At 41.4% G+C, this 141,229-nt stretch overlaps 2 protein-coding genes across 3 annotated transcripts in view; one reads left to right on the top strand and one right to left on the bottom strand.

The window, feature by feature from the left end:
- The window catches only part of gpr18 (G protein-coupled receptor 18), a 4,756-nt gene extending 4,569 nt beyond the window's left edge, over positions 1-187 (top strand). For both annotated transcript variants that reach the window (XM_083997472.1, XM_083997473.1), the window contains exon 2: positions 1-187. This exon is cut by the window's left edge and continues 3,327 nt beyond it. The gene's annotated coding sequence lies outside the window, so the exon portion shown is untranslated.
- A 12,191-nt stretch (positions 188-12,378) lies between these two features.
- On the bottom strand, positions 12,379-105,739 carry dachd (dachshund d). Its single transcript, XM_083997301.1, has 12 exons — positions 104,998-105,739; positions 56,900-57,015; positions 49,938-50,090; positions 35,915-36,088; positions 35,650-35,793; positions 35,418-35,549; positions 22,595-22,740; positions 22,393-22,509; positions 20,059-20,206; positions 19,226-19,384; positions 17,917-17,985; positions 12,379-13,883 (listed from the first exon to the last, which is right to left on the bottom strand). The coding sequence occupies exons 1-12, from the start codon at positions 105,546-105,548 to the stop codon at positions 13,846-13,848; spliced, it is 1,947 nt and encodes a 648-aa protein (XP_083853427.1). The 5' UTR covers positions 105,549-105,739; the 3' UTR covers positions 12,379-13,845.
- Between the last annotated feature and the right edge of the window lie 35,490 nt (positions 105,740-141,229).

Here is a 141,229-nt window from a genome sequence, read left to right on the forward strand (position 1 = left end):
TGTTGTAATGACTTTGTTTGTGAATCACTCTGCGCGGCAGAACACACGAGAGCTCTCGAAGTGCTGGAGTGTTCAAAGCTAATCATATAATTGGACACAATAGTCGATGACAAATGGAGACGCTTGGAGCCAGCCAGCTGGGGAAGTGAATATGTAATCATTGTAAAATCATATCATTTTTGCATATTTGAAGACAGCTTAATAGAGTTTGCATGTCAGCGCAGTATCAAGTGATGATCAGAGACAGTGTTACTGTATTTGTTTTTCTAAATTGTGTTCTGCCGGACTATTTATCTTTATCATGATTAAAAGTGTTTCTCGAGAGTTTGTTTCTTATGTGTTCATTTATGTTTCTTGCTATTATGAATGTTGAAACAAATTTGGGACAAATGACCCTTCTGAATGTGGGAAAAAAAGAAGGAATATGGTACAGCAGTAAACAGCCTTTAGCTATGATTGCCAATTCGTACCCCAGGGGTATTTCTGCAGTTGCCAGGAGGTACGTGATGACTACTCCATGTTGTGGTGACTGTTCAGAGAGGGAGAGAGAGAGAGACAGAGACACAGACACACAGAGAGAGAGGACTAATTGGCTATAAGAATTGATAAATGGTGGAAACTGATCACTGCCAGTAGTGGATAGCAGTTCAAATAGTAAAAGCGACTATGTAGACCATTTATTCAGTGTTAAATTTATAGGCTAAATGGTAAAAAGGCTTCAAGTTGTGGATTAATGGTTGAAATAAATGGCCAAAGTAATGGCCAAATGGTGAAAAGGCTAAAAATAGTAGATAAATGATTGTTATCTTATGAATTCAGTTGAAGTATTGAACGCTTATAGGTCCAGCTTTCACTGCTCCAACTTGACTAAACCAACTAAACACAAGACAGATAAAATTGTATTGAACATCATTGTGACATTACACTTTTCTAAAATTTAAAAAAATCAAATGTCATCGAGTTTAAAAACAGTTCATATTGATATTAATATATCTGGAGCGTGATTGGTGGAGTATGGAGGAAGTGAGGCACTGGTCTACAGTCTACAACACTGCCAAAGGAAAACTACGTATACGACCGAATTTGCACACACATTTATACTTGGGTGTTAAAAAAGCACACTGAAGCAAGTTTTTTTTCCACCCGAATGTGTTGTTGTGTTTGAAAGAATGGTCGGAGACACACTTCCAGAAGCACAGTTTCCTAGACTTTTACTATACCATTAGTCTTCATATTGTTCCCATTAGAGCGCATGAGGACATGAAAGGGAGCCTATAATGTTATATAGATACTGTACACATCCAGCCTCGTCTGGGCCTCCTCGTCTACTGTACGGCATTAGCAACAAGCAGCTGCCTGCATTTACATCGTTTAGCGTTTCTCTCTGGGCACTTTTAATACACCGAACCTCTCCCCTGGTAAACTTTACAATAGGATGTTGAAGGATACTCCTGGACTGCCATAGGAAATGAGAGGCACATGTGTGTGGATGTAGCAGCGGGTCCCCCCCCAACCAACCCACCCACCCACCCCCCCTGTGATGCTGAGCTTTAGGGCTGCACAATGAGACTAATGGATTCCTTTTGTGGACAAAACTGGGTTAAGCACATGAGCTATTGTTCTTATCTGTGGTAGATGTACAATGATATCTTATGTACAGTAGGAACGGTGTGAGGTATTCCCTTTGTACACATATTTAGCCAGGATAGCTGTGCAGAGGTAATCTTTTCCTTTGGCAATGGCAATCTACTCCCGCATTGTCTTTCGTCTCCATTAAAAGGAGATAATCTACTGCAAGGGTTTCGAATGCTACTAAACTGACTCCAATTGACCCTGCAGTTAGCTGAGAACAGTGGAGGGAGAGGAAATGTATGGCCTTGATTACAGCTGTGTGTCTATTTTAGCAGATTGTTCTGTTGCTGATTCACACACACAGCCAGCCACCATTAGCACGTATAAATAATGTAAGACCCTCATCTCTCTGTGTTTTTTCTTTTTTTTTTTTTTCCAACTCCCTACTCAGCTAAGTGGCTGCATGGAAACCTTGGCCTCCTCCTTGTCAGGTTCTCCATAGATTAGTATAAGATTTATTTTAAGTCTGTAAAGCGGTACGTTCTCGACAAGTGTTCCGCTCAATGCATGTGGGAATGTTTTTAATTGTATCATGTGAGGTGGAATAGGAGCTCCAGTGGGGACTGTGTCAGGTTGTGTTAATATTTAATCCGGTCTCACTTCAGTTTCTCATGATCCAAGGTATCGTAAGAGCAGAATAAGTACGCGACATTACAAGACAGACAAAGAGACACGAGTAAAGACATCGTAGCTCCGGGGCTGCCGTCTCGCTCAGGATGTACTGCCGTGAAAAGCTTGTGAAGACACTATTACGAGATTCCACGTGTGTCTCACTTCTCTGTGCCAAGGCCTGGGCCATGGTGTAGCAGTGCAGTCGGTGCACCCTGAGCAGTCGGGGTTTATTATGGCAGCCAATGCTAATGCACTCATTTCAGCTGATGTGCATCTTAAGAGAGCTGACTGACAAATTTAATGTAAAAGCAGGTGGAGGAGAGAGGATGAGAGGAAGAGTTGTGCGTTTGATGGGGGGAAAAAAAGATGAAGCAGGACACAGCGTTAGCCTGTCTGTGCAAGGAGGGACGGGGAGGGAGGGAGGGAGGAAAGAAAGAAGGAGGGATGGAGCAGAGAGAGAGAGAGAGAGTGAGAGAGCGGCCTTTCACTTCCTCTGTGTGCACATCACGTCTCCTCTCCCTGAGCTCAATTACAGGATTGATACTCAGAGAGGAAACTTCATCATGTCGTACAGATGTCTTCACTGGGAGAAAGAGGGAGACGATGCATCTTGTCATTTAACGTGACATGGTCTGCGTTCATTCAAAACAAACAGAAACAGTCGGACTATAGATTTCATTATAGGCTAATAATAAATACGGAGCACCCAGTAAAGAGAGGGAACTCCTCGCTGACGGAGGACTAAACCGGAGCTGGCCATGCCCGCTGGATAGAGAATTTAACAATTCTGCTGAGTGAATTAATCTAAAACAATAACCTGTAAATAATAATACTCTTTCAGTGAGCCATTCAGCTCCATCACAGTAAACATTTTTTATAACCCAGACAGCTCTATAAAGTGCTTTAGGCATCATTGGGCACAACTGTCATTAGTCAGTGCCTGTGTGTAAATCTGAATAAAACCACTAGTGTTGGTGATGCTGCGCAGACACAAGCCCATATCTACTTTACAGTGTTTCATTTCAAACGTGACACAGGCAGAGAACACACTCCACAACAATGGCCGTGTTTTGCTTTAATTTGATTAGGTTTTGTCTCAGCAAATGCCAAGTCCTGTTTTGCCTCAAGAACATATCTCTTAATCACGTTCCATCCAGGCTGTGTCTTTCATCTAAATCTCACAGCCGTGGCTCACACCCAACTTTATTTCGCTGAAAGGTAGGAAAAAAAAAAAAAAGGAGAAGAAGCACACACCCGTATAGACACACGCACACACACAGACACACATACTCCAGCACACACACATCCAACAAGGGGGAATACAATGACAAAAGCCTAGCTCTCATCTCTGTCACATAAAGTGATGTTTTGTGTTTAGCTGTGTGCAACTGAGGTGTGTGTGTGTGTGTGTGTGTGTGGGTGTGCGTGCATGTGTGTGTGTGTGTGTCTGTCTGCAGGGCTCAGATCCATGTTGTTTGGTTTGCTTCTCCATTAAGAGAGCTGTAAAGGAGAGGGAACAGATGGCTGCTGGCCCGCTCTGTCCTGCATCCTCTCACAACTGCCACACTTCCTGTGCGTCCATTAATCTTCTCTCACTACTCCTGCAGCACAACTTTATTAAAACAACTCAGGAGAGAGCGAACAACAAGCCCGTGCAGCTGTCAGGAGCAAAAGACAGAACCATTCGTCCACAGAAGAACGGCCTCGAATTTCTAGACGCATCTGTAAAACAGCCTGAGTAGAATCCGGATGGCTTTGAAGCGGGCTCTGCAAAGCACTCGCTGCAGTGGAGAGATGCAATAAATGCTCATTAGAACGCAGCTGGAACTGCTGTTGTTGCAGAGTTCATAGCTACAGTTTGTCAAACTTAAACATGTGAGGGCTCGAGCTCCCTCCCTGGGACAGACTACTGTTTCCTCCCGCTCCAAGAACATGTGGGGAATGAATGCTGTGTTTAATAGTAAAAAAAAATTGGCCTGAGTGATGGCTTTGAGTGCAGAGAACCTCATAAACACTAAATCTACAAGCAGTCTGTCTGTTAAACAGACTGCAAAGATTACACATCTGAACTTTGCGATTAGACTTGGTTATAAATAAAAATTCACTCGGCTTGTTCTTAATGTGACAGAACATGTAGGTTTGTGTCGGTTTGTCTTTAAAAATAAATAAAACGGTTCCTTTGGCTAATTAGTAAGGACCTATTAGGGGAAGATCAGTAACACTACATAAAGTGAGAGATAAATACCTGAGGCTACTGCATGTATAAACACAGGGACTGGATTTGTTGTCCTGCCTGATTGTTCTTCTCACAGGATGAAATGTATAACTATTTAGGTGGCCTCTGCAAATTTACATGTAGCGCGCTGTCATGACAAATATTCTAGGAACGTAGCTCTATTTGGCCCTGTGCTCTGTGTCCGTAGCAGTCAGCGGGTACATTGAAAAATCAATTCCAATTTAAATTATTGGAATAAAGAACTCCAGGAGCCAGAGATAAAAAAAAAAAAAAGAAAGAAGAAGAAGAAAAAAAAGCCCTTCTTCTTCTAGATCCCCTTTAATTGGAAAGTCATTTCTTCAGGGTATTCTAATGGTTCTGAGGGAAGATTGCAAAATAAAGTTGATGAGCTGGGGGGAGGGGGGGGTTAATAGCGCTCACTTGTGTTTGTGTGTGTTCGCCTGACCCTGTGTGTTTTCTTTGCTCTGCCACACAGTGCTCAGTCTTCGCCTCCCTTATGACAGAGGCACCAAATGAAGACTAATCCAGTGGGCTCACACACACTCAGACACACACTCCCTCACGCCTGTGGTCACTCGTCTCATCCATCTGCTATCTGGGGGAGTGTCTGGGGCTCTTGGGTCAAACTAAATTAACCATCCCTCGCTCACAATTGTAAAAATGTAATTGACTTAATATAACCAACCCTGGTGATTTGGATACTCTGGCTGTGAGTAATTTTGCGAGAGCTTACAGAAGCAACTTCAAAGTATAATATTGTTCTGATGTATCATGACATAAAGTGGCTGATTAAATATTCTGGAGTAAACTTTGTGATTGCGGCTCATTTGGAGAAAAAAAATGACAGGAGAATTCTTCTAAGAGCACTCTCAGTAATTGATTTGGAAACAGTGATTTTTGTTGGGATTTGTTCTGTGAATTCACCCCCTTTTCTGATGTTTACTGTGATAACAGATGAATGCTATAGTTTCACACAATGAATACTTCAAAATCACCTTTATCTGTGGTATTGATAGAAATAACTACAGCTTTAATCACCTATAATCAACTAACAATACGTCTTATGATTGGCTACTGCACTGCAACTACCAGCTTGTAATGAACCCACAAAGAGCCACTGTCTGACTTCACTTCAACTAAGAAGGATGACAACATAGGCTATATCATTATTATTTGTCATTTCTTGCACAGCAGACCACTGTACAGTTGCTGCTGAAGATAGTGAATCATTGAGCGGCATAAGAGTCAAATTGGAGTTGGTAGAGACCAAACATTAGAGCAAAAGACACAATATGGACCAGAAACAAACCTGCAAATGAATGCTAATGTTGCTCTATTCAGCAGCTTGCTACACATTTGCCCCATCAACCCATGGATCAACCTCACAGGTGATGATGTGTTGGTTTTGCTGCCCCCACGTGGCCAAAATAAAGATTTAGCAGAATATTGTCAATGCAACAAGATGCTGCACCAGTAGCCATTAGCATCTCAGACCAAAACAAACTTCATGTTCTCAGTTAGCAGGGTGCAGGAGCAGGAGGTATGAAGCCCGGTGAAAGCGGCAAGTCAACAAACAACAAAAAGCACACCTAAATAAAGTCCCTGTCGCACACGAGAGCCGACAAAAAAAAAACAACAACATACAAACGAACAAAAAACAATCTGTTCACAAACACTCGCTAACATCACGACGTCACAGTAATGCTAGAAACAAGCTACACAGAGCAGCTCTGAAGCTACCGAACGCCGGGAACCGTCGAATTACTCACATACTCTCAAAAAGACTCAAAAAGAAGATTACTCACTCATGATGAAGGAGAAGAGTCGAGCTGGAGCTCTTTAGCAGCTTGTAAGAGTCTCCATCCTTGTAAAGTTTGACCAGTATTAGCTCCAATGTCGGACAGAGGGAGAAATTCAGCCTCTGCCTCACAGATCCCGGTAAGAACTCAATAAAAAAAAAAAAAAACGTATATCTGTTAAACCTTTCTTTGAATCAACCCTCTTCCTGGGTTCAATCCCATTTAGCCTACAGAAGCATACACTTCCAAAAAAACACTCTATCATTAGTGCGTCATATGTACCTACACTGCGCCACCCCTGGGCGACCATTTAAGTGACAAGGGCGCCATTTTTTTCTCCTTAAAGGGATAGTTCAACATTTTGGCAAATTGGCCCATTGCCATAATCGCTATAGTCATAGCAGTAGGTTCGTTACCTTTATTTGTCGGTGTAAGCTATTTTTAGAACGGAGGAGCGGAGCGGCAGGCTGTTCAGAGCTACACTATGGAGGCTAATGGAATTTCTTGGTTTCCCTCATCAAACTCATCAAATACAAAATCCCAAAACTCCAAAACGCTTTCGTGGACAAGTTGTGACCTGCACAATCACCACGCTATGAGATAATAATGGAACGTTACGAAACGGAGCCGTTTTCGAGGTAAATACAGAGACTGCTTGCTGAAAAACTGTCCCTGAACGCAACGCGCATCAGCGGTTTTGCATGAATTTACCTCTAAAACAACTCTGTCTCGTAACGTTCTATTATTATCTCATAGCGTGGTGATTGTGCAGCTCACAACTTGTCCACGAAAGCGTTTTGGAGTTTTGGGATTTTGTATTTGATGAGTTTGATGAGGGAAACCAAGAAATTCCATTAGCCTCCATAGTGTAGCTCTGAACAGCCTGCCGCTCCGCTCCTCCGTTCTAAAAATAGCTTACACCGACAAATAAAGGTAACGAACCTACTGCTATGACTATAGGGATTATGGCAATGGGCCAATTTGCCAAAATGTTGAACTATCCCTTTAAACCAGCTTCCTCGCGCATTTTCTATAATACGTCCATGGTTTTAACCTAACCGCTGTGTTCTTCATCTAAGTTTGTATTAAATGAAATAGTGGAAAATTAGAAAAGGCCAGTATATCACCATATCTTATGAATAGAGATAATAAACCTAACATACATTCAATCATGTAGCCAGTGTAATTAAATTCCAGCTGAATTTCAAGCTGATTATAATGAGGGAAAATAAGTTTAAAAATATACATATAAATATTGTTTTTTATTGTTGTTGTTTTTTATGGGTAAGCCATTTAATACTGTACTGAATTTAGTCACATACAGTAGCCTACACAGGTGACTTTAAAGGGATATTCCGGTGTAAATTTAATCCATGGTCTAACACCGTGACATCGCGTAAGACCCCCCTCGAGAGATCAAGTCTGCCGACCGCAAACTTCTTTAGTTGTAGCAACTTCAGCAAAGACGGCATGATCGCAAAGCACTGCAGTCTGTATCTCCACGAGCAAACTGCGATCAAAAAAGCCACTCATAGTCACAAATAGCCTAATGCTCAGAACAGCACCAAACTTCAGCAACAGTACAAATAGGGGCCCAGCCCATAATACGAGGCATCAAACACCAGCTAGGTTTGCCTGAAAAGAGACAAAAACAAAACTCACCCACTCTCCTCCAGCCGCTTGCTAGTTGTGGAAAAGCCCTGACGAGTCAAATAGCCTACCGAATTCAGCACTCCTATCTGTCTTCCCTCTCTGTTTCAATAACTTGCAAGTGTTAACAGGGAAATGAACGGAGTTGAGTTGCTCAAACTATCACAGTCAGTAAGGCGTGTGTTAATTTTTGGAACTAAGCGTTACTGGACTCCTGACTTTTCTACTGCATTCGGTAATCGACTCGTCCGGGCTTCCCCACAACTAGCAAGCGGCTGGAGGAGAGTGGGTGAGTTTTGTTTTCGTCTCTTTCTAATATAACCAGGCAAACCTAGCGGGTGTTTGATGCCCTGTATTATTTGTACTGTTACTGAAGTTTGGTGCTGTTCTGGTCATTATTTATGGCTGTGAGAGGTTTTTTGATCACGGTTTGCTCGTGGGGCTACAGACTGCAGTGTTTCGCTATTGTGCGGTCTTTGCAATTGGCTACAACTGGAGAAGTTTGTGGTCGGCAGACTTTATCTCTCGAGAGGGGGTCTTACGCGGTGTCACGGTGTGTTAGACCATGGATTAAATTTATGCCGGAATATCCCTTTAAGGCCAGTCCACCTGTGTGCTCTTGTATTTCAAGAGTCTTTATAAGACTGATAGTCTTAAAGTTTAGTCTGGTCACTTTCACCTGGTGCCATATCACCTGGATGTAGGATTTAAGGATTTATAGGCTTAGGATTTAGGAATTTATAAAAGTGGTTGAATAGGGGGCACACACATAGACTATCGTGCACATAAAATGCACACACTGTCAGACCGGATACCAAAGCAAATAAGAGAGAAGCTGAGATTGCAACACATAGGCCTGCAGAGGGGATGTGACTTTGCTTTCGGTTCAGAAGACTGCAGCTCTGCTACTATATCTTTGTGTAGACAATAGATGTTTGCAGCTATATCACATAAACTCTCATTTACACTGCTTGTTGCCTTATGTAATTATCCAGCATGATGGGGTGACATGTATTCAGAAAAAAAAAAGCAGAAGTGTTGTATCGTGACTTCCCTCATATGAAGGCCTCTGGAAGTTGAACAAGCTGCTCCAGTGTGTTGGTTTACCCGAAAAATAAAAATAATTTTGATGAGGTAGCTAAACTGTGGCATGAATTGCAATATTTAGGACGTTAAAAATAACACAAAATGTCCAGCGTGCATGCATATGCATAGTGGTCCGCAAGTCTGAGAAGACTCATGAAAGTGGTGGAAAAAGTCTTGTAAAAGACCCTTATCACCTAAATCATTCCTGCTGTTAAACCATTATCACCTCAGAGCATGTGTAAGCCTTGAACTGGCATGTTGCCCCCCACAGGGATGAACATTACGGCATATGCTTAAATTAGAATTAAAAAAGTAAACACTTAAAACTTTGGGGTTTTTTTTGTTTGTTTTGTTTTTGTATCATGAGGGTATTATGGTTCATAGAATCTGTGGTAAATCAATCGGCCTTTCTTTTGGCTCCTCTCATGCCAACCTGGTCTGAGACCTTTCTGCGCTGCCTTGTTGACATTAAGGAAGCACTGTGCTGAGACATTTCCATTCAAGAAACTTGTTGACATAGTTATCAGACATCAAAGAGCCTTGTGTCATTTTGAAAAGGCCTTACACGAGTAATGGAGATGTTAAAGGGCGTGTTGGCCCCAAATATCACAAAAGGATGAGAGGATATGAACACGCTTTGACTGAGATACTGAAAGCAGAGAGAGCGTGATTAAAAAAAAAAAAACAGAGATACATTCTCTAGAGAGAGAGAGGGAGAGAGAGACAGAGAGAGGGGGAAGCGCTCGACTCCATTTCCGCCTAAGAAGCGCAGAGTTAAAAGGTGGCCCCTGTACAAATGAAACTCAATTTCACGCCACATTATCCCTCCCTGTTCTCTTTCCTGGCTTTCATTTTCATTAAGACCAGAGACAATCATAAATTAATAATTACTGCCGAATGTCTAAGCGCAGGCCGCAGTCCTATAGCCCTCCCCTCGCCTCTGTGGTCTTCCATGTTCACGCTTGCAAAATGTTAATTTAGGTAATGTGGCCTGGCCCTTGTCAGATAAAACTGTTTTGTAGTTTCGCTAATACATAATGGTCTATCTGATTAGGTGACATTAGTCCTATCTTTCAGACGATCAGCCTGCACCTTCCCTAATGTCTCTCTACAGACTCAGGGCACCACTGAGTTATCAAGAGACATGCAGAATTACTGCTTTCACTAAATGGCCATCTCCTGGTCTCGATGATGGGCAAAGAATTAGCGCAGTCGGGGTTAACACCGCAGTTCACACTATATGCAGAAATACAACTTCATCTTTCTTCTCTTGTGAAACTTTTTTTTTTTTCTCATCCTTGACGTGCGAGGATAAACACTTTGCTTTGGCTGGTCAAGCAAGAACAGAACAACAACAAATTGTGCAATGTGACATTAGGCAAACAGTGACAGAGGAGACGGGATCATGCGGAATAATCACGTCTGGATGATGTCTTCATGAGCACATCTCCAAGTCAAGCCAAGTAAATAAAGCACACAGCCTCACACGCCTTTTTCCAACGCTTTGAATATGCAATCAGCACTGCGCTTTCCACACTGCAGTGAAGTGAAATGCAAGAACACAGCTATAATGCACATTTGGTATTTAAAGTCTTTGTGCCTCATGGTCATATTTGTACTGAATTGAATTTATTACAAAATGTGCAGTGATATGAAACATGTAGCTGCAGGGCCTCTTCTCTCTGATGCCGGTGCAGAAAAAGGCATCAGATAGAGAAATAAACAGAATATCTGAGTAATAGCAGCGAGCAGCCCACGTCTCACAAGCTCATTGGAGGCGAGTGGAGTGAATCTTTCACTGCAGTTAAGGGGAAAAAAAAAAAAAAAGACGAACGATTGAGTCATTAGATGGATAAAGTGGATGTGATGTCACAGTTTCTTTCACTCCAGAGCGAGCACAAGTTTCGGAGAAGAAGGGGCTGCGACGGTCTGAACCCGGCGAGTGGCTTGGTTTCATGATTGATTGCCCATTGTGTGTCATATTGTTCTTTCAAGGTTGATAGAAACTTTAACCTCATTTTTAATAAAAAGAGGAAAAGCTTGAAATATTTCAGGCCTTGAATTTTTACAATGCAGCATTGAATTATGCAGCAATCAGTCAATTATTCATCTCTGTGGCTGTGTTATGGCCATGCTTTAAAAAGCATGCAAAATGGGAATGGGCCAAGCATGCTGTGTCAACACATTTCACTCAGAATTGCTTACTGAAGAAATTTCTCTCTCAATGTCAATTTTGTGTGTTTTTTTTGTTGTTGTTGTTGTGTTTTAAGAGCTGTACCTGTTACAGTTGTTCAGAAATTATCCTTGCGCACAACTATGAAATAAATAATGCCACTCAAGAACAGCCAGTGCGAATAATCAGGGAGAAATCTGTGTGAAGTGTGGCAATAAGAGTCGTCGCATTTGAAAATAATGATCATTTGAGAAAAAAAAAGAAGATAAATAAAGCAGCGTTTTCAACTCCCTCTAGGCCTGAGTGCTATTTAAAGTTAATATTATGATGCATGACCCCGCAGCATGTACAGCTGGTTAACTTGTAAGTGTTGTTTATTTTATGGTGATATATTATGAATTAGCGTCATACACGTGAAAGTACACATGAAATAATTTATTTACAGTGAGCTTGGTCACACCCTCATTTACACGCACTAATTTTTTTCTCGAATTAACCTATGAATATAAAAGAAAAAAGAAAAAGCACGCTCACATGCAAGTGAAAGGGTTCACGCACGCAAAGTCGCACATGCATCCGCAGTGCACTCAAGTGAAGAGAAAAGGAAGAACTTACACAAGACATTCTCACCATTTGATTACGCACATTTTTTTCTCTTTTTACTGCAATATAAAGGAAATAACAATATGTTCATTTGTTTTTCTACAGCACCGGAACCTGCAATGTTTTAGGCCGTACATAATGTATACAGAAATGAGTTGAAAGACTGAAGGCAAAAACAAATACACTGAAAACACGACAGTGATTTGCAAAAAGGATAGAAGCACCCCCCCCCACCCAAAAAAAGAGTAAAAACTTCCCCACGTTTGTATCAGACCATCTTGAGCTGTTATGTTGGGGCTGTCTCAGTGGGCGACCATCTCTGTGTTTGTGTGTTAAATCAGTGTCGTGTGGCGACGGGGATGTCAACACAGAGAATTGCATTTTCAAGACCTCAGGAGACATAGTTAACTCACAGTTTTATCATCAACATGTTAACTTTATTTTGAATTTGAAATACAATGAAGAGATGATTCGAGAAGCTATATAAGTTATCAGTGACAACAGACCTAGACACTCCATTGAGAACAAAAGAACAAACACATTGTGAACATGGGACACTCCTCCTCCTCTTCCTCCTCCTCACTGTAACACATAAGGTCTAAACCATTTTCAGTTAAAGGACTGACATCAGCTCATGTCTAGAGAATATACACAGGTGTTTCAGCACCGAAATTCAGAAGTCTTTAGGGAAAGTAAGAGGAAAATCATAACTTATTATGAGTTTCTTTTTTCTCATCAGGATTATCATGAAACACTCTTTAAGAAAAAAAAAACAACAACAGAAAAAGGAGAGTGTTTGTGGAGGCTGGACAGGGATTTGAGCGATGTAATTCGATGGCGTTCAGATTGGAGACGTTGTGTCATGACTGATTGTTTCTCAAGCTGACACGTGATCATTTTTTAAAATTTTCTTTTTTAAAAAAAGGTACTGAGAGGTGCTGATTTTCTTGAGTGTGTCTCATGACAAATGTACAGTAAATTCCAAGAAATATTACCTCTGTTACAAAGATTACAGTACTATTGACAGCAAAAATCTTCATTTTTGAAAGTGAAATGTCTGATAATTATGTTTTTCAAAATCATCATCTGGGCTTGAGTGAGTCAACCCTAGTATTTGTTCAGCACAATATAGGATTTATTAAATATCATAATTCCAGGACAAACATTTACATGCCTGCATGCTTTCTCACCAAAATGGCAGCTATAGGAAAGAATGATGGCTCAGAAATAGAACAAAACAAAACTGTAGGTTTATATAAATGGTGGTATTGTTTGCCTAATAGCTCTACTGCATACACAATACCTCTTAACGTTATATACACATACCTTATCAATCCACTCGGGTTCGATAGAGTGAGTTTTTCTATCATTATCATCAGATCTTGTATATACAACAATGGTAAAAAGGAAACTTGATTGTATTGTCATCTAATTTAGAAAACATTAAAATCAAACATCAGTCTTCTTTTGATGAACACATGGATAGATTCACATTTATTTTTTGTTTCTTTTTGTTTTTTTTCTTCTTCACAAGGTTCATCACCACGTGTCATTTTTAGCTTCTCAAAATTCAATTTGAAATACAAAACAAAACTTCAGTCGAATTTCGTTTTCGAAGCTTTCTCGCTGGCTGAGATACAGTATAAAAATCTTCAGTGCTGTGAATTTATGAGTTATTACCAACAGTGTACCATGGGTACATTTTTACTGTGCTCAATATATATGTTTATCCTTCACATTGGCCAACCCGTTAATGTGAAAACCTGCTTTATCAAACTATTTCATGTTGGCCTCTGCGATGAAAAAAAGACTTCTTATTCTACATTCAGACACCACCTCCTCCAGCATTTGGGTGAACACAGCATTTCCATTGAACTCTTTACAAGCAGCTTGACTTCTTTCCACTACTAAATCAGCCTGGATAAGGGCTCTTGAGAATCTTCATGGGTTTTCTTTCTTTTCTTTTCTTTCTTTCTCTCTTTCAATCTTTTTTTTTTATTATTTTCCTTTTTTTTCTCTGAAATTTTTATTTCCTCCAGGTCCTCGCGGCCTTATCAGTACATCACTGTGGTTTTCAGGAACAGTCTTCCATCTGCAACAGAGGACACACAGGAGCCAAGGATTAGCCAACAGCTAACATCCTGCTGACGCAAATGTACTATTCAGGATGTGAGTGTTGATGAAACGTTAACTTTGAAATGTTGCCCTCTAGTCTTTCAATTTCAGCAGCGTTAACTATGGATTCATAAACCGATTTAAGGATAAGATAAAGTTAGCAGCCGTGACAAATATGATTAAATATCACATACAGTAAAATTCTCTCTTATAAGAAATAATCATGTATGAACTACCTCATTGAATATGTTAATTCAAGGTGGTTTTAGCTCTGTTTTTAAGATCACACAGTGCATCAATCAGGACATACAAATATAATTACACTCTTACATGCATATTTTATTACCAACAAAGCACACACTGTTAAAGCAGCTATGATAACCACACTCAAGGCATCGGATCTGTGTGCTGCATGTGTTTAAGACATCCCTACTGATACGCTTGTTTGAACATATTACTGCACTGATGATGTAAAGCGCTCTCAAAGTGACATTTTCCTGCATGGAAATAGTGTTTATTGAAAACAGCAGACATTCCTCTGCTGCGTTATCTCCAGACACCTCCAACCTAACGAGCTTTGTCCATTTCCAGCGAACGCTCTTGTCTGAGTGTTCGCCTGAGCGAGCAAGCGCTGCACCGACGCTGAGCTGGTAAAAGCATCTGTTAGGCACAGCTCAGGAGCATGTTTGACGTTTATTACCTCCACATTTCCTCTGCCGGAGGAACGCCACGGTAATGCCTTTAAGAAGCACACATCTCTGTGGCAGGGCGCCTAAATAATTTAATGTTAAAGAGAAACGCACACAAAGACATTTAGCGGCACAAGTTGTCGGACATGACACAAGCCGCGCAGGACATCAGAGAAGACGCTCGAGTCCTGTTCTTCAGAGACATGGAGGATTCACCTGTTACAGTCTGAGAGCACCTCTGCTCTCTAACACACCGAAGCATCAGGTTATACTCTGTAATTAAAATACACTTTCCCCTGATTTCTTCTTAATTTAACCTTGTTTTTACTCATTACATTATCAATATTTTATCAATTAGTCCTTTTCTCTCTGTGTTTTTTGCGTGGAGAGAGTGAATGAGACAACAAAGGCTTGTTATGCATGTGTGTGTACAATACTGTGTGTGGGTGTGTGTGTGTTGGGGAGGTGGGGGTGTACAAACACACAGGCTAATTACCCAGCACTGCCGTAGGTCTCAAAGGCATTGCACTCTGGCTGCCTCTATTCAAGCAACAACTACTGAGTTCTGTGTAAAAGTCATTACGGCATGAATGCAGCGCTATAAGAGAAGAGAAAGCAAAGGACAGAGAGAGAGAGAGAGAGAGAGAGAGAGAGGGAGGGAGGGAGAGGGAGAAGAGGGGGGAGGAGGAAGAGGGAGGGCTGGTGGCTGGAGAGCAGGTAAGAGTGCGGGCTGGGATACACAACTTGATACACGTGTGTGTGTGTGTGCGTGTGTATGTATGTGTGCGCGTCTTTCATAACAAGAGCAGATGAAACATCACACGCTCGCAGCAGCCGGAGCAGTTTATAGGGGTGTTAATGAAAAACCAAGACGATCTGATTGTTTGACGGATGGCGACACTTCATACATTGTCAAGAGGATGTTAGAAGTCGCAGTATTTTTACTTCTAATAGATACAATTATCATGAAAGACAGGGAGTGAGTGAGCGGAGGCTTGATTGAGCTCGATCTCGCCGCTTCAAATCCATTTCCATTTCAGCGCAAATGTTGAAACATCTGCTTTAAACACACCAATAGAATAACTGGTGACGTCTTGACACGCGGTTTTATGAAAGACTGTCTCATTAAAATATGTTAAAACTTTAGTATTTTTATATTCAAATCAAGATGAAAAGTTCATTAAAGAGAATAAATATTTCATTAGATGCTAAATAAAACAAAGGGAATTTTTGGCTTCTCTCAGCATAAAATTCCTTTGAAAGATTAATTAATACATGTAAATTATGCAAATTATGCCCATGCAAATATTTTATGAAGACAATTAAGGGATCCATTAATTACAGTCTTTTTTGCTTCAGTGACATTCATTCATTTAATTTTAATTTCACTTTAACTGTTTTGATGTTTAATCTTGCAACAAAGAACTTTATCTCTGTGCACAGGGTCGTGTAAACTTGCCGAACACATCGAGTGGGAAGCGGCAGGGAACCAGAGGAGATACTGGGGGAAGATATTCGCATGTGCACCGTTGCCAGGCAGTACTGGCGAGGTACAGTCCCAGTAGCTCGCCTGCCTGTGAAAAGAGCCACGTTCCCTCTTGGACCCGATTCAAAACACTGTAAAAGCAATTAATAAACACAGACTGTGTTAATATCGCAGAATTAGAGAAGTGTGACAAAAGACAAATAGAAATAATTAGTTCTCTAAAATTATGCCCTCATTATTTTTTCCCCCCTCTCTCTCACTCTCTCTCTCCATTCGCCTCCCTGAGTTTGGAGTTGAGAATATACCCACACATTTCTCTCGGCTTTCATGCGAGTGATAGGCTTGTTTTTTCCCCCTTCTGCTTGTGTAATTTATCAACATCATTTTTTGCCATTTGAGGTTAATTATACAGCTAGGCTTGCAGAGTAGAGCAGAGGAGACATGGGTGGCAGACAAATGCTTCTCTAATTGAACAAAAACACAAAGTGCAGCCTGTTATTCAGTTTCCTACTTCATTCTGCTCTTCAAGGCGACGATCAGAGTGACTGAGACGCCTCAAAAATGATTCCAAGACGGGATCAGATTGGGAAAGAAATGAATAAAAAAAATTGTTTCTGCGCTGTTTCAATCTAAGCTAGTATAGTATACATGTAAGCGGGTCAGTGGCTGCTGTCATTGTAAGCGTAAAAGCTGTAATACGTTTAATTTGATACGAGTACACTACAAAAGAGCCTGATCGTCATATAAAGTGTAAAATATTAGAAATTGAAGTGGCTAAATATACTAATCTGGTATGAAATAGGAGGCTATAATTATGCCTTATCTGGGAGTTATCTTTGTATTTAAATGATGACATATGGATTTCCTTTTTTTGGACATCAAACTGTTTCAGATCCCCGCAGTGACTGAATGACATTTAATTAAGGAGGAGTCATCATTTCACTTAGTACATTTTCTTTCTTTTTTGCCCTTTCACAAAATATCAGTTCAAGTAGACTAATCAAACATTAAAGAATTAAAAGGGACCCAACTTATTCTTGCATACAAAGATGAATATTTCCCCACTTTTCACAGCAAATTACATGGAGCATTTTCCCAGATAAATTGGGACCTCTCCCACTGATAAGGGCGGTTCTGAGCAGACGCAGCTGAGGCGTATTAAAGGAAGACGTTTCGAGTAATAATGAGGATATTCAACCTCTGCAAGGTGTCTTGTATCTGGGTAAACACAGATAGCAGACAGTCTACAGAGGTTATCACGAGAGCGCCCTTCCCCAAACACATACTGCACCCCCAAGGCTAACAAACAAACAAACCATTAAAAATGTACAAGGCTTATTCATAAAATGGATTGATTTGCCCCGTTTATTACTATCAAAGGGGGGATTCCACTGCTTTTTGTGGTTTTATGACTCATTAATGCTTCCTGAGCTGTAAACAAACCACTTCTTTTATTCTTTCTTTATATCCTTATAGCTTAGTTGTTGTACTCTTTTACTCACTGCATTTTTTTGTTTTTCCATTTAAAAAATATCTGTTTCCTAAAGGGATCACTGCCACTAAAAGTCAAGTAAAAGAACAATATTATTTCTACAGAAAACCAATGATCTTGACCCAGTGCTGTGGCCCAGATGGTGAGCTGTATGCCTGAACAGCAGGCACAGAAACACTAATGTTCATAAACTGGAGCTGAGAGTGTGTGTGTGCGTGTGTGTGTGAGGGAGAGCGAGAAGGGGGTGAGGAAGGGAGGGAGGAGGGTGAGCACAGAGAAAGAGAGCAAGAGTGAGAGCCAGAGAAAGAGAGAGAGATTTATTGTCTCATCTGAGCCCCTGTACCTTGTATTGTCCTTTCAGCATCTGTTCTTCCACTGCTGCGGTCACTCTCCATCTCAGGGGTCAGAGAGTCTGAGAGAAGAGAGGGATCACCGCCGTTAAACATCCCTGACACCCACCTATCACAATGCCACTTTCACAGCATCGTTCATTCAAAACAAGAGGCTTAGCCTTCGAGCTATGTCTCCTCCGCATGTGTATGTTAACAGGAACTGTGCGATTATGATCAGTGGTGAATAACAAGATCCTTCAATCCTTTTGTGTTACTCTTTGGAATAAGTGTCTGTTAAAAAGCCTTGCATTCAATTGTTTGCTGAAGTATAAGTACAAATGTGCTAATGGCAAAAAGTGTCAAAGGTAAAAACAGAACAGGTTTTTGAATATTCATAGTATTTTGATTCTGTATCTGGTCCAGTGACTCTAAACAGCTCTGTAAACAGCTTATGAGAGACTTCAACAATCAGATGATTGTTTTCTATGGAAATCCTGAGCTTTGCAAACAAGTAACTTCAAAAACAATATTTACCATAGTTTCAGAGCTTCTTTCTTAGTTATTTTGTACCTTAACCTTTATTTCAATGCCCTGCAAATACATTAACTGTACTCTGCACATGACGTTCTGATGTTTTGCAAGGAACACTACACACTCTGCACATTAGATCTGAAACAATCATGCAATGAATCAATTAGTAGATTAGAATTCATATTAATTAAATGCCAACAATTTTGATGACTACTGAATTGTTTTCATAAAAATATGCCAATCATCTTTCATCATCATTCAAATATGAAGTTCTCAAATTTGCAGCTTTTCTTCACAGTATTTTCTTCAGGTTTTGGCCTGTTGGTGTGAAAAATTAGCTTTTTTCTTTTTAATCTACTAGTTATAGACATTGCATAGACTAAATGATCATTGAAACAAACAACCACATAAATGGATGATGAAGCGATACGAATACAGAGTAATTGTAAGTTGTAGCCTTTGAGCACAGGGTGAGAAAATTCACAGGACATAATGAGAACAGAAAGCAAATGCATATTTCAGCAGGGGGGGAAAGTTCAAATGAGATATACATCACTCATTGCTGCTGTAAATGTAAATGATTTGAGCTCTTTCATCAGCACTTTTTATAGATTAATTCTGTCTCTGGGGGTAAACTCATCTGAGCTCTTTCAATATTTCCTTCAGGTAAAATTTCCCTCCTAGAAATAAAAACTGTTGACTCTGTTTTGCCTCGGTTTTCCTCACTTGTCCCACTAAAACTCACCCCGTGTCTGAAAGGCTTTAAAGGGAAATGTAATAGCGTCTCACTGTGCAGCATCTGACCGTTGAGTGAACGCATGCTGTCAGAGGGCGAGGGCTGCTTCAGAGTCTGCTCGGCCTGCTCTCTCCTCTTGGATTCGTACTCCAGGGCTTCTTGGAGTTTCCTCTTGGCCTTCTTCTCCTTCTTGAGACGCTTCTGAATGATCGCTGAGAAGGGGAAAGACCACAGTTAACAATGTATGAGCTCTGGGGCGAATTAGCCGTGACTTATTTTTGACTGGAATCTGATTATTGTAGACATCACACTCTGGCAGGAAAGGATGATAATCACCTCATTTAAAAAAAATAGCATACTGTTACAAACCAATTAAAGCTAAATATTTTATAATATATAAAGATCTTCCCTATAAAAGAAAATCTTATTGCGGCTGAGCAAACTGCTAGGGGGAATTAAAACAAATTGAAAAATTTATTGGGATATTTTTCATGAATTTCTCTCATTAAACATAAACGGCACAGTTAGCGTATGAAGCTGATGCATTTAACATGAGACGGAGAGTGAATTTCTCTAAGTTAATATGTATTTCCAATTATGATAACTGACTATTAGCAGGAGAACGGGTGCTAAGCAGATTACTGCGAGTGTGTAAGCAAAGGAATACACAGCGACTTGTGTCTGTGTTTTCAATCGGGAACATCCAAACATGCAGAAACATGCACGTGTGTGCGTGCATTCAGGAACGATCGAGTTTGAAATGCTGCGAAAATACACATATTTACAACATGCCTCCACTGAGTCTTACACACACACACACACACACAGAGACACACACACACGGCTGGCAGGGAGGATTCGGTGCCAGGTAGTCATCAGGCAGTACCTCTGTTCTTCTGCTCCATGGCGAGCTGCTTCTCCAGAGTCTCCCTGAGCTCCCTCTCTCTGAACAGCTCCATCTTCAGCTCCGTCTTCTCCAGCTGCACCTGCTTCTCCTGAGCCCGTGCGTTGTCAATTGCCACTTTGAGCAGGCCCTGCGCACACACATACACACACACACACACGCACGTATGAATATATAGACGAAGAGATATAGAGGAAAATGTGGGCGTGGGGAGCAGAGAAAGGGAGAGTGATGTGGGCTATTTAAGGGGCCTCGAGAAGAAGTGACAGCAAACCACAGTGAAAGTATGTCACAGCACTTCTTTGTACTGCCCACAGTAGTGAAGCAGAGCAGGAGGCTAAAAGCTGACGGCTGCTACTTGGCTCTTTTCAGGTGTACAACCACCTTCGCCGGTCCTTTTATCAGTGAAGATGTCATTACGTGTTAGCCGCTCCGCAGCTCGCACAACTTCAAGTGACATGAAAAAAGATCAACCAGAGTGTTTGTAACAATCTTTAAAAAAAAAAATATATATATATATAATGAATAGTAATGATAGTTAATAAAGAGAGAGAGAGAGAGAGAGTGATAGAGAGAGAGAGAGCTGGATATGTCTGACCCCTTTTGGTCAAAGCTGTGAAATACAAGTGGAGATGGGATGAACGTGCTGTCGCTGTGGGAACTGAACCTACAATAAGTTTGATAGAAACAGGAAACAAAATCAGCTCCTTCAAATTAAAACCAGAGATGAAGTAGCTTGTGAACAGGCAGAGCTCCTAAAAAGGTAACGAGTTTTAAAAAAAAAAGAAAAAAGAAAAAAGGTTTATACAGTATGGGTTCTTCACACTCCTCCCTTTTATCCCTTCGTGTTGTTATATTCTTTTCACACTGCTCTCTGTCAACTCCACAGCTGACAACTGTAACTGGATTGGTATAAAAACACAATATCAGTCTCTGTGGCACATTTTCGAGCTCCTCGCAGCGCACAGCAGGAATGAATAATATGAATGACAAGTATCTCATCATGTATCAATTACATTACTGCCATTCCAAATACACTCCTGACAGCTCTAAACTGAGAGACGCGGCGTTCTCGCGTGTGAGCTGTACAGTGCTGTGGCCATTTTCATCACAATTATTCCCCATCCACACGCAATTATATCAAATGCACTGGGCTATATCTTACTAATTGTTGATTCTTCTGACCCCAATTTATTCTAAGTTGCTTTATCTTAATTTTCTGCTTGGTTTCATTTTGTTGATTTGTATATAAATATTCAACAAGAAGATCATTATCAAAAATGACTTAGTGGAGTGGTGGGAGCCTGCGACGGGGTTTACTTGTGGCTTTTCTAATTACCACGCCGAGCCAAAGGAGAAGCAGGACTCTGATGCCAACGGTACAAGTGCAATGAGAAGGGCAGCAGTGTACACACATCATTACACTGGGACAGAAGGCGAATACATTCATCTTTCTGACTGAGGGTGTTTGGGATGAAGCCTTAATGGCAGGCTGAGTAGATGGCTATTGTTAAGGTATGCAGATTTACAAAGTGAGTGTATCTGTTTAGTGTCTCATAAGGAGGATGTGGATGGTGGCCACTTTTCTAGCTAAGGTTAAAGCAACATGAGAAAAAAAATCAATACATCTAGAATAGAGGAAATATAATGATTTCTTTTCAAATCATGAATCCCTCACTCAACCAGCTGTAAATACACATTTTTCCCCCTCTTTGGCGACATATAGGTTCTCTCCAGGGTTTTTTTTGTACTGATTCAATAACGATAGTAGACAATGGTGTGGTTAAGTTTATACAACTGAAACTAGTGGCCCAAGCTTGATAGGATTATTAAGGTAAGATTGCTAACTATTACCAGAGCTTTCAACCAATTGTCACAGTCTATTTGCAGTGGATGGAGGTTGAACAGCGGTTGAACACTCTGGGAAAAGCTAAGTGGTCCTTGAGTGAACATATCTTCTAAAAGTACCTTCGTAATGAACTTGCATGGTCTATTTTGGGAATGTTTGATCACCCAAGTGATTATCCAATTAATTACATTACATTTACACAATTATATGTAAATGTCTTACTGTTAAATAGCACATTTACATGAGGTTGAAACTACAGTGTAAAGACAAGCCAGGTGCCCCCATCCACAACTCCTGCCTGCACCGATGCATCAAAAGGCAGGCACAAACTTTTATTTACAAAAATAAACAGCCGTTTTTGTTCCTATTCTCTTTGTTTGTACATCATTTTGATAATCCAATTGGGTGTGTTATTGGGATTTTTACATTTTTATAAGAAACAAATATAATTTTGATAACCTCACAACCTCAGAACAGATTAAGCTCTGTGGACCGCCTGAGATCACTGGCACCCCTCTACAGCGGGGCCCGAACCCCAGGTTGCGAACCAACGGTCCATAGGGTGATGAAGTTACTGCTCCTCTCTGTGTGATTTGAGAAAAGTTGTGTCAAAATGTGTTCACTTTGGCTCACTGGATTCAGGACAAGTCTCAGGACTGTGGACAATACCTGTATGTTGGTGAGGAGAGTCTCTATTGACGACAAGCCGTCTGGGAAGAGAAATGGTGAGGGGAAGCCAGGGGGTAGAGCCTGTCCGGCCAGCGACAACCTCTCGTAGCTGTCTCTTGCTGTCGGGGTGCACATTAGGTTGTCGTCTGCAAAAAAACAAACAAACCAAGAGGTAGCATTGACAATTGAATATGCATTCATAAAAACTACTATTTGTGCAACGGGGAAAGAGACTAAGTAGCAAAATATGAGAGCAGGTGTTGGCCTTCCTGACACATATTATTGACCCCTACTGGAATTGACAGAGCAACAAACAACTGGGTGTGTATTGATCTCCAGCAGCCAATCCCAGCTCTCCCCTCTTCCTCTTAGAAATATAGTAGACCAGCTCTTTGGAGATTCCTTTGTATTGCCTTTTCTCTAGGCCTAAGTGTGGGGTTAAACAATATCAACCAGGACATAAATCCAGCTTCCCCCATTTAAGAGATGTCATGTGGGCTCCGAAAATCAGAAGCAGGCCTGCAGTTCGACCCCAGAGGCTCGGGCTTCCTTTGTGTACGCACGCACGGGTGCCTGTCAAACCTAAGATGACATCATACTCCATTCATCACCGGCAGAGGGGTAGGGCCCTGCCATCTGCTGTCCAGCCTCTTCACCAGGCCTCGGAGGAGGAAAGAAGAGCAGGAGAGGGAGGGAGAGAAAGCAGGAGGCAGACCGGCAGACACAGATACAGCCTGGTCAAACTAAAACAGTATGTCCGACACTGCCGTTTGTTGCCCCATCACATCTGACACATGTTTTTGTCCGGTGAGCTTTAATCGCGCCAACAATTTGTAAGTGCTACCATCTTGCAGGGAGACAGTTTATTAAACACATCCAGTCTAAAAAGGTCGCCACAGGAAGGCTGCACCATCAGCTGTTTAATTGTTAATTTAATGAAAAGGGGGAAAAGTTTTATTTGTAATGTGGAACCCTGGCTGTGTTGTGCACAGCACCTCTCTGCTCTCATCCAGTATTCATATCTGTTTATGTGGCAGGCTGAATCTTGTACAAACAGCGAGTGGAGCTGAACAGCCCTGCCTCTCCCTCCCATCAATATTCACCAACGCCAGCCAAGTGCTGGGAACAGCTGGTCTTACATTAATTAGTTTAAAGTATTTATTTCACCCATCCTCAGAGCAGATTGAGCAAAAACATTGGAGATTATTTCAAGCATCTGCAAATGCCCTGGAAACATCTCTGCGCCAAAAGTCGAGTGTTAGGATTCACAGTTTAGGTTTGTAATTTGGAGAACGTGTTTTTTTTTTCTCTCTCTCTCTCTGAGCGGGAAGATGGTGAAATATGCACCGCTGGTCCGTGGAGAGAGTAAACAACCTTTCTCCTTTTTCAGATGGAGTTCACTCCTGTTGATTAATTAGAATGGATGGTTGCCTAATGGATTAAAATTTGTTTATAATTTGACTTCATAAAAATAATGAATTGCCTACTTTTAAGAAGCCACTCCTGTGGTAATTTGTTTTGTTTGGTGCAGTCCTGTCTGCATTTTGAGGTGGGCGTCTGGGTGGAGATATAAAACGCACTCTCCTTATACAGTGGCATAACATGAAAGTCCCATTTTATCTCAATAAAATAACTAATCAAAGATCAAAAGCATTACAGTTGGCTCCAGCTCAGTTTGATATAGATGTATTGCATGCATTATATGCATGCATCACCCACCTCCAATAAAATCACCATAACAACTAGAGACGTTAGTAGACCTCGGGGAAAGGTCTGCTGTTGTAGCTTTGTAATTGATTTGTACTGTAGGCACTTTGTCCCTTATTTAGTGTTGGCATTAATCATAAATCATTGCTTTAACAAACTGCGGCTTCCCACTCAGCAGGCCTTCCCTCCAACACAATGTTGGATCACACAGAATATTTGATGGCTTTGTTGCAGGGGAAACAACCTGTCATGCTCTGGGAAAAGCAAACAGCGTGTTTTGTTCGACAGACTCCAACTACCGTACAACACCTCTTGTCAGATAACATTTCCACCAGGAGGTATGCATAAGTAGCGGCATTTTCAAAAAAAAAAAAAAAAAAAAAAAGGAAAGGGAAAAGAGAAAAAAACGAACGAAACGGAAGCTAATAAGTGACTAATTCAATCAATATAATCAAAACTGGCTTAATGAAACTCAAATGTAAATCCAAGCAAGCATAATCAAGATCTGTAGTTTCTGTGCTTCTAATGTTATCACCCCGCCAAACTCCCCCTCCCCTTCCTCCCCCTCTTTTTCCCGGTGCCTGGCTGCAAATGCTGGCATGTGTTTGCATGTTTATTTCTCACCATCGCTCCAGAATCATTGACTTCAACTTAATTACAGCGACAGGCGTTGGAGTGATGGGGGCCGGTGGAATGAAGTACTCTGTTTCCAGGTGATATTTCTCCACTAGCAAGGCTGCCAACAGCAGCTGTGACAGCCTCTTGTGCTTACCGTACGGTAAAGGTACAGTTAAGGCCCCGGCTATGAAATACTGTGTGGAAAAACACTCGCAGGTCACCCCTGTCACAAATAACATTTCATGCACAACTGTTTCGGCGGATAATAGGAGCCACAAATAAAAATGGGACGCTGTAAATACAATGCATTCTGAATGAAATGCCATAATTTAAAACAACGCCCCCCTCCTCTCTCCGTCCTCCTCCTCCACCTTGCTCTCAATAGCTGCAGAGGGAGTCCTTGACAGTGTGCTAGCAATGATGAATCACCTATCCAGTTAATTTTCTCACTCCTCATGTGTTGTGCTGCTAAAACAGGGGCCCAGGAATTGACTTGACAAACTATGAATGTAAAAAATATCACTTGGAGGGATCTGGGCTTATCTCCAATTTACATGTTATTAGATTTGTGTTGCAAGCGGCACTTGGACCTAGCAAAGCTGAGGCAAAAAAAAAGATGGGGCACATGATAACCGGAGATAAAACATGTCTAAAACCCACTTGAAAGCCTTTGAAATATTTGATGGAAAGTTGCAGGGAGTGGGGAGAAGCAGAGAGGAAACTGGCCTGATTTAAAATGTGACAGACACACATTGCAATCTGTGGTAAATCTAGAAGAAACCTTGGGAAATTTAGCTGCAATCTCTGGATAAATAGCTGTAATTGACCTTGGGAGTTGAAAATGTGCCATATGTTTCTGGTTCCTGTGTTTGAAACTGGGTCCCTCAGGACATTTCAGCAGAGTCCTCACATGAAGGCAGCATGCGAGCAGGAGCAGACGAAGATACAGAAAGACACACAAAAAAGAGAGGGGGAGAGAGAGAAAGAAAGAGAAGGAGGATGAGAAGGATGCCAGGTTTGAGAGATAGATGGTTGAGGACAGAAGATGGATGGACAGATAGGTGAGGCAGAGTTGGAGGAAGAGGAGGCTGGAATAGAATGGGTGTGTAGAGAATGAAAGACTGACAGAGAGGAAAAGAGATAGGAGAGAGAGAGGGGGGGGGGGGGGGGGGAGAGAGAGAGAGGCAGTGCAGAGGTACATTTGGCCGGCCAGTCAGTGTGATATATTGACAGGTGAAGCCTTTGTCCTTGCAAACTGGTGTTCCTCCCAGCAGGAGAACTGAATGCTAAACCTGGAGGTTGTCAGCACAGCCAACACAAAGCAAGGCACTGCTTTTCACTGCACAATTACATTTGATTTGACCTGCCAGGGCTGCGGAGAAACCAGCCTCCTTCAAATGGAGTACTTATGACCTCTCGGACAGCCATTAGCAGCCAACACAGCATTATTCCACCTGCACTTAAAGCGCTGGATTTGGAAAATCTTGTCAAGGGAAATATCTGTCTTCTGGTACAAATGCAGCGATGCAGAGCTGGGCAAAAAAAAAAGTAGTTGCATGCAATTTGAGCACTTTAAAAAAACATGAGCCCGGCTTATCTTGCAAATGATGTCTGCACTCTGAGGGGTCTTTCGGGCAAAATAAATTCAGCTTTAACTGCCTGATAGTTTTAAACAGGTACTACAGTGAACAGGTACTGTAGGCTATAATGTTGTTTTTTTAAAATGTGATCCCAGCACAGTTTTGAAAGCATTTTCACATGTTAACAAAGAGATGAGAGAGATGACAGATGGAGAAATTGTACATGTTGGTATGTAATTTAAAAACTGACTTTGCAGGCATTGCGCACAGTTTCCTTTAAGGGAAAAAGCTGCAGGACACACTGTGAGAATGTGTGTGATGATCCATACAAGACAAATTCCTTAAGAGTGACTATCACTTGCATATGTTGCACATATGTGTGTGTGTAATGTACTGTATACACTGCGAAGCAAGGGAAAACACCCGCACGCACGCATGCAGACATATGCAAACAAAAAAAGAAAAGAAAAAGAAAAGAAACCCTTCAAACGCAAACACACCCATTACACACATGCATGGCACACACACTAATGTGCCCTCATCACATTTAAGCTAATTTCCTTTTCATCACGGAGAGAGGAAAATGAGTGTTTGCCCCATCCCTGCTGGGGGACAAAGTCAAGAGCCCCGGTTGGTTTGGGCTAGATTAACAGGTAACATTTGGCTCCCACTCTCTTATCACAGCATGAAAATCAAACCGCGTGTTTTCCTCTATCGCTCTCTCTTTCTCCCCTCCCTAATGTTCCCTTCACTTAGAGATGAAATCGCTTGCTGCACAAACCCATTTGGAGAGAGGAGAGAAGGTGAGCGGGATAATCAGGCTGGCCACTGGGCCGTGTTTCCTAAATGCTCTCCAAAACATTACTGTGCACAGGCATAAAATTAGCGCCGGGACCTTAAAATGTTGACATTTAGCATGACTTTTTGGAGAGTGACACCCTCATATTTTCTTGTAGGATATCATTAAATTTCAACTGCCCTATGGCTGTGCCTTTCCATTAATAACCAATTCAGTGTGTCACTTCCCTCTCTCTCTCTCACCCTCTCTCTCTCTTGCCACCTTTTTAAAGTAATGAGTCCATTGCTTTGCCTTAATAAATTGAATCGTATTCTCAAGGCCATATGAAGATAGAGCCACAGATGGACAGGCTGCATGGAGGAAATAACCATAAATCCTTTACTGTCAGAGAGGCGGTCTGAGGTGACAAAAGAAGACAATTGCGATGCTCAATTGGGATCACACTGAGATTACAAAAGACACAGTGAAAGGTTGATTCTCTCTGTTAAAACTGTCTTTTCCTGGCAGGGATAAAGAATTCTTTTTATTGCTTTCATTGCTGAGGAAATGCCTGCTAATGATTAAATGTAAGAAGTTAATCATGCATGAAGATTAAAATCCTGACAAGATGATTGTCCATAATATTCTGCAATGGACATTATGTATAACACTTGCAACAGCAGAGGAAATTATGAACTACAAATTGTGCTTTTGGAGCATAGATTACAATGTTATGGGTGCAAACAGTTAAAATAGATTTCATCATTTGTTGAGCTGTTAGCTGGGGAAAATGGAGAAAGAACAGACAGAGAGAGAGGGAGAGAGAGAGAGAAAGAGAAATGGAAACAGAGAGAGCAAGAGGCAGGGGAGTAGAATCCGTGTTGACTTCCATTCAGGAGGAAGATATCTTGTCTTTTTATGCGGCCCATGTCATATTTATTGCATAAAGGTCAGAGTGTTCATTTGTTCAAAGTCAGCGTTTTCCCTCTCTCCTCTCCTCCATGTAATAAATGCAGGGGCTATGTCATTATCGGACCTCTGAGGATTACAGGCTTGGCTGACTGTGATGACTGCATAAAAGCACACAGGACTTTTGTTTCTGCCAGCGCACACCTTCAAATGAGCTCTTAAAGCGAACAGTGGTGGAGACAAAATGGCATTTTGTAGAGAGACGATCACAGTGAGAGTGGTCGAAAACTAGAGCACAGCCAGGTTTCTTTTTAGAGGTGACAGATCACAGGGCTAAATCCATGACCGTAGTTTTTTTTAGATAAACCAGGAGGTTAAAGCTCAGGTTAGAGGGTTAAATAGTAAATAAATAAAAAAAACAAGAAACTTGTGGCTCTCTAGAGGAAACGACAGCCAGGCAGACATGAATGGGTTTCTGTAATTCACCTATTGACTATGAGCCTGAACTGTCAAGAAGATAACACTTGGAGAAGGACATTACAGCCAGGCACTTTGAAGGTGTTTAGTTTGTCTTTGCATATTGACTTCCGTTGACCAGGTCCATCTATTGACAGAAGAATCCCAGAGATTAAATTGGTCTCAAGTATTGATTGAGTATTTTGCCTGAATCATTCCCATTTCAGAAGGGGATCATTTGTACTGTATACCCCACTAATCTCTCTGACCCACTAATCATCAAGCCATTTATTTCTCACTCTTTGTTTAGTTCTCCTTTGTTTAGCATTTATTAATTCATTAGAGAAACTTCTCATGCAGCTTAACTTAGACAGTGACTGGGGAGTCCTGTTTCTACCCGATAGCAATGTGCATTCCAGTAAAATATGCCACCGAATATGCACCCAACATCACAATACACACGCCAATTACATATTGATAATTAAGCATTCAAACAAACAAACAGAGAGGAAATCCCCCCGTAATCACCAGGTTTTAATGGAACAAGTATTAGCTTGGTGTGGTTGGCCAGATAGCCTGCTGTTAGATCAGAGCGTCGCTGGGTTTGAGAGAGAAGGGGTTGGGGGGGGGGGGGCGGGAGGGGGTGGAGGTGGGGGTACGGGGAGACACATTGGTGTCATTGCCTGGCATTGCAATCCTACAGGGAGAGGCTCCGCTGTTCTGTTACTGCTGAACGAGCGTCGACGATGGCTGGCGCTAATCCAGGCTGGATATACTGAGCTGCTTTTAAACGAAGATGAAAGAACAAAAGAGGAAATGGGAAATGTAAACTTTAAAAGGCCTGGCTTAGGAGCACTTGCTCCATGGCTGCCTGGTGTAGAAGCTCAAAAAATGGATGCAAATCCATTAGCAGTCCTGGTTTCACAGTTATAAAAATACTTAAGGGGTTTTAATAGGAGCGACGTGTAAAACGTGTGGAAATCTGTTTTGATAACATTATTCATAACACTGGCTTTGCGCTGTGTGAATTAATAACACTTCATTTACAGACGGAAGAAAGCTGGCATGGTATTTCCAGTTAAAGAGATTAATTTTTAAACACCTAATTGACAAGCTGGGGTTAGGCAGGATAAGCAACAGACTATAAGGCTGCAGCTGCAAAGTCAAGGTGACTGGAATACTCAGAGAAAGGCTTTCAAAAAGCAGAATAGAGAGCAGAGAGGGAGGGAGTGAAGAGAATTAGTCCTCAAGCACTTTTCCCTCCGCCCCCTATTCTTCCTCTCTTTATTAGGAATGATTTACTTTCTCAGTGAAAGGATATAAAAGCTCAAGTATAGCAGCGTAATTATCGCAGAGTGAAAATTTAAAGGTTTGACTCACAATGTCCTCAAGTCAGCGAGCAGACTGCCAGACGATAAGAGTGACTGTGTTCAACACTCGGCATCCAATTGGTTGTGTTTTATGGGCTTTGCCAAGGAAGAGCACACAAACAACACTCGGCTCTGCAAGTCTGTAAACATGATGGACTGTGGCAAACTACCAGGGCTGGTGTTTACCTTGGCAGAGTCTGGCCCTGGCATGTCGGTAGCATCACTTAATTACTGTTTACATGTAAATATTAAATTATACAAACAACCGCACAGAATGTCTCCAAAAGTACAGAAATACGCACTCAGGGTCAACCTTATCTGTCTGCAACAGTTGCCACTGCGAAGATACGAATTGTTTTGAATCGCAAATTTTCTGCATTGTACATAATCTTCATAATTGTTTAATGCTGTTGTCCAAGGGCATTCGGGTAAATATGCTCCCGTAATCTGCATAATAGCAGATGCTCAGATATGTAAAGCACACCTTGTGTTCTCAGGGAGAGAAAACAAGAAAGAGGGGAAAAAAAAGAAGGTTATTGTTCAAAACAGTTTTATCAGGAGTAAGGACTGTGATCATTAATGTCTCCAGTCAAGACCAATAGATGATTGCTTTGATTACAGACCTGTTTCCTGACAGTCCAGAGCAGCATATATAGTCGAGCACTGGTGCCTACTGTGCATCTCTGGTATGGCTGAGTAAAGCACTTGTTCATTTGCAGTGAAGGGTAACATGAAACAGGCCTCAGCCTTCTGATGGACAGGGAGATTTCACCTTCGCCAGTGAATGATAATGCATTATTAAATTTGCCTCTCTGCTCACTAGATACACTTAGCTGACCACAGCATATTTATCTCCCCATCCGAGGCTCACGTCTTGGCAGGAGAAAGCATTCTGTCACTTTTGAGGCATTTCAAAGATTAAAAAGAACCTCTCTCTTTTCAACGTCCCTAAAAGCATCCCCCCTTTTCAGTGAAATGTGATTAGCAGGAGATGGTGTCACGCAATGGAACATTCATGAGGGGGAGAACAAATATCCAAATGAACTCCCATGTCCTCGAGGAATAGCCCCTCTCTGCACCATCAGCAATCTCGCTCACATGGGCTGGGGGAAATTTGATTGATCCTCTATTGAATTATTTTTTTGCACTCTTTCATTTCAACAGGACGCACTGACAAGTTGTTTGATCATAAAGCATTATTGTCTGCCAAGTCACATTTCAGGGTTGTGATGGCTAATGATCTTGCCTCCTGACTTAGGGAAAGTCAGGTAGTCAGCATGTGTTTGAAGCTCGCAACGCCAAGGACATCGAGAGAGGACTGAACAAAACACTATGCATTAAAGTCAGAAAGATGAAGAGAAGGAGCTTACACGGAACATATCGAACTTTTAATGATACTGTACGCAGATACCATCAATGTCAGTGAAATATTTACGGCGCAAAAAGAAAAGAAAAAAAAAAGAGCACAGAACTGACGCAGGAAACTTTTACCTGACCCAAAGTCCCTCAACTTCCTTTTTATCATTGCAAATGCTTATGCACAGAAGGAACAGAACAAAGACAACAAAGGCTAAAAATCACTTTTTTGTCTTTTTCATCTTTTTTTCAAACTGTATCCCCCCCTCTCTCTCCTCTCTACATGAGCCCAACAGTGTCCACAGGCCCTCGCCCCAAAGCAGCTGCATGGTAATCGACTATGACACCGGTATACCTGCTCAGCCTCCTCATTCGGTTTGCAAACTGGTACTGCAGACGATGCACAGTGCACCACCAGCCCCCCAAGCCGTCAGCCCCATCAGCTGGACATCTGAGCAGCATCCTGACAAAGAAAAGGCGTGGCAAGGCGGCGGCTTTTGTCCATTGTGGTCACACCGGTGCTCTGCGCATCTGCGATTGCTCGCTTGATAGCAGGTATGAAAGGAAGCACCTCTAGGTGACATAATACACCGCAAGCTTCCATTTGTGCTTGGGAGGACATTATGAGTGCATCTCCTGTTGTGTCAACAAGGATATATAACGTTTACCAGGGAAGTGCCAATATCGTATTACCAGTGATTCACCCCGCTTTTAAAATATGGTTTACAGAATCAGTTTACATTCTGTACTGTAGCTGCCCCTGACTGCACTGACAGGCATTTTAAGCTCAGTGCAAAAGAGATGTGGCATGTTTAACTGCAGTGGGAAGGCTGAGGTAAAGTGGTGAAAATTTGTTGTTGGCAAAACGTTTGCAAACTGCCACATGGTATTTAAAGAAACTCTTACACACTTCAACATACATGCATATGGCTTGCGTTTCAAACACCTTTTCCCCACGGAAATAAAATGATGTCAAAGTGTTTGATGTCCAAAGTGAGTTTACAGCCAAAGGCTTCCGTACCTTTCAAATTTCCCCTTGTTTGTCAGCTACCTGCTGTTTCACGAGACAGAGGCTTGTCGGAAGCTATCGCCACAGACTTTCTGTTTGAAGCAATTCAATTAGTCACATGTGAGATAACACTTAGCTTTCTACCAGCCTTTTTTCCCCTCACACATCATCTAATCTTTCCTTTTTTCACAGGCAAAATTTGGACAAAAAATAATCAAGTTCAAACAACACCCCCCCGCCCCAAAAAAACCCCCACACCAAAATAAAAAATAAAAAAAAGACTACCATCTGGTTACTCTGCACTGGGTGACACAACTTTGGAAACGGTCGTTTTTAGATGACAACAAACAGCCTTTTGTCCTTCATCACCAGAGATGACATGAAAAAGATGAGACATGTTCATAGGATATGAGTGATGTGACATTATAGTGGCTGTCTCTGAGGTGTCTGGCTATTTAAATAGCCTCCATATGAGCCGGGGCACTGCATCCTTTCTCTGCGCCTACTATGTGCTCTCTTCTAAGAGTGCATTGCAAGAGATTAATTTAATGCTCTGCCAGGATCATAAAGATCAAACAAGTGGAGAGATATCATTAAACCATTGGAATGTTATCTCATTTATCTAAACAAACTGATGCGATGAACAAGCCTAATTAAAAAGCTCACCATAAACAAAGCTTCGGATGGTGAGGCCCCCTCCACCCCTCCACCCCCTCCCCCTTTTAACAATGGAACACATTTATTTTATTAATCTAATGCATCATGTATCATATCATTACAGTTCAATATATCTATCATTAATTTTATTCCCTTCACTTAAAGCTTTTATTGGAATTACTTTGGTTATTAGTTGGTTCTAATGTATTGGTTACCTCTGAATCTGGCTGCTACAATCTCTCTTATCTCGCTGCATAAACCTGTGCATGTTATTCAAATTGCCTCATTTATTATGATAGCTTCCTCATGTAAATTGTGCTGACTGCTCGCCCTTGCACAGTCCTCATTAGACTAATGAAAACCTTCAAACGAAAAAACTAAACAACCTGCCAAATAAAGGTCTGGGGTTATTATGAAAATTACAACTGTGGGAGCCGGGAGAAGCTCTCTTCATTAATTCATGCTCAGCAAATTGGTAACTAATTTAGTTGCACTCCTCTGCATTAATGGGTTATTTTATAAAAATGTTTTCCACAGCCTGAGACCTCTGGTGCACACACTGGAGAGCTCGGAATCCTAATCAAGTCCAGTGACATATTAGGAATTGACAATCTCAGAAGATAATACAGTGTGTGTTTGCGAGTTAGATGTGTTGTGGGTCATCTATCCAGAATTGGTGTGGATTGGCTGGTCATTTGCTTTCTCCTCTAATCCTGCGAAGAAATTACAGTCCATTTGTGTTGATTATCCGAGTATGGAGGAGGCACTTCAGTGAAGATGTAAGATCTCTGCTACTGAGGAAACATTCAGTTGATTTACTATGTGGATACTAGGCTGAGCCTTCTTCTTCCTCTCTGTTTGTGCTGCTGTTTGTTTGGCTAAATCTTTTTTTTTTCTCCCCCTTCACACAAATGCGCTTACACACACACACACACACACACACACACACACACACACACACACACACACACACACACACACACACACACACACACACACACACACACAAATACTCACACATGTGCATAGACAGTTAGACAGTTTGTGACCCACAAATTCAGCTCATGATCCTGCTAATTATTATTATTCACTGCTTCACACCCTGTGAGTGAAGGTCTAACACTGATCTTCACGTCAGCCTTGCCAACAGGGAACATACAGCCCAATGATTTCCATAGTGGGTTTAATATCATTATCAGCCTCACCCCACCCTGCATCACCCAGTACAGCACATCCCAGCTCTGCTAAAACCAACAGAGAATACTAAAATCTATTATTTGCTTCATTTTGTATTTAATCCGCCACGCTTAGCAGATTTCTATCTGATTCTTTCATTCTCATTTTCCCTTTTCTCTTTTTTTCAAATGACTGGCAAAACTATAATTAAATAAGCCCGGCAATTAATAATAATAAAAAAAAACATTTGCTTTGGACAATGTGACTGAGGTTAACATTTTGTTAACATCTCTTCCCTCCAGAACAGAATAGTGGGGATAGATACATGCTCATTATAAAATATAACAATACAAGCATTAATTAGGTATAAATGTATATTTGAAAAAACAACTATGATGCAATGCAAAATCTGTGTCAAAATCAGACTATATTAAAACTTAAAATCAGGAGCAGCACTGTCCGATGTTTTGGTAATTACTCTGGAGAACTTTGGAGCAGCATAATCAGCAGCTCTACTTTTTACTGTCCCTTTTCTCCCTTTTCTGTTAATGTGAGAATATTCTGGGACGTTTGCATTTGTTGACTGTAATTGCAGTGAACAGTGTCCTGTTGCAGCAGGGGGCATGGGTGCACAGGAACATAACAATCTGACTACAACAAACTGCTGAAAGTGATGAAAGAGTTTCAAGAAATACAGGTATGACATGTAGACAATTGTTAAAAAAATAGTGTATTTTATCTGTAGTTGTTAACAGAGGGTGTCAAAGTGTCAAATTAAATGTCATCACATGAAAGACATCTACGGAAGGTACACACACACCTTGAGTCGACTCACCCAAACATTTATACACATTCACACCACACAACACAAGTTGGTTTTTAAAACTCAGAAGCTTTGTCTTCTAATACACTTTAGTGTATTGTTACAGCCATACAATACAATATATATAACTGATATAAATTAGAAGCAAGAGGAATAAAGGGGAGAACTGATAATCCTGTATGTCTCAAATTGTATTATCAATAGTCATTCAAAAGATTTTCAAAAATGTTTCTTTCGGAGAAAAATTACACTGGGCATTCAGACTGCTTTCTGATCAATCACTGACTGCTGAAATTAGAGTTATTAGACTTATCTTCTGTTGTTGTTCCTCTATGACTCTATCATTGTGTGTGTATGTGTTTTTTTTAATGAAACTGGACTCACCTTTGTCAACATGCATCCTCTTTGCTTCATGGCTCATGTCGTGGGCCAGGTCTCCCTCTTTAGGTCCAGGGGGCATGTTGGGGGACAGGCCTAGCAGGGCATGGTTCATGGACAGGCCATTGTGGTGTGCGGCTGGAGAGAGGATAACAAAACAGGAGAGACGTTACTTTCTTTACTGTTTTTCAGAAGACAAAACAACAACAGTTTGTGGTGAGGTAATGCAGAGACGTACGTATCCTGTCTGAGGAGCTTTCTGTGTGGGCTGGGGAGCTGGATACACTGCTGCTGCGGTGGGACGATGGGTGACTGCCTGGCCTCCTGTTGTCTTCTAAGGAGGGGGCAGGGGAGGGACTGTCTGGCACCCGTTCCTGTAGCCCCAACAGCCACAAAACCCACACACGCACAATAAATATCCGGCCGCAGACTGAAACATTTCACCCACACAGGAGCAGAAGCAATGGTTCCATTTCATCTGTCTTTGCTTTCTTTAAAATTTACCTTTATAACAGAGGTGACCATTCTGGAGGGCAGGCTCTGGCCCTGTGCTGCGGCGGCCATGTTTGCGATGGTGCTGAGGTGGTTCATCTGGCTCATCGCCATGGTGACGGAGGCTGGGGGCAGGCTGACTGGGATCAGGGGGTGTGGCATCATCATGAAGGGGAGTTCCAGGCCTGAAACACATGAAGAGGTCGTTGGTTACTCAACGATGCGTATTATGAGTGAGAGATATTCACCAGGGGGAAACTTCTGAGGCTCCGTCTGAAAACTCAGAAAAGCTGCTGCTGTTCAGTCAGTGATCAGTCATTTCCATCAGTGAGATGAGCCTTTAAAACTGGTGTCCAATAACACTAAAGCTTTACACTTCAATCTATCAGGAAAAGAAAATGGAACAATTCAAATTAATTGCTTCTTGGGTATCCTTCCATGTTAACATAATACACATAAATGTTTTACAATATATGTTAATAATAGATTCTTCTGCAATAATAATAAAGAAAGCGGGGATGATAACTATATACACAGTCATTCAAAGACCAAAGTTTACACAGCAGTAAAGTTGCATCAATTATTCTATGATGAATAAAAAGGGCACATTATGGAAATTGTCTTAATATTTACATATAAAAAATATCACTGTACTGTAAAAACAAAGGCAATCTTGAAAAGCCATTATCCAAATGACTAGTTAAACGTGCTAATGACAAACAACTACTGTTAGACCACAGTACGGCAGTGACTTTAGGCTAATTATATAGCAGCCCATATACCAGACCATGAGGAAGAGAGTGACGAAGAGAGCGAGACCAAAAAAGAGTCACTTTCAGCTCTGCACAATAATGGGATTTTCATTTCTCTCTCCTTTATATGCACACAAATTATTCCATTACAACATCAGAGATATCTTACAAATGTTTTAAATTATTCAATTGCTGTCTGGCAATAGACGCCTAATTGGGGAAAACTGAAGACATTAGTAGTCTGAAAATGTAAAGAATGTCTAATAAAGATACCATAGGGGGTTCGTAGTTAGTCAAAATGTGGCCCTGCCCTGTGCTTCTGAATGGCTTAATGAAAACAAGCCAACTTTCAAAGGACATGAGCGCAGACAGAAGGTCAAAGCTAGGTGTCTGTACCCAACAAACCAAGCCCCCCCCCAACTCCCCTCCCCTCTTCCTCCCCCCCCCTCTCTCTCTGCTCTATGGGGACTTTGAACTGGCAGGATCAAAAGTGACTGGGAACAGTTTGGTCTCATTCCTCCGCCACTCAGATGCTTTTCCTCAAATGCTTTAAAGAAAACCTCATAGACACTATTGGATCTGATTGAGCCTCTCTGTTGATTTTTCACTCCTTTTTTTCTCCCTCTTTCTTGGCAGCCCGGTTCAAGGTAAAAAAGCTGCGTGAAAGAAAAAGAGAGAGAGAGGGAGAAAAAAAGATACTGCACTACAGAAAGCTGATCCACAAAACAACTCCACTCTTCTTTTCTGACAAAACATCAGTAGCCAAAGGGCAAGGAGATCTGCATGGCGGAGCCTCTAAAGAGAAGGACACTGGTTGAAAATGAAAGGACATGAGAAGTACTCCTCTCTGTCATTCCCCTCCTTCCAAAAGAAGCATTGATTTCCATAAGAAAGATGGCATGCAGTTTCTCAGTGGCGAGTATTCCCAAACAATATAAAGCAGGGGAGATTAAAGAAAGGCGGAAGCCAAGCAGCACCTTGTATCAGCGCCTCTGCTGTAGCTCAGACTGAATCAATTACTACTCAGCAGGCTAAGCTCAATTAAAAAACACCACAGAGGCCTGATTGCGGAGGTACTTACTGTAGGACAACATGAAGAGGTCTCGGCTACCTATCAGCCTTTCAAGGCCACTCAAGGGCCAGAGTGAAGAGACTTATTCTACCTTTGAGGTGGATACATTACACCAATTCAATCAAAAACAGCCACATGCATAAAGACACATGGACTTAATTGGCCAAATTTCCACCCAATAAATAAAGTATGGGGGGAAAAAAGGTGGCGAATCACCTTGATAAAACACAAGTAAACTCTGTGTAAATGACATTCCTCTACTTGCTGGTTTCATTGTATTTACTTGTACTTGATGGTATATGAATCTCAGCGATGTGTCTCCACCTGAAAGACAGCCTGATGGGGAAACACTGGAGCTCTGTTCCCTCCAGTGGGTATTAGTCTCGCTTTCAGTGCCTGTCCAGCCCCTTTCATGTCACCCCATCCTAAAGCGGTGTTTCTCCCATAAAGGCCCATTCAGGCCACTGTAGGGGAATGTGCCACAGACCAACGAGGGTCCACCAAATCCCTTTATTTGGAGCTGAAAGGAGCCAGGTGAGGAGGATATTGGTTTATTCATCGAATCTGGTGGTTTTTTTGTTTTTGCAAGACAAGTTAAGTGTTTTCGTTTTATTCATATGCAAGTTCTTCCCACTGGCTGGATTTACTCTTGTTAAATGAAAGGATTAAATATAATTTATATGCCGTGAATTTCTATATTTCTTTAAAAAGAATAAACAGAGTCAACAAACATCACTCAGACTCATTAATCACTTGGATATTGTGTAGATACTCCAGTGGGGAAAACCGTCAGAAAGATATTTGTCAGTTTCTGTTTATCTCTGATACAGAAGTTCAGACCTGATGAGAGGTGAATTCCCACAAGCCCCCACCCCCCTCCTCTAGCTCCTGAAGGGCATAAACAATACATTTGGAGTAATTTACCTGAAGGAAGCCTGAGGGACCTGCAAAGGTGAACTCCTATTTACCATCATTAAAACTACAAATCACTTAATACCAATATAAACAGCTCAGCTATTATGTTGTGCAGTGCTTGGGAGTTCACGCATGGATAAGCAAAGATCTGAATCGCGGAGGATGAATTGAATGAATTAAAACAGCCCTTGGTAACAACATGATTAAAAAGCTGTTACATCAGAACCAAACTGCACGGCTGACGCTAAGTCCAACACTTAAAAGAATCACGCCGAAAAAAGATTGAATGTTGAATGTTTTAAAATGATTAAAAAGAGAGCAGTAATTCATTTTGATGACAGAAATGATAACCTACGGTGATTTGCGCTGCACTTAATCTTCATCTAAACAGGACTTCAGCCTTTGCGGCCATCTAACCCTACAGAGGAAAATAAGAAAAAAAGAAAAAAAAAAGCGGAACTAAGCCATTGTCATTTAAAACGGTACGAAGGTAGCAGCCAACCCCTTACCCTTAACTCTGTTGTGGACAGATTTCCCCTGACAAAAATTAAACTAGCTCCTACTTGGCACTTTATTATCTCTTCAACTGAATGATTTATTGTTTGTGGAGCGAAAGAACCAAAGAGAGGGGGAAGATTACATTTCCAGCCAAAGCTCAGGCCTGATCTCGTTTTTTACTCCCTCTGTCCAGGAAAAAAGCTCCCGACAAACAATAATGTCAGCTGTAATTGATCGGAGGTCGCCGGCTGGGCCTGCAGTAAAAGCACACTATTTAAGCGACAATCGGCCCCGCGCTCTTCAGACGCTGGCTAATGAAGCTGTCTGTCTGGGCTATTTACCTTCTCTTAAATGGAAGGGGAGAGATGTACTGTAAGAGACAGGGCTGGAGAGGATCTGCCTCTCGCTCCCGTGAAATAGGACCTGCACATGCCTCAGGAATGTATAATTGGTTGGCGGAGCCAAAGCTGTGGATCCGGTGCTAATTAAATGACTTGTTTAAAGCCTATCTGTCTTTGTTTGGGAGGCTCTGGGCTTCAGAACAATGCATTGTAAATGCTGTTGTCAAACAAACATTCCTGGTTATCCTTTGATTTGAATTGAACAAGACAAAAGGCTGATTTGCTCAGTGCTAAGCCTTTTGGTTTTTCATGGTGTCGAGATATTTTTTTTCCCCCTCCTCTGATCTGTCAAACAGAACAGGACCATTCCAGTCAAGCAGCTAAATGGACTGACTCACTGCACAATGCGTACGCAGTCTGCCGCTGCACAACAATCTGAGTTTTCCTCCTAATTGCGCTTGTAAAATGCCCCCATGTCGTGTATGTATTTCTCCAACAAAGGTGAGACGGTGGCGCAACACACATGGAGTCTTTGTTGTGGTCATATCAAGGGTTTGCACACCAGTCCCAAAAGGAAATGAATGGCTCATGAAAAAGTGTCTGTCATGCAGCAAGACATTTAGAGGTCTCTCCATAGCACTAATCAGCTATTCATCTTTACTATAACTGTTAATCTCCCAAATCAGAAGCCCTGGCATGTGAGCTGGGGGGAGCCTTATAGCCATTAGATCAAACATAAGACACGGGCTCTATAAATATGCTGTCTGGCATGGTGGTGCCACTTTATACAGCAGAAGTGCATGCTTACATATACACAGAAACACAACTGCTCTCACTCGCACACACACACATACGCACACACGCATACACAAACAAGAAAAAACAGACACACACACAGATGGCAGGTTCAGTCAAGGCTGGTGAGTCCTGTTTCTCATTAAAATGGGGGGGGTGGGGGGTGGGGGGGGAGGAAGGTATTGAGCTTTGATGTAGCCACCCACAGCCCCTCAGTGTCATTGAATGAAACTTTGAAGCCTTTTGTGTTTACGCAGTTAATGTTGATAATAAAGCAAACATCTTGTCTTTGTTAAATACCTGCCGCACAACTCATGTATATGCACACACACACACAGACACATGTGCGCGCGCACGCACACACACACACACACACACGTACGCATGCATGCGCAAACAGTCACATAAAAAGAATACATCTCGCCGTAACAAGGAGAGGTAAACATGAAAACATATGGGTACACACTCAGACTGTGATGCAGTGGAGATAATTGTGTATAGGTGCTGGTGCGTACACACACACACACACACACACATACACACACATGGAGCCGGCCAGACATAAAAACACATGCAAACAATATGCTTTACATTCCAAGAGCAATGATGACTGGATACATTTCAATCCCGTTCTCATCAACAGACAAGATGTGTTTAGTATGTCAGGATAAAGAGATAGACTTTCCAGTGATTCAGGTGGGCAGAGATTCGCTGCCAAGATGCCTAATGTAACATAATGTAAGAGAAACCATGATAAGAAAACATTTCTGGTTTGATGAGGTAACATAATTGCTTTCCTACCCAAACCACTGGAGTGTAACATGTGGTAGAAATTATGGAGGAGACAGACAGAGGTGTTTGTCCTTTAAGTGTATAAAATCTAAGGCAGGCAACTTTTATAGGATAATTTAAATCCTCAGCTCTAATGGCACGCATTCCTTATGAAATTGAAAGATCAATCATCTCTGTGACAGATCTGTTGTGAAAAAACTTCTTCCTATCTTTGAAGAGAAAATGCTAAACACGTTTCGCCGTCCCCCCCCTCTCCGCTGTCGCCCCCACCCACCCACCCGCGCTGGCCCCCCGTTTTAGCTGTCTATTCGTCTCTTTGCTGAAAATGTTAACGAACAGGGCAATAATCAAGCCATATGCTTGCATGTGGCAAACCTCATTACAGTAAATGACCTTTACCAACCAATGCCAACATCCTTGTGCTTGATAACACTGAGCGTATAGAGCGAGGGAGACAATGGTGGGGTTTAGTTAACGCAATCATGCATATGGCTGGGGGTGGCCGGTACAGCCAGGCCTTCAGGACACATTAACCAACAGCATTCTGGCTTCTGTAATTTGGGTCAGAACCAGGCTCACTTTACATTTGTCACACATCACTCTTGATAAATACACAACATCGGCGCGAGAGCGGCAACATCCGATCACTGACAATAAGCCGGGGCAGGGAGAGTGCTGTGAGCAGAAGAGGAGAGCAGAAGGAGAGGAGAGATATTACTAGCAGCTGTTACTACTGCGGGTGCAATATATTCAAGCCCAATCAATAAAGCTCCTACAGACAGTGACACCCAAGCAGACAGAGGAATCATTTTCATCTGATACTTAGCAAAGGCTCCCCTTTTAAAAAGATTGCTTTCAGTCAATGACAACCAGTTGTCATTTGACTAAGGCTCCTGAAATGAAATATATTGACGAGCGTTATCAATCACGGCCCACTCTGTCGTCATATCACTTTGTTGGAAGAAAGGATGGCAGGCGGAGTTGGTGTCGGGGGGGTGAGTGGGTGGGTTGGTGTACAGTTGTATGGTATGGTGTGGTGTGGTGGGGGGGGATCAGTTTGCATGTGGTCATCAGATCATCCGTTTTAATTACAAAATTAGCATCACTACCTCCTGTGCTCTCACTTCCTCCATTACAATCACCTCGTGAGAGAAAATCAGTAATGCAGTGTATAGTTTATAGTTGCAGTGCTAATGAGTTCAAGGTGAACCGTGTGATGTATCTGACTCTAATGTGAATTTTATATCAGTCCAGGAAAATGCAGTTAGTTTGGATTTAATTACATTTATGTACACAGATCAAATAAAACATAACACTGCGTTGAGGTTATTTCAATTATTTTGTTGGTGTGATGCTTTGTGCGGGATTCTAAACACAATTTATCCCGAAATGCCTTCCTCTGTTTGTTCACACTGTGAAGGACATGCTGAGATTGTGAAATTCCTTAACATTGTTTGAACTTGCTTGCTCTCTCCCTCTTTATCTTGGTCCCAGAGGAGCGGCTGTGTGATGGCGAAGATGTCTGGGCTCAGTATGGCTGATAGCTCTATTTGGATGAAGGTTCCCATATCATAATTGAGAAGAAACACCTTCCGTTTCGGGCAACCGAGAGAGTGTTTTTGTGGAACAGAACCAACTATTTCTATCACCACGAAACGCTCTTTGATTCCGCCCCTGATTGCCGCACAGTCGAGCATTGGAGCATTTTTACGCAATAATCACAGTAAAAGAGATCGTCATTTTCTTGTCGTCGCTGTATCGCCATTACTGTTATTGTGTACACTGTAATATTATTACTCTATGCTAATGTGTCCTCTTAGATGGTAATCATAGTGAAATGAGAGCACATGATATCCAGGCTTTAATGCTGCAACATTGTAGTTGTGTGTGTGTACTGTATGTGTGTGTGTGTGTGTGTGTGTGTGTGTGTGTGTGTGTGTGTGTGTGTGTGTGTGTGTGTATGTGTGTGAAAACTGCTCCACAATCTATGCAATTACACGCTGTGTATATTTCACATTACTCCAACCTGCGAAAGCTCATCATCACTGAAAGGTTGAATGTCATTTATTACACGTATCACATTTACACCAAGTGACATTGTCTTTTCAAATTGTGTTGTCTCTTCACTTTCAAAGGTCAGCCCCTTCCCTGGCTAAATTCAACCTGACAGAGAATAGTGAGGAGGGGACAGCCGAACGCATGCATCACCCCCACATCAAAGCGCTCCAAATTAATCTATCCAATTAATGAAGAATGAGGCCTAATGTTGATGAGGGATGACAACTCGACTGGTCAGTTGTTTTTTATAGCTCTGCTCCTGCTATTGTGAACTAACCGCAAGAGACAATCAAACAAATATTTCCGTGACATGAGGTTTGTGCAGCGTGTTGTCTCTCCCTCCTCGCGTCTCCTCCTCTCTGTAACGCCGCAACTCCGCTGCCACTCAAAGATGATAGAACTTGATATGGATCATTACGGAAATAATGTTTAATCAATTCCCCCAGTTATTGTAATCTATTTCTGCAGTTGTCTGCGTTCGTGTATTTTGTAGCTACATCAGTGTGCCTCACAATTTCCCAATCATGCATATTCAAGTGTTACGCTGATGCTTAACAGCCGACGCAACTGGAATTAGAACGAGGACATTAGACTTCATTAAAAAGAGAAATCATTATCAGGTTTATCTTTTGAAATGTCTATTAAAATGTGTGTGTCGTTCTTCACTTATCTGTCACCTGGTTCCCATGAGCCTGGCAGACTAATAGAGAGATGGTGAGGGCTAAAGCCCAAGAGAGAGACAGAGACCCATCAAGCTCTTCACTCAGGCTGGAAGGCTGTCTGTCTGCTCTGCTACTCTCTGTCTAGCTCGGTGTGTCTGACTCAGTTACCCCCCACCCTCCCCAATCCCCAACACTGGCAGCTCAAATGGACCCTATTTTGTCCAGTTCAGCCGTGATACCTCAGGAAAAGGGAAAATCAAAACAAGCCACATTGTAATGGCATAAATCACGCAAGACAATAATGTGTTACAGTGAAAGAGGTGTTGTATGTTCGCGAAATGAATTCTATTCAGCCTATGGCTACAATCTAGTCTCTCTCAAGAGCTTCGACTGACAAAGGCTCCCACAAGAGAGCTAGAGAGGAAGATGGATGAAGTTGCCCCTAGACACTCATATCAGGTCAGTATGTGCTTTATCCCCTAATGGTTAAGGTTAGGATTGAGTAGGGGGTGATACTAGATCTGAGCCTGAGGGCCAATGTTCTGTCTAGAGGAGCAGGAAGTAGCCACCATCCTCCATCATGGCCCACATTTAGCTGCGCTGGGCCACCAGCACTAGAGCAGCTAGCAGGTTGGAGAGAGCACAGCTAGCTAGTTGGATGTGTCCTTCCACCCAGAGAGCTTTATTATTAGAAAGGACATAAACAGACTAATTAAATCGCCGCAGTGGAGCTGGGCTGACAGCTGGCGCAGAGAGTGTGACCAAACAGATCCCTATCAAAGTACAGAAGCAGTGTCTCTATATGTGTCCTGCTTTTGTGTGCATGACTGTCTCTCTGACATGCATGCCTCTATGTTCTGTTAGTGTATTGTACATGTATGCACGGCTGTAAATTTTTTACCCATTTTAGACGTGCATTTGTTCTATAATTGACGACTATCGTTTTTTTTCCCACTGCAATCTCATTCATACACACTGTCATCTTAATGTCTTATTTATCGGTCTAGCGCAAAGCACATTTACTCACGGATATGATCCAAAATGGTACAAATGCTATCCAGCAGAGCAGTAAACACTCCAGTAATTAGTGCATGGTCTCCAGGCTGACTCCACTCAGCTCTGCAGCATGGCCAAGCGCGGACCCCATATAGAGAGGAGCCTAGTTATGCATTGATCTCAGAAAATTAAGGCTAACTGTCCCAGATTGCGGCGTCTTGATGTACCTTCTGGATGGGCAATGTACTATACATGTATTGTTTGTAGAGTAAACAAGATGATTTGGGCTCGCTGTGCTTTAAAATGAATACATCTTGAATAATTAATGTGGCCCCTTAAAGCGTTGTTATGTGTGTGTGTGTGTGTGTGTGTGTGTGTGTGTGTGTGTGTGTGTGTGTGTGTGTGTGTGTGTGTGTGTGTGTGTGTGTGTGTGTGTGTGTGTGTGTGTGTGTGTGTGTGTGTGTGTGTGTATGTGTGTGACCGCGAACGCAAAACCACTGATGATGAGAAAATATGGTTTTAACAAGTCAATAATGGTGAGTGCAACAAGACTGGCCTAATCAATGAGGCTGCAACGTTTGCAAACAAGGACTTGAATTATAACGCCAATAATTGATCTCTTCCATTTTTTCCTCTCTCCTTTGTGTGATGTCATTGTTCATTGATTGTTTCCTGTCAGAGAGGGATGATGGGAAGTTTCAGTTTGTTTTTGCTGTGACTTTTGCCCCCCCCCCTTTCCCTTCCCTTCCCCTCCACCTTTCCCTCTGTTTCTCTCCCCCCTCCCTCTCCCCTTCCTCCATTTGAAATTTGCAAGCTGTAGCACCAGCTTAACCAAAAAGGATTAAGTCCCATACCCAACTGAGAACACAGATAATGCTCAGTAATTGGTAAAAAATGAAGATGAATGGGACAGCTAGATAAGGACCAATTAGCTGCTGGGAGTGTACAGCTGTGGTCTCCTCACAGAGCGCTCTCAGGGGCCAAGGCCCCCTCATTCTCTCTCGCGCGAGCACGCACGCATACACACACACACACACACACGCCGAACGCACACGCGCACGCATGCAAACATGCAAGCATGAGGGTGGGGCTCGCAGAAATTAGCCTGATGACCCTGGGAAGAGAGAATGATGCTTCCTCATCATCTCACCCAGAACCTCTTCCTCTCAACTCTCAGTCAGGCAACACTCCAGGTACCTGTCACCACCCGTCCAGTCTCAGCCTCGCATGTGGCTCAGCCGCTCCCCGTAGGGCGCAGACAGCCTGGACTACAGCCACACATGTGAGACAAAGGGCTTTCAGGTTTTTTCCAAGTTAACGCTGCAGAATGTAACTCATCACGCAGCTTACTGTACTGTAGTTATTAGGGCAAAACTAAAAAAAAAAAAGTCTGATTGTTAGTGTACGACGTGTGTGCGCTTTCTCTTCCTGCGGTGCCGTCTGTTGGCGAGTTGTTGGGTTGGCATGTCGTGGCATCATCTGGCTGATGACAATGGAATTCCCATATCTAATTACAAACAAGATTTCAGCTCCATTAGAGTTGTGTGGTGAGGAGTCAGATGAGTGGCAGGGCAGCACCCAGTGGCCAAAGAGAGACAGAGGGTGAAACACAGGGAAGTAAGTGAGACAGAGCAGAAACAAGACGGAGAAAAGAGGGACAGGGGGGTGAATGTTGTCTTATCCTTTCTTCCCACTCTTTTTCTAAAGGGTCTCTGAAACACTTTATTTTCCTTCTGCAGCTGAAAAAAGCAATTCCTTTCTCTTGAAATTGGCAGGTGTTTGTTAGTGGGCAGCTGACAATATTTTCTCTCCCAGTAATGAAGGTTGTGGCTGGGGTCAGTGCACTGGGAGGGAATGGCGGGCTGTTTATCCCCCTCAAGGCCCCGCGCCACACGTGTTTTGCTTGGTTTGTGATCTGTAATTGTGGCATTTCCTGAGAGGCGCAGGAACAATCCACATTGTGCTTTGAGAGGGCCCTGTCTGTCCAACTAAGGAGCGTAAGAAAAAAAGAAAGGAGGAAAAAAAAAAAATCAAAGACAGACGCCCACACACCTCTCATTCTGTCTATATACATTTTTATGTCACCATATGTCCACGTTACATCTGTTTCATCTGTCTCTCTCATCTACTCTGCAAAAAAAATACCTGTTTCCTCTCTCTCCTCTCACTCAGGATGTTTGGTTATTTTGGCTGAGAGTTGAACTGGCTGTTTTTTCCCCTTATAATTAATAACATTGATGCAAACAGGAAGGTCTAATTGTGATGAATATTTAATGCGAGGCAGAAACATTAGCCTGTTCAGTTTACATCAACACAAAGACAGCGACGGGCAATCCAACTCTACAAACAGAACAGAGTGTCCTTCACTGGCTGTCTCTGCGGTGCTTTGCTTTAAGTACTTCACAATACAAGATATGCTTCTGACAAACACCGAGATGAGGCACCTGTATTTTAACCTGAGAAGGGTGTTGTTTTTTTGTTTTTTCAATGGGTTTATGTAGTAGCTCTTTCTGATTAAATGGATCCGTGTCCTTAGTGGTATTATGAGAGGCACGCTCATTATCATATCAATTCACTATCATGGTAGGTAACATCATTTGTAGTAAGTAAACACGTCCGCTTGTGCGAGTCTTAGTTTAAGCTGGATGATTATAAAAACTACAGTCCATTTCCTGAGAGCAGCTGTGGTCTGAGTCAGTCAGAAAACAGCATGAAGTCATACCCCAGTCGGTGCTGTGAAGCACAACCAGTCCAGTCCCAACAAAGCAACAGCCAAATACAGTCCTCCCTCTGCCCACTCCGCACTATATCAGTCAAGTGATTTATAAGTTTAGATTGCGATTGGATAATAGGCTTGAGAGCTGGACATATTAGGCATTCACAGTCCAAAATAGTTCATGAAAACATACAAGAGTGACACACGTTAGGAATGTTAAGTAACCTCGTAATCATGCTTTGTTTTAAGTCAGTTCGTATCCTTTTTTTTCAAAATTACAAAATGCTTCCATTTAAAATAAACACGCGAGCGGAAGCCTGGGGCTAGATGAAGAAGACGGCGTACTGCTCGCTGTGTTTCATAGCCCTGCAGTGCAGAGAAGGCCATATTTCTCCAGCGTATTATCAGGATGACTCCTGGTGGCCACCCTGTCACAGGAGAGTGCTTGATATAAACAAGAGATTGCTGCGACACCCAGTAATCAATATTAGGATGGTTTCAGTACCAAACATCATTTGTCTCTGCAACCATTCCTTTGACCAAACGAAGCATTAATTCAAATCATAAATCTGAGCTGATTTAAATCCGAGGAGAGTGAGGGAGAGAGAGAGGCCCCTGTCTGACTGCCTGCCCCTAATGATTTATTTTCTACATTTCTGCGAGCGAGAGATTTGTCCATACTCACTGACAGGTCACCTTCAAACGCCAGTGGCAGACTGTTCATCACCATGCAGACGAGCATCTCATCGCTGCGAGTAAATATTAAAGGAAAAGAATCCAATTGATTGTGGATGGGGCCGAGAGGCGTCACTGCCATATATTTCACTCAGAGAGCTAATGCTGTGGCCCATGCACCCACACCTAGAGCTGCTACCCCTTGCCAGAATTATGATTCTAGCGGGAGCCTGTGTGGCTGGCTGTGGGCTCAAGGTTACAATTTAAATTGTAAAAAGATAAAACAGTTTCTTATTAGCTCCATTGCCATAGCCTTGCAGTTGGTACTCACATTTATCTTTATTTCCGTGACCTCGTATGCTCGTATTCTCTTTTTTACACACTCCATTCTCTCAGAGTGATGACCTCACACTTTATGCATTTTGCATTGTTAAATCTGCTTAGAAACACATCCTGTTTTCATCCCGCACGCCATAAGCTCCGTGGTGTCAAGTATTACTGTTGAAATGTATTCAGGAGTCGAGCCATTTATTACTGTAAATGAATCAAAACCTCCATTTAGCAACCAAAGCTACAGGGATTACATTTGGTCTATAATTTGGAATGGGCTCATGAATCCGCACTAACATACATTATCTTTCTCTTTAATACACTAAGTGGTTCTGTGTGATATTACGAAAATCCTTCTGCATTTTAGGGCTAATAATTAATTGAAATGGCACATAGTGGAAAAAAAACAGTGCTCTCACAGCAATTCAATTAGACCTTGTTAAAAGCTGATAGCTTTGGGAAACAGTTCACAGTTTCACTTAGCTATTAAGAATGTTTTTTTTTCCTATCCTTTAACACAAAAGTGTAACACTTCAAAGTACAACACGACTTACCTGAACAGAGTTAACATTCACACCGTACCCAAAATGAATAAAAGTGATATTAACCAAAAAGCAGCATAGAAGAGATTTCAGACTAGCTGTGTGTATAGGAGCAGCTGTCTCCTCTGGCAAAAACAAGATTTTAGTCTTTGGTTATAGAGGTGAAAGCTGCACACATTCATCCTCAGTAAACCTGCAGCATGTGATGTTGTTCTACCTCTGGGTCAAGATACAGAAACATGAAAGACTCAGTCATAACTCAGTGGTCCTACATCTGAATCAATGGAAATTCTACAAATCCTTCGATTTAAGAAAGGTTTATAGATTTCTTCATAAATCTGCACCATTTTCAATCTTTTGTGAATTTTGATGCAGATATGAGCCAGGATACAAAAAGAGAAGAAAGAAAAAAATTGAGTTGATGGGTGCGCATACAGTACTCACTGCTAGCTTTAACTTGATGGTGCTCTGCCCATAGGCGGTGCAGATGAAACTTTGTAGTTTTAAATGGTCATTACTGAGTGATGAGACAGTTGAAATTAATTCTTCTACAAAGTAATTTAAATAAAGATTTGGATGTTTTCTTTTTTTTTTAAATCATGACAGTAAATCATCAAATCTTCATTAGTCCCAATCAGCATTCAGTATTATATCATTATTATTATTATTTTGTTGCAGATGCATAGCGAGATTCAAATTATAGTTAATTTTTTAACATTTTTCTGTATCTTTTATCAAAAGGATGGAAGAGGTGTGAGGTCTCTCATTGTTTCAAGTATGTAAGTCTTTGTCTGCACAGCCACAAATAACAGTTTGCAGCAAGCGTTGTGAGAGTACGGGCATGTTTATGTTTGTGACACTATGTGTGTGTGTGTGAAGGGCATCCTCACCGACGCTGGAGCTGAGGTCTCCATTCTCTCCGTCGGCCCCATGGTGGTTTGCGTTGCCGTGGTAGCTGCTCATCGCCTCCAGCTTGATCTTCTTGACCTTCATGGCCTCTGCGATGGCTGCGTTGGCAGCTGCTGCCGCCGCTGCTGTCAGGCCTGGAGAGAGCAGGCAGAGGAGACAGAGCTCTTACAGACCGCTACATGTCTGCTGGGGCTGAGCCACTGCACCTGCAAAACCTTTTCAAAAACCTGCCCTCGCAGAAAAAAACAAAAACAAAAAAAAAAACAACGAAGGAGGAATTTTGAAACAATAAAACAATGAATAATTTTATACACTATGCGGAATAAGCGCCTATGAGATCAAGGCTTGGTTTTTCATCTTCTGACAGGGGATATCTTCACAGCAGGTTATCATGATGATGGGATGGATCCCTGTGTGTGTGGCAGCATATGATTTTTATGAATGTTTCACCAACCCTGGCATTCCTCCCCACTTTATTGATGTATTTCTACCTTGATGGGAATAGATGCAGTCAAGATAATAGTGCATGATGTAAGCATTTTGTGTGTACTACTCATAACGCACAACGTTCGTGTACATATAATGGAGGCACGGTGATACGGTGTGACACGCCGGAGAGAAAGTGAAACAGGAAGTGAGACAGGTGCAGCATGTGAACGAGCATGGAGCGAGGACTGCGTCTTAAAAGACCTCTTAGTGAGGCTATTTGTAATGTATTCATCAGATCCAAATCACCCAGAATAATGCCCCGACATTGGTATTCAAATTCTTCACAGCTATATACTGTAGTGCTTCATAATAAGAGGGCTCTTCTCAGAGTCAAGGCCAGTAATCACGCAGAATGGAAAACTATAAACAGTGTACCATGGGTTCAAGTATTTTATTCTTTAATACTTGAAAATGGCTTTGAGTTTATTCAGCACTTAAGAGGGCCATGTATGAAAATTAACTGAGGGACATGATCTGTTAAAGAAAAAGAGAAAAAGGAGGCAATGTATTCAATTCAAAACCTTCCCTTTACATTCTCACAACACATATAAAGGACTTTTGAAATGGGAAAAATAATGAGGCGACTTGCAACAGGAGCTGCAAACTTTTGTAAAGTGTGGTACATACGGTAGACTGGGCATAAAAAATAAATTCATGAATTAGACAATCTGAGAAAATTAAGCATTGTTTGTGACATATTTTGTTTTATTTATGTTTGTTTGCACAACATTATTTAGCCCTTAACTGCCCATAAAATCAAAGAAATCTTGTCTTGTCTTTGCCTGTGACTGTCATCAACCCACACAAGTGTTTGTGTTGCGCTGCTTTATACAATGCAAAAATAATAATACATTCTCTAATATGGATATTGCTCTCTCATTTTCTATCAATGTCTGACAACATGTCAGATATTTTTTGAGAATTTGAATGGATTCTTCTGAGGCTCAACGCTGCTGTTTTCTTGAGCAGCCTAAATGACTATTGACACCACATTTTAAATGATCATTCACATCTCCACCGCCACCTCTGAATATATACTGTAGCAGCGATATTTTACATGCTCGTCCACCTCGATCAAAACGGACTTTATATGATTGATATAGTAAGTCTGAGATTATAGACATACATATGCTTAGCACACTGCAGAGATCATAAAGCACTGGTTTGTCATTGTGGTACTTCCAGGGTTCTGGTGTATCGAACGTGACTGAAATCTTTATTCATGAGGCTGGTCTCAAACAGCAGGGACAGATAGTGGTAAAGCTCCTCTAGGCCTGGCGTGTCTCTGGAGAGTCCCACGACTCTTCTTGCCAACCCTAGCAACAAAAAAATCAGAGCCGCATGGCAGGAAAAAGATGTGTACCTATTAGTGGAATCACTCATATCCACAATACAGTATATCACCTGCCCTTTTTTTTTTTACAGAGGCTGCTTACACTTGATATGCAGGTTTGCCTTACGTTTGATGCAGAACAAGGCAACGTCTGCGTTTATCATCACTAAGCTGTCACGTCTTCATGATGGGACTCAAGAGAAGCTATTAGCCATTCAGTTGAGGGGAGACACAAGTACAAGGAGAGGTAGAAATCAAACATGTGGCTTTAATAGATACACACAAGCATGCGCACACCACACTGAGGCATGGGCGCACACTGACAAACACATACACAAGAACAAACCAGCCCAGCCCGGGCACCCTCTCTCTCTGCACTCATCCCCCAGCTGATAGGCAGATGGCGAGAGTCACTCTGAGCCACTGACATGGAGGTGCATATAATTTAAAGCCTTGTTTGCATCTTAAAATACATCAGTACCATATTGACGTACAGTATACATCATGTCAACGAGGGCCCTCTCGTTTGCAATGGGCCCTGGCTGCTGTTCCATATGCATAGGCAAGAGCAGGAGTAGGGGGAGTGGGGTGGGGGGAGTGGGCATTGCTTCATAAGAAGGTGATACTTTTCCACATAATGAATGTGGCCTCTGCCCAGTCTGAAGGTCAGCCTTCATTTGTGTATAATGGGCAAGAGTCAACTGTTTTCCAAATGAGACGTATGCAGAACAGACTGCCGAGTAAATATTGAAATCACCTCTGGGCTGTTTGTGTGATAAATTCCCCCCACAAATCAGGTGCCGCTCAAAGGAGTGCCGCAGTGGTGCTCTCTGATGCTCTCTAACTTTGGCTGTGAGAACATCGGGGTTTATTGCACTGCAGCCCCTCATTTGTTTCTTTTTCCTTTACAAACTGGACTGTAAACTGTAAAAAAAAAAAAAAAAAAAAAGAAAGAAAGAAAGAAAGAGAAAAGAAAGAAAGACGAATAAAAAAGTAAATCCCTCCCTGCAGAAGAAGGCAACAGATTTGGATCTAATGTTTAATTAGTAAATAAAAGATAAGAAACAGATCTGTATGATGGTAAAATTATCACTTTTCCATTTTTCATCTATCATTCTCCTGCAACCTCCACCCCTTGTGTTTGACTAAGTGACAAACCACATGAATCGAAATCTTTGTTCTGATAATTGTTTCATTTCAACGGATCAATTGTCATATCCACATAACACACACCCCGATACAGTGGCTGTTAGGAGGTAGCCCGGGAGATGCAGGCGCCCAGCAACAAGTCTATTAAGCCACTAGAAGTCTAAACGTCAACAAGACCAATCCCACTCAGCGCTAATCTGCATTCATTACTATGCAAACAAAACAATCCAGCCTCATATATTCTTTCAAAGTCACCTTTAGATTCAGACACTTTCTCTCTTATAGACACACGGTCAGAATCCTCCTGAGCACAAAACAAACAGCCCATCACGGCCGCATGTAGAGAGCCGCACCAGTCAGTGAACAGAAAAAGGGAACATTTCAACAAATAGAGAATAGCATGGCACTGTCACATGGGGAGCACAAAACAGCAAATAACAGAGACAAGGTCTGATGGTAGCCCTTGGAGCAGCTGTCATATTAAATAATAATGAAGGATCTATTAATATGCAAAGGAAGCAGCAGCCGACTGGCTTAACGCTGTCATGCCTCTGCATATTGTCAGGATCTTCATCATTAATTAACATGCTAGCTGCCCCATACCTGCGCCAGTGTCAGAACATTCTTACAACAAACACCCCAATGCCTGTGCCCTCCGCAACTAACTCGTATAATTAAATTAAAATCAGATTAACTTCACATCAGTACACAAAAGACTGACTTTTATGACTTTCTCTAGCCGTGATAAAGGAAGGAAAAAAATAACCAGAGCTTATCTGTTGTGTTTCTGTTCATGTCTCTGTTTGGGACTGCACCATGGGCAACGAATGAAAACACACTTTATTTATCAGGCGAGCGGGATAAGTAGAGAAGAGACACTCCATGTCAATGAGCATGGTCGCCTAATTTAATGCATGGACTGGTGGCAGCGCAGCAATGACAAACTGGGGTTGGGAACGACGCGACTCTTAGGTACGCTGCACCACTTGAACTGTGCTATCCACATCATGACAAATTTAGTATCAATTACAAAGCGCGCTAACCTTCTGACAAGCAGCGAACTGATAGAGGAGGGGTAGAGGCACAAAGAACTGACACTAAATTACCTGGTGCATACTGGATCTATTTTAAAGCAGCTTGAAGTGGCACCAGATTAGATGATCCACTCTAGAAGCTGACGTGCTAATTGTACATCAAAAGAACATAAATATTACAATATGTCTCCACCTACTCTACTTGTAAGAAGAAACGGCTCTCAGTAACCGGCGCTGGTATCTCTCACACACGCACACACACTTGGTACAGTAAGGCTTGTGAGGTGTCTTGCATTAGAAAATATTGTTTTTATCGGTAAAGTAGAGGATGCACCCCGGGTAAGATGTAGGTGACATTCATTTCTCTAATGGTAAATGCAGTACTCTTGCGTTATTCAAAAGGTTGAAGCCATATCCAGGACATAAATGAATTATATTGAAGCTGCTGCTTAAGTAGTGGCCAGAGTGTGAGTGGAGGCCCTCTCCACTTTAAAGGAGATGTCATCTCAGTGTGGTGTCAGTCCACAGCAAATAATCCGATTTGAGGGCCAATCTGCCTGTAATGCATCAGCAACTGGAAAGGCTCCAGAGCAACCCCCCGCCCGCCCGCCCCCCTCCCTCCCTCCAACACCACCACCACCACACCAACCCCCCCGCCTGCCCCCCTCGGGCATGAACGCTAGCATGCACGCATTCAAGAGCCACACACATGTGTCTTTCACACACATATGAGGGTATTTCCTTAAATGGAAACCTAAGCATATTAAGATGTCCTTTTCTAAATGGAACCGGTGTCAAGGGCAAAGATACATATGTTAACAATGTGTTTCACATAGGCTGCTCTGGTCCTGTTCAGAGTGTGAAGAAGACGTCCATCCACCGTGCTGAATGCGGTCATTGATTTTAATCTGATGTGATTTCAGCCTATGTCTAATCTCCATGTCTAATAACTAAAAAAAACATTTGCTGATCGCGGCTCGGCTGATGAAATCACTGCAAACAAAATTCCTTAAAACAGTGTAAAGTGAAAAATTATGCATTGGTTCTGTCAGCTCATTCTCCCTTACAAGGCCAGAAGATTAGATAATTGATTTTTCTTTCTTTTTTTTTTTCTTTTTTTTACTTTTATTTGCCAAATTTGAGTTTGAGTCAACCACTACAGAGTGATAAGGGGCTGGGGAGAAGCACCGGCGTCGCTTATTTACACGTGCAACACCGGGAGAGAATTGACATTCTACTGTGAACAAAACATTTCATGGAGCGTTTCACTCTTTCTCCGCAGCCCAAATTAAACTGTGCAATGACTTTTTTTTTTCTTTTTTTTTTTCATTTTGGCGTCTTGGTGAAGCCCGTCAGCCCATATTTCGTCTGTGTGTCGAGGCGCCAACTCATCTGAAAAATGAGCTAATCTGACATGACATGATAGTGTAAGTATTTAAGACAGATTCTCAATGTTGCTTTTTTATCATCAATCAGTACATTTGGACATGACAAGGAGATCAATTAGTTGCCTGCTTAGATGCTAACTTCTGTGTGGTCAATTATACTTCGTTATTAATCTGTCAGAATCTGTAACTTCCTTGACGTTTAATGCTTAATACCATCATCAAAACAATAAATGGTTTAATTATAACACCGAAATTGATGGAAAAGTTCTGTCTCGCCACAGTTAGGAGGCTTAAGGCAGTTATGAGAAGACCAAAAAACCTCAATTACTTTATCTCTGCCCCCTGAATACCCTGACTAAATGTCAAGATCATAGAGTCCCGCTGGGCTTAAAGGGGATGATATCAAAAGGCTTTTCTGTTGCTTTATGTTCCACTAAATAACACGGGTCTTTCTCAAGTTTGTCCTCCTCTGTGTTCACTTCGGCCTTTAAGTTCGCCTTCTATACTACAGCGCAGATAGCCAGTGACCTCACCCTATTCCCAGAGTTCAAAGCACTAGCCTGTGAGCCTCCATTGTGCTGAATCACAAGGATGGCCCAGTGTGTGTGTGTAAGATTGAATTTCAAACACCTCACACACGCTGCTTTTCTGAAGACGAAGTAGAAGAGAAACTGTTTTTTTTTGTTTTTTTTTACAAAGATGCAAAAATCAATGAGTAAAGATAATTACTAGTCTGTTGAAATTGCTATACACTAAACATCACAATGGAAAAGCAGCTGTGGTGATTCCTCTCTTTGCAAAAAGAACCACAGTTAACAGTTGGTTAAATACAATGTGTAGTGTATGCCGAGTGAGCATTCAAAGAGCTCCTTTTTGACAGTACAATATCATTAAACACATATCAAAAAGGAGAGCAAAATATGCAAATCAGAGCACTTACAGCCACCAACATCAAAGCAGTCACAATGAAGCCAGCCACAAATAGAACAAAAGCATTAGTTGCAATAAGACTTGGCCCAGGGGTAAGTTAGGGCACAAATGGTTGTTGTTGATTCTTGTGGCGATAAGCTTGCTTTAGCATCACTACTGCCTATGTACATATACCAGTGGAGTGGATTTAATCGCACTAATTAGAATTCACTCAAGGCAAAATGCAACATCTACTGGAATAATCTGAGAGAAAAGATCTCCACTCCAATTTATTCTCCCCCTTTTGGTTTCCGGGGGTTGAGCAGAGGATCTGTTTTTGGTAAACGAGTGAGCGGCTGGTGTCTGGTGGTTGGGTGCATGTGTCACTTTGGACTGGTTGCCATTTCGAGGACAAGCTGCAGGGAGGCCACTCATAGGGAGGGTTTTTGTGTGTGTGTGTGTGTGTGTGTGTGTGTGTGTGTGTGTGTGTGTGTGTGTGTGTGTGTGTGTGTGTGTGTGTGTGTGTGTGTGTGCATGTGACAGATAGAAGGAGGGAGATAGAAGAGACCCAGACAAGAGTGAATCAGAGCCTTAGCAACAGCGACAAGAAGAGCGCCACATACCACCAAAAAAACCCGTACCTGTGGGTGGGATCATGCCGGGGGACATGAGGCCGGGGACTGAGTGGGGCATGATGTGGGGGTTCTCTGGTGATGTCACACTCTGGGTCCTCTTCGGAGGCCGGCCGGGTCTGGAGCTAAAACACCGGGCACAGAGAAGAAGGAGGAGAACGTGGGTGAGAGACGTGGAGGAGACTGGCACAGAGAGAGAAAGAGGAGGAGGAGGAGGAGGAAGAGGTAGAGGGGGGGTTGTGTGGGTGGTGGTGGTGGTGATGGTGCAGGGGGGGAGGAGGTGGGGGTGTTAACATTTGGAGCACTCCAGAATGCAATTCCATTCCAAAGAGCTAACATGTACTGTAAATAAATTTCTTTTCAAGGACAGTTGCTTTCTGCAGCTCAACATAATAGACTTCCATAACTAATTAGATTACACGGTGAATTCATTTCCTTTATTGAAGATCAACCACTTTTTGATGCATAATTCATAACCCGTACCTCGTTACCTGTTCCTCCGTATTAATATCCCCACACTATTTGAATTGCCTCGTTTGCATATGCTAAAATCCAGTGCGCGGCCCTCGGCCTGGAAATTACATGTTAACTTGTTATAATTATTGCAGTCAGGCCACTATTGATTTATGAGACTTTTAAAAACCAAATATGTGTAGTTCTGGTAATGAATGATATTTTAAGGTTCTTCAGGAAATTAAAAGGCAATGGCTGCCTTAGGAAATGTTCTGCTTGCTTGATTTAATGCGTGCCTTAGCTGGAAGGTGGTGTGACAGAGTGATTCAGACCTGTTGGACGGTTCTGATGGGGGAGTTTTATTACACCAAACGAGGGGCACAGATCCAGCCGTGATAAATGACTGTGCCACCTTACTGTGGAGGAGAAAAGGCCTCCAAAGCAGATACACCCCTGACTTTCCACACATCTTACTCATTCACTTATTAATACAGCTTGGAGTTGCAATCAATACCTACTTTGCTGGCTTATAGCTACAAAGAAAAGCCTACAGGGTGAAAAAAAAATGCAATGAGCATATAATGAGGGGGCCGAGAGCCTATGGACGTATATTCTTTATGAACAAGGAGCTGGATGTCTCAGCCGAAGATGAATTATGGTGACTTGACACAGGTGACATATTGGCTTCATACATTATTTCACATACAATAGTCCATTTCGAGCTTAACCAGGATACTAAGTTCTCCCATATGAACTAAGCTTAATCCATCTTTAAAGCACCAAAGGGTTTCGGTGGCATGCTCCAACCATAGGAGAAAACCTGAACAAACATGGCGACGTTTTACATAAAAAGGACAGAGGCCGGAAATCAAACCCGGGAGAAATTTGTATAGTGGATGTTCTCCTTGTTAGCGTGCTGCATTTAGGTTACTTATGGTCGTGTTAAAGAGACCCCAGGGAATTTGCTTTTGGTTTAGGGATGCACATGATTAACCGTTTAACCGTTAACCGATAACAAGAACTTCTATCTATAATACTATCGATTATTTTTTTTATTATTATTAAGTCCTTCTGTCGTCAACTCATGGGGGCGTGTCGACACGTGCAGAGTTCACGTGCCTTCAGTCATGACTGACAAGCAGCCCCCATGAAGGAAGGTCAGACAATAAATGTAGCCTACACGACATAGATGTGCATCACCTGTAACTACGGCGCTGAGAAAAAAAAAAAAAAGAGGACAAGGACGTCGCTGCTTCCCAGCCTGTTCACCTGCAGCTCTCCTGCAGCTCCACAGAGGAGCTGTCAGAGGAGCTCTGCTGTTCCTTCAGTCTGGTGTTTGGCTGCACTTTGTATAAAAACAGTTCTACATTGGACGATCTAACCTCCATGTGAGCGCGATCAGCTGAGACAGAGCTCAGTGGATGTGGCGCTGCTCTGTCGCAGCGCATGTGTGTATTTAACGGCAAAAAAAAAAAAAATTGGAACGATATTTTTTTTTTTTTTTTTTTGCCGTGCGCCGCAAGCATTTTAATCTTATCGGTTAACGGTTAATAATCGGTTAACGAGCGTCAGTTATCGGTCAGAAAAAAAATTCAAAATGTGCATCCCTATTTTGGTTATAAAAGAGTCTCATATTAATGTGGATGAATCTACTTCACCCTTTTGTTAATGGGTCCATTTTCGATAAATATATCATTTTGTCTTTATAGTTATTTCTATATTATTATTTAGTGGTCGACTCGCCCAGGATTTCCTAGTTTCGGTTTCCCGGACGCTGCCCGGCGGGTCATGGGAATAACGCCGCTGGATCTGATCGTCTTTGAACCCACTACTTTCGTTCTTGATTAATGAAAACATTCTTGGCAAATGCTTTCGCTTTCGTCCGTCTTGCACCGGTCCAAGAATTTCACCGTGTTGGGAAATGTAGTGTGAAAACACTTAACTTTCCGAAACTCCTCGTAGTCCCTTTAAGGGGGTGTGCTGACAATATTTTATGGTAATATCACGGTAAAGTTTGTTGTGATTCATTGCTTCTAACCTTTACGTAATTAATAGTGCAGACGAGAGAGGCAGGAAATGGGGAGGCAGAGAGTGACAGCAAAGGGCCACCAGAGCCGGGATTTGATACGGGACCGGCTGCAGTGAGGACTATTGCCTCTGCATATGGGGCGCCTGCTCTACCCACTGAGCTAAACGACACCCCATCCTCAGCAAATTTGTGGGTTTAAAGTGTTTAATTGACATAATCATTGGCCAACAAGTTTTTTTCTTTAAGTTTTCAAGCTGTTTCTACCTAACGTAATGATTAAATTAGTACATGTCACCTACTGAGGAGCTTCTCCATCTGTGAACTCTTGGACCAGTACAGTACAACACTGTTTGTGTTACAGTAAGTTTCACTACATTTCCCAAAGGCGGAATCTACAGGGTGATGCAGTGTTTTAGTTCAGATACCGCGCAGCCTTAGTAGCTGAATTTATTCAGCCGTGTCTTGTGAGGTTTATTTACCTCAGTCCTGCTAATAGAGTGCACTCGCTCTATCTGTCTGAATGTGCTGACTCTCTCATATACCAGCTCTGGAGGTTTTAGGACTAAAAGCAGACCTTCACTCAACTGTGTCCCTTTGGAGGGAAAACACACAAGTGATAGAAAGAAGCAGGGAGAGGGAGAAGCGAATGACAGAAGGTAAGAGGAGGGCAGCGAGAGGGAGAGGAAGAGAGAGAGAGAGGAGCAGAAAGAGAAATGAGTGCCCGCTCAACCCACGAACGTCTGGAAATGTAATTCCTATTTCTATAGAAGCACCTCTTTGATCTTATGAGAGGGAGAGATCGCAGACAGTTTTGCTGTCATCACTTTCACTTGTACTCTGGCTGAATTATTTATGAAAGACCTCAATAGAGGGTATGTGATGGGTAAAAGGCTTTTTACCAACAATACTAAAAGCAAAAGGGACCTCAAATGGACAAAAAAATGTCACATCAACCTTAGATCATGTCAAAGGATGTGAACCCAGGTACAAAGACCCAGTTAAGTAAAGGTAAAGTTTAGATAGGCTGCAAGAGAATCTGTCCGTGTGTTTAAAGGGATCACATTTCAGCTACTCTCTGCACACATATAACGCTGGCTAGCCATGAAAGCAATACACCAACTGAAAAAGAGCTTTGAACTGAGGAACCTCCAAGCAACAGGAAAGCCTCTCAGAAATTAATGTTATTTTTTTTCCTTTTCCTTAAGACTGAGTGGGTGTCTGAATTTACAGAAATTGCTTTACCATAAGAGGGAGTGCACTGGTTATTTTTCTCTGTTTTTTTTTACTTTTTAAATTTTATTTCCAATGCCGTCTGATACAGTACGTGTAGTTTGGCATAATGTTCCTTAACAATACGTAATTTAGTTCCTTGAAATGCCACAGCTGAGGCACATTGCTAACATCCAAACAGATCTGGAATGGCCAGAGCCATCCAGGCTAATAAGCTGGGTCCAGAGAGGAACTCAACCTGGCCTCAAACAAAAGAGCCAGGCTATTTATCAAGCAGCAGATGCTGATTCCCTAAATAGCCTGGCACAGAAACTGCTCCAAACTAGGCCATTATTGCAGAAAAAAGATAGCACAACTGGATTTATGATTGGAATTCTAGTACTTTTCATTTCTTATCCGCTGTTTATTTTTTCTGAATTTTCTCGCCTTATTTTCATTTTCTCATTGCTGCTTTAAAATGTTCCACAATATAAGGAGCTCAGGGTTTTAAATCAGACTTATTTGGACAATATTATTTCTGTATTGGAGGTCAATCATGAAAGAATCTTTTTCCGTGCTTTATTTATATTTATACTCAAAAGATATTCAGGGCCCTGATATCTCTGGCTTCAATTAAGGAAACAAAATAGGCCCCACCAGCTTTGGGCTGGGGCCACAAATATGTTACACATCTATTCTCTCTTTCTTGTTTTGCTGCCATGGTGAAAAGAAAATAGTGGTGAACTTTCCCTGAACCAGACTTCCTTTAATGGCCCAGCCGTGTGTTGACCCAGCAGAGTCGGCTGGAACCTGATACTATCCAACACACTACGCTGCACAGGCAATCAGATTACATGGGGCCCAACAATACACTCCACACGAGTCCAATTTCAGCGCTACAATGCAATAAAAGCACAATAATTAAATTCACGTTCTCACCCGTTTTACAGGAAGCCAACACAAGGTGATAGGTATAATAAGAGGTATAATATCGCATGAGATCAGGACGGTTTTAGATCTCGCTGCAGAATTCTGACATCTCACTATCAGACGCTTTTCTGTCAACGGAAGCAGTGACTGAGATCTTATTACCCAGAACGACGTTAATGCAGTGATTATGATCTGTTATAAATCAATTGAAACCACAAATGTAATGTTTAGCCCAAGTGAGCACACTCCCTTAGTGGATTTAGTTACACACGCCAAAAAAAAAAAATCAGCTCCTCCCATCTTTGGATATCTTTAGGAATTCAACCTGATTATGTCAATAGTGACTCCAGTTTGCAGAGAAAGAGCATAATATTATTTCCTGCTGGTTATGATTGAGCCATTAACCTTTTATCTCAGGCTTTTGTTTGACGTCTCTAAAAGGTAAGGATGAAGATATTTATTCCATTTCCGCCCAGTCGGCCAAAACAAGCGAGTGAATCATTCCGTCTGGGGCTTGTGTAAACAAAAGGCCTCTCCAGGTCTCTGCCAATCAGGCCTTATAAAATATTAACCCAATGTCATTGCCCTTTTAAAATCTCTCACCTAGAATTCCCTAATTGTTCCTTTTCTTTATCTCTCCAGTGCAGAGAGTAAATAAATTAACAAAATAGCTTTTATCGCCCTGAGTAACCTTTTAACTGAAGGATTATCTGGGGTTTATTTTTCATTTCTCTCACAGCGATAGCAGAGCATGCCCCATTGATTGGTTTGCTGGGGTGGTGACCAGCCATGAAAACAAGGTCTTATTGATAAAACAAAGCAGCTCCTTACCTTTTAAGTGCCAGGTCAGACAGAAAATGCAGAGGCCTCAGACCATCAGGGGCTTGAATATGCTGACTTTATAGTTTTTTATATAATTTGGTATAATCAAACTGTTTAACAATATGCGCACAAATCCCCCCGAGAGGTTAACTATGTGTGTTGAAAGACAGCGGTAACATGGCTGGAGTGTATTCCTACCAATTTAAAAAATCCCCACAGATAAGATAACAGCGCTGCCTGAGTGGAAAAAGATGAAATGTTTAACTTTCTAGAAAATTCGACAGATTAGTCATTTTAGAGACAAGCACAAGTTTGTTTTCTTTGTTTGGGAGTAAAAAAGAGAAACTGCCTCACAGCAATAAAAGGAAGACTGACGTGCAAGTATTAGCATAAAAGAGTGAAATTAAAACTACGAGTGTGGAGTGAAAATGAACAAATACTGATGATATCCCACTGTGGATTAGCGGTGATAACATACATGTATAATTAGCTATCAGCTGATTTGAATGTGATCACAGTTCTCCGGCTCCCTTTACAATCTGATGCCTTAAATAATGTTCACAAACACAGAAGTACAGATAACATCACTGTCCATGCAAACTAAGGGATGAGGAACCAAGAACTATTTTATTAGTTATTTACATGTTTCCTTTAAAAGAGGATCCTTTTTTTTTTTTTTTTTTTTTACATTTTACAATGTTAAACATTAGGAAATAAAACTGTGTTGATAATCAAATAATTGCTCAAGAAGAAAAACAGCACTTATTCTCTGGGTCCAGCTTCTTAAAAGTGAGGATCCACTGCGTTTTTGCCGCCGAATATCTGTGAGTTTCTGCCTGAGCACGACTTTGGTCTTTCTTTTTTCACTTTCCTGACGTATAATAGAGCAAACTGTTAATACGTTGTTTCAAAAATAATTGTCAGACTAATTCATAATAGGAATAATCCTTAATTGCAGCCCTACATGAAAGTAATGTGAAATAATACCCATAAAGAACAATTCCACTGAAAATGGCAGGAATATACGTCGCTCTCAAAAAAAATGAAAGAAAAAGAAGATGATTTATATTTCCTGCTGACCTTGACAGTCTATTGGTTGTGATGATCATGATCTCAGAGTCACAGTGTGATACATGGGAAAATATATCCACTCATCCATCTTTTTCATGCATCCATCTATCCTCACCCTCATCTTGTATCTGTATTTGCATTGAACCTATTCTTGGATTATCTCAATCAGCTTCCCCTTGCACCTGTCAAACACTGCCTCGCACAGGTAGCCACATCGCACTTATCTGATCTAGATAGCTGGATTACAGCGAGTTTGTGAGTGCGAGCGGAGAAGAAGAAAAAAACACACACACACTTTTATTTATTAGGGGTAGGAACAGCTGCATCCGCCTGCAAACTGTGAACCTTTGTTACGGAACAATATATCACAGATCAAATGGTGTGAAATCAAAGGCGGGAGAGAGTTAGCATCAATCCCACTAAAACCCCTTTTAAAGTGCTGTCTGTGCTCTGATCCCTGTGTGGACTAATGTGCGGGGTTGAGATCAGTGGTAGTTGGGAGAGTGGGTGCCTTCCTGGTGTCTGTGTCTGGGCTCAGGCCTGATTAGGACCGCGCTGGGTGAGCCAATCACAGAGTTGGGATGGAGCAGGGGGGGAAAACTTGGAGCCAGTCGAACTCCTTCCACTGCCCTCGAGCCCCGTGTCACGAAACCACAGCCAGGCTTTAGCAGAAAAACCACTGTTACAGTAGCTCCAAAGAGCTTACTCTTGTAATCACATTCTATTAGAGCTGTTTGAAGCTCCTCAGCTGTGAAATAGAATCTAAAAGAGATCTAAAACACGATAAATTGCTGATTATTCCCATGCATCATTAATGTTAAAAGCTGATTTCATAATTGTATGTCCCATAACTACAGAGTCTTAGATTGTTTAGTATCACATCAACAGACTCTGATAATGAGTAAGCAGACTTCCTACATCATGGGAACTGATGAGGAAAGCCTAATTGGTTGACTTTTCCATGCCTAATGGATGATTCTCTTAATTAAAAAGATACTGTACCAAATGTTAGAAATCAGATAGCGCTTAAAGTAAATGCAGTTAATCAAATGTATGAGAATGAGCAGTTCCAGGAAAGCCTAAATGAGATTGGTAGATATGATTTTGCTCCAATATTTATTAATTGCGAGTGCCTTTGGTTAGCAAAACAGAACAGGTCTTATCTTAAAACTGTGAGGAAATTTCATCTATCCACTCTCACTGATCTCTCTTTTTCATGAACTGCGATGCATATGAAACAAGTCTTCAAAACAAGGCTTTAAAAACTTACCCAGTCAGGGTGCCTTTGAGGATATTTAATTAAAATCTAATCCTGCATTCATTAAGGCTCACATAAATTAAGCTGTCATTCATAAGATTTATGGATTCTCATTTGCATATTGCATACAATTCATCAATTACTCAAGTATGAAAGGAGCGCATTTCCCTTGGAGCTGCCTGCTAGCCTGCCAACATTTGAAATGAGAGAAAGAGCACGACTGTCAGGCATTCACTGCAAACTTTTCCCCACAATGTCTGTGCACTGATTAATCTCATTTTCTAGGCATCCCTTACAAGATTGTACACAGTCCAGCTGCACTTTTCAATTATTTCTCCTGTCCTCTCAACTAACTTTGAAAGCAGGACGGGCTAAATGTGGACTGGGGGCTACTTTAGTCTTTATGTATATAACATGTCTTTTTGCCAGGGTAATCATAAATTAGAGAGAGGGGTTTTAGTGATCCTAATGGAAGGGAAATGTAGTAATTTTATTGCAAATCCCATCAGGCAAATATTCTGCATGCTATAATAGCATATTTCCTGTCACATTTAGAGAGGAATACATCCAGCAGGCATTCTGACAGAGGGGGGGAAAGAGCGAGAAAAAAGATAGAGGGGGAGGGAGGACGGATGAGAGGGAGAGAAAGAGAGAGAGAGTGGCAGAGAGAAAACAAAAGAGAGGGGGAGAATCTTAGTGGTAAACACATAAAAACTCCCTTTTTGGACGTGAGGCTATGGGAAACGCAGTATGGAGTAAGTGCTTAAACCAAGCGGAGCATGAACGCATCTAAGATAAAAGGTCAGGCAAAAACAAACAGACCACTCGTGAGGACGAATGGAATTAATTGACTCATTAATATGCATGGCTAATAAAGCTCAAAATCCTAAAACAAAAATCATTGTCAACCATTCCCTTTTAATGGCTCTTATTTTCAGCTTGAGAAGAGCTCGTCTACAGGGTGTATCAATCTTAGGAGGGGTGGAGTTCCTCTACCAAACAGACATGGGGTAACCTCAGTGTTGTATGCTCATGTCCTCCCCAGCAGACAAAGGCAGAGTTGTTCTGGTGGAGGGATTAATTGAGAATTAATCCCAGTTTCTGGCAGTGGAACAGACCGGCAGTTAGAAGTGAAAGTCATCCTGAAGGGTAGTTAATTGGTTCCCCATAGCAAAAGCTTTGGAGAACAGAAATCAAGCTGCATTTTCATTAATCCTCCCCATTGTTTTGTGAAATTGTTGTGGAGAGTGACTTCAGATAGAGTCAATAGTTAAGGCTTTTAATTTGCTTTTAATTCTGCCAGTGGGGTGACAATTAACAAACCCTAAAGAACAATAGCTGTGAAAATTATGCGTTCGATTGACTCTAAATGACTCTGAAATCATAAACCGATAAGCAATTAATATACTGTACTCTACAAATGGTAAGTACCTCCAACATGCTTGATGCGCTCCATCTCGCTCTGTCTCTCCCTCCATCTCTCTCACTCGCTCCATATATCACTCTCTCACCACTAAAGCTTTTGAACTTTGGGAATAGCACCACCAGATTGTCGGATGTGATTAATTTCAGGTCTAAATGGACACAACAGACAGAAAAGGGTGATGTAATCATAACACGAGGAGACACAGTGACTAACAGCGGAGATGGAGGAAGACGAGAAAGCACAGAAAAAGAGAGAGAGAGAGAAAGAGAGAGAGAGAGAGAGAGAGAGAGGACGAGGGCAAAGAGAGACAGAGCTAAAGATGTAGAGACAGCAACGACTCACAAACACTCCAGTTCAAGCTAAACAGGAAGACCATGGTGATTAGCATTAATTGCACTGAGGATTGGAATCCTGTGTGAAACATTAAACAAAAATTATCTACTGTTTATTCGCTTTTTTTTTCCTGATTTTCTTTTTTTTCAATAATTAATGAAAAGTAAATACTTGGAGGAGTCCAAAAATGATCTAGGGAGGAAAAGAAATGTTTACATAATCAGAAAAAATGTTCCCGTCTTCTCTCCCCCTCTCCCTCTCTCTTTGTATACATGGAAAGGTTAGGGCTGGGGCCTGTTTCTCACTGTTTCCCCATCAGAAGTAACAGTGTCTGTTCCCCTGAGTGTCGACTGCTGTGAGAGTGTTTGCATATTTAGATACAAGCAGCCCCTGTTTATGCAGCCCCACTCTCGGCTGCTCAAGTTCACTCCAACGCAAGCCCTGATCAATTTGGCCAGCTGTGCTTTAAATGCTGTTTACAACAATAACATCGCGGCTAACAGAGCAGAGCTTAGCGTGCAAGCACACACACTTCCCAGAGAGTGAAAGAGAGAGAGGGAGAGAGACAGCGAGAGAGAGAGAGAGAGAGAGAGAGAGAGAGAGAGAGAGAGAGAGAGAGAGAGAGAGAGAGAGAGAAAAACTTCAGAGGGAGCCCCCAGCCTGCACATTCCCAGACGAGCGTTTGTACTGAGTTAAAGACGAATCAAAGCCCGACTCTGCAAGAGATGGAAGAATTGGATTCCGTCTGTGTATATCTCTGTGATCCTTCCGGAAGAATCTCTGACTGCAAGCAAAGAAGAGGAAATAACAAGAACTCAAACTGGAGTCCCACCCTGAAGTGGGCCAAATTGAAGGTGGCACGTACCAGTTACAGGCTTTATTCCTGATGATTGACTGGCATTGAGCGCAAAATATCACGTCAGGCTCACTAAAATCCCCACATACATGACAACTGCTTTCGACAGGCCCGCTGCACACTTCATAAATAACTCTGTTTGGGTGAGATACTACATTCCTTGAGACTTCAGATTTCTCTTAAAAGCTTCATAAGAGATAGAGAAAACTCCATTTAAGCCTGGCAGGAGAGCAAATAGGCCTACTCAGCAGATAGCAGTGAAGCTGCTGGTGTCCTCTCGCTTGATGATATAATTCTTAATGTACAGCCTGACTAGACATAAATCTTACCCAAGCATCACCTCACCTGAATTCTTTTCTCTCTCTCTCTCCCTTGCTCACACACACACTCTCTCTCTGATGATGAATTGTTTGCTACATCTCAGAGACTAAAACCCTTCAACCTCTTCAAACCCGGGTTTCTAATAACGCGTAGGTGCTGGGAAGAGGTGACAGCATGATGAATATCACAACAGACAGCTCCAATATGGGACAATTTTACCAGATCGATATCTCACTGCAATATCAGAGAAAAGGAGCTGATATTAGTCTACACAGTGTATTACAGATGGGGTACATTTCTTCTCCCTGCACTCCCAGTGAACCTAGGCTATATTTCATCCATGTCGTCAATGGTTTACACACTCACAAACGCTCTGGAAACTAATCATAGCATGGTAGCCACGCCAGATGCATCTGCTTAAAATTATCCATATGTGTGACGCATCCGTAGCCCTCTTGTTCAACACGGCGATGGACTTGCAAATAAACTGTGAATCACATTAGAGGATGTTACAGACCATTATTTTCTAGTGAGAACAAATGTTTTGTCACATTTTAATAGAGAGATCTCGGGTCTCATGTGGGGAGATGCAGCTTTTAGGTGTAAAAGCTGAGGCAAGGAGAATTAGAGAACATTAAAAAAAAAAAAAAAATTAGAGGCTACACGATTCGACCACAAACTGTAAAAAAAATAATAAAAATAAGTAAAAACATGTTAAAGACAAAAAGAGTCAGAAATCTTTTGGACAATGGTTGTTCCATGGTTTTACATGTTTTGTGCTTAGCATATTTTATAAATGTTCAAATAAGTCAAGTTAATATTGTGTTTTTTAATCAACTTATACGTTCGTATACATTTGCGTACATGCGTTACTCGTGGTCTGACGTTAAAGCTGCAGTGCGTGACCTTTGTCTCCCCCTTCTGGCAGTGAGTGTAATTATACGAACACCAGTTGTCCTCGTTGTCAATAGCTTTACTTTTTAGGCTAGTCTAGCCTACTCTGTTTCTATACTGCAGATTCAGCTTTGGCGAAGCAATCGTTGCTGGCTGATGTAAAATAAATCACTACCAGTGTGCGGGAATGTCGCCACAGACACTAAATTAAAAAAACTCTGGTATACAACAAAACACAAAGAGATTCACATGGCGCTGGAGGTCTTAATAAGCATTGTGTGAATTGGTTTGACATGAGGTAACCTATGTTCATTTATATGTAAAAGTCCCACACTCCCGTCTTTAATTTGGTAAATTATGGTGCAGAGGATTCATCACTGCACAAACATTTGTTGAACCCTAGATGAATAAATCAATCACAAACACACCCTGACAAATTAACTGACACCGTTCTCTTTGTCAGGCTCCACTCTAAACACTGTGGTCAAGTAATGTGTGCCTGAAGAAATAGAATGAGACACCTTCTACTTCCAAGGGAGACAGATGCATATAGGGAGAGAGAGGGAAAGTGAGAGAGAGAGAGGGAAAGAGAGACTGAGGGAGGGAGAGCAGACGTTGCTAACGCTTAATATCTTCCCTCTCCAGGGGGCCGGGACTGAGGGCCCCTCTGCTGTCATCTACAATAGGACCAGCCTTTTTGTGAGTGCCCAAGGTTCGTTAAGGGCTATTAATGGAACACAGTATCCCTTGTGCAGGAAACTTGTCAGTGTTTCATTAGAGACTGATAAACATATAATACATAAGTGTCAAACACAGTGTGTGTGCAGTGTCTTCGCAGTGCAATGCGACGGCGGGGAGGGGAAAAGGTTTTTGGGATTGCACTGCAACAGTCATTCCCATGCTCTGCACTGACAATATTAATGATTTCATGGAGAAGGAGGAGTGCGGGGGACATGTCAGTACTGTGGAGCATGCTGCTGGCATCACAGAGAGGAAGTCCATAACTGGGGTGCAGCTTGGCAAACACTGAACTTTATTATAGTCCTGAACAGTGTTCTAAGTACAGAAAAGTATTCTTGGGTCGATATCTAGCCAAGATAAGACAAGCTGGCATATCTCTGTTGTTCTCTTCTAGCAGCCTGGGCCCAAAAGTACAAGAAAAAGAAATACATCATATTCAATTAAAGTTCTTTTTTCACCACTACTGAACAAATCAGCCCACAGCTGGGACTCTGGGTCTAGTTCACAAAGTCCTTTTGATCATTATGTGGCAGTAAGAGAGTTTGGAGTCCCATGGAGTACGGGACCAAGCTGATCTTATTATGATAATTGGAATACATCAACTTCAGATAGCACTAATGGAGTGAGATTTCAGTGATCAAGAGCACATATTCGACTGTAGAAGCAAGTCCACTTTTTTAGAAGGAGGCATTATGCAATGCTCTGGTTGTGTTCCCAGTAGGCAGCTACTGAGACCGCCAGCACAACCAAGAGTGTGCTTTTAGCTTTGGTGTTGGAAGCGATGCTACACTCTGTGTGATGTTTAGCGCAAGAGGAGAAGTGATACTGTGGTGAAGTTACATCTATTTCCCCCAGAGTGAGTAATTGGTTACCATGACCATTAATCGGTTAATCTTCTCTTTTTACCCCCTCTCTTCAACAAAGAAATATCAGAGGTTCAATAATTAAAAACGTGTCAGGTGAAAGTCCAATGCGCTTCCTCACACTGTATGTTCTCACATTCCCTGCTTTGTTCATCTTATTAACCTCCTCTCCACTCGCCGCGCCTTTAAATGAAATCTTTAGCCCTTTACATGTGAAATTAAAACTGCCCTCCCTTGAGCGCTTTTAATTATTCTTCTTGAGGAGAAACTTCCACTTCCACTTTTGTCAGAGCGGCCTTCTTTCTTCCCAATCGCCCTTTCCTCACTCCCACTCACTGCCCAGGTCTGTCATGCTTCACTCCTCCCTCCAGTCCGCTGCTCCCTTTTTTTTCTTTTTCTCTTCTTCTGCGGGTCTGTTTAATTCTCACCTTGCTCTGCCCTTGTCATCAAGCCGTTGAAGCACAAAGCCAGGAGCAAGGGAGTGTTTACTCATTTCCCCACTACATTACCCCTCCTATTAATCACTGCATGGAAACTTCTGGACACTGAAACATCTCTGCAGTCGTGGCCCCAGCTGTCCCCTATGCTAACAGGGCCGACCTTAAATAACTGGCATTCTGAATATTATCTCGTATTATTTTAAAGTTACAGCCGAGTCTGCTGTGAACTTTTGAACCACTTGTTTAAGTAATCACCCTCAAGCCAGGGCTGTCATTATACTGAAGGGTTCAAAAAGTCAAATTGTTTAAAATCAGTTGTCTTTCTTTTTTTTAACGTCTCACATGACGCCTTTGTGGAAAGCAAACATAATGATGGTCCTTGATAAACACGAAGTTGAAGTAAACATGGGCTGGTTGACATTGAAATGCACGATATATTATGTGCACACAGGACGGGCAGAGGTTAGTGTCTCTAATTAATCAAATTTAATTGCATGTAAATTGTATTTTAAATGCAGATGAGGAAAAAATAAAAAGCTGTTTTTTGAGGAGAACGCACCCTCTTGTTACTCTTCATTGCTGAGATCATAGAGTTGAAAAAATGAACAGTTTATAAAAGTAAGCCATGTCTCTAGCTGCTGTCAAATATCAAACTTTCTATGGGGAAATGCATATTTTTTTTCTACTACATATTTGAAAAATAAGAAAAATATATATTTTTTCAAACAGTGATGAGAGACAGCAATTCCTTCAGTCCTATGTGTCCACACTGCCCTGTGAACAAGGCAGAGCGGCTGCAAAGGATCCTTATGAAATTCAATTAACACACCAACAGCTTTCCGTTTTCTCTCCTGCCCTAATTCCCACATTCCCACTGAAATGACTGCATTCCCGGCGATTATGCTAACCGCTTGGAGTGCACTATAAATTCACAGGTCTGGGAAAGGCTGTAACGAGAGCTCCTTAAATATGGGAAGGAGACGTTTGAGAAGATGGATCGCCGTGGGCTAGCGGTAGACCGGCAGTGGGCAGGGGGAACTTGTTTGTGAAACACATGCTACCAGCTCCTATATTGCTTCTAATGAGGCTATGGACATAAGCAGCATTATCATTAATGATTGAACCCCTCCCTCCTGCTCTTTTTTCATGTGTTTTTTCTTTTCTTTTCTTTTCTTTTCTTCTCTTTTTTTTTTTTTTGCCACAGCCCCATGTCCTTTTGCAATTATTGTTTTACTGGATAGCCCGAGGCGGCAGGCTGCATGTGTGTCGGCTATATATGGGAAAGCGACAGAACCCAAAATATTTGAAATTCAAATAAATGAGTAATGTAAATAGTTTTGAGAGAGTTTACCCAGCGAACAATGGCCCCTTATGAGACACAAGTGCGACAGAGGGAGAGAGAACAGGACTGCTGGTGTGGGGATCAGAGCGGTGGGGGTTGGAGGGATGATCCAACACAATGTGGCCCTTCTCCTAAAGCAACTTGTTATCAGGCGCTACGCAGAGCCCCCCATTCAATCTGCATTTAAATACATTTCAGTCCACTCACTCATTTGCATTCATTTCTCCCATTATATTTGAAAATGGCCAAATGTCTAGCCAGCACAATGTGAGAGCCTATCACCGGCCAGGGGAAGCCCACACCTGATGCCAATTTAGCCTGCTTGGATCTATTCATTGCCATGGCCTGATCTGACAACTCCAGCTCTTCCCTATCCAGGAGACTTTTCAATTGGATCTGCTTGTGGTGACAAAATTGTTTTGCTCATTGAGTTTTTTTTTTTTTTCCTTTTTTCTTTTTTTTCTTCCTCCTTCTTCTGTTTCCCCCCCTTTTCCGTCTCGCTCTCGCTCTCTCATCGTCACTCCCTCCGTCTGTGAGTCTGGGTGTCTATTTGGGAGCCATGGGAAAAGGAGAGGCAAATGATTCTCAGTGGCTTCTGATTTCCACTATTTGTTCAGCATTAGGCCCACTTATCTCTGAAAGAAAAAGCAACATGTGGAGAGAAAGTGACAGGCAGAAACTCAGCCTCACTAACAGGCCTATTGTGTGCTGAAGATCTGCATTCAAACACGAGGGGCCCTCCAACTCTTTCTCTCTCTCTCTCCCTCCCTCTCTCTCTCTCGCTATAAAACGCGCACATACTTGTGCATAGACCTCTGTCGCAGTCAATTACTGCTGCTAATCTGTACTGCAATGGAGAGTAAATATTTCATTACTTTTTCAAATAAACAGTTGGTCTGAGCCCATGAAGTGTCATCTATCCTGTGAAAGGAGCGGTGACGTTCACATTCAATTACACCATAAAACCAGCGAGCTTCTGAAGTGGACTTTTTTGTGCTGAGAGCACACTACTAAAATCATTAGACTTGGTGGCAACATCTTGAGATGAAAAGCTGAGCTGAGAGCCCACCATTTACACAACAGCACCTTTTCTTTGGCCCAAAAACATTCTGTGAGCGCTGCCCCACCGCCCCGCCCTCCCCCCTTTCCTCTTCCTCCATAATGCTCCCTCTCCCCCTTGCTTTTAATTCCTTACAGAAAAGTTCATCAGAGTTGGTGCGCCAAAGGAGACACGCACACACACACACACACACACACACACACACACACTCACACAACACTGTCTTCTCCGCGACATACTAACTAAGTAGTGTTGTGTGAGATTAGTAGATGAAATAATGCGAGAAGCGGGGAGGGCAGGAGGGGAGGGGGACTGGCGGGGGGTTGACAGAGAGATCCCAGAGTCTACTGCTCATTAATCACTGCAGCGTCTTTGACCTTTCATTTGCCAAGGGCGCAAAGAGAGGAGGAGGAGGGTGGCCGCCGCCGCCGCCACCGCTGCTGCTAACGCTGCCCAGGAAAGAGGGAAGGTGAGCTCGAATGAGGAGAAGCAACAAACAAAAAAAAAAAAACATGACCACAAGACTGCGTGGCGGTACAGAGATACACTCAAGTCCAGAGAAGATGCCACAACACATTCTTAATGAAGAGTGAAATTAATCAGCTTCACGGGCTGTTAGATGAATCAGGCATTTCCCAGCCCCTAGGTGGTATCAGCTGCTCTGCTCCGCTCACCAGGCCTGATAAAGACCGATAGGCCCCTTGCCCATTTACACATGTTATTAAAAGAATTACAAAGATGTCTGCTCGGCTCCCTCCCTTCACACCAGCCTGGGCTTTGGGAACCGGGTGCTGGAAATGGCAAGAGGGTGTGACATTAGCGTCAGGCGTATTTTTAGTGTCTGGCTGCTCAGCTCTTAGTTACCAGGTGGGATGTTATAACTGAAGGCAGCCAGGCAGTGGTGGTGGTGGTGGTGGTGGTGAGAAAAGCTCGACACACACCACAGCTATCAAAGAGGAGCGAGTGTATATCTGTACGAGTTTGTGTGACAGCGAGAGTGAAAGAGAGGATTATAAGTGACACGGGTAGAAGTTGCACAGCTGTAAAAGCTGGATTGCGACCCTGCTTTAGAGACTTGTGTTGATTGATATGTAAAATGATGCCTGTTATACATCATTACATCTCTATTGTCTATTGTAACTTGGAAACACACTCCTGTAATTAGATAATGGAGTCTCAATATTTCACAACGCGAGCGCTGGATAAAAAAAAAGAAGAAAAAAAAAAGTCTAAATAATTAAGCTACAAATAAGCATGAGGGAAAATGAATGATAATCCAGGCTAATCAAGTGAATATAAAGCCACTTACGGAATCAATATTGAGGAAATGAGTGATACAACTCTAGCATAGTTTCACATCGAATTCAGTGGGCAGTTATTAATATACATTTAAGCTTATTTTTAACCCTAATTGATGTTCAAGGTTAATCTAATCAGACCAATTGTACCTCTGAAGAGCCTGCTCCAATTTAATTGGCTATTTTTATTGCCTCAGCGAGATTTTAATTGAAACCAAAGGGGATCTAACAACAACTGTGACATGTTGATGTCTGGGGGATAGTTATAAATATGTGACAAAATATGTGCATTATTAATGTGATTTCTTAATGCATTATTGTAATGTGTCCCCAGAAACACAGAGATATTACTTTACGCAACGAGGAGGTTGGGGGGCAGAGAAATCATTTCATCCTGAATATGTCAACAAAATAATACAGAGACATTTTCCTCTGACTCCAGGCAAATCATGAGACTTAAGTTGTTAACATAGCAATGAAAAAAATTTGAATTTGTCAAAAGAAAAGCCCAAGAGTGGCACAAAAGCTCAGTGTGTACTGTAAATCTTGAGAAAACTGGCCTTCACCCAGCTGGTACAATTGAAATGTCGATTTAAGTGTTAACTCAGCTGTCAACGTGTTCACAAGCCTTCTATTTCTTAAGGGTTACAGGTTCAGTGATTCAAGAATAGTGTTACCACCTACACTGAAAAAGCGATGAGACCATAAAAAAATCTCATTGATTCAAAAGGAGAGATTACATTGTATCTGACACAGACGTGAACATTAGCATGAGACTCCTGGATCAAATTCTGCACGGCAGCAGTAGCCATTGATGATATCGATCAGAGTCATGGCTACTACGACAAAACGTGGGCCATCAGTTGGCTCTTTGAAAACAGGCTTCCCCTCCTTGTAGGATTTTGTGGGAATTTCTCCTTTTTTAATCTGTATGAATCCCCCCCCTCTCTCTCCCTCCCATTTGGCAGAGCTGTGATATTAGAGGTAAAAGGCTTATTAAATGTATGCCTGCTTCCTGCTGACAGATCCACTGAGAATTTAGAGCTACGCAGGATTCAGCGCTGTTGGAGTGTTGTTATTTGTCCTCTAAGGGATGACAGTTACGCTTTACCAGTGCTTTAAATATCAGACCTATTTCCGGACCTGAAATGACAGAGGTTAAGATAAGGAAAGATACAGTGAGAAGCAAATGGGGGGGGGTGCAGGGTGGGGGACTAAAAGATAGAGTGAGAAAAGGTAAAAAAAGAACAACAACTTAGCATTGCTCTGTCCTCTGTGAATAAAGAGAGTCTAAGGGCCCCATAGTCCCACAGTAAGAGTGGAAAACACCACCTACTCAAGCCTGACATCTGTATAAAAACAAAAATAATCTGCTGTCAGCAGAATGTTCAATGACTCCTATCACCCGGGTGCTGATAAAGACTCTGGCCGCTGTAAGGATTGGGCTGTTATGTGAGGGGCTCAGTGGATTGGAATGCATGCTAATTGCCATCAGAAATATGTGGTGAGCCTTACAATTTCTGGCATTGCTCCGCACCTTGGCGAAGGACATGCCAGAAGGGTTCTAGCAAAACAAAGATTAATGAACAGTGTTGAATCGCTGTAATGCCATGTCAACAGTACCATACATTTCATTACAGAGGTCACCAGTGCTTCTCTGTTAATGCCATGCGAAAAATTTTCACAGCACAAGTCTTAGTCCTTCCAGCAAGCTGAAAACAGGAGATAAATATTTTACTTGTTGGATGATATTATATTGTTGATGTGATTACACGGACCCGTTTACAGTGGCCAAATGCACATTTCCTCAGCCAAAGGTATTAAAAAAAGGGCGTGGAAAATGTTAAAGTCCATCGCATCACTGCAGTGACAGTAAGAAAATATATTCAGTGTGTCAGTATAATCCACTGTGTCAGTAAAACCTGATGTTCTAAACAGGAGCAAACCTCCCCTTTTAAATAATTGATATTTTCTGATTAAATGTGGCAGTTTGGAGATAATGAATTCTTTATAGTGTGCCTTGAGCAACTCAACAGCTTTGCCCTGCATGACAGCTTTATGGGGCGTCTTTTTGCCCAAATTTTGAAAGTTTAACCTATGTAGATCAATGTGCTTCCTTAAAAGAGTTTAATAAATTAAAGTGCAGGGGGCTTTTTTTCCTCAGCGAGCAGAAAAAGCTGATGAGACAGGTTTAGTTTAATCTCAGGCAATAGAAGTCATTAACCATTCTCCCAGGAATTAAAATATAGCTTGCCCTTTTCTTCTCTCACTTATCATTAGCATCACTTTAATCTCCCCACGTTTCACACTGCTATTTTAATCATTACTTACTGCCTTTTGACAACTGAAGAACATGGCTTCTCCCCGCTCAGGCAATATCCTGATTTTAGCTGACAAAATGTAGGACATCATTTAAAAATATCTAAATTTCCTCTTCCTTTTTTATTCTTCTAACTTCCACTCTTCAGACCCCTGAATGTCTGTCTATTTATATCAAAGAAAGCACAAAAGACAAGGAGAGATTGAAAGGACGACATTCAAAATGCAATTTGAGATCGCTACAAGGGGAACGAAATATAGACTATAGTTTATTTGTATCTATCATGTTATTTTAATGGATGGTGAGCTGCAACGCCGCACTATGTGGGTCATGTAGGGTGTTGGGGGGTATATTTGTCTGCCCTTGAATCAATGAACATTTACAACAGAAACCACATATCTCCAGAGCAGAATATAAATAAAGTATTATGACCAGTCTCTCAATGACAATGACAGATGTAGGGCAAGCAATTTCTTCAACTTTTGTTTCTTTATTGTTACTGGTAACAGTAAAAGCGAACAATAGGAGTGGATCTGGAGCATGATTAATTTGGAAATGATGGAGAGAAAAAAAAAGGTTACAATGGCCTACAGCTGATGGTGTATTATATTTCTAAATTTGGTATTGTGTGAAATTTGTAGTTTGGGGATTTCGTGATCCAAATTCAGCAAACTTCATTTCTTTTTCTTTTTTTTATAAACTAAATATTACTTGAGCTCAGCTTCTGTTGTGAAACTGTTAAAGTGAGTCTCTACAGACATCCCTCATAATTCCCTGGTTTCAGTTTTTGCTGTTAACGTACAAAGAGGAAGTTGATACAGCTGCATGTTTATGCAAATAGAAACATTTTTGCATCATTACATTTCATTTCACTGATTCAACAGTAATCCATCTAAGCTAGTGTCGTTCTCCCCTAAAATACATGAAATTGAACTAATCTGCTTTTCCCTCAGTGACTCAGGACTTCACTGCCTTTTCTAAAACTGTGCCAAGATTAAAGGCATTACCAAAGAACAGAAACCTCAAGTCTTTTAGATTAGTGTTCAATTACTTAATCCTTTAATAGAATTTGAGTTTTGTCCAAAACAACAAAGTACCTCAAATGCACATTATTACTGCTGTCAAAAGCAACAAGCAGATTAAGTAAGTGTAACAGTTACAGGAAGGTTTCATTCTCGAGATCTGTTTCGCAAGTGGAAAAATATACTGTAGATGTGGCGATCATTTAGTGAAACATATGGAAGGCATGTTTCTGTCCTAATGAGCCAGACGAGCAAATTCAAAGCTTTAAAGTTTGGAGTAACTTGAAGACTGAATCTAAGAACCCTCCTCTATTGAGGGGGAATAAAAGCCATTGTTTTCTTTTCCTTGTCATTGGGTGCACATGAACATAAGACCAGCATCCTCCCTCCTTTCCTCTCTTCAAACCATGCACCTCCCTCCCTTTCTCCTGCTTCAATTTAAAAATCAACACTGAGCTTGTTCTCTAAACGGTTGGAAGCAGTTTATGAACATTTCAACAATAAAATCCCCTCCTCTTACATCAAAAAGAAGCAAGATTCATTTCTGATCTCTATCCAAGTTCAAAGGCTAAGTTAAAGTGATACTTCAAAGAAGCGTGTAATCAAAGACATGCAGCTGTTAAAACAATCTTTTGTTAGCACATTGTCTTCAAACCAGACTCTTCACAAAATCCCCAAATGAAGGGAAGCAGAATCAAATAAGTTACATTAAATCATTCTGAGTGGGAAGCTTTGGTGTCATGCTAGAATAAATGCAACACTAAAGATTTACTACTATTTACAGCAGCTGAAGCAGTACAATAAGCCTGGTATCCTGCCGCAGGAAAAACTACCATGGTCCTCTTAAATATGCCAAGGGCTTGAGGCACAGTAAAATATGCCCTAGACAAAAATGAGGCATTTTGACAAATTAAGCACCTAGTTATGAAGGCTACATTGTTGTATTTGATGTTGTATCCTTGCCTTGCTTTTGCAAGGCTCCCTGGCTCTGTGTAAGCAGTATAATGTCCTATCAGTCTTTTCACTGTGGCCTGCTGCACTGTGTCATTTCATTTCCTTCACAAGGGCAAGTTGCAGCTGTATTAACAAGTCCCTATCACTACTTGATGGCATTGAAATTTTAATGCTAGACCATCCAAAAGGAGTTACGTGGAACAGAGGAGGAAAAAAAAGTGGGGGAGAAAAAAAAAGGGAGCTTTGCCAGTCCACTGGCTTGGCTTAATTTTTTAATATGCGTTAGCACCTTGCTTTAATCCGACTCTAATGTACATCGTCAGGGGTTACTGTTGAGATAGAGAAAAGGGGCTGTCAATCAAGGCTTGGTCAAATTATACCCAGACTCCATTAGGTTTAAAATAGAGCGATGAGGTCTAGCATGAGTCAATCAAATCATTTAAGGATGGCTGTTAGGGTTATTACGTTCTACTTGTTATGGAACCTACTCTTACCTTTATTACCATCGCTGACAAGTGAAAGTGAACAATCACTGAATTGCACCTGTTGTTTTCATGTCAGAGATGCTGTTGTGAACTCTGCTTTACACTGTTATGCAGAAAAGGTAAAACTGTACAATTACAAACCCTCTTTGTAATATATTACAAAGTGAGTTTTTTTTTTTTTACTATCTTTTGGTTTATATAGAACCATAATGTGTTGGCAGTGATGGCAAATAATAATTGTTTTAACAAATATGAATAATGAGGTATCAGAGCATTAACTACAGTATAGGTGTGTTGTTCACATTTTGGCAGTGTAACCTCTACTTACCTGTAGATGGGAAGATCCAAACAAGAAAAGGAGCAGGACACCACATGAAAAGAGAAAAAAGGGGAAAGAAACAAGAGAAAAAGTCAGCATGATGAGGGAAGAAATACTCATTTTTCGGAGAGCGACTTATTAAGTGTATTTACAGATGGAACGAGAGGAACCATAATGCGTTTCATCTCCAGAATAAAGACTCTCACACTGTGTTTTGCTTTTTGGGCATAGCTCCTTAGATGAGTGTAATTGCCAAATAAGACAAAGCAGATGCATCTGTTCTGTGAGGCGTCCACAATTTTTTTGGAGGGAAAATCTGTAAGTGAATAACAGGCCAACTGACAATATGTGTAAAACGAGAGTGCTGTTGTGAAACATTTTCATTTGGACTGTTTGTAAACATGACATGAGCTGTATAACTGCCAGGCAGCTCTTAAGTTGGAAATGTGGCTGCGGAAAAGTGGGGGAAAGACAAATTGCCAAAAATGACATTATCATTTCCGCATATGTCACAAGGCAAGTAGATCTATGTCAGCCACTGAAAAGAAAGTGTGTGAACCTGCCTGTGAGTGTATGTGTATGTGTTTGTTAGTGTATGTGTGTGTGCGTGTGTGTGTGTGTGTGTGTGTGTCCTTCTGTATGTAAGTGAGCGAGTCTGTGTGTGTCTGACCTGCTCCATCTGGAGGATTCAAGCACTCGGGGGCTGTCACACAATAGGGAGACGAAAGCCCGCTGAAGGATAACAAATGACTTCATGGCAAAACAGCCATTGAAATTCTTTCAGTATGTGGCATTAAAAACAACTGAACAAATAGAGATAAGAAGGTGGGTAGGATTTGAAATGAGATTTTTTTTTTTCGCTCTCCCCTCTCCCTTCCTCTCTCCCTCAGCTTAAAAGCTAAACAAAACAAATGGAGCTTATTACTGCAGATTACCTTACACTGGACAGATTCACCGCATGAGGCCTAGTGTAAACAATGTCTTTCTCTCCGTGTACTAACTATGTGCCATTTATAACAGTGCACAATCATATCCACGGTGCCCATAGATAAAGCAAAATATATCCTGGCCAACAGTTTAAAAATGTAATTGTTTAAGGGACTGTTTCCATGTGGGTTACCATAGCAAACACTGATAAACCAATTACCCTGTTATATTACTGCTTATATTACCTCTGCATAAACAGCGTCTGCCATAGGAGACTGACTGGATGTGTATGAGCCAAGGGAAAAGCTGAGCCTCACATCCTTCTCAGAGTGTCACTCAGGACGTGTCAGACCTCTTTGTTAACATCACAACAACCAAAACAGTCCTTTTCATTTTCCATTTACTAATTCTTTCTTTTTTCTAATGCAATACAGTCAAGGGCCAATTAAATACACAGTGCTATATTGGCTTTTTGTCTAGTTCAATCACAACTTAACTTGAGTCTACAGGCAGGTTTGTAATGAAATTGAAACAAATAGTCACAAAATCATCAAAAGACGTTGTAAATAAATATGTTTCCTTCCACTGCAAATACGAGGAGTTGTGCACATTGTACAAACAGCTGGTGGAGCTAATTCTCCATTCGGGTGCCATTACACTATTGCTGCTGGGGAGGGCTCAATGAGGTGATGTACTGTAATTAAAAAGAGTCAAACCTCAAACTAACAAAAACAACATGGAAAACAATGAGCAAATTTGCTATTTCTGTTTAAGAGAAGCTTCCAGTGTTCTGATCATTTTCAGTGGATGTTTAAGACATGTTTGTCACAACTTTTTTTGGTATTTGAAAGTTTGTATTTTCTTTTTCAAATTTCAAATTTATTCCCTGTTTTTAATATACAAAATGGTAACAGGTGCATGGGAAAAAAAAACACTTGATGACAGATGTAAAGCCCCAGCATCTTATCTAGAGATGGAAAGAGTGACTATATTGAGTAATAATAGATTTTGTGAGGCAATTTCCTTTGCGTTTCTCCAGTTAAACAGCTATTATCTGCACCGGGTGCAAATGGTCAAAGGAGGGGAGTTAAAAGGCAGCATGATTCATGTTAGGAACAAGGGGCAACAAACAAAAAACTATTGCACAGAAACAACCTGCTCAAAATTTATCATGCGACCTAGTCGGCCTAACAATCAGGCGTTAAAGAGAACAAAAGCCCATTCCAAATAAATTCCCACTGTATTTGTGCTGGGATTTGATTTACTGGCCTGTGGGGAGGCACCATTTGGTAGCACAAGAAGAGGCGGGGAGAGGTAGGTGGTGTCTGAGAGGAGAGAGTGTGTGTGTGTACGTGTTTGTGTGACTGTGTGTGTTTGTGTGTATGTGTGTGCGTGTGTGTGTGAGGGGGCTGGGCACCAGGGGATGGTGGGTAGGGGGGTGCTCATGTGCCAGAAGTGTTTATTGTGTCATGGTGATTTATTGAGTGAGCTTCATTTCACTGAATGTTCTCAGATATTTATTTCCCTAAAGGCCCCACAAAGATATGAACAGGCCTGCATCCACATATGTCATCATTGCCCATTTTACAGCGTCAGGAGATTTCTCTCAAACTAAGAGTGGGAAGAAAAGGAGAGAGGGAGAGAAACAGCTAGTGGCGATCAGGGCACCTCTCCATCAAAGCCCTGTAAACAATGGTACCTCAGCAACACGGAAATGGCATTTTGGAATATGGCTGACGACTTCTCAGCGTTCATCCCTCCCTCCTCACCCCACTCTTTCCTGCCAAATACATACTTACAGAGCATACATAATTTAACTCAAGTCTTTGAAGGCCCAGTCAGCAAGACTGGTTCAATGTTAGAGGACTCCTTCAAGCTTTGAGTTTTCATTACGTTACAGTTTCAAGCTCCTTAAGTAGAACTTAAGAGAGACGACTCGCACGGCTGTAATATCTGCAAAGAATCAAGCATTAAAAAAAAGTCACTGTTAATCTACACTAAAATCATTGTTGGACATCATAAAGTTGGAGGCTACAATTTCAGACCTGTGTAAAGTCATTTACAGATAGCCTTCTCTTAAATTATGCACATCTGAAAAGCGTTGGCTTATAAAAGAATTTAATTTAATATCAGCAATTGGGAATTTAATATGAAATTTCTATGTTGAAATATGATTGGAAAAAATTTATACTCTATTCTCTTCAGTCTCCGTTTTAAAGTGTGCAGGGATGATGATTAATACGGTTGTATCAAAACTTTCCCATGTATAATTGAAATACCTACTGTACATCTAAAGTGGACATGTGTTTTCTCAGCAGATGTGAGACTGATTAAAAGCGTAAGACAAAGACGGAATTAGTAAATATCAGGCTGGCAGTAGAAATGAGCATATGTTCATTTTAAAGTCTGATTTTAACATATGATGGCTTGACGAATGAGGGTCAATTCTGTTTTCACATCCCCACCCCACAGCAAAAAAACAAGGTGTACACACAGCAAATCAAAAACCTGTTTTCCTTTAGCATGTTTTTGAATGTTGACAGGCTGTCTTTTTTTCCTCTCTTTTTCTTCTTTTTTTTTTTACTTGAATGTAGTTTTACCTGACTTTTTTTCTGCAAAAGGCCAAGGAGTGTTACAGCAAAGTACTATCTGGTTGATTCTTATTCTGTGGGGGTAGAGAGTGGGTGAGGCAGCCAGATGGTAGGAGTCTTTGATTCTCCAGATGGCTGTTCTGTGTGGTGCTCAGTGACACTGGGCAGGCTCATTGACATGCTGCCTCCCTCCCCTCCATCTCTTCGCCTCCTCTTCCTTCACCTCCTCCTCCAACATAGTCACTGTTACGAAGATGGATACCAGCCCCCTGGCCTCTAGCTGCAGATCTTGAGAGGATGGGCTGGGGCTTTCCACTTAGCCCACCAAAGAAAATGTCAATGTTTGGAATCATATTGATGGCACCCATTTGCCACTGACAAATCTACCCAAACTGTCTACGGGAGGTCACTGCTATTGAAACTAAAATGATTTGAGGGATGAGCAAAGGGCTGCTCTGAGGTCAGCTGCAAGCATGTCTAAAGGGTAGGTTTTGTATTAGGGTTTAAAACACAGCTCTTGGTTCTGGAAATCTTCAATCGCACATGGTGGCATGTCAAAGAAGAACATGTGTTCATCTGGGTGAGATCTGCTTGGCGTTTATATGATTATTAATTATGTTTGGCTAATAATCTAACAATAACTAATAAACTTTCCTAGTTTCACATGAAAATACAAGAGACCATCGCTTTATTGTTATTAGGTCGTTTTGTCAGTGTATATAAATTATTATATCAGGCGTCGACTGCTGACATAGGGAAAATTGTCATCTTGACCCCCATCATTATTTTTATGGGGGGAAGAAAACACACCCAAGCCATATTCACTGCTGGAAACGAATCTACATTCATGCACATCTAAATTAGCCAATTAAGCAAATCTTGGCCTAATTTGAATTGGACCAGTTAAGACCGTGTTTCTGCAGATCAGCCAAGCTCTGGCATTAAACGCTCCCTGCTTTTATTCCCTGACCCCTGGTGCACCTCTCCTTTTGAGGTCATATCATCATTACCATAGTGCAAGCTCAGAGACTGTGTTTCTGTGTGCCTTAATTAATGTGTGTTTATAGGGGGCCACAGGAGTGAGTGCACTTAATGAAACATTGCTATGGTAGCCTCCGGGGTCCAGAAGAGACAGCTTCTCTATTGTGCTGCTTATTCTTACAGGCTGTAAACACTTAATTGATCTGAGGAGCATATTTCACTGCACATTCTAGGGAAATCCTTTTCGAATTGGGACTGGTCATGATTACTTTTTAACTTCCCTTTTAGGGAGCTGAAAAAAGAAAGAACGCAATCTGATGTCTGTTTATTTCTGCAAAACACGGGTTAATTAATGGTAACGCTGTACGCAAACTGAAAGCTAAACAAACCAAAAAAAGACAGGAAGAGGGTAAATAACAACACAGGAAGGAACCGAGAGAGAGAATGTAAGTGTCTACCGATGTGTCTGTGTGTGGTTATGGTTATGATACCAGTGAAAATGATCTCTGATTGTTGTGATGTCACGTCTGGGAGTCTGAGGGGAAAGTATTGGTGCTATAAAAAGGCCTGGAGGTCCCTCTCCTGTGGTGGATTGCTTTCCTCCAGCAAAGAGTGATCCGGTGTATGTGTGTGTGTGTGTCTGCGTGCGTGCATGTGTGTCTGTGAGTGCATTGGGGCCGATGACAGGGGCCATGGCCTCCACACCCAGGGGACCGCCAATGAGAAAGAAGCATTTCCTCTAACATTCCATGGGTCACAAAAACAATTTGCCCAGAGAAAAGTGGCTAAACAGCCGCAATGCTACTCAGTGGAGCTGTGAGGGGGGGGGGGTAAAAACTAACTGCCAGGTTTCCTTTCTCTCTTCAACTTTAATAAGAAGAAACCATGTGCAAGACCTTACAATTAAGTTTACAAAACACGACAGCATTTAAAAATATTATTCTGCTAGCTCAACAGCGCTGTATAATTAATAAGTTTGCCGTGTGTGTTCGGAAACTGTTCTGCATTGCGAGAAACAAATTCATTTTTCACGCCTCAATTGCTTTGTGATTACTGTTAATAAAGAACACAGAATGATTCCCTACTTCATTACCTTGCACACATACCATGTCAGCCGCAAAAATGTAACTACGTGACTGACTAACCCCTCTGAAGTGTCCCCATCCCAGCAATTCCTATTCTAAATATGTCCACTTCAGTTGGTTACATTATCTAAATATAAACATAGACGACAAGCAGTTCACAGACACACACACCCACACACACACACACACACATACACACACATGATTATCTGCTGTCCTTTAATCAGCACAGAGTCTGGACCCCCGGAGAACATTTATGATGACATAACATCAGGTCAAGTGAAACCCAGAGTAGGAATGCCAGGCTAAGCCCACCACAAATAAGCCGTGGCTGATAGAGACACATCAGCTCGAATGCTGCTGCTCCTGCTGAAGCACACAGATCACTTTCTCTTTCTTTCTTTCTCTCTCACAACCCACATGGGCTGACTTCTGGGCCAGGTACAGAGAACAGAGCGGACATTCCTCAAAATACTCCCGATCTAGGACAAGTGAAAAACAGACAATGACAAGTGGCTGGTGCAGTGTTACTAGGACAGTAATCTGAGGACGGGAAAATAAATAAATAAATAAATAACCTTTGTCAAATGACCCTGAGGCTTTGCCCATGATAAACTGCCGTGGCGTGGGACACCGTGCGTTTAGGGAAACAGCCCAGCTTGGCTTATCCTTTTCACTCATCCAGATAAAAGTTGGCGAAGAGTGTGAAGTGGAGTTCTCTCTCTCTCTCTCTCCTGCGCGCACACTGGCTGAGTATGAAAATGTGTTTAGCGGCAGTCTTAAGAGGAGTTGATTGGGGGTGGAGGATTCTCCCTGAACACAGTGCTTTCCCTGGGAGAGTGAGGCCAGGTAGTTAATAGGGGTCAGAGCCAGGGCTGAAGTGTAAATTGGCAGGGGTGCATCAATTAGAGGGTGGCAGAGGCTAGGATAAGGAGAGGAGAGAAGAGCTAGATGGAGCAGGAGACAAGCATATAATCTTTATCACCACTGCGAGATGCTGCAGGAGGTCTGTGCAAAAAAAAAAAAAAAAAAAAAAAGGAGGAAGAGAGAGAAAAAAGAGAAAGCTAAAATACTGCGCAGATTAATGAGACAAAGCACTGGCTTTATATACGTGTCCAGAATGAGATTTGAGTAATCACTCTATCGCAGAGTAGCTTGTCAAGATTTGCATGTCAGGCTGGATATATTGTGCTTAGTCTTTTTTCTGAGGAAATACAAACAACTTTTTTTTTCTGCCTCTCAAGTATCTGCCTCTATTTGCATGGAAGGACAGAAGCAACCACCTGGATAGAAAAGCACTTGAAGAAATGTGGACTTGCACAGATAGAGGAGAAAATAACTGAAAGGCTCTTCTCCTTTGCTCAAGGAAAGTAAATGGAATTGTTTTTGTACAGATACTATATATGTGCACTTGCGTGTGTGCCAGGGTGCCCCTCTTCTGTGCTAACATGCATGTCCTTGTGTGCATAAGCAGGAGTTATTCAAAAGGAGAGATATTTGATTATATTGTGTTCACCTATCCAAGTGATCCAAATGATTTGAACATTGAGCATTGGAGCAGACGGGCACTACAGAGCTTACATTTGCAATCTTATACCGTTTAAGTGTATATTGGAAAAAAGACAATCTCGCTTATTGAACACATTCACCCTGGAGGGCAAACTGCTACGGTAATGAACACCACACTCTCAGAGAATTACAGTGTCCTTTATCCTGCTGTAGTGGAGGATGAAAAAGGATCTGGCCGACACGTACACACACGGACGCGCACGCACACACACACGCAGAGAAAGAGGGAGAGAAAAGGAGGAGGAAAAGTAGAAGAGAGGGAAGGAGAACAAACACGCATTTCAAGACCCCATAAACCTGTAAACAAAATCTGTGGAGCAGATAAATTATAAACGCCACAATGCAATTAAAGCCAAATTCAATTTGAGCACACACTGTCCATCTGTCACGGTGAAACAAAAGCCGAGAACCTCCATTATTACCAAATCCCTGCTCCCGTTAATTTGCTTGCTGGGAGATTTTTAGTTTCTAGGAGCGGGGCCGTACTTAAATGCCAGGGTTGCTCGCTCAGGGTACGTCCTCTGAAAACAGCCTCCAGATGCTCCCAATCAGCCTTCATCAAACTGCCACCTCTTTTTCTCCAATAAGAATATTTTTCTTCTTCCCTCTGATCTTAATGAGGTTTTTTGTTCAACAACAATACGGCAAAAAAAACAAGTACACCTCTGGAGAGAGGCGCAATAATCTGCATTCTCCGGGATCTGCTAATGGCAGCAACAGAAATCATCAATAAAACAACACAAAGAAAATCGAAACACCTAAACAAGAATTTAGTACTGGGATGTGCTTTTTTTTTTTAAATGTTCTTGTGATCACTTCAGCATGTCTTGCAGGGGGATGTGTAAAAGCCCCTCTAACAGGTGAGAAAATAACAGCTGATACAGTCACAGTGTGCATCTAAGATCTTTAGTCAAGCTCTGGTGAATCATTGTGTACGCTTCCCTGGTCCTGGTGAAATAGAAGCGCTCCTCTTCCTAATCCTGTTTGGCCACTTTAGAATAGGAGATAGAGATCTGTGCCCCAGAATCTGACAGTGGGGTTCAAGGGACTGAGCTTTCGCTGCTTTAAGCCAGCGGGAGAAAGGAAAAAAAAGAAAACTATCATCTTCAAAGGTGGAAGAGTGTGTCAATTTAAAATCAGAAATGTATCTGGCATCTTTATGCTTCTTAAACTACAATACATCTTGGCTGATTAAAGCACATCAAAGAGGGCTCATTCATTCCTCAGAGCAATGAGGGGAGATTTTAATTGCAAAATGTTAAACCTCACAATTAAAGGCTTTGTGCTACTCAGAACTAACCCAAACACAACCATTAAGGACAGCATACAAATTAGCCTCAGCACGAATGAGATTCAGGGATAAGGACGGTACTAACAAGTGTGCTGTGCAAATGATAATCTTCCATCAGAACCATCTCAAGGCACCGTCCTCGCTATTAGAGAGTGAGGATACAGCCGGAGATGGGCTTTTCATGATCTCTCCTTTTCTCTGTGACACTGTTCTCTCGCACTCTAAGGGGGCAAGCCTGCTAATGGGAGGGGGAGAAGAAAAAATAAATTAATTGACCCTCGTCACTTCAATCTTCTTCTTAGACAAACAGCTTGACATGAATACGTACATAAATTTTAGGAAATCTATGCATGGACATTAATATAATTCACCAGTGTAGATGTACGCATGCAAACAAGTGCACCAAACATACACACAAGATACGCAAACACATACACCATTGAGGTGTCAGCGTGTCAGAAAGGGCTGTGCCTGCCACGATAAGGGGCTGACAATGATACTGTACAGCTATTAGGCTGGAAATAGCCTGCCAATACAAACAGTTGTCGGGCCAGCCCATTGTCAGCCTCTGGATTTACAGTGAAGCCCAAAGAATTTAGCCACCTCCACTTTTGTAGGTAGTTTCCTGAACCTATTCACAACATTGTTTTCCCTCAAAATACTGGAGCATTAATAGGGAAAAATAAACACCTTAAAAAAAAGGTGTGACAGTAGGTGAATAGATAAAGCCTGCTTTTACCTTGCACACACACACAGTGCACACACATGCCTCCTTGTAACAAGCACAGAGCCCCCTTTTACAACCCCTCAGAGTAACAATCGTGTCTAATTAAAATTCACATTTCAACCAAAAAGGGAAAACAAGCCATCTTTGAACAATCCCGTCCGTCCTCGCCCTGGTCATGAATTTCAGATAAACACTGCGATACACCGAGAGTAGTGCCACATTAATTAAAAGCCTTGATAGACGCGGCTTCCATCTAACAGACCTATCAGGAATTAAATTTGTATCAGCGGCAGAAAGAGCAGTTGAGGGGTCCCTCAGGGGGATTAATGAAACAGACTTTCATAGAGGAGTCATCAGAGCCCTGGGCTGAGGGGAGGAGGCAGGGAAGAAAGGGCCAGCAGCAGGATGTCATGTGTGGGACCGTCGCGTCACTGACCTCTCATTTCATACTTTAATAAAGTCGCACCCAGGTGTCCTTGATGCTTTCCAGTCGCCTGGGGCTCTGGGAAAAGCTAAACAGGAGGCAGCCATAACATAATTCTGAATGCTCACCCCCTCCCTTTTTGTGTTCCCTGTGTGGTGTTGTGTTATACATCCATGGGCATGCACACACAAGCACTCCTGTAAGAGCGCACAAACATACGTTACAGACACTTGCGACGGCTGTGTTATGCTTTTTTGCGTTATCTTGATTGTACAGATTTTAGTCTCTTTATCAAGATGGAACTGTGCTTTGGTTGAGAAATAGGGGGCTATTTCCTCACTGAAGAATTGAACTCAAGTATACAGCTTGTGCAATACAAAGTAACAGTGTTACGACAATTTCTGCAGAACAAGCCTCGAATTCTGTTGAGTTGGTGGTACACAGCATTTGCCGTGTCACTTCGGCTTCATGATTTACTATCGTGTGCAGTTGGTTACAGGAAATTGGAACGGTGCAGACTTGCTTTTGAATTGTGGTCGAGACAGTTTTCTGTTGAAAACAGAAGCAGATTATCTCGATGAGAAGGCAGCAGATTTGGAGATGTATAGTATGCAATATGTTATCACAACGCAGTCAGCCCAGACAGCTGCTATCTGTCATAAACTCTGGCTATTGTTGGCCACACTACACAGCAACATGTGACCTAATCTAGATGAGCAGCCACTGAGCAAATACATGGAATGGTGTCATTTTTAATAAAGCTGTTTTATGGACTCCAGTCAACAGAGCCAGAGGAACAGGCTGAAACTTCCTTGTGCAAATGATATGGCAGTAGGAGTTTCATAACTTCCTCTGCTCAGACAAGCCTGTGGCAAGTCTCCTAACAGAGCACAGAGCAGCACACAGAGAGAGTGAGAGAGGAAGGAAAAAAAAATAACCTCAGCCTTATCAAGATTTTACAGAGACATTTCTTTAATTAGTTTTAATATTTCTTGTTTAGATAATGTCAGCCAATTGACAATTTGGTCCCAAACGGAACAGGGGGGAACTCTGCACTTCTCTGATACAGAGAAAATGGCTGATTAAAAAGATTGCTTACTTCATTTGATTTAAATGCATATGCACATTTTGGACAGGAATCAAACACCTCCGCATGCACAAACTTTTAAGAGCCGATCTTATCGCCGACGTGTGAATGCTATCGCGCCGTAATATTTGTTAAATTCACAAGCAAGTTGTTGAGGAAAAGAAAGCTATCTCCGCAACATTAATTGTGCAAACAATAGCTTTATGCTGTCCTGGTGTTACATGCTGTATTTGCTGTCTGAGAGGCGACGTGGACTTGAGGAGTTCTCACTGGTGACGGAGTGGTGATGGAAAAATAATTAGCGTTGCTGAGGAAAAAGTTTCCTCTCCCTCTCTCTCTCTCTCTCTGAGATCTCCAGACAAACACGCTGGGCCTCAACCCCAAAACAATGTTGATCAAAGCACGTAAACATCTGGAGCAATGAGACGCCCCGCTTCGGAACAAAGATACCTATTTATATTTTTCAAAGATGACAACTAAAGATAACCAGACTTTGCACATAAGGGAACATTTAGAATACCACAGGTTTTAGAGTGTGATACTGTAGCCTACCTGCATATCCCCCACCTGTCTCTCCTCTAATCTTTGTTTTTTTTACAATCCTCACTCCCACATTAACACATTCTAGGCTTTTGTACTCACGTCGTCTCTCCCTAACCACCTATCTCTGTGCCCCCCCCCCCCCCCCCCCACCCCCACCTCTCCCTCCTCCTCTCCATTCTCTCTTGCACACACCTTTTCTCTTCACCGGGCAGCAGGTGTTGAGTGGTTGTGTTTACTCCCCCCCACCTACCCACCCACCCATGCCCCCGCCTCTCTCCCATCCCTCTCTCTCACCAAGCTCTCTTTCCCTTTCTCTCTCACTTTCTTTCTATGTGTGTGTGTGTGTCTCTCTCTCTCTCTGGCAGCTGGTAGGAGGGAGGGAGGAGGCTATAACAGCTGCACATGAGGGCGGGTGGAAAAAAAAAAAAGCACACAAGGCAAACAGCTCCAATCCCCTCAGGGTTGTCAACTCCGATCCCCCCAACCTCTGGCGTTTTTTAAGCAGGCAAACAGAGGGAAAACTGTTGCAGTCGGAAGACATCAGGGTCCCCATTCCATCAGCCTGGTGGTGATCTCAGAGTTTACGCTCCCAGAGGGGTCTCTGTATGGAGCGATCTACTGGCCTGCATGTGAAGTATCCACTTAATTCCACTTACTACCATTTAATAATTCCGAGTTTGAAAAACATGCCGCTTCCAAATGGAAATTGCGCTGGAGGTGCTCACATCGGATGGAGGAAAAAAAACACAAAACAACGGACACCATCAGGGTGCTTTCTCTCTCTCTCTCTCTCTCTCTCTCTCTCTCTCTCTCTCTCTCTCTCTCTCTCTCTCTCTCTTTTTCATCCCTCTCGAAGTCTGAGCTGTGTGTGTCGTTTTCACAAACAGCATCAAAATACATGAGATCAGCTCTCGGGCTTTGTTTGGCCCTGGCAAGGTTAGGCCAGCCTCATTCCAAATTTCCTGAGGGGGAACAGAGAGAAAAACGATTCCATGCAGATAAATCACTCGCACAGATCAAAAGACAAATCAGTGGCAAAGACAAAAGATGCTGACTTGCAGAGAACAATGGAGACAGGGAGACGTAGGTATCAGAGGAGCCGGCCCTAAGATCCCCGGCCCCACTCAATCAAACCTGCTAACCAGGGTTTGCATACTAGGTCAAACAAACTCTGCCTCTGCAAGACAGAAAGTGTATTTAAACTGATCTTGTTGAGCTTTTTCTTTTTTTTTTTTCCAGGAGGATGGGGAGGAGTGGGCTGGGCTCCGGGTGTTTAGCTGTGTAGAAGTACAAGTAGGATTGCTGAGAGTTTCTGGCTTTGCAAACTCATCTTCAAGGTTTGATTTAATATCTACTACGAGGGTGGGAGACGCCCTGGTTAGAAAAGAAAAATGGGAGGGGAAAGAAAGAGACGGGGTAAACTATTTGATATAGAGCTTCGGTGTGTGTGTGTGTGTGTTTGTGTGTGTGGGTAGCTGTGCACGCACACGTCTGTGTGGTTTGATGTATGCGATCAGCCCGGCTTTCTATAGTTCTGCATCTAAGACGAGAAGTCCTGTCCCATGCAGCCCTTCACGCATCACAGCCCACAGTCTTCTATTAACTCCTCCAATACGAGCAATAAATAAATATATGGAATCCACAACTTTTTATCATCCGCTCATTGCTTTAGAGGAGCGAAGGTGTCACTGTGAAAAGAGCCCTTTGGGAAGTAACGTGTAGGAGACAAGGAACCGCCAGAGCCCCTCGCCAATATTAGCTTTTGATCAAACTGCTTCACAGATATCAGAGGAAGCAACACATCACTTTTACAGCTCTGTTCTCGGTTTAAAAACAATTCTCAAAAAAGGGAAGGGTCATATGAAAAGCACCTTGTGACTTTGCTTTAAAGCCTACTTTATAATGTAGAGCACCAAATTATGTTCAAAAACACAGTTCACCATGCACCACTGACAGTCATTATTTGATCCCCTCCTCTGAGATCCATGTATGATAACACATCAATTTAGATTAAGGTGATATGAAAGAGAAATGTAAAATAGATTTCAAGGGGGTGGAGCTGACGCATTTGAGATGAAGAAAATGATATTAAAATTAACATGTTGAGCTCCGGCAAAGTCACAATTGACCTGCGAGGTGTGCTTAAGAAAATATTTGAAAATATTAAGCGCCAGGTCCAGACGGGCTGTAATAGCTGCCTCGGTGAAAATCTGCTGAACTCGTCAAAAAATGTCACACAAGTCTTGACATCAGGCTTTACTCAAATATCAGGGGGGGATAAGGAGGGCGATAGGGTCAAAGGATTTACCTAGCAGATTTGGATAGAGGGTTAGAGCCCTCATTCAGGTGTCATGAGGAAGATTAACATGAAAATATAAACGTTAACCCGAGCTGGGTCGAGCCCCCCTCCCCACCCCCAAGTGAAACTGACCCACGTTCCACACTCGCATTCGCTATCTCCAGTCCAAACAAGTGAGATTTGATACCGCTGTTCTGGCCTGGAACAGAGGGAAAAAACAAGCCCACTGCCACAACAAAGACAGGAAATTCAGCATAGATTCCTACTTCTCTCTTTTCTCCTGCCTCTCTATACCTAACAATGCTGGTAATGGAGAGAGAACAGTGCCCGGAGCTGGCAGAGACACCTGCGACATATTTTCTCCCCCACACCACCTCCCCCCGCCAACAACCCACCACCCCCCTCCCCGTCCACCCTCCCCTACTCTTCCCACCCCCTCGACATTAAAGTCCTTCACAGAAATCAGAATTTAATAAATCACCCCAGAGCCTGACAGAGTTTATCTCCGGGGGTCGCCTCCACTGTGCAGAGACTCACAGACAGACAAAGCCTGGCCCGATAAGATGTGAAATTAAATACAGTTAGCAGTTTGAGACAAAGGAGGGAGAGTGTCACACCGAGCTTTGTACGGTGTAAACGGCTGGCTGCTAGTCGGGGCACATACATACGCCACGCACCGCACGCACGCGCGCTCACACTAACGCCACGGAGACAGCGGGGTGATTCATTTCAGGTTTCCTCTCACATTTAGCCTCATTTGCATCATCCACTGTCAACATATCGCCTCTCCCAGATATGTTCAAGAGCTTTCATTAGACGTCCAGGGATGACATCCTTTTTACCCAGATGCACCATTATTAATCACTAGCTCGACTCCTATGTGGACTCATCTCCATCACGGATCAAACGCTATCTGCCTGTGTTTCCTTTCATTCAGCAGACATCCCTGACACCAGCCATCACTACAGCTAAAGGAGACTTATGGGAGTGTGTTGGGGCTCAGACGACCTTATGAATGTGGTACATAAGCATTTAGTACTGAGAGGATATAAATGTGAGGATTTGTTCGACACTGGTAGGATCTGTCAGAGCAAACCTCCTGCAGCCTCGCACACACACACACACACACACACACACACACACTGTACAGCATACCAACAGCAGGGCTCAGTGAAACAATTAGCGGTACTTAAAAAAAAAAGAAAAAGGAAACATGTAATATGAAATCGCAGCCTGGCAATATAAAGAAGCGTGATTGCTATGCATGCATGTGCGTATAAAGTAATATTTTTTTCAATTAGCTGCGGTCTCCAATTCACATCAGGATATGGCCGACCTCAGCTGTTCAAAGCTGATTTTTCCACCTCCTTGGTAGTTAAGAGAAAGCACAGTCAGGTTTCAAGGAAGAAGTGGTGCGGGTTGTTTAATAGGCTTAGCCTGGTCCCTGGACCTGACCTTTCCCTTCAACAATACTGGGGCCGATGGGCTTGGGCCTACTCTGGGAACACAATGACCCGTGGGTGAAGCCTAATCTTCTCCAACTTCATTCTCTCTGCTGACCAGACGGCCTTCATCCACAGGCTCTCTGTTGCTCCAACTGATGTCTTCCTGCTGAGACAACAGTGCCAAGGAACTGTCAACAGGCCTGGCCCAGCAGGGCCTCCGACTGGGCCTCTCACACTGAGCCCTTCAGGGTCCACAGGCACCGACACTCCAGGCACAGAGTGCAAGTGCCGCTCAGTAGAATGTCGAGAATGACAGGAATGCTGGGTGCCATCATGCATCCTGATAACATTTTACATCTAAGTCCGTGATTAGCGGTCTCTTTATTCAGCCGTCCATGGATGTGATTGAAAAAATGGGCTGCTGGGTATTGTAGGCCTGTCATTACAGTGCAGCAGCTTGTCATTTCAAATAACCTGATTAACTTCCCACATCACACGTATAACCATTAGCCATAAACCGTGCTGCAGTGGCCACATTAAGGCAAAAATGATTATATGTGTAAAACGGGGCTTAGGGAGTCAAGAGTACGGTAAGTGCAGCTCAGGAAATGAACAATCACCCAAATGTGTGCGAATCTATAGCTACACACCCCTTCATCTAAAGCTCTGGGATTCTTTTGTTTGGTCTAATTCTAATTATACATTACGAAAGGCCAACAACAACTGAAATAACATTAGCCTAGCCAACATGCAGCGACAGGAAAAGCCAACGCACAGGTACATACAACACAAACACATACACAGACAGAGACACACAGAGGAGCCCAGTCCCAGATGATTATGAATGTCCTCAGACAAAGCCCACTGCTGTAGCAAGAGCATATCAGATTAAGTAAGAAATAAAGCAATGCCTCTGAAGCCCCATGCATCCGTTGCTGAATCACTTTAACTTTTTAAGTGTTTGATCTGTGCAGGTGCTGACAAGGCAGTTCATTCTTTTCCAAATATTTTCTGGTTGTTTTTCCTGTGTTCAAATGATGGGCTGTGAAAGGTTGTTCTTTCTTCTCCATGCAAGTAAACTATACAAAGAGGTGTTTGATCTCTGAAATCCGATCTGTATTTCTAGCATTGTCTCCAGTTCCTACTGTGGCATCTTAAAGGTCAGGAGTGAAAGGCCATTTGATAACTACAGAAAGACCTTTTGGCTTTATTACACTGCCTTTCATCTCCTTTCCTGCGGAGGTTAAAACAAAGCATTGCATCCTTTGAAAAAGAAAGGATAAAATGGATCGCTTTGGAGCCTCAAGCCTTTTTTTGTCACTGGGGGAAGTCTGGCATCCAGTGTACAAGGAAAAGTCTAGTGGGATATGTTTCTGAGAGAGACTAGTCTTCTCAGGCACAATTAGCATATGTCCTCTCAACCTTCTACCAAACCTCTCAATGAGACCCTGAAATCCTATTGAGATATTATTACCACTCTAACAGGGCATTACACAAAACATCTAAAGCATGCACACACCCGCACTCATACAGGTACACACACACGCGCACACACACACACACACACACACACACACACAATCAAAGCTCAATGACACCCACTTCCCTCTGAATATTCCTTTCTTTTTAATGGTAACCTTGGGAGACGGGCTGCACCAGCGCGACACTTAACAGCCACTAGTCTGAGAAAAATGTTTTTGATATGCTTGTGTCATTTAATCATCCACATTCTGCCGAGGCTGTGCAGGACAATTTTGCAGGATATTAACTCCCAACTAAACCCTGGCTTGTATCATTTGTGGGGCCAGTCAAGCAGGAGTCCCAGGAGGAGCAGAGACTTCCTCCTCACAGTCGTAGTAATCTAAGCTTGACTGGGCACACACACTCACACACACTGACACACACACACAGAGAGAGCCACACGCTGACAAACACACAGCTAATAGACAGGTAGAATGAACCATAAAGGAATAAAGGTATCAGGGAAATGTATGCTGCAAATGAAGCCCTTTACTGACAGTCACAGCGGTAAAAGGATGAGTGTATTTGTGATTTGGGTGATCAAGTAACAACAATAATAAAGCTGATGATACAGTGCAGTAAGTTGAGGAAGAAAATCTCCCTGTGTGTGCTGATATATATACATTTAGAGAGAGCAAAATTACTTCCTTTTCTTTTTATTTCTACTCCCAAGTTAGAGATTGAAGAGTATTCGTAAAAATGTCACTTTAACGTGATCCATTTGGACAGCTCACATTGCTTAATGGGGTAGGAAATTCATTTTTTCTGCTATGGAACAGACATAGTGGATGATGTGATTCTATGCAAAATATATGAAGCCATTACTAGAAAAATGCATGAGTTTCAATTGTTGCAAGGGAGAAGAAGAAGAAAAAAAAAAAAAAAAAAAAAGTATCTCATTGCATGGAGGCTATCCCTATTCTTTACCAGGGACCGTCACATACACACACACAATGCAAAAGACAGCAAAGGCAACTGATGAAAACCATTTTTGTTCCATCACAAAGAACTAGGTCACCCTCTCATAATTGTCAATCATGCAATAAATCTCTCTGTGGCACAAATGAATACGGCATTGGAAATGAGACAAAGCTTATTGGCATGCTATGTCAGCTTGACTCAATTCATCCTCCTTTTCACACAAGACCATTCACATGTGAAGTTGTGCAAGGGTGTCTCTCTCTCTCTCTCTCACACACACACACACACACACACACTCCCTCTCCCCTCTTACACTCACACACTCTCCCTCTTTCACTGAGCATCTAACAGACATGCAAACACACTCAGACGCTCCTAATGTGAAAGTTACCTAGGATTAATGTATGTGGACAGACCATTTCAGCCAAGGGCTGCTTTATTATCATAACCATGTTTATTTCCATAGAGAACATGTCTCACTGTATTTTCTGCATTGGTGTGGAATTACAAGGAACATACTCTGTTACAACACATTGCTTTCAAGGCATTAGCACATGCATGGTCAGAGTCTGGCAGCTTAGGATCACAGTTTAAGTGATTCAGATCACACTAACTTTATTTTTCTGTTGATTTTTTTTTTTTTTTAACATCTGACAACATGAGCTCAGATTCTGTTAAGGATGGGCAACCAGCATTCATTTCAAACTATGAAAGTGAACTGCAGTGATCCCTGACTTTTCTGCTAACCTCATAGCACAGAGGTGTACCGGAGGTCTGTTTCGTGCTATCTGATTGGCTAGGAGCATTGGCTTGACACAGCACTACAGCTCCATCCACAGAGGTTTGTGTCACGTCTCTGAGGACCCAACTGTCACTCTTTAAGAGGAGGGTAATAATAGCCGGGCGCCACAGCAAGTGGTGGCACAGGCGATTTTAAAGAAACATCAGGGAGACGGTGACATTTGAGTCTACGAGGAGAGAAACCCAAGCGCTGCAACCAATAAAGACTCCCACTGATATTCTCACTAGGCTTAGAAGAGAGAGAGACAGAAGCAGAGAGACGGCGTGAAAGGCAAAGAGAGATGTCAGAGTTAGATGAAAATGTGTTGACCTGGTGATATTGATACCCCGCTCATAACCTCTACAGGTGTGCGATGCCGTCAGGAAGCAGCCCTGGGTGTGGCTATCTCTATGGATAAAAGCCAGAATTGCAGACCTTATCGTTTTACAGTACACAGAACAAGCTGCCTGCTTCACTTTGAACTGCTGACAACTGAATGACTCTGTACTCAATAGTACAAAAGATGTTTTTGACTTGAACATTCGTATTCTGTTTTTTGACTGTGCTGGATAATGCTGCTAAAAAAAATCTATTATCAGCTTTAAAAAATATATATATATTTTTTTTTTTTTTTGGACTGTGAGAACAGTACAACTTATTGCCTTTCTGATATGCAGCTGACAATGACCTTCGGATTAACAATTGAATTTTGACAGAGCAGATTTAGCAAGGTTATAATGATTTTCTTTTTTCCTTTTTTTTTCATAATTTGAAAGACAGATCTGGAACAATCTGCTGATCAGTGTCCAACACCGTTGCCAAAACTAGTCATCTAGATCTGACCCATAAATGTAATAAGAGAACAGCCTCGTTTGGTAATTTGCCATTTGTGGCAACTATAACAGTAGGACACATACCTTAGAGAGGAGCGAAGTCAACCTGTCTCAAAAAATAAACTAAAAATAATCACTTTGGCGTCAGGAGCATTATCCTCATTGTGTTCGCTAATTCTGTTTAGTTTATTCTGTTTTTTAAATTCTCTCTGCAAACCATCTGATGCCTGAACTGAACAGCAGAGTCTCAGAAACTCAAAAGGCAGTTTTGTGTGTACCCCGCTGGTTCAACAGGAGCTCATTTTATTCACATTGTTAGTTATAATTCAATGCAACAAATTGACTGCATAAAGTGTTTCTGGTGTCTAACTGAATTCAGACTTCACATAAATAGCTGTGGGGCCGTTTTCTTAGTTTTTCATCAGAAGGTATTGACTGAGCAGCTGCTTTGAACCACCACAGAATGTGCTGCTAGTCTCAAGTGTCATTAGCTTCAGGGCTTTTCCAGCTAGCGCCAGGTAAAGATTAGATAACAATCAGCCCTTTAATAGATACTGGTGGAGGCACTGGAGCTGTTCCTGTGCCGTGCAGTTCATCTGAAGCTAACAACAGAAGAAGAGAGAGTGGAAACCGATGTCATTTCCTCCCTGGTTTCTTTTCTGTGATGTACCACTGAGCCCAGCAAGGAACAAGGCTGTTGTTAAATTACATGTAACTGTTGGCTCAAACTAGTGTCACTTCAAGTATGTGTGTCTGTCTGTCTTTGCTTGAGCAGATCCAACTGGAATCTGACGTGCTACATTTGCAGTGTGAGCTTCATTACACAGGAATACACGTTTTGAAATCAGTTTCATATGGTGCAATTGTTTCGGTATTAAAAGATTTCAATATGAACAGAAACTGAGCCCTTAGCCATATGAAAAGTTGTGTTATACTATGTGTATCACTTCACTTGACTGAAATTCCAAAAGTACAAAGGACTTTTTGTTGGAAGGCATTCCTTTCTTAATATACTTCAATTATTAAGGAGGAGTCCTTTGTATTGAGTAGAGAGCTCCAAAAACATTTGACAGTGGAGAAATAACATCTGCATGTTTACTCAGGAGAAGATTCATCCCTGATAGCCCCCACGAAAATGAAGAGGGGGACAAAAAACAAGTGGAGGAAATTTGTGGAATCCCATCTGAGATTGCTTCCCTGATGGATTCCTTTTCCTGTCAGCTCAGACGAGAAATGAAGCCAGGGAAAATTAACTCCTGATACAGCTACGCTGAATTAGACAGAGAGGGGAAGAAAAAAAAACCTACACACTTTTTAAGGATTCCAGCCTTGTCATTTTCAATTTTCTGCTCTTTGGACATGCTTGTATTCAGATTCCCCAACATCTATTCGCCATATCAATCCTAATTAGACAATCTGGGCCCACGAAGGATGGGAGCGGAGTTATTTGCATAATTTAATCATAAATACTCAGTGATACATATTTCCAAATGCATTTGTACAATTATCTTTTCATCCTTGGGGCAAAAGTATTAATATGATTAGGCAATAATTCTTTAAAAAAGGGGGAAAATAGGAAACCAGCAAGTGTGCACTCTTTTTTAAACTCCAGCTTTGGGCTATATGAAAAATTAATTAATTTCTGAAGAAAATCAATTTCTCTATGTGACCATATTAGACAGAGCCAGGCAAGGGCCTGCATTCCTTCTCCAATCAGGAAATCTCATCTGCTCCCTCTAACTTCTGTCAGTAGCATTTAACATCCTGGTACGAGCATCAGTGACTTTTGCTATGCTCCCTAAATGTGCTGTAATGTGAAGGAGCCCGTGAGTAAAGACAAGCCGGGCAGCTCTGGCTGGAGAGAGAGAGGAGAACAGAAATCAGTGTGACCCAAAATCTATTGCTGCTCTGTCAGGCAATCAGTCTCGAGTGTAAAATCCTCAGGTAAAATCACTGTTAACAAATCTAGTTTAATATGCTAGATACGTCATATTGACAGATATATTTTAAACAGCTTATGTCTGATGACTTTGGGTGCAAATCAAAGCTAATATCCCATTATGGTTAGTGAACATAGTAAAAAAAATTAGGTCAATTTACTATACTGATCAATGGAGAAAGACCTGATGTTGATTTTAAACCATTTCATTTTGGTAGAAGAATTAATTGGTAATTCAATTGCTGTTGCCGATCCAGTAAAGACATGCAAATAAGATAGGAGCTTGGACAACTAATGCATCCGACAGGCAAATTAACAATACAGGCCTCTTTGCCATGCAAATAGCCTCTAAATCCACAAATGACATTAGACAGTGTCAAACAAAGCCTCTTTAACAAGTGAAATCTGTGGTTTCGACAGTCTTGGCTCAGCATCATTGTAAGCTGCAAAAATATGATCTTAACAGAAAATGAAGAAAATTGGTGTTGGTTTTTTGTCAACCGAGCTCGTCTGTGGATTTTTCTAAAAAATGTTTTAATTTGCACTTGTTACAGCTGAGTGAATGTCAAGTCAATAAAGCAATTCTGATTTTCAAGGAGACTATTTGCAAAAAAAAAAAAAAAAAAAAAGAAGAAAAAAAACAACACCTTGCCGCCATCTGCCAACTGCACAGTTGACTTGAGCACATGTACTGTACCTAATCAAATTTAGCAGAGCCCCACAGAAGGATTAAATATCTAAAAAAAAAGGGAGAACTTTAAATGCCTTTTTTTTTTTTACTTCGATAAAGAAACAACACACAATATGAGGACCAATTTGACTTTCAAGAAAGTACTTGAATAGATTTGGATTTTAAACAGCTTTGTATACCATTATCTCTCTCTCCCTCTCTCTTTCCCTCTCTCTCCCCTTCTCTCCCTCTCTCTCTTTCTCTCTCTCTCCCTCTCTCTAATCAGGCATCTGTCACTCTGTTTTTGAAGTTATTATCGCCCAGGCTCCCTCTTGGATGTGGTTGCTGGGTGACGGGTATCTTAGCACCCACTCTGACTGGGAATGATTTGAATGGAATCCAGAAATCTCCCCTGAGTACCTGTAAACACATCCGTGCCTTGTAGAAAACAAATATATTATAAGAGAGCTCAGCAGAGGAGAGGAGGGAGAGAGACAAGCTGGCACCCTCGGTGGCAGCTCACACTGAGCGCTAAACAAAACAATTACCGTCATTTGCAAATATGTGTGTTTAGGCATAAACACTCAAAGTAAGAACAAGAGAGGTGATAGCTCTCGTAACACTTGCTGTCATATCAGTATCAATTAGATGTATTTGTTAAAGAAGAAGTCGTCTCACTGTGACCTGTCACTCGTAACATTTCAGAGTCAGATCTGTTTGACTGAAACGAGCCAGGGAAAATCTATTTAAGAAGGGCATGTAAGTGAAAAGCCGTCCCATTCCCAGTGGTGGGACATTGTCTGGGGCGTGTGGTTAACCTTCAGGGGTAGACAATGATTGTCAATTAACTGCTGCATTTCTGCGCCCCAGCATCGGATAGCCTGCCTCCACAAAGAGGACCAATGAGAGATATGCGATATCTCTGCACCGCCCCCCGTGTTATAATAACCTTTCAGAGAGTTCAAGTGTCACGCAGCAATAAGAACCTTTTCCATCCCACCGCAGGGAAAATGAAAAGGAAAACAAGTAGCTGGAACAGAGGGCTCCTGGAGGGCTCCTGGAGGGCCAGAGTCATAATGTAGGGGAGATTACTGAACCTGGATCAGTGTGGGAGCAAGAACGAACACTGCTAATCTGGCACAAGAGTCCTTAGGAAAATGAAGGGGTCGAGAATGACTGTATTCCCACTATCTGTAAAGATTAACAACAATTACTTTAAAAAAAAAAAGTCACTTATTAGGTAAAGTACACGTAGTCCAAATACTCGCTTTAAAGATATGTAAATTTCCACATCTGAATCGCTCACTTAAAATAAAAAAAATAATTAAATGCGTGAATAAAATCTAACACCACAATTCAGACAAAAACATTCTTGTCTATTTAATGTGTTCAAAAAGTGTTATGCTAAAGTAAGCATAGTTGGGAACAATTTGGCTGGAGCTTGTTTGTGTCCACATCAAAACTAAAGCAGCGGGATGCAGCGGTGCTCTGTGATGCTATTCACATTCACACTGTGTGCAAAATGAGAGTAGTGTTGTTTTAACACAATAGACCGTGGGAGGGGAAAAAACAGCATGTGAAATAGTAAGACCCATTGTACAGGAGTATTATTCACTTCATTGTTACTACACTGCCACTGTATAAAAAGAGTAGTGACATTGTGGTAATAGGGTGAGATGAAAAGCTAAACTATCTCAGGCAGCAGGCTGTTGTTGTGTAACCCGAGCGGGTTAACCGGTGAACTCAAATACTTGTTATCTTACAGTACGCCGTTACAAAAGAGGAGATCGACTTAGAGAGAGAGGGAACTTGTTTTCACCTACAGGGCAACCTGTGTCCTGTTTACTCCGACTGATCATTTTGTCAGCAGCAATTCAATGACAGACGGAGTAAAGCACACATCCCAGCAAATAAAATCAACTTATTCTAAGTAACAGAAGCCTTTTATCCAGCGGATGCCTCACTGTTCCATGATGTAATTCTCCAAATGGGGCAGGCAGGCGGGCAGGCCGGGTCTGAGTGATTGATTTCAGCCCAGCACCGGGAGAACCTGGCTGCTTTCAGAGACAATTACAGTCCTGTCCATGTGCCCGTAATAGCCCAGCACTTTAGCGTCATTAAAGCGACGCGAGGCACTGCATTATCCTTTAACCCCATCGCTGGCCATCCCCCCATTGACAACCCAGAGAGTTCAACCACATACTTTGTCACCTGAAGCCCCACGCCAGGCTTGAGAGGAGGATCACCACACAGTATGTTTCTCTCCATAGAAAAGAAGGGGGGGTTCTGCTCCCTGGATGCTTTATGTAAATGATGCTTAAGCACCAAAGTGCACAGGTAAGTTGTCGAGACGATTGCTACTGGAATGGAAATATGGAGCTGCAGCATATTCATATGTTGTGTGTAAGTGTAAGGCTGACCACTCTAAAGCATACAGTGTAATTAAATTACAAACTGTACAAACTGTAGACTACTAAAAATTGAAATAAATGTATATGAGAAAGAGGTGTAGAATTAGTCACTGCGATTATATCTCTCTCAAGTTCCTCTTACTTAATTTAGCTTTTTTTTTGAGAATGAAAATGTATTCAACCTCATTATACGTATGGATCTTTATGACACAAAATGGTATATGAGAAATTATGTGTTTGCACAGCAATTTCAGTGTGTGTTTGTGTGTGTGCGTCTGCATTAGTGTTTATAATACTGAAGCATTCACCCCAAAAGTCAGACTTAAGTTTAATCAGAAACTATAATTTTCCCCCAAAATTAATGTATGCTTTTAAACTGAGCCTCAAAGTGTTTATTGTTATTCCCCACTGATGTGAGCCTTTCCATCATATTTGCATTTCCAGCTCATTTCTGGCTAGGAGATCAATATGGAATCAATCATAGTGACAGGTAAGATGGTAAATTTGACCAGGCTGAACCGTCCTGCGAGACTGAGCGATACATCAAAGCTAGGAGCAACACCAACAGTAAAAATGGCTTTTAATCAAATATTGATCTGGACTTAAATCACTTCATATTAAAACATATTAAGCTGAGAATATTTGATTTTGGTAATATGGGGTGATGCATACATTTTCACATGTGGAGTTGTTTGCCTCGTTCACTCTATATTAATTTCCTTGTTTTACAGAAATGAAGGCTGTTTAATTAAGGCAGGTTCTCAAGTATGTGTGTGTGAGTGAGAGAGACAGGGAGCTTGTGTGTGTGTGAGTGTGTGTGTATGAAAAATATCCCTAGCAGTGTGAAAATAGCTGGCTGCATACAGCCCTTTTCAACAGCAACAGTGAGTGTATAATAACCTCCTTAAGAAATGTGCTGGCTAACGCTACAGTGAAAAATTATTCCATGTCATCTAATTCTAAGAAACTGGGTTTGTTTACTGTCTAAAAAAAACAAACTCACCAGATGAAATCATTATTACCCCTGTGGCAGGGACATATAAGATATAACCTACTTTTTTCCCCTAATCATTTAAAAAAAAATTGAGCTGTTCAATTAAAAGAGGAATTACAATAAAGTGTGGCTCATAAAAGATGACAACGCTCCTGTTTCTGAAATTGTATTTGCAGTGCCAGCTCCACACCTGAAGTTTATTGAGAAACTCAGCTGAGGTGTAGTCTACATTATCGATTCATTTGTTCGGAGGCAGACAGGCTATCCATCATGGCACAGCCGCACGTGCTAAAAAAAACTTTCACTAAACTTTTCCACTGATGTTGCGCGCTGGCCTCTTCCCGTCCAACAGAGAAGTGCCAGCACGTTAACTTGAATGATGGGGAGTTTGACAGACACGCTGAACGCACAACCACACACACACACAGCCAACACAAGCTAAAACAATCGATTATGAAATTCGGCTGATAAGTCAATCATGCCAATTGAACCACTTGTTTTACAAAGGGAAAATGTCTCCCCCTTTCTTGCTGCTGCGCCTTTACGCACGGCGGTCCGCAAAGACATTTAAACCAAAAAAGAAAAAAAAAGAAAAGAAAGCCGTACACTGCTCGCCACTAACCTCGCATTGGTGCAGTCGTTGTATAGAGTCTCGAAGTCTTTTCTGGAGATGAGTTTACAGCGGTTCACCCCGGGCTGGATGGCGCCGAGTCCTCTGAGGATGCGGACCTGCTCCACATTGCACACCACCGGCGTGATCTCTAGCCGCTTCAGCTTGGTGTAGACCGTGTGCAGTCCGCCGACCAGGTGCTTCAGGAACAGGTCGAAAGCCTGAGGAAGGCAGATGAGCTCGCAGCCGTCCACGGTGAAAGAAGCCACTTTGGCACCGCGCAACTCGACCATCTTGCACTCATTGTTTTGCGGTATGTTTTCAACAGGCGACGGGGTCGAGTACACGGGTTTGCCGGGGGGAAGACCCGCGTTCGGGATGCCCGGGCTGCCGGTGGCGAGGAGCTCTGATCTGAACAGGTTCTGTCCGGGTCCGGATGGGGGGGCCAGGGATGGAGATGGTGATGAAGTTGTCGACGGCGGGGACGTCGTTGCGGAGGGAGTCGAGATCGGAGGCGGTGGGACCAGAGGAGTTGGTGGGATCAGAGCAGCCGGTACGGCCATGGTCACCTACAGGAGGGGAAGAGAGTAGCCGAAGTTCAAAGTATAAAACCCAGCCTGCCGAGACACCCCTAAATGAAAGAATCCACGAGAGTTTAGCTCCTCAGATAAGTTGGGAAGTAAAAAGAGCTGCCGAAAAAAAGGCGTGCTGAGTGAGGGTTTTGGGGGGGCTGAGCGGCGGGACAATGATCAAAGATAGGAGCAGGAATGACAGGAGGAAAATGAGCTGAAAAGTGCAGCTCCGCTCTGTGGATGAGTTGTTGTTGTCACACGGTACAGAGAGGGAGGAGCTAGGGGACAGTGAAAGCCTTTGAAGAACAGATAACTGGGTACTGGCTACCACTGAAATGTTTCAGGTCTGTTAAGATGTAGCTTTGTTTATGCCACGCATGAGAGATCCGGTTATATCGGATCATGATCGTGTAAATGATTTGCATGATTTTTTTTTTCCCCTGTGGTCAAAAACAACCATCTACTCAGTGGTTCTGTCTTTAAATTTCAGTTATTAAACAAGCACACCGATTACACCTGCTGTCCACATGTACTGTATGCAAATCCACACTGCTTCTGAATTGAGAAATAATCACGTTTTAGCAAGAAAATGTTTTGGGGAAAAAAAAAATCTTTGCACTTTGTGTTTGCTTACACTCTGAGACTGTTCTGCAAACTTTTTTCTTTTTTTTTTCCATCAAGGGATTAATACTGAAATGGTTTTGAAACTTTAATTCTGATGTCATATTTTCTGACTGAGCATAATGACTCACTGTTCAAGGTACACCCTATCTGTGACCAGGGAAAATATGTCTCATTTAATTAGTCCTGTCTGGATATTGTATTTACACAAGCAAAGCAGCTGAAGCTTTTTTGTATGAAGTAACAGCATAACACCGGCATGAGGTCACGGTTGTTTTTGAGGGATGGAAGTTTTGTACGCAAGCTAAAACACTATTTACATTACAATGTATACTGCATGCACAACTACACTCATTTAATTAAAGTTTGTAATCACCACTAGAGCAGACTCAGTTATATAAGCTCTGTCGTACTACAAGTGCAGCGCTTCATGTCTTCCACTTACTGTCCGTTTCAAGCTCAATGCTAAATATAACTATTATTTTATTATGTAACAGTTACAGATGAGATGAACATGTCAAACTGTGTCCTCGGGCAATGTTGTTAAAATTGTTAATGAAGTCAAATTTGCTGTAGATAATGAGAGCACTACCTGAGAGAAACCAAAATATTTATGTTGCCAGAACCGATTATACTGTGTTTGAGGTGGTGTGAGAAACCTGGGTTATATAGTCTACTATAAGTTAAAACTTATAAAATAAATAAGAAACATTTATATACCAATCATACAAAGAAAAAAAACTGTGAAATTACTTTCAAAGAGATGTATTATCAACCCTGGAGATGGTACAGATACAGCTCAACCCCCCAGACTGAACACCGGTTTGTTTAGGGGTTATAGTATTTCATGATGCTGAGTGCTGAACTAAGCTTAACCCAGCTGCAACATGAACTCTCAAACTTTCCCTCAATCTCTAACTCAGACAGAAGAGGAAAGAAGGATAAAGGCAGAGAGGGGAGGACTGCAGCACTGTAACGAGGGGTCAAGTTCATATACAGTACAATACGAGCTGTTTATATAGAGTTTACATGTGCAGAGGAACTACTATCTACATCACAAAGTGCAGTGCATTTTCTAATAAATCAGAGAGGTTGGTTTAACACTACATTATGTAAACAAGCAGCACAATTATCTCCACCTCAGACAATTAAGAGAATCCCCTCTACAGAGATTCAGTGTGTTAGACTTGTAAACAATGCTCAGCGTATATATTCAAGGTACAGCAGAACCAAAAGTGGACTTAACAAACTCTGATTTGCAGGGTGTTTTGCAGAAATTAAAGTGATGTTTAAGAATCAGTTTGAGTCAGCACAACTGTAAGGTTCTTTTTTTTTTAACTTTCCATCCCCTAACTTGCGTTGCGCTCATTTCCTTGGATTTCCAATTAACCGGTGGGTCTGGAGACGCGTAATATGAAAGTATAAGTCATCAAGAGCCGCGTTGCTCATCACAGTCAGCATTTGCCTTAATATTCTGTGTATTCCTGTTGTCCTGTTGTGTCAGATCAGCTTTAAGATAAGCAGTGTGCCATTTCAAAATTATCATTCAGGGAAAGAGGTAGCTTGTAGTGTAAAATCAATAGCTGCTTAAAATTCATTGCCAGGCAATCCATTTGCCCTTTATGTTGCTAACCTTTCACTTAAATATGCACCATATTAAGATTTCATTATATACAATGAATGTCACAACAGTTTGCCCACTATTTCTCTTGTTTGCATGGGTTAACTGCAAATCATTGTGCTTGTAATGTCTGAAAAATGACTTTCATTAACATTATGCAGGAGGGAAAAAGGGAAATATGAGGAGCCTAATAGGTATTAAAAGGCACCACAGGATATGTATGATGTTTTAGATACAAAGGCCTTTCAACAGACTGGGTGGGCTGCGTGTGTTTGACCCCAGTTATGAAAACACAGCATAACACCAAAATAAAGTCTGCATAGTGATTTTACACCACAATACTTTGTTGATACAATTGTGCTGAAAAGCAAAATCATTACTGCATGTTAAAGTCATGGGTGGGAACCTGTCTTGGGAGGAAGCTGCTTACTAGGAAAAGTGTTTACTTGTGACAAAAAAAATGTGCCGTATATTTCCTTCAGGCATTATGGAACTAAGTGGCGACAGTTTAAAACTGTCCTTGCAGAAATAGTTGGAAATTGGGGTCGTCAATGAAGTTTCCAGCGTGACCGAACTAAGTCGCATAAACAGTTTTGCGCTTTCCTCAAAGTACACAGAAGTACAGTACATGTGGATGAGATTGCGGTAAACAAATGACTATGTCAAAACGTAATCACCCAGTATGATGTATGGCATCAGGAAAGTGTTTGAAAATGTACAGATATGGGACAAGACTTGTGTATGATCAATGACACAGTATATTGTTTGATGTAATAATTTATTCACCCCATAAAGCTTTGATAAAACAATGTTGAAAAGCAATTTAAATTGAATTCATTTAAATGTCAATTCTCATGGTTAGGATTTTTCTATAATTGGCTATTTAATTAAAATAATTTTCATAGTCATTAATACAGCCAGCAACTTGTAGCGCACTGACGTGTTTTAATTACATGGTATTAACAAAATTGATATGCTTTAGAAAGCATGGTGAATAAGAAATAATTAGACCAATCATACATCATCCTCTTATGGACATTAAGTGTATCACAATATAATTGATGAACTTAAAAAACGAGAGAGATAAATAACTTTAATTGTGCAGAGTTGGTGTACAGAGCTTGGAACAAAGAATCATACTCAGTATGTATTATATTTCAGAGGCAATTCATTATCTGTAACATCACTTAGCTCTCTGTGCCCAGCACTCTCCTCTAACCTATGATTACATGACATTTGGAAGCAGTGATACTGTGTAGTCTTTTAAAATGTCCTTTTACCTAGTCCGCATAAATCTTCAAACTGTTTTTCTGCATGGGCAAATAAGAGGAGGGGGAGGCAGCTTCAGACATAAGAATCATTTAGATGCTTGGAATAAAGCACTTATTGATCATGAATATTTGTTTCTCAAAGGTTACACTGCTTTGACCCCATCTATCCTTAGTCACAGTCCAACACAAACATGCCACTTTGGGGTAAAGAGGTGATGTCAGGGAGCACTCTGATGGCCAAGGCTGTGCAATAATATTCAGCACTGGACACATCAATGTTTTTCCAAAAAAGTATAGCTTTTCTTTACTGTTCCGTCTCAGAGTCTTCAGTGAGATTTACTGCTGTTTTGTTGTTGTTGGTTGCTTAAAATACGGCTTTGAAATGAATATTTATGGAGTTTGGATTTGTGTGCAAAGAATCTGAGATGCCTAATGTTTCAAATGGGGTGTTTTTTCTAACAATTTATACACATTTTATATGGAACAGGCACTTTACACTTTACAGTTGTTCACAAACCCATTCTGACCAAACTAAGTGTAGGTGTAAGTCAAAGTTAAGTCACCTTACGCATGTGTACTGCGCACTGAAAGCAAACGGTGACCTAAAGTGACTAAGATACAAAGAAACAAAAATTCAAGACATTTGGTGGGATTTCTGTGACATTAACTGTGCATCAGCAACATGTATGTTGTTGAGGTTCTGAACATTGCAGTGAATCAAAATCTCTTCCAGAGTAATGGCATTATACAATCAGATGATTTGGGGTTGGGGGTGGGGGCTGAGGATCGTGGGCTCGGGGCTCGGGTGAGTGGTGGTGGTCAAATGGGCAGTGGATGTTGAAACTTTATGTGGTGTTGTTTGTGTGTGCCGTGGCTGTGCTGTGCAGCACTCTGTTTTGCCAATCCACCTGAAAAGAAAATAAAATCCAAAAAAAGAAAAGAAAGAAAGAAAGGTGTGCACTATAAATATGGGTGAAGTACAATCTTCCACCTCTTGATATAAGTGCAAATGGCAGGACTAGGTTCCAGATACGCTAATAGAATGCTCCTTCAAACAAACCATGCAATATAACAGCTTTCTGCTAATATAACTGCTCAAAAGAGGAGCAAATAAAGCTCACTTCATTTTCAAAGAGCCAGCCTCTCCGATAGTTGCACAATTAGAGCAGTCACGGCCCACATCCTACAGTACTTCATTTGATGCCACGCAGCTTCCAATATAACTGGGGTGCAAGAAACAGAGAGATTTGTGGATATCTAAATTGCTAAAGCAGAAACCTGTATAAACAGCGGTAATTACCGGGCCATTGACAGTCTCTCAGTGTTGTGCTCATTCTGCCACAGCCGCAGTGATTAAAATGAATCCTCATCGACTTCTCCATTAAAGCGCTGGCAGGAGCGATCCCATGACCTTTCCCCATTGATTGAACATAACAATCACAATTCAATTGTAATGCAAAGAGAACATTTGTTATAATGTACACGAGATGCATGAGCCATTTCCTGGGAGCGGGGAAGGGTAATCAATGGAGTGACTCTTGGCGTGATGCAAGGAGAATGAGGCTGTGTTTGCAGGCCCTAATTCATACAGCCCGCAGTGTATGATGGAAGGCAATGATATGCATGTAAACACTCTGATTTCTCTCTGCTCATCGTTCAATAGGATAACAACAAATCCTGATTTCTCTATCCATATAACGGCCGTGCACTGCTGTGATTGGCAGTAATGTGGACAAACAGCCTGATACACTTCTGATTCAATCTGAGATCAAAGTTTGATTCATGTATCGTGTTGCGTGGTGATATCTCTTTCATATTATCTCTGGAAAACAGCAACTGCCATCTTTCAAGAGGAGTGACTTAATGTAACATATGACTTCGGGGACAACAGACTGTTGCCATGACACTCGTAGAATTACTAAGCAGAAGACTGAGCACTCACATAAACCTATAGAACTACTGGGACGATCTTAAATGCAGCAGCACTGTACGTTGTGGTGACAGTCAAGCAAGGACAAGCTTGTAAAAGCGTAATTACTAATGATTAGCTAAACTCAAGCAAGTGAAACCACCACTTGCACAATCCATGCACCACAGAAAAGAAAAGCATGATAGGCATAACAACCCATCACCATTCAGTCCCATTTTAAAAGCTGCACTCGATCATGTCTTTCAAAAACTGTCTTATGAAGAGTGTATGCGAATGATGTCCTTAAGGGATTTCTTTTTAGAATCAGGAGATTATAGTTTACACGGACATTAAACAGATTAAACCAGCCAGCTCTCTAAAGGCAGTTTTATCTAATGGAGAAAATGTGGTATGCTAATTGAGAAATTCCGATGGTAAAACTATATTTAAACCCCTCTCCCTCTCTTCCTCTCTCCCCCTCTCTCTCATCACTCACCCTCTCTCTCTCCACTAGAGGATTTTAGTTTGGCTTGATGAAATCAAATGGCTAATCACAGCCATAAGCTGTGAGACGTTAGCTGAGCGAAACAGTGTTTGCCATGCTAAAAGGTAATTGTCTCGGAAAACTTCATCGATGACAGATTCAATTCCATTTAGTAAATGTTTAATAAATGCTGTACAAACAGGCAGGCCTATCTCGCTGTGCTTAGAAAACAAAGGGAAACTTTAATTGCTTTAATCATCCCTAGCTTTGACGTTGTTATTGGCCTTAAAAATAGCAGTTAACAGAAACTGTCCTGCTGAGGAAATTGAACCACATTTGGAAAACGATCCGTAATTAAGATAGGGGCATCCCGAGCAGCAAGGTCCAGGCGAATTGTTGTGACTAGGAAAAACATTCCAAGTCATACAAAGCTATTCAATTAACAGAAGGACCCAAGGAAAACAACCTCCCTATTATGTATCACTTACTTTAATCAGATTGAAAACGATTGTATTCCTTTTTGAAAATCCCTTAACACAAACATGTTAATTAACAGATAGGAGGGTGGAAAGATGTATTTTTCATTAGTGGGTGAAATAATGTTCCCCTTTAACATCAAGGAAAATCAACTGCTTACTGCAGTTAAACCAGTCAGCGGTGTAAATTCCCTGCCAGCATTTTTATTTAAAACCTCATTAATGTGTTTCAACCCAGCATAGCTGTACCTTTAATCTGCACTAAAAGGAAATAATGCGTTTCCTGCTTTATTTACCAGCCTTACTTAACAAGTGTTCCTGTACAATTAGAATTGTTAATAGATCTGGAAACAAAAGGACTTTGAAGGTGGGAAAGTGCTGACATTATTTCACAGGGGAAAAACACTCTTGAGAAAAAAGATCTGCTGTAAATGTAGTTTCCTGGAACACAGGCACACTGCAATGTTGGTCTCTCTCATTAGAAATGCCATGCACAGGACATAAATCAAGGCCCGTAAAACATTTCATTGCCACACAACACTAAATTACACACTTGCTGGTTTGCCATACTGATTGTGTTTAAACATTGTAATTTTACTTTATTCCCATTAAATCTATGCAGAGTTTTACAATCCATAAACAGAGTATCTGTAATAAAAGTTAATAAATGTCAGAATTTGCATTTGGAAAAAAACACCCTGCTACATTTTTTGCAAATATCAATCTATGAACCTTTCAACATTTCGTCAAACAAAATGCTAATTGTACCTTTAGGAATTTAGGCGACAAGTGACAAGAAATGAGATGCAATGTCCTTTGGAATCAAGAACTCTGCTAAGCTGGAATACATTAAATGCGACGCCAAAGCAAAGTGTAAAAGGACCGTTTGTATGGAACAAAAGAAATAGGATTATATTGTGTGTAATAATGACCAGTGAATGGATATGCACTCAGCTGTCAGTTTATTGAGGTTAGAGCTAATACTATGCAGTCTAATACAACTGTCCTACAATGAATCCTACCATCATTAAGGCTATAATGTCCCATTTTTGTTGAAACTGTTAAGTTAACTGTCGCCATGGATGATGTCATTTAATGTGTTACATTATACAAAGAGGTGTGTCTGTTGTTTAGCCCATCCTTATTGGTTTGAATGCTACGACAAAAAATAGAAACACCTCCAAACATTTCACAGGTAGTGCAGCTGGACAGTACCACATATACCAACATTTTGCCATTTAACACTTTGTTTGTCTTCCTCTTGAATTATATTGGGTTAAGATACATGGAATTGGTCATATAAGCATTACTCATGAGATTTTAAAAGATTATCCTCTCTTTAAAAGAAAAAAAACACCCCCATAGGTCATGTGTGCCTGCAAATTACTGTGACCCATAGTTAGTTTTATTGACCTGTAGCGACCTTTATAATCATTACGGGAGCGAAGGAATAAGTCAGATGATGTATAAGAAAAGACCAGCAGCAAGTCCATGGAACAGGTGTATTACACTGACTACAACAAACCAACAGCGTCAGGTTGACCTTTGGGTTGACATATCAATCGTTTAATTGTTCACTTAGTCATCAATGATCACAGCATTTCAAGATCGATGAAAGTGAAGTAATAATCCAGGTGAGCTCACCAGGTGAGTCACTGGGACAGTTAGTAGAAAACCTTGTTTACAATAGTATCTCCATCATGCTCCCTCTGCTCAGTGCAGCTTTCATTTGGTTATTCCTCTATCTACTATAGCAATAATCATGACATGCATATGAAAATATTATTCGGTGGGATGATATGTAGGTCTTGCGTTTACAAGTTGTTTCCACTGCCCTATTGGCCAAAAATGTTATTGGCCACATGCTAACTTGCTAGCTAATTGTCTCCATTTCTTTAGTTATGGACCAAATAACATTACTTTTACTGTAAGCCATGTTGCGGGCCATTTAACAAAAGTCCAATATTTACTAGTCTTTTAGCTCTGTTTTGGTCTCAGGGAAAATATTTGGATTAGCTTCTCCATGCTCCACTATATTCACCTGCTAACCATTACAATTTTTATATGGCTTATCTAGGTTTGGCCAAAACCTGATTAGTTATGGTCAGACTCAGCACTCATACTCCATGATAATCCAGGACAGATCACTGTATCATTAAAATGAACACCAACAGACCAACTTCAAATTACTCTACTGTACACCAAGCTAAATGCAAGCTGCTCACCAATTCAACAGCATCAACAGGCTGTAAAATTGTAAGGAGTCAGTGATGTGTAGCCATTGTTAGTGTCATATAGTCGTGTTTATTTATCATGATCACCGTATGATGCTCATATTATGGTGCATGATATGATACTAAAATTTTATATATTACGAGTTAATACAAGAAGCCATTCTTCATTTTAGTATCAAAGCTGCAATATATCAAAAAGTCTTGGCAGGGCACCGCCACGTGTCTCAGTTTGCAGTAGGTCACTATGCTCTGCTGACTTAATAAACTATGCATCCAACAATAATGATTATTCATGTCATTCTTCAAAGATCCTTGAGAGGATCTCGATGCAACAGCGATTCAACCTTTCGTATTAATTCAAGCTTGGCTAAGAATGTACCATCTGGGCCCTTGTACTTCATGATTAATGCCAAAGAGTCGATTCATATGTGCAACTGCAGTTTAATAAACAAGGATTTCAGAGTTAAATGGCACATACAAATGCTTGGGATGAACTGATTCATAGTATCTAATTTGTGTTCTCAGTAATAAAGCCCACTCATAATTGCTTGCTCCAATCATCTCGAAGATACACAAATATAGGGATTTTGTGATTAGCATAATGTGCTTCTCCCAGAAAGAAAATAATCCTACAATTCTAAGATGCCTTCAGACATATGTACATAAGATTTTTTATTTGGTCCAAATTAACTTAGCACTGGTACAGCATGATTAACACTGGCATAAAAAAAAATAATTACTGTTCATCATTGTGCAGATTAAGTACCAATAAACTTTTTCTTTTTGAAAGGATGTTGTTTGTACTAGACATTACACCCAATCAACTTTGTAATCCTTCTCTTGCTCACATACTTAGTTTATTTCAATGTCACAGTGTTTGCTGCAAACTCCATAAAGCAAAGCATTGTGGGTGCTGATACAATCCCAGTGTGACATGCAGGTAACACACAACAGTGACCTCTACAGGAGCACAGGACACATCAACTGCAATGTAGTTAATGCTGATTGCAGTAGTCTTTCCTGACTCTGCCTGTTCTACAAAATTTTGCTCATTGTTTCCAAAGTATTATTCAATTATGTTTACAGTATTATTACATGTTATTTAATGTTTTGACACACTGTATTTTTGTATGGAGTAAGTCTGTCTTGTTTACTGTGGTTCAAAGACCAGACAGGACCTGATGACTGGTTTAGCCAAGACAATCTAAATATTTTTTTACTCATCCTTTTTACTTGATCACGTTGCTGATATCGACTTTTTCAACATTAGCTGCATAAAGGAATAGATCAAGATGCAGGCAGACATAATGGCAAGGTGTAAAGCAAACAGGTGAGGTTGCTACATATCAAAAAGTAATGCCCCCATACACTCCAAGCCCTCTGCTTTTAGCTGAAGACAAAGAACAGTGCAGAGCAGTGTCTTTAGTGTGGTAGGGGAGGAATGGGAGGGTGCCAAGCCACGCAGACCACAGCCAAGCGCAGGATCACGGAGGAGGAATGAATGATGCTCAGATAAGGGACAAAGTAAAGAGGGCAGACCAAACAGGAAAACTAAGAAGGCAGAATGTGCGGGGCGTTGCCTGCCTGAGCAGGAAAATGTGCTGATACGAATACGTTGCATATTGCTTTTTGTTTTTTGTTGTTTTGGGTTTTTTTGTTTTTTTGTTTGTTTTGCCATTGTCTAATGTTGGGCTGAAAACATTCATGTTCAGTGAGGGGCACAGACAGTGTAAACAATGCAATCATTAAACTCTTTAAAAGAAATGTTTAACAAATTGTTCCTATCAAGTCTCTGTTACTTATACCACTGACATAAGATACTACATCCATCTCACTACCCAAATCTAATACACCACTTCTTGGCACACGTCCCATCTGTCTACCAAATTTTGTGCAAATCTGTTGAGATATCGAGCCGACAAAGAGGTAGAAAAACAAACTAACTAGGCGGAAACGTGTAAGTTATTTAGTGGAAGCAATAAATTTGTGCTCCACACTTTTACTGCAATGCAATACATCTGTAACAGATTTGTGTGGTGGTAATGGATACTTTCATTAGAAATAAATGAACTACCATTGAAGAGCAACACATTTGACACTAAAAAGAGTGGTAAGTGGGGGTAAAACATGCAACTGTTGAGCGAATGTACTTACGGCACAATTACAGACCTTAAAATGCTAAATTAGTAATCGAGAATAGGGCCAGAGAGGAAGAAAACAAAAAGAAAAAAAGGACCGGCGTAATCTGCCTCTTTTCCCACACAAGGGACCAGGAGAACACAGGCTATGCTTTACCCCCCTTTCCCTTTTTACCGGAGTTCTCCTTTATGCATTCAAATTCACTTCAGCAGCATAAAATTCTCCCAAGAGACAGCATTGTCCTCCTGCTTGTCCCTTGGGCTTCCCATCTCTCAGTAACATCTCTTCACTCCACACAATTTAGCCCTACACCTAGAAGACAGACTTTTTCCACAGTACCCTCTTTTTAAATAGTTCAATGCAATTTAATGAAAATTAATTAAAATGCTTTTAAAGGCCACCATTGAATGCAGAGAATGTTTAAAGGCTTTGTGCAAATTTTTCCTGTTCATTTTTTAGAGAGACTGAAACAAATGTACTGAATAGCCTTTCACTGGTTTTACCCCCTGAATAATAATCTCTGTTGTGTTATTATGTGTGGAAAATAAAGGGTACACACATTTTTCCCCTCTCTCTGTCTGGTTGCATTCAAGAAACTTAGAATAGCAAATTTTACACTGATGGCTGCGTTGCAATTGCAGTTACAAATGTACGAACACTATACTTTCATAATAACGCGGTCCAAATGTTTCAAAAGGCGCATAGGTCTGCTCTAGTGAACTTGAATGTGTGGTCTTTGGTGCATAAAGTAAGCATAAGGCCAACTCTATAGCAATGAGGCTTTACGGAATGAAATGAAAAGCCTAAGGCATCAGAGTTAATACATTAACACGGAGGGACTAACAGAGAAGAAATACTAAGAATTGAAACAGAACAAATGATAGAGAACACTGCTGCAATAATGATTATTCTGGCTTCTATTTTGACAAGTCTTTCTCACTCAAGTGGCGATCTTCGGTTAAACTCGAGGAGGTGTAGCCCGGGAAAAAAAAATTAATCCATATAAAACGGCAGTGTGGGTTTACCCTTCAGATATCATGAGGGGGGCCAGAGGCTCTCGCCGCAGAAATATCATCACATAAAAAACACTTTTGTGGGAGTGTTTCCAAAGTATCACAATATTATCATATCTATTCACTGGTAGCATGATGCAAATCGGCTCAATGGCATGCTTGCCTCTACAAAACTCTCCCACAGGGTTCTAATAAAACACTACAATTTCCCACTCTCCATTCTCCCTCAGAAACATACCAGTCTGCAGTCCTGTGATCTGCGATAGACAAAATGAGACGCAGCAGCTACAACAGAACTGAGACACAGTCAGAGTATTCCCTGTGCTCCTTGAATAGATAATGCTTTTCCTTCACATTCCTTTATTCTTTCAAAAAGAATGCATCAGAGGCCAAATATTAATTCTTCTCGTCATATGGAGGAGCTACGCAAGTGGCATACTAGGATGGGCTTTTGAATGATTAAGGGAACACATAAAGGGTTTCTTGTGGCGCTTTGAACTTTCTGCAGAGTTCTGAGCACTCTCAACTTATTCCCCACTCTGCAGGAGACTTGATGTTAAAAGACAACATTAATGAAAGCCCTGTAACAGGTAGAGACAGAGGGATTAATGCAATCTAAACACAGCAAGCCTTACAGAACTGGCTCGGGCTAGCAGGTGAACGGGGAAACACTTTTCCTCACTTTTACCCTTTCCTCCCACCATGCATCTCCTTTAAAGAAATGCCAATAGATCTGATTGCCTAATTCTATATTCCCTCCCGCCCTCCTCGGGCCCATGAAGATGCACATGTGGGGGAATCACTTCAAGGAATGACATTGACTGGGGAAGTGCTGACTTGCACCACTGTTTGTCTTTTGATGTGAGAGATCAAATCAATGTACACGGCGTTCTCCGAGCTAGGCGCAGGCAGATTAGCATTAGCCCGAAGGTGCCTGCTTGCCCTCAATCATTAGCGTTTATGTCTGACTCTCCAAATAATCAGGATTTACTCAGTGCTGTTGTGCACTGCATTCATAGGTGCAAAGAAAGATGGAGGATAATGAAAGGCTGTCATAATGAGACTAACACCTACATAAGCCGTAGACACCGCCTGACACTGACATTTGTTACTGGTGTGAGCTGTGTTATTTGTCACTGGTCTGGTGTGCAATGGTGCCTTCATATGGAAAATACCACAATGAGATCTCCTGAGTGCTTAAGTCAGATGGATTGAATGCTCTTGAACACTGATAAAGGTTGATTTCAGGTTGTGCTAACATTATTGTGGGCAAACTAATGCAGAATAATTGTCATATTTTGTCCTGTCAAAACCCGGAACAATGACATATTTAACACAGTGAAGTTTGACTTTGCATCACAAGTGAGAAACTAGCACACTGTGTCAATATTTGAATATATTTAGATTTATATCTGAGTTTATTCCCAATGAAAGCACGGCCCAGCTGTCCTATCTGTGTTAAAGCAGGAAGTACTCAAACAATAATTGCATAAAGAAACTATTAGGGGTTACAACTTTGAGATTAAAAAGGTATAAGGATCTTGGCAGTGCATTTGAATTCATACTGTTTGCCTGTAACTTCATGCTAATGATCAAAGTTGAGGGGGGGATTCTCCTGAGTGCAAGTTATGAAGATGAGATGAGGAGAGAGAGAGGGAACGGGAGAGGGAGAGAGAAACTGCTTTGCTGCCCTGCTTTGAACACTTTTACACTTTCCAACAAGCTTTGTTTTTTAATTGGCTGAAATTAATCTTAGGGATGTAGATGCCTGATTTGCATTCATTAAAACCCAACCAAAAGAAGTCATGCTTAATTCCAATCAAATTTGCTTAATTATGCATGGCGAGATATTCCCCAATGAGCTGTGGATTGTTGTTAGACCCTTTTTTTGTTTCCTATAGCAAATAAAATGTAATGAAGCTGTCTTTTTCTGTTTTACTGAATGTTGAGGAGCATATGAGGAGCACCTTGAGCCTGGGCTGAAAACAATATTACTGCTAAAGTAATTATAAGAATCTGCATTTTTCATTGTTAATTGTGGATGTCAGCATCATTAATTTTAATTTACGGCAGGCAATAAAATTAAGAATACTTTGTGCTGATGTTTTAAATCATGCCTGTGAAGGGGACACATAATGCAACTTAAATCTCAAGTAGATATTGATTGGGGTGGATGGTCTTTTCTATGAATCTTAAATAGGCAGACGCTGGGAATCTGCTTGAGACTTCACTTTTACGAGTTAACTCCAGCAGCAGATAGCACAAGTGCAATACAATTAAAGAAGTGTCAGTATATGCACACACACTTATGCCTGTGCACACATACACATACACACTTAATCAGCGAACTGCGCAACAGAAAGATCATAAAGCAGTTAATGCAATCTATTGTAATCTAACGGTTGATAACTTGTAGAGTTGAGAAAAAAAAGGCAGGCCTGCATGTCTTGTAAATCTGGACAATTTTCTATAGTCCTTGTTTTGATATTTTGACAGTCATATTAATTAGTTTGTCGGACATTGTCAGACTGTTTGTATAGACAGAATGAAAGCAGAACGGAGGAGTTTGAGGTGCGGTTCTGTACAGTATGTGGTCTATGGGGGATGACATTATGTGTTTCTGCTCCAACACTTGATTTATAGCTTCATTTGGACTGTGCTTGTACGAAACACATCCTGCTGCTGCAGGAGCTTTAGTGCATTGTAGTCTGAAAACAAAGGAAGAATAAAATTGATCTTTCTGGACACACACAAAATCAATGAATGGCTATTTCCTGTTCCATGGCATGTTAGTCCAACTGACTTGCTCAATCCTTGAACTTTCTGTTGTGTCCTCATTGCTGGAGAGGAAAGGTCTTCAGAGTTCATCGGAAACTTAAGATGATCATTTCAGATTCTCTGGATCAGAGAATTTTTGTTTTCACACCGCTGTGACCCTTAAAAAGAAAATATTGGAAGGACCTTGGTTTCACATCCACGCAAACTTTTGCTTGTTCGATTATGACAACTGACAGGCTCATTCAATGTTTTAAATCTGTATCCTGGTGACTTTTTGCTGTAGCCAACTTTTCAATGAAATAATTATGAAGTAACTGTCACAGCCAGTGGGCAAAAAACAAAACATATTCATAAATGTGTAGGTCTTGGAAGGTGTGGACTGATTTCGTTCAATTCAGCGTCCTTGACTATTATTCCAGAGGATGTGTTTGTACCTGTTGTACAATGCATTCTGTTCTCCAACGAGGTGATTGTGTTTCCAAAGCAAAAAGACTCAACAGTGATGTTCAATTGTTCTCTTTCGGGCTGGCTGTTAGCCAGTGGCTCCTTCATGACACATGGAGCTGGTACACTATCAGCTCCCCTCTCCTCTTCCTGTCTCCTTTCCTGGCGGTGACTGAAGCAAGTCACTCTAATGCAACAATGATGGTGATTTCACTCTGCTTATCGAAGCGAGTAAGTACTTAAGCAGCTGCTTGTACTTTGATCCAATTTACTTCCTGAATGTGTGCTTCCTCATGCACAGTAAACAGGCCTGCCTAAACTGTCATTAGTTCAAAGCCAAGGCAAATAGTTCACATGATTATTGTTTGCTCATTTTTTTGTTCTGCTTTGTACAGTAGCTCTGTTAACAGAAGTGAGTTAACTTAAGTGACAGACAGGCCTTCACAATATGGAGCATATTTCAGGTATCAATTTGTATGTTATGGCAATGGCTGTAATTCAATATTGCCAGCGGAGCTCTGGAGGTTGAATGGGTAAGCCATAAGTAGAATACCGCAACCTTTAACATCATTGTGCGCTTGACTCATCCCCAAGGACAGGACAGATAAAAGATGATCAGTAAGAAAATTGATAGCACTGATTTAATAAACATCCTCAAAATGATCTCTGTGACCTGCAGGTAGCGTGACAGTCACTCGTACTTCTCCTGGGTTAAAGAATCAAGTGAGATTATTCATTTGAGTGACTGAGGTAGTTGAGTTTGATGGATCATTCCTAAAAGCATCATTGCTAATCTTCAGCTCCTCTTTTTTAGGTTATTCACAGATCAGTGAGTTTTCCGGCTAATCCTGGACCTGACGCTGCTCTTGTCTGTGTACATGGTATTCATCATACGCTGACAGGGAGAGTCCTTCAGACGACAAATAACCTTCAGAGAGGGGAGGCAGGCAAGCAGTAGGTGTGCAGTTATTTTGGATACATTTCACAGTGGAGTAGGAAAGCTGCATGGGGAGATGTATGGTGTCCTTGTTGGGTGCGGAGAGATGGACCCTTCTCCGTTTCCTAGCATAATCATTCTGAGCCTCAGCCATGCCTTCGACAACTCAATCAGACAGCCCTCTACCTGTAAAGTGGCTGGGTTGATTTGATTGCCATTTTTATTGGATCCTGGTCACATAAATCAAACCAATGGGGACGGCTGTACAGACGTGACCACTCGTCATTCGCTAGTAGCCTTGGAAACATTGTTTCGGGGGCCGCGTGGCTGTCATCGGAGGTAAATCAGGGGTCTGAAGTTTCTTTCCTCCAACACAGAAGCATGGAGTTAAATCATCTTGAAAATTGATGTCACTGTGCCCAAGTGTTTTCACCTATCCCCTGGATAGAGTCTCATCAACTGGTGACAATGTCAGCACTTTTACCCTTCCCTCAAAAAAAGGATGTTTCCTGTCCTCAGGCCTACCGGCCTGTTGTGCCTGATAAGAGCTGTTACAGCTTTGACCTTTTTCATTACAGATTTTTGTCTGCTTGTTTAAAATGTGATAAAATGTTCTGCTGCCAAATCAAACAACTAGTAACTTAAATGTTTAATGGGCAAATACGTAATAAATTTTTACTTGTAAATTAGTTGCCATTTTTTGATTTATATCCTCGGCTGCAATCAAGGCAACTAAATCAGACAGTTAGCCTATTTGTACTCTGAGAGTAATGTATCCTGTTAAATAAAATAGATCACTCTTCTAGGTAGTAAGCCCAGAGACCCTGTCTTTGAAACTTAATACATTGTTCCTCGCTAAGCACTGTCTGGTGAGCTTTTTGATTCAGTGTGAACTGATTAAGTCTATCATGTCCACCAGCGCTTACAGTGGGAACATATTAGATTAAATACAGGTAGCTAATTTCCTCCTCTGCATGGGTGAGTGGGAGTATGAATGAAAGTGATGTAAAATTAATTTAGACCTCTAAAATTTTGATCACGCCTAGGCTATTTTGGTTCTCATGATGACAAGTAATACGACGTTGTTGCTTTCTAACCTCACAATATTACCGCGTTTGCCTATAGGGCTTTCAGGATCAATTTCATTCAGCATAAATATCACTTGATCTGTAAAACAAATTAGAAATAATAAAAGCCATAAAAATGCACCCAAGCTTTATTGAGATGTCCCTTCTAGCTATGTGTCAAGACTGAAGACATTAATGATACACGGAGGAGAGAAAATTACCATCTAGGATACGTCCGAACCAGTAAACTAGTAAACAAGCTGGCCGTTAGGAGTGGGGATGATTTGAATCAACAAGGGTGAACAGATATGGATACTCGGCGCATTAGTGTTAATAGGAATAGATTATGGAGGGATTTCGTGGAGTGACCTTCAGTGCACTAATTGAAATAGTATTCCGAGTCAGCAGTGGAGTAATCAACTTAAACACAGAATCATAAATCATCATGAATAGCGCTGTCACAACCAAGCCATTAGCCTCGTGTTTTTTCCCCAGCAACCTCATGAAAATATCTGCCACACCGATCCGTAGGTTAATAGGAACAGAAATGGCATTTAGAGTCTATTTGGATCAAATGTACTGTGAGCTTGAAAGTAGAACTTTGCTAATTTGCAGGTAATGTGAATTGATGTAGTAAGGGTTGAAGATAGTTCAGGCAACGAGTCAACACAATAACTCTGTGGGAAAAAAAAAAAAAAAAAAAACGCGAGAGCTTGATAAAGCCTCCATCATAACGCAGCTCTGTGACAAGTCTTCTCTCCATGTGACCAAGGGGCCCGGTAGAGGCTAGATATGTTATCAGGCAGGGGTTAGGTAATCATGTTGGCTTAGTGTGACCTTTGTCTTTTGTTATTAATTATGGCTGACAAAAACGCAATAAATTCTGGGACCTTAGAGCTGCACTTGCTCTCTCCAAGAATGTGCAGGGTGCAATCACTGCACGATTCACAACAGCACTATGCTTGTGTGTAATATAGTGTGGCTTGTTGGTAACTACACTCTTTATTAGGTCTAATCCACATATAATGCAAATTTAGTTTCTATTATCACTAAATGCCATATTTATTTCAAGTATTGATGCAGAGTGCTTTGTCAAAGTTTACAACATCTATATTAATATCAACAAGTGCTCCGGGAGTAAATAGCTTTTTAATTGCAACTAAAGTGAACGAATTAGATACTAAACAGTCGGTTAGCGTCAGTAAAACGTCTTTCACACAACAATACCCAGCAAACTTGTCAGAAATGCTGATAAGAGGGCCGATCCTGAGCGCTTACATGGCATTAATCAAATAGCAGGTCTAATTAAAAGCGCTTTAAACAAAGCGTTTTTTCTAAATGTTGCTCAGGTATGGCAATAATTTTTGATCAGTCAAGCCTGGAAGACAAATAATTAGAACTGCCACAGCGGCCTGATGAGTGATGTCAGCATCTCCGAGTGACCTTCCCCTGCTAATTAATTTTCATTCCAGGGAAAAAAGACCCCGTTGTTGCACATTATTAATTGAGTTCATGAAAAGATGCACCTGATTAATTTTTGTTGATAATACTTGTCATTCTGGCCGCCGTTCGTAATCATTTCATGGGTTTTCATCTTAGTGTTTTTCAAAGTTGATCTAAGTCATCTTTACTGGAGATTAATTTGTCCAAAGTAGAGCTGCCCCATCCCAACAGACAGCAGGGCTTCAGTCTATCTCACTTAGACGCCTGGTCAACACATGGTTTCTCTGTATCAGCATTCATTTAGTCTTATTTACCCAGGCACATTTATAGTGGGCGCATTGTGAGAGCAATGATAATAATCAACCTTAACTATTAATGATTAACTTTTATTACCTACTCATGTTATGAATGCATACCACCACTACAATAATAAATTCAAATTTTTTTCATTTAAGGTGCTCTGTAAAATAAAAGGTAGACATCAAAAACTTTAACTTCCCCACAAGGAGGTTTACTGGATATTTTATATTTCAAATCTAAACAAAGATTAGATAAATTAACATGGAATGGAAAATGGATTCACAAACATTAACCGTAATTTTCTCAGGAAGTTTGTGAAATGTAATCTACTGTCAAAGTAGATGGGCATTCAGACTGTAAACACCCCACCGTCTTAAAAAATGTGCACAGGAAACACAGTCCAGGAAGCGCAATTTGAGTAATACAGAAGGCTGATGAGTTTAAAGGCTTATCAGATGCCAAAACACTACACAGTGTTTTATAATCCTATGAGACGGGATTTTACAACTTCATTCCAAGGTAAACTTTAGAATAACCCTATTCGAGTTACACTGTGTGGTGGGATAGCGGGGCCAGGTTTCCGTTTTACTAGTAAGACGACCTCACTCTTTCTCTGCTCTGCCAACACAGCGGCCTCATTCTGGCTGCTAATATGATGGAGTTTAGGAGGAAGGCTGCACCCGGCTGCACCATGTGAAACTGATGTCCTGATACAGTCTACACATCTTTTTCTCCAAAGGCCAGCAGCAGCCTCTGCTCCTGCTGTCATAAGCTGTACTATTTGTCACAGAGGTAGCAACAAGTCCCCTTGATGAAACAATAAATGCACAGGACTGTTAGGTTTTGAATAAAATAGTTGTGCTGAATACAGATCATCTCAAATCTGCTTTGTTATGTTAATGTGAACAAACGTATTCTCATGTGATAACGAGTGCTACCTTGACTTCAAGTTGTCATCATTTTAGGGGCTGGTGCAGCTTGGTAACATCCTCAGACCAGGAGTGGAGGGACTGCGCAGACGAGGGACAGCAGCCATTTGCTGAGAAAATCCTGAACACTGCAAATTCAAAGTACATTGTTCTATTAAGTTGTTACTTGTTAGTGTTAAAGATATCATCATGCACATACACTCATACACATTTTTAGATGTGTTTTCATTCACTTTGTTAAAGCTGACTCCACTCTTCTGAACATTATAACCTGTTCACAGAGTGGAAACAGTACCTGATGAATCACGTAACGCAAAAAGGCACATGGGAATACTAAAAGTTCTTCTTCTTGAATGTAGGCTACAGCCAACCAATCAAGTTGCATTTTACACCCATGTTTGTCCAGCCACATTTGTGGTAAAGACCTGGGAGGAATTTCATAAAAAGGGTATTGGCTGGGGCGGTGCGTGGCGCAGTGGTTAAAGTGGCCGCCCCATGTAGAGGCTACAGTCCTCAACGCAGGCGTCCCCGGTTCGAATTCCGCGTCGGGCAGACCTTTCCTGCATGTCATTCCCCCTCTCTCTGCCTCCCCCTTTCCTGTCTATCTCACTGTGCTATCAAAATAAAGGCAAAAAAGCCAATATATATATATATATAGCCTATATATTTTTAAAAAAAAAGGGTATTGGCAAACGTATCACTGTTGTAACATGAAGGCAAATTGGTGCTTTATCATATAAAATATATGACTTGATTTTGATGAGGGTAGGTTCTGCAAAATGCAGAGTCAAATTCCATGTATGCGTTCATATGCATGGCCAATAAATTAGATTTTGATAAAACGTAAAGTCGTAGGCTGGAAGAAGACATTTTTGTCCTTATTGGTTTATTAAGTCTTGAATTATGACTAAAAATACATTTAGAGAGGTCAATGACCTTAACTATGCAGCTTTGACAACAGAAATCAGTGGCATTCACAAGACTGGTAAGGACAGACAGAAAACAGCAATGATATATAAGGTATCATAGTAGAACAGGCTGCACAGTAGTATACCATTGTTTTGTCTTGGACCAATCAGAAGCCACTATAATTGAAAATCAAGTATTCATTACACCTATATAATTTATATTACATTTACATTTCTAATTTAGAGGCAAATTATCCTCCAAAACAACTTCAGAAAAAATATAATAATTGCCCTTTCTAAACATTTTGTCCACAACTTCTTCCAACAGGTTGCAAACCGTCTTTACAGGAAGTCCCACACAAACATGGGCAGGAGATGGATACTCCTGTGGCAGCATGGCGTATCCAACTGATTCATTGTTAAATATAGTGTTGATTAAACTGAAAGTTAAAGACCAACATAGGTTGAATTAAGTAATGTGTTGATATTCATGCCATGCCATTTGCTAAATTGACCAAAATGGTACAATGCCATTGTAAATGTTTGCAGTAATTTGGTTGGTAGGCTACTGTACCACTGATATGCAAGTGTACTCCATGTTTCCCTCCATCATAGTTGTTACTCTTTCATGCAGACAAACTTTCTCTTTCCCCACAGGAAGGAGTACTTGTGATGTTGTGAAGGAGCTAATGGCTAACTGTCACTTTCACTGCCATGCAGTGAAAATTGGGGGCTATCACCCAGTTAACTATCAACACCTCACTGCCATAATCTGAACAAAAATATTAAATTGAGCCTAAATTAAATTCCATCACGTTATCTAAGATGTGTAGCATCAACGTGTCTTTTGACAGTGAATGTAAAATAATATACAGTAAGATTAACTTTGAATCTGACCAGTGGTTTATTACTTTTTCAATGCACTCGGACAAAAGCATTCAGCAAATCTGGTAGTTTGAAAGTCTTTCTGCCTCTTATAGGTGTGTGATCGTGTCTTCACTAATCTGTGATGAACAGGGAACAAATGAAACAGTGAAGAAAAAAACATACCTGAAATGTTCATTTCCAAGTGACAGTCTATAGGTAGTTTTCCTCTTGTGCTTGTTGCTTCAAGCTGTGGGTGTTGCAGTCGAGTCCATTTATTTTCACAAAACCATCCGGGGGAAAGTTAGTCCTTGTGGAAGTCAAATAGGACGTTGGCCATCACCTGGGAAAAAAACGAAAACAACAACAACAACAACAACAAAACAATGCTATTTTGGGTTTAAGACGTTCAACGCCTTGCATTACTCAAGTCTGACAATTTAATGAACTTTAGGACTATGGGTAGCCCTGCCTAATAAGGTTTTACAAGTGGGCCCTGTCACAATAGGTGCAATACGATTCATCTGCCCAAACATATCTAAAAAATATATTACATTTTACCTCCAAGCTAGCTGATGGCTAGCTTAACCCCCACCCGACTGTGAACTGACGTACGTATGACGCATTGCGTTAACGTTACGTAAGTTAGCTAACATTGACTGAACTGTACCGTTTATCTCGGTCGAAGATATCAGCTTTCATGCTAGAAAGTAGTCGAGCCTTGTGAGCTAAAGTTTTATGGCTACTATCAAAGTATAGATTGATTGTTTTGATGAGTAAAACCGGTACTTACCTGCGATGCGTCCACGTGTGTGTGTGCCGCAGGGAGCTCGAGCTGCACCACCTGGTTCCTCTCTGACGTCACGTCATTATCATCTCTGAGGCCGCGCCGTGCGGCTTGTTTACCTGAAAGTTGCTACTGGTATGCTTCGTTTCAGCCTGTTTCCGACTTGTCAGAACAAAATGAGTAGCTGGACGAAGTTCAGCTTTCCTCTCTGCAACCTGGACTTACTAAAGCTCCGGCTAGTTGCGCTAAAAATGGACCCGAATGCCGAAGCGGAATGATCCTATTATCAGAAAGAGCCGGGCAGCTGTCGGAGAGAAGTTAGTAGGTCAACCTACAGTACAGACCCCGGATGTTGATAACAGGTAACCCCGGACTTAGAGGGGAATAGCACTAGCCAGTAGCCCTAGCACTAGGGTGCCATAACAAAATATTGGAGAAATGAACGAGTTTCGCGGCAGATAATGTGTTATTTAGAGGCTGTGTGTAGACTCCCATGATAGCTACGCGGCTCTCGGCTGCATCGAATTTCATAGGAAGGACTAATGACACCAAAGTTATCTGGGTGAGTAAATTATCGAATTTTATGCTAGAAATAAGGTCCAGATTGTAAAAAACGGCAATTCCCCTTTAATAACATACAAGCTATAGTCTTATTGATTTTGGTGTCTTTATTCAACATAGCCTACCAATTAAACCGTTAACAGTAGCCTTCTGGTGGAAAAAGGAAGTGAAACCTTGGATTATGACTGTTCCAATCTACTTTGGCAGCAATTACCACAAACAAACTCTTACAGTAGCTACAGATCAGACCTGCACAATGTTTATTGTGGGGTTTGGACCATAGACTGGTCCAGCTTATAGCCACATACAGTAGGTGTGTGGCCAGCTCTGCTCAGGTCATACCACAGCACTGGCTCAAGCTATAACTGGGCCTAAAAGATGGATTTTCTATGTTTGAAGTCAATCTGTGATAGACATACTTGAATCTTTAGGGTAATTGTACTGCTGTACCACCCAGCGTCTACTGAGCTTCAGCTGGCAGACAGCCACCCTGACATTATCCAGTAAGATGCCTTGATAAACTGGGGAATTAATTTCCCCTTGATGATGAACTGTCCAGGCCCAGAGGCAAACTTCAGGTGCACAATCCTGTTTCTCTTTTTTTTTTTCCTTCTTCTTTGGAGAACAGCAGACTCCTATGGTAGACTATGTGATCAGATTATCCAGCACCTATGATTCCTTTAAGCCTTTACCTCTTACTTTGGAAGTGGTGTGCCATCAGGGCCAGCGGTGCTTGCCCAGTTAAATCTAAAAATAGACATCAATTAGAATGATACCAAAGTGGAATCTCCTTACCTTACCTCCCAGCTTTCTGTCCCATAAAGGATCTGATGATGATTACTTCTCACTTGTGGGAGCAGTAGTGTTTCGACTTAGAAATGTAGCTTGGTTGGTGGTGCAATTCACAAAAGTGTATGACTGTGTGATAGAATAGCACTCAATGCATGGAAACCCACTGTGTGAAATAGAAAATTTTCTCTGCCTATACTAAACTTTCAGTCCACGTAAAGATGAAGAGTGGCAATTTATTTTAACAAACATAATGGTGTCATGATGATGAGATTTTATGTCAGTTAGTATCAATTTTTCTTTATTTTCCATGTGATCATTTAAGTGTACAGTAAATAATGTAAGCATGGCTAAGGATCAAGGTTGTTCAGTGAGGTAGGGCAACAATCTTAATCTAACATGTCTCCAGAATGAGCTTTGTGAAACCTTGTGCATTTGAAACTAGATATATGGACTTTGATTCATCATGCTGCTCTGTTGTACCTTTTACCTCTAGACTCCTTGAGCAGAAAACTCCATCAACGCATTGCAGTTTTTTTTTCTTTTCTAATGGAAAATACCTCTACAGCCACAAAAGCCTGCTATTGTATGATAAGCTACAAATATAGAGGTGTCTGAAAATCCATTTAGAATTAATAATACGAAAACCATTCTTGTTAATGAAAAAGTGTAATTTATCCAAAGAGGCTCAGAGTCATCTTTGAAATGCAAGATGTCATTGAGCTGGTATAAATGTAGGCTTTAATGGATACATTGACAGTGCTGCAGTATTGTTCTTGACAGTATAAAATGATGTGAATGGCTTTGCTTGTCATTGTTGTGAAACTATTAATAGATCTGTAATTATGGTGGGCAAATTGTTGATTTTTTTTTCCTCTGTGGTATTTGATATGCTCAGCACAATGAGGAGATGAATTAGGACTAATAAACAGGTCTCATGATTCTGTCTCTAATTGGAGGATCATTATATCTCTTCCAGAGAGATGCCCACAGCTAAAGCCTTTAACAGCACTATTTCAAACAGGACACAAAGGCCTTAATGAATACTCCTGTGACTTCGCACCATCTCTCACAAAGGGAAGCACATATTCTGTTTTTATCTTACACATAGTTTCCTGTAATTGTTGGATTGAGGTGCAAGATCAGCCCCGCTTCCCTTGGAAATCACAATAATTATACCGAGGTTGGATTTAGGTTAAAGAGCTAACGGATCTTTTGAAAATGTGTTTGCAACTTCAGATGGCAGTGGCATCATACGGTATTTATTTTAGAGGAACGTTGCAGTGTGTGTGTGTGTGTGTGTGTGTGTGGGAGGGTGCTGAATAGAAAGGGGGGAAAAAAATCAGATATTGCTATGGTGTAGCGTCAAGTGTTTTACAATGTCTTTACATGCATACATGCATTACCATTACAACACAATAACGGAAATATGGAGAGCAAATGTAATGCCTGCTCAGGGAATGTGTTGAAATCTCTGGGTGCCATTTGCTCCCATCAGTGTAGCTGATAGAGTCATTAGAGAGCTGCTGCGGCTCGGCTCTGGGGTCTCTCTCCTGTAAATGGCCCTGTTGGATGGGTGAACAACCTTCACGTGGCTCGGTGGCCTCAGAGCACTTCACTAAAGCTAATAGGTCATAGCTGCGGAGATGTTTGACAAAAGCATGAGTGTTAACAATGGATAATATGAGAATGGATTGCAGTTATCTAGTGCTTTCTGTGTCTCATGATTTGAAGTGTTTGACATTGCATCAAGTGAATTTCAAGTGTAAGTCAGATTGTTTTTTCTTTTTTTTTTCTCCGACTGCTATTGCAGCAAGGTTTGTGGATTTTTTTTCTTAACGTTACACGTATGACCTCCATGCTAATGGAGGAGCCTCTTCTTTATCTATTAGCGACTAACGTGATCACCTCTGGACGGCTGGAAAACCAAAAGTGCTGAAATCGTCTAAATGATGAGCTGAAGGATCTGTGGGTTTTTGCATATCACACCTCCTCCATGGCTTTAAGAAAAAGGGTGAAAGAGGTCAGCTCAATATGCATATAATTTGGGGTTACATTCAAAGTTTGGGTTTTAAGCTTCTTGATGAAAGACAGCTATGAATAAATGTAATCTTTTCTCTCACATTTGGTCATTTGCTGAGGGCTAGGAAAAAAGTCTTTGTATGTGCTTTCGCTATTAATATTCCATATTACTGTTCCTTGAGATTCATTGTCCTTCTATAGCACCCTAAATAATTGAGAAATGTCACTGATTTCAGATATTTATTTACAGACGTAAAGTCGCTGGTTTGTGTTATCCAACATGCAATGAAAAAGCAGCGTCTCGATTTGATGCCCTCGGTTCGTCACGGATGAATGAATGGGAAAAGTTTAGGCCACACTGGGGAGGAACTTATTTGTTGAGCAAGGGAAAATACAGCGAGACGAGGGCAGACTGTCAAAGGACTGAACGCCATTCATCTACTAACCTGCTCAAGGTGTGCCTGGTTGATGTCCTCCTCCTTTGGTGGGGAACATATGTCCACAGCAGCTGTGCCATCGTGAATAGGCAGTGATTGTATGCTAGCTAACTGCATTCCTGGGAGCCAGGCCAAGTCTGAGTGGAGTGAGCTGCCCCATTTTTTGATATAAGCGTCTCCTGCATTCCACCTGATTTACATGTCTCTTTTTCCACACAACTAGCAGACATAGTCACTCAGGCCAAAATAACCCTGAACTTGGAAGATCTCATTTTCAACGCAACGATGCTGAAGAGTGGGGACATACTGTAGTACAGACTGACCGCAAAAAAATGTGTGACTCTAGCAACTGCGCGACTGCATCTGTTGGGTGACACAGTTTTCAAGAGGTACAGTAGAGTAGAGGACTCTTCTTCTAATCTGTGATGCAAGTTTGATACATGTTACAATCAAGCCAAGCTATCCTAGTTTATAATAATAATAATGGCTTCCTTGGATTTATATAGCACTTTTCAGAAACAATTATTCATTCATTCACTCTGGTGATGGTAAGCTATGTCAGTAGCCACAGCTGCAGACAGAGAGAAGCATGGCTGCCAATGTGCACCAAACGGCCCCTCCGACCACCACTAAACATTTATACACATTCACACGGGCCACGTGGGTAAGGTGTCTTGTGACACAATGACAGCGACTAGAGTGGAGCAGGATTGGAACCACCAACTGTCCGGATATCGGACGGCCCACTCTACCCCCTGAGCCAAAATAAAAGCAGATTGGTCATGTGAAGCCTATGCTGCTAACTGTCATGAATTTTTAAAACAAAGTTTTTCAAAGAAGCATAAAAACAAAAGTGAAAGCAAAAAAAGAGAGGGGGGAAAAGCTGATCTGAGGACTCGCTGATCTCCAACCATGCAAGGGTTAGCCGATATCAGCATGCTAAAATGCCCATAATATCAATGCTTACATGCTTTATGTTTAGCAGTTGCACCATTCACCAAGTTAGTCACCTTAGTTTAGTGTGTTAAAGGGACTAGAGGAGTTTTGGAAAGCGAAGTGTTTTCATACTACATTTACCATGAGTCTCCGCACGCACGGTGAAATTCTTGGACCGGCGCAAGACGGACGTCTTGCCAAGAATGTTTTCATTCATCAAGAATTAAAGTCAGAGGTTCAAAGACGATCAGGTACCGCCGTAGTTCCGACCATTAACGGCGATTTGGCTGCGTTATTCCCATGACCTGCCGGGCAGCGTCCGTGAAACCAAAAGTAAGGAAACACTGGTCGGCTCGCCCAGCATTTCCACCATTAATTAAAATAACAAAATAACGATAGAGACAAAACGATATATTTATCGAAAATGGAGCCATTAACAAGTGTGGGTAGCGTAGATTTATCCACATTAATGTGAGACTTTTTTATAACCAAATACAAACTCCTTGTTGTCCCTTTAATATACTAACACTTGCTATTATCTTTTAACAAATATAATTAGTTTAGCAGGTAGATAATAGGTAAAGGAGTAGTTAAGGGTTGATACTGTAAGCATTATTGCACTTCCAGATTTCTTATATTGCTCATATGCAGAAGCGTGCTCCTTATCAGCATAAAAGCTCCAAAGCTTTTAAGTAACATATAAAATGTGAGTTTATGTAAAAGCAGCCAGTGAAAGCTTGTGAGGTTAAGGCAGGTGACAAAGAGAGTACCTTATAGCTATAATACTTACATAACTTAATGACCTAAAATGGTTGCATGAAAATAATCAGGGCTAGTCATCGCTGAGTACCTCATCCTTGGATGCGATCATTATGTTCAAATGGCATTTATCCTCTCCACAGTAAACTGAAACACCTGTAATTGTTATCAGACACTTGCACAGGAAACCGGGGCCTGTAAAGGGAATCTCAGTGTTAACATTAAAGGCCAGTTACGAAATGGAAATCTCATTTGTCTTCGGCCTGATGTCCGATCACAAACAAACAATAGACATCTGCGATATTTCTCTGTCCTATCACCGACCTCCATCCCATGAGGAACAAGGTCAACAGAGCTCCAAATGGGATGGTGATCCCAAAATAACAATCCCAAGCACCAACAGCCCCCGCTTCTCCCTTAAACAACACAATCACACAATCAAAGCCTTACTGCCTTTCCCTCATTGTTTAATTTCTGCTGGCTATCTTAGATATCTCTGCGGCTGTTCTTATCTTTGACCTTCAGCTTGTTGCTTTGTCGTCACCCCCCCCCCTACACACACACATACACACACACACACGCATGCACCCCCCACCCCACCCCTCCAACCCACCTACCTGCTCCCACCCCCCACCCACCCCAACACCAGTGTGCTGCGACCTTCAGAGAGGTGTCATTACTCCCTGACCCATTTGACGATCCCCTCATGTGGAATGTGCATATGCCGAATCGCTGCGGATCTGCACAGTATGGGGTGAGGTGAAGTACTTACAGAAATATGACTTGACACGCTTTATCAAATGGGGAAAGATGAAGACGAAACAGCTGCTGGTGCTGTCGTAAGCAATCTGGCCGTGATTGAATAAAAGTGTCAGGAAAAGGGCCGCTTGATGGTCTTTTGTTCTCCCCCATCCAGCTTGATGTTAGTTTGAGCTGTCAGGAGGGAATCACAGCTGGGTGATTTATCAATACTTGGAGTGACCTTGCAGCCACACTTCTGCGCGTACGTATGTGTGTGTGTGTGTTTGTGTGTGTGCAGGGGGCATGCGTGCGTGCGTGTGTTTGTGCACATGCTCCTATCTGTGTGTGGCTCTCATGGATTAAAAAGACACAAAGTGGAATATTTTTCAAAATAGTTGGCACACCCAGACAAAGACTTGGCTTGACTTGGAACAAAATTCTCTCTTCTCTTAGACACAGTAAGTGGATTGTTCTGCCAACACGATAAGGGTATTTTTCTCAACATCAGAGCACTCAAAGTACCACCAGCAAATGTTTGGGAAAAGTGCGCCTCTTTTAACTAACGCTGCTTTTGAACAGGTTTTTCCTTAAATCTCTTTTCTAGTTTTTTTTATTTTTTATTTCACCCTAACCTGTCCACACCAGCTCTTCACCTCAGTACTTTCTTTGAGATGTACTTGGACAGCCTGTTTTCACAGCAGCCATTGACTGTCTCTGTTGTGATTAAGCAGATGTTTTATTGCAGAGTGGAACAGTCATTACTGCCATAAACCCATCTGTGGAATTGCTTTTTATGCAAATTTACAAAGCATCTGCATAAATAAAGTTCTAATTAATACCTTTCTGCAAACCTCTGCGCTCTTTGATTCCTAAGTGTTCTTAATTGTGTACAAGCAGGTAGAAAGTACAAGTCAGTGCTCACAACATGAGAGAGTTCTGGTCTCCATGTACACCATTTGCCATATTTTTTAATAACTCTTGGTGGAACTGCGAATGAATAACAAATAAATGTTGTTTCGCAATGTTTTACAGGTTTATAGATTTTCAAAAGCACAGCACTCAGCTGTTATTTAAAGATATACAGTATATTTATACATAATTGGATTTTGACAACCCAACATGGTTAATTATTGACAAATCTTTGATTAAGAAAGAGCTTAAAGCAGTTTCAATCAAGGATAACATTTATGTAAAGTTGCAGTGAGTAGCATTTTTAGCTCCTGTTGTAGGTTACAAGGGAAATAAAACAAAATCTGCTGCTACCGGTTGATTGGGAACTACTGAAGAGTAAAGTTTCCCTGAGAACATTAAGGCTGCTTTATAGATCCCTTTGTTGTGAGGGTGCCAATGGAAGCTCATTAATTTCCCCAGGTTTTTAATGGGGAGTGTTGAACATGTGGCAAGAGTTGTCTTGGTGGGACCCTTATGAGTTGCACCTCTGCTGCTGAAAGGATGCCATGCTTTTTAATTGTAAAGGTGTCCCTTTGCTAAGTAATCAAGCACATTTTTATTGTTTGGTAAAATTGTACAAACCAATTTATTTAAACAGCATGACTGATGGCTTGTTTTTTTCTTTAGTTCTCATTTAATCACCTTGAGCACGCTATACTATGTCAGTCAATTCTGTTTGACTGCGCAGACCGCAGCTGTTTTGTAACTCCAGGAAAATTGTGTTAATAGTTTTTTTCCTACTCTTCTGAGAACTGCGTCATTCTAACGTAGCTTTTGTATAATATAGCAAGGTACATTAGATATAAAACCTCACAGGCATTTAGAGCGAATTTGAACTTTCATTACCTCTGAAATCCGACGAAAACAACTTTTGTGAATAAAGAAAGACTTTGTTAAATGATTAAAGGAGACATCTGAGCCATGACGGAGGAGGAGGGGCTGTAGTCAGTGAGGTCAGGGAAAATGAAGAAAGGCTTCAAAAAGTGTGGATGGAGGCATTTCATTTTTATTTTGCAGTCATTAGGACTGTTCCCAAAGCAAATGGATGGTCTTAATTGCTGGTACGTCTTAATGATCAGTTCAAGTTGTGAAACATCAGGTCATCTTAAATTGATTCACTAGGTGGCAGTGTCACTTTTTAAACGCATTAGCACTTAAGTAACACAGTGTCATGTGTGGTCAACGACTGTGTGGCTGAGCACTGTGCTTAGTTTATCTGTGTCAACATAAAGGGAAGCACAACCAAACATTTCAAATTAGAGGGAAATATCGGATTAAAGGCACTTATGTTTACAGCAACTGTGAGTAACACCATTCACTTCATTAACTTAGTGGATAAAAAAGTGCAAACACTCACTGCTTTCATCAACATGGCATTGCAGAGCCAAGATTTGTGATACAGTATAAAACACAAACACAGGCTATGGCTCTCTGTCTCTCTCTCATCAGCTTGTGTGATCTAGCAACTTTTAGCATAATGAATTTAGCAGGGATGCCTTCTCTACACAGTCCATCAGGCCTGCCATCTAGGAGATTAAATTATGTCTGTAAGCATTAAAGCTTTGATGCTGTATTTGGGCGGCATGCATGCATCCATTTGCAAAATTCTATATAACAAAATTAAAAACATGGACACCTATGGAAAATGGCTTGGCACTAGCACTTAAACTCCAACCACTCCAAACAGTTTGCTGACTAATGCATTTCTAATCATTTCTGTGATCAATGTTAGCTACTGTGCAATAAGATTAATCAGCCATATGCAAAGCTAGGATCACCTTGAACAAGGCAAGAAGAAAGAGGGGGGAAAATAGGCAGAAAGAAAAAAAAAAGCGTCTTAGCCATTATGCATGATAAACACACCATACAGAAATAAAGTACACCTGCATTATTCACGTCTTTCATGCCGCTGGTTTTTGTGTGTGTTTCGGCGGCATCACACCGTTGTGCTCCCCTCAGCTGTGCTTTGGCATCTGTGCGTGGCCATCTCACTGCTGAATAGCTGCCTGATTATTCCAAATCTAAGGGAATATTCAAACAAGGCCGATAATGCATTCTTCCATATGATTCTCCAGAGCTGGGACAGCTGTTCAGCAGCTTTCAATGCCATGTTTAGAAAGGGACAGATTTCTCTGCTAAATTAATAGGCCCCATTAAAAATCAGAGAGAAGTTTGACAAATGAAGCAGAGATTGGGTTTGTCATAGAAAAAGAGGCTACAAAATGAACATCACGCACAGCTGATAAATAACTACACTTTAACCAAAATGATTGGGAAATTAATGTTTAACTCCATAATCTATAGCCACAGAGGATTTCAATGGCCGTGTAGGCAAACTGGGCTGATGTATTGAATTTGCCTCAGGAAGCACACAAAGCCTGCACTATATGAGGAGTGTCGTCTGCGTCTCCAGGAGACAATAACTGTCAGTGGCTCCGTCATGAATGCAGTTTGTCCGAATCAAACAGATTACAGCCAGGTCAATTTCACAAACCCTGTCCAACAAAATGATAAAACTTTAATGACAAGAATTTGTCAGCTCTATCAGACAGGAGGAATTACTGGAGCTCAAGTGTCTCTTTGTTTGCTTCACTCTGGGCCACACAGTGGTTTGAGAATGCAGAGTGGTACTGCGATGCCTGAGCCTTGTAAAGTTTCAACTGGCAGATGAATACTTTTAGTCTGGCTTTCACCGTCTCTCTCTTTCTCCCTCTCTCTCTCCCTCTCCAGAACAACGAGGAGGTTGTCTGTCCAAGGGCACACCTGTAAGGTGCAGACCCTCGACAGGCTTACCTTAGTGGCCTCTCCCGCTGTACTCAAAAGGCAATTATTCCTCCCAGAAGATAGAGCACTGTCAACTTCAAACGGAGGACATTCTTTAGGCAGATTAGACTAAAATTATGTTTTATTATTTGGGCCCTGAAGAATGAATTGGACTCTATTTGGTCGTCTTTGTGGTGAAATCCAAGACAGTTTAAATGGCAGAGGTATGTTTGGAGTCAGGGTAATACTCTGGTGTCTTTATGAAAGGGCAACAGAGAGGATCAGATTAGAAGCTGAACAGCGAGAGTCTTTCAGTGCGGCTGTGCTATCATCTCTGTCTTCTTGTCCGTGCCTGTAGAGAGGTTAAATTAAATGGCTGTAATAAATGTTTTGGTCTTGCTGATGTGGTATGGCTGGCTATCAAACGAAAACACTGTGGAGAAACGGCATGGTGGAAGATCAGAGAGAGGAACAAATGGAGGGTGGGAGAACTATGTCAGCACATTACCAACATTAGAAACGGACTTGTTTTCACTTAAACCTCAATTATAATGGTGGCTCCAGAAACAATTATATTGATGAATGCTTTCTAAGTTACTGTAATTAAATTATTCCATTTAATTAACGAATTATATTGAATTTCTCCCCAGAGGACGGCATTAGCCTCATCTGCTGTTTTACAAACAGGAGTACTCTAATGTTGTGTTCTATGGAAATGATTACTAATGCCTAATGAAACTGTGTCAGATCAGATAAATGCTGTACAGAGTCAACAAGCCAAGCTTGTAACACAGCCAAACTTGAGAGAAAATAATAAAGCCAAAGAAGAAAATTATTGATTGCGTTTTTTCAAGGGCAGGCTTTGTGAAGCTGGCATCAAATAAATTATAATTCTGAGTGCCTGCTCGGGGTCTTAAATAGAATACCCAAAGTCAAACAGTGTATTAAGGAGGCTTTTTAAAATAATTATCTTTGCATCAATACATAAATGAATATTTTATGTTAGAATAAATATAGTCAGTGTTTTAAATGGACTTGTATGAGTCTTTCAGATGACAAAATTTTAATTCGAAAACTAACAGCAGTAAATCAAAGTGTCAGTTTACTGCATTAAAAAAAACAGCCCACTGCTGTTTCCACTCACTGGCTGTTGAAGGTAATTATACACAGTATAAAACTGGAATGCATAGCAGTCTTAGTTTGATGGTTCAGCAGTACAAAGCTACAGTACGTAAAAGCACAAATGAAGTTCAACTGCAGCTGACCATTGCCCTCTGGTGGGAGTGCCAAGCACCTGCTTGAAGACAGACTAAATATAGAGCATGCGTAAGATTTGTTTGTATTTCTTGTGTCACACTAAATGTCATAACATTCAAGATAACTCACAGACGAACAAAGACGGGAGGAGAGCTGTGCACAAATAAATACACATTGTTGGTCTAAGGAATTTCCCAAGCAAAACATACCAAGTAATAACATCTGATGACTGAAAGTTATTTTGCCCTTTCAAAATGATATTATTAATAATAAAACAGCAACACGCAGTGCTTACAGTAGCAATGTGCTGCATGCGTTTATTGTCCTGTGCCCCCTTGGGTTGGCCATATTAGTCCATGTGAGAGTGGAGAAGAGTTGTGATGCTGTAAGCACATACCATGCATTCTCTCTCCTCCGCTGTGCAGTTGTTGAGCATATTGTGAGGTTTTAATACAGGGGATATGGAGGAGGGCTCGGCTCACATTCGCTGTTCAGGAAGAGCCACGGCCAAGAATGACAGTTGCTCCTCTTGGAGCTGAGACATCCATGGATTTAAATTGCACTTTGAAAGGTCAGCACATGACAGGCAATCAGTCAGCTCCTAATTGGATGATCAGCAGTCATTTGAATATGTATCAGATTTTTTTTTATTGCACAATGGAAAAAAATATTAACATGAGCATGTGAACAATTTCCTGTCTTGGACACTTTCCCCGATAGTAGATGTAAAATACATAGCACCCTTGATAATAATCGTAATCATAATCATGATCATAATATCAATAATGTTAATAATAATATCACCATACTTTCAAAATAGGAGAAACAAAATAATCTAACATTTATTTTACTGTTGTTGTCCCCAAAAACTACATAAAGACATTTTATGTAAAAAAAAACGGGTTTCTTCTTTCTTGAAAGAAGATTGAAAAACAATAATAAAGGAAATTAAAATAACAACTGGTAAAATGGGATTATTAAGATATTACAGTGAGTTAACAGAGGGCCATGAAATAAAATGAGTTTTGTGGAGGCATTTATAAAGGGAAAAGGAGTTTGTATAATGATACCCTGTCATTTCACAGGTTCACGTGAACTGAGTATGAATCTTCTGTGTAAAGACAAATGTTATTTTAAAAATGCCGTTTAAACATTTCTCCATATCTTTAGATCTCACATGTGACCCTGCGTAACCTCAGAAATATTCACATCTGAAACGTGTTCAGTCAAGCCTGCAGCTGGTGCAGTTACAGTTTTAATAAGAGGACAAATAGTGCCTGAAGAAAAACAGAGATGGGAGTGGCAGAGTGAATGTCACAGTTAAAAAAGCATCCTTGCACACAGTAGTGTTTTTTTTGTGTGTGCGTGTGTGTTTGGTTCTTATAGTGAAATGCTGCTTAGCCACCTATGCAAATGGTGTGTCATACCTGTGTTTCCAGTTCCAGCTTGTTGCACTGGCACTACTGCTGACATGTACTTCATACACCTGTGTGGGAAAAAAACAAAATCATGACAAGTCAGTTGTGTTTTGTTAAGCCGGTGTATAAAGCTGCTGTCACTGTGATATCAAGAGGGCTCCAGGTTGGATTACTCTTGCTTTTTCATTGCTAAGCCAAATATCTGGAGTATACCTGAGGATATAAAGAACAAAAAAGGAGGGGGGGCAAATAAAAACATCAAGTTCTTAAAAGGTCACGACACAAGGTAAGAAAGACATCAGTTGAATCCATCTTTTTTCAGTATGGTTTGCTTTATTGTTGGGGAAAAGTTCAAACTAGTACCAGCAGCTCCAGAGCACATCACCTCATCGCTGCTGGATGTTACAGTAAGTGTGACACATAATGTTTGTTTTTTTTCTCTTACTGAGTGAATTGCTGGGCTCTTTTAATGGAAACATCCACTGCCAGTATATGTGTGTGTGCAGGCTTCACTGCTGGCTCAGGAATGTTGGCATCAAGTAATGCAGTCCTGACAGACAGCTGCACTGCAGTGGCGTTTTTAACATGCCAGACCAGGACCCAAGTGTGCTGGAGGCTCAAAGAAAATCAGAAACTGCATCTAAAGATGATAGGAATACTAACTTGATCCACTGTGGGCGAAATCCAGGAGAGCTCATCACTTTTAATTTGTCATTAAAAGTCTTAGAGGTCACTGAGAGACTGGATCACCTTTTTTTTTTTGTTTAAGCAGCAGAAGTGGGTAAATGCATTAAATTAAACTTTTTCATCCTT

This window comes from Trachurus trachurus, assembly GCF_905171665.1.
Source record: "Trachurus trachurus genome assembly, chromosome: 21".
Lineage (NCBI taxonomy): Eukaryota > Metazoa > Chordata > Actinopteri > Carangiformes > Carangidae > Trachurus > Trachurus trachurus.

Excerpts from the sequence above, each read along its gene's own strand:
- dachd (XM_083997301.1), bottom strand. The coding sequence starts at position 105,548 with ATGGCCGTACCGGCTGCTCTGATCCCACCAACTCCTCTGGTCCCACCG. Across the intron at positions 50,091-56,899 it reads CGGCATGATCCCACCCACAG|GCCTGACAGCAGCGGCGGCA; the intron begins GTACGGGTTTTT and ends TGCTCTCTCCAG. Across the intron at positions 35,794-35,914 it reads GGTCACCTCTGTTATAAAGG|GGCTACAGGAACGGGTGCCA; the intron begins TAAATTTTAAAG and ends TGTGGCTGTTGG.